This window comes from Lichenostomus cassidix, chromosome 11 (genome assembly GCF_008360975.1).
Source record: "Lichenostomus cassidix isolate B80296 chromosome 11, HeHo_3.0, whole genome shotgun sequence".
Lineage (NCBI taxonomy): Eukaryota > Metazoa > Chordata > Aves > Passeriformes > Meliphagidae > Lichenostomus > Lichenostomus cassidix.
In genome coordinates, this window is record NC_139492.1 from 13,791,292 (window position 1) to 13,935,470 (window position 144,179).

At 38.9% G+C, this 144,179-nt stretch overlaps 2 long non-coding RNA genes across 2 annotated transcripts; both read left to right on the forward strand.

The window, feature by feature from the left end:
• The first annotated feature begins 3,562 nt into the window (after positions 1-3,562).
• Positions 3,563-80,295, forward strand: LOC146432349 (uncharacterized). Its single transcript, XR_014854420.1, has 7 exons — positions 3,563-3,702; positions 23,503-23,660; positions 28,286-28,401; positions 72,199-72,361; positions 77,058-77,200; positions 78,823-79,060; positions 80,108-80,295. It is a non-coding gene; the product is annotated as an uncharacterized LOC146432349 (long non-coding RNA).
• A 1,741-nt stretch (positions 80,296-82,036) lies between these two features.
• On the forward strand, positions 82,037-100,830 carry LOC146432350 (uncharacterized). The gene is made up of 3 exons (XR_014854421.1): positions 82,037-82,160; positions 82,666-82,798; positions 100,667-100,830. It is a non-coding gene; the product is annotated as an uncharacterized LOC146432350 (long non-coding RNA).
• Positions 100,831-144,179: the final 43,349 nt, after the last annotated feature.

Sequence of the window (144,179 nt, forward strand, 5' to 3'; positions counted from 1 at the left end):
GGGCAGGCTGGCTGTGATCGCCCCACAGGAAAAAGAAAAGCAGCTTCGTTTTCTATTTCCATTCTATCCGTCTGTCTATCTATCTATCTATCTATCTATCTATCTATCTATCTATCTAATCTATCTATCTAATCTATCTATCTATGTATCTATCATCTATCTTTTTCTCTTCAATGGTTTTCTCAGAGCTCACCTGAGGGCACTCCAGTAGCACTGCTATTTCAGGCTGGTGGCTGGAGTTAGCAAGATTTTATTTGCACGCACAATTCCCTAAATTACCACAGGTTTTTGTCGTGTTTTTCAACGAATGTAAATAAACTAAACACGGCATTACGGGAGAGAAATAGATCTTGTGGTGTAAAGCTGCCCTTATTGAGAGGTCTGCATTGGGGATTGTGGGAGCAGTAGCATTTACTTTTGGGATTAAATAAGGTAATTTGGAGGGCTGTGTGTGTGATAACGTGGTTGGCAGTCACAGAAGGGAGCTGGAAACTAAGGATTGCTTATTTGTTGTCTACAGGATTTTGTGATCAGCTTTGACTGCTTTTACTAGTGAACCCTAAACTAGAATGAAGCCTTCCCCTTACATTTCCTGTAATCATTACACTTCTCTTCTGAAGTGCCTTTGGAACATTCAAATAACTTCAGCAGCACTTTGGTGCATAACTAGCATGTTTCAGTGTTCCTTGGAAATGGTATTGTTTCCCATGGCTTTTGAACGCTGGTTTATTTTGTGTCCAGAAAAGGAAAGATACTGAAGAAGTGACTCCAGTGTGGTGTAGTGCTGGTGACATAGCTCAGAGGATAACTGAAGAGACACAAATCCCAGTAGTTTCTATTTCTTCCTATAGCATTTTAAGTTAGAGAGTTGTTCCAAAGCCTGCTGCCATTAGTGAAAGTACATTAAACACAGCAGCCACGGAGTTACACCTGCACTGCACATATCAAAATGCAAAGTCTCTGCAAAACAGTCTACACTTTTTCAGGTTGATAGGCTGAGAAAAATGCAATGATTTCTTAACAGTCTGACCATTTTCCACCTTTTCAGGCAGTTTTATATATGAGGAAATTTCCAGTTGACACAGTGAATTTTTATTGGTATGCAAGTGTAAACTTCTATGTCTTTTATAGATCAATATTACATAAATGTGTGGCTGGTACAGTTAAAAATCATTCTAATAAATACTTCTATTAGAGTTATTCAGTGAAATGAACTCACAATATTGCTCATTTTCCTACCTGGCTTAAACCTGCAATTCAGGTTAAGTGTATTCCTAAAACCTAACACTGTATTTTAGTATCTGTTATTTTCTTGCTTATTTGTTTGGTAAGTAATATCCTTTTTTTGCTAAATTAGGTCTCTATTTTTATATGCAGCTTTACTGTAGAAAACTGTGGCTTTTACATACAACAGATATTTCCCATAAGACATCTATAAATATATTTTTGTGATTGGTTTACTGAATAATTATTTGGTAAGTGTTAAGATTTCTGTTTGGAGCTGAGGTTTGAGCCCTGTAACCACTAGAAGGCACTCTGGTATAAAACTTCCTTCAGCTGCCTACAAACCGCGCTGAAAGTGAGGACAAAACACAAACAAACACGGCTGGCTTGAAGCGAGTTCTCTGTAAAGAGAGTTGTGCTCTCTCTGATTTGAGGCGATAACCTTCAGAATCTCGTTTCTCCAGCTGCGCCAGAGGTTGTGCTCGCACGGACTGGAAGAATACGTGTGCAGTGCAATCTGTGTGTGGGTTCTTCTGCTGTTTCATCGGGCAGCAACCCCCCTCGAAACCTAGAAGGGGATGATTGTCTCACCTCCAGTGGTCTCTCCATGTGTGTACCAAACACTCCTGGCATTGTTGGCAGGAGCGATTTTTCACGCACCACCTCCGGGTTCAGGACGGGATCTCTCTGGGAGTGCTGTTAGTGTGGATTTGTGTGGAACTACACTCGTGCAGCGCTGAGATTCTCAGTTAAACACACAAGTCTGGAAATGGGAATGTGTTGCCATGGTAACACTAAATTGTTTTGTGTGGAGAGTGGTGGCACTTGGAAATTGCATCTGTTTAGTCAGGCTATGAGATGTTTCCAGTTTAGTGAGTAGTTGGGAAAACAGCAGTTTTCAAGTTAAAACACTCAAAAATAAGTGACATAATATATAACATAACTTGTTCTGTTCTCTTCATTTGTAGTACTGATTTTCTAACTTTATACATTTCAATGTTGCATATTGGGTTAAAAGATCTCAGACTTCTGGAATTCAATATTGGAACAATTTCAATCTCAACCTTTTTGAAAGGTGTTCTGAGAAATTATATATAGCACCTTTGATACTTGCCAATAGTTGCTGAATGGATATGCAGGACTATATGTGCTGATCAGAAAAGGCAGTTTACACTGGGAGAAGTCACCTAACTAGTGAAATTCAGCATATGTCATCATGAAAACAGGTAGTCATTACAGCTAAATGTTGAATGTCAAATTCTGAAACATCACAAGTGTCTTAAATCTCATTTAAATATTTTATGATTTTGAATAATAATAAGCTTATTCTCCTGTCTTATTTTTGTTAAAAGTTTGCATTTTGACAAAGAAAATACATATTTAGGAACATGCAAAGAATTTACGAGATTGTAGAAAAAATCAGGAGATCTTGAACTTGAGCTATTGGTGACTTTAATTAATCCCACTTTTAAACTTCTTTTCCCTCATACGCAGTGTTTTATGAAGATTATATTTTTTCTTGCCCTACACCCTCACCTTCCCCTTCCTGAGTCTCACTAAAGCACTGTTTGGGAGGACAGAGGGAAAAATATCTTCCAAGAGATTTACTACTTATATTACTTTTTCTCACTACTTCTAATAAGTATCTGAATCATGATTAGTTGTTGAGGCTGGACCATCAGTCCCTCTGAGATTATCCTTTCCTAGAACCATGTTAAGAGATAAAACTCACTGCTGTCAATTTCAATAACATAATTTTGCATATTACGAGTCTTTGAAAATGTTAATTCTATGCTAATTTTTTTTTATTTCATGCAGACTAGTTTCAGACAAAGTTAATATCTCTGCTCTGGAGGAATATGTCACATTTCATTGCTTTTTGATATAAATTTTTACTGGTTGTGGGAAAAGAGATTTGTAAAGTTATGCCATAAGGTGCTCTTTATATAAGAGAATCTGAAAAGGCAGATCACTCTGTGTGGACATCAATTAATTATACATAATACTAGTTTATGTAATCTGGTTCCAAATACATTATCCACAACCAATTCTGATGCTGTCATTTCTATTCCTAGGAACACTTACTGAGATGGAATAAAGTTGAAATCAGTGCTTTTGTGGAAGTGTAGGACTTTTTAGAATGTACTAACATTTCAAATTAAAATCTCACAGGATATGTTTTTTTTCAAAAATCCAAAGTGCAGAATATGGCTGGCATTAAAATCCAAATAATAGAACAGTTTAGTTTTTGACAAGAGATTAAAAAATGCTTTATGCCAGGTTGAAGAATCAAGGGGATGAAATGCTTGGAAAAGTCCTCACTAGCTTTTATTTTTATTCAGTGATTCAGGGCAGGATACCGAGCACTTGTTGCAGCCTGGCACTTGGGCATTTGATGGTTCTCCAGCACAAGAGCAGCTCGAGAGACACGGGGTGACTTTGCTAAATCAGCTTGTTGGAATGGGGGGCCTTGTCCTCGTAAGTTTGAACTTTGTTGAAGCAGTTACTTTCTTGCCCTAAGAAAAAGTGAATTCTTCCTAGGAGTGGTGGTAGTTCTGCCATTTAGTGCAGAAGGGTAAATCTTTATAACATGATCATTTGGGACTAAATCCTATCCAGAGGACCACTACACATGGTGCTTTTTTTTTTTTTTTTTTAAATCACAAAAGCCTGTTGATTCTCAGGAATTTGCATGTCAGCTGAGGCCATCACCTGAAGACTCTTCATATTTTGGGGACATCTCCAGATTAAAAGGAGACAGTTTAAGCCTGTACATTGCATTTTCTTTTTTCCTTTTTAATTTCTTCCACCTCTTCACTTCATGTGTTCCACAGAAGTAGCAAGTTCTAAGTTGCTTTAGGAATACAGTATTCTTTTTTTGTTTAGTTTTTTTACCCCCATATTTAAACAAACAAGTATTCTTTTCTTCCAATTCCCAAATTACCGCTTTCCCTGGAGAATTTTGTCAGCCATTCAAAATAATGCATGATTTTGAGACTTAATCCTTTCGAGCCATGCTTATTTCTGATCAACAACTTGAGGCAGCAAAGAATCTTTGTGCTGCCTCCTAAACCTGTTGTGTTTGTGTGCTGTGCCAGCTAGAGGAGCAGATATTTGTTAAGGCTTTGTGGGCAGTAAGAGCTGCAGTTCTGTTAAGCCTCAAAGCCAGACCATACAATCTACTTGATTTTCCAGTTGTTGGAGCAAAACCATCCTGCTGTTTTGGCAGTTTATATGCCACCTCTTGAGAGGTGCCTGATAGCTGATACCTAGAAATAAATGTAACAGGTCTGTGCTGAAAGTGCAGCTGGCATTGGTGAAAATAGCTGGGCATTCAGCTTTCAGAAAATGGCATCTTTATACAAGTACACTGATATTATTAAAATTTGTGCCCGAATGTCTCATCTCTCTGGCCCATAGTTACAAGGACACTGAAGTGTGATCTTTTTTAAGGAATGCTCATCGTCTGTAAATTTGGAAATGTTTTGACTTTGAGGAACAGATCTCCCTACTGAAACTATATAAAACACTTTATATATTGTCATGTAATAATTTGCATAAATATCCTTTGCATCTTGCTGTATTTAAGTTTGTGTGGAAAGCTCCAGCCAAAGGTTCTGCTAAAACACTTGGGCTTTCTCTGGGTACAAAATTAACTCATATCATGGCCCTTACTATGGTTTTGCACATTCCTTTATATCTTTAGGAAAACTTCATCTTTCCCATCTCCTGTAAGTATCATACCACAAGTGTTTCTGTGACACCAGAAGAAACCCCCCAGCCACTCTTAAAAAATCAAGCTTTTGTTGCAATTAAAACCTTGAGAAAGAATATAAGAATTCTTCAATTTCGAAGGCAAATATTGAATTACTGTGCTTAAGATTAAAGACACAATCTTTTTGCAAATCAGCATGTTCTTAAATTTTGTACTAGATGCTGATCTGTGATGTATAACTGGAAGTAGGACTACATACATGCTTCTTTTTATTATTTCTGTAAATTAATGATCATACACATTTTTCTATTTTTTCTAAGTTAATTACAGAGATTTTTCTTTTCCCAAACCCTTTTATCTTTAGAGGGATATGATGATTATGCATGATCTTCAGCATAATACAGTGATGACAGACTTATTTTTTTATATATCTAGTAATTTTTATTCAGACCTACTGACTGTAATGGACAATGTGAAATGTGACTGCATAGTAAAAAAGTGATATTTGGTTCTGCCTTGGTAGAGCAACTCTTCTACACCCACTTGGGCACTGTTCTCTAAATGCTTCAAATCATTTTTCTTCAAGGTAATTCATGTGTAGGTTTGCAGGGCTGCATTGCACTTTCACTTGAATTAGATAATTTTTATGTCCATGTTTTCATTTAGAAGTATATTGAATGCACTCATACTGCGGTAAGCATATTGAAATTCCTTAGGTAGATATTTAAAACTATTAGCAGGCTGGTAATCACAAAGACCATTCCTTGATTAAATGGTAACTATAAGTGTTTAGGAGCTGGTAGCAAGTGTTGGACTACAGAGAACAGAGGTATGAAATGTCAGCACGTGTGCAGCTGCCAGTACAGCTCACTCTAGGTGTGTAGCACATTGCCAGGGCTTTTGGGTTTTGATCTTTTCTAAGCACAGGCTACTGATGCTGCCAGACTTCCTGGTGACCAGGTGCAGGCAGGTCTAAGTGACCCTGTTCAGGTAATACCAGGATTATTTGCCTTTTGAAACTGCGTATGAGTTCTGCTTTCCTTAGAAAGAAAGACTCTGTCTGACTCAAGTCTGCTGACTTACATGTGTGAAAAGAGTTGGCCAGGTCCTTCTGAGCCCTGTTTTCCTTCTCTTCTGTCATGGCTCTTATTTTTTAAGTTAATGATCACTTTATTCTAAAAAGCTGTCTACACAGCAAGATAACCACATTCTCTTCTTCTTTGTCCACACTTTTTTCCCCTGCTAAGAGGTCAAGCCCTGCAGAAGAAAAATTGGCACATGAAGTATCCCATTGACCTTTACACCAAACTAAACTCCCTCATACAGTTAATCTGTTATATTGATGGACAGTCATGGTTGCAAGTAGAAGATGCCCATCATTTCTTGTGTTTCCTGGCAGAGAGAATGAATCATATTGCTGGGATAATGAAGCATTTAATGACTTGTGTGTTGATTTATCAGATCGTGCTGGAGAGGCCAGTTTAAGAATATAAAGCCATAAGTCACAGTGTAGCTGCATATGGCCCATCGAGGCTGCTTGGCTCCCTTACCATGAATTGCAGTGTTAATCAAGCCATCATTAGGGTGTGAAAGCAGTAAAGTGCCTCCTTTTCATTCTGGTGTGGCATTTATTCAAAAGAATAATCCATTTTTTTCCCGGTTTTGAAATAGTTTAACATGATAAAATTAGCATTTTTTCCTTTCTAGTAAGGGAGTTTCATTCGGAGCTAAAGATATTAATAGCGGGCACAGGGGTAGGCTGTATAACATAATAATTGATCTGGGAAAGTGGCACTACACTGAGTTGGCTCCTCACTGCAAAACTGGTAATGTTTTGTGCCCTGGCTCCCGTACTTCGGTAAGAAATACATACATTGAAGTAGTAAAAATGATGCCAACGCCCACTATAAGTAAGAAATGACTGCATGGAGTTCCTCACTAAAATGAACCTTTTAATGACTTTTATTTTATAGAGGTATGTATTTTATTTCTTCATTTTAAAAATACTTTTGAGCTGATCTCTGGGAAAAGCTGAGAGAAATGTAGCCTGGAGCAATGCTTTAGCTTACCATCTGTTGCAATGTGGCTCAAACTGCTTTAACCTCTTTCCACAGAGCACAGATCAGTTTCTTGAATTTTTCTAGTTAGCCCACATGTTTCTTTAAGTGTGGCATCTACCTGTGGTGCTAGAATTTCCCATTTGAGACATCATTAGTGTGAACAAATGGAAATATTCCCTGTTTGCTGTTCACACTTTATTGTATTGCCTCTCGCGCATCAGCGTTGCTCTGTTAACCTTGTTTAGCTTGTGAGAACTTGGAGTCTAAGCCTAAGCAAGATTTACCAGTCTTGCTGCTTAACCACATTCTTTCTGTAGAAGTCACTGTTGGATATTCCTGTTTTTACATCATTCCTTGAGCTTAACAATATTTATATCCTATAGAAACCATTTTAAATATTTTGTACTCTCATTCTGAATTCTAAACTTGTTTTACAGCATGGCTCTGGGCCCTAACTTTGTATCAGGTGCATCTTTGGCTAAGAGCAGTCCTTGTTCCATCATCCAGGTGATTCCCAAAATTACTGACAGACCTTGGTGAAAGCTTCCTGGTGTGCTCTGGACAGGTAATAATTAATTACTGTTCTCTGAGTGAGATTGTTCAACCGTTTTGTCTCTTATCATGCAATAGTTTCATCTTCATCTTATTTCCAAGCTTGGTTTGGACTGTCACATGAAATACTATCAAAAAACTTTCTACGGACAAGTTACAGGAAAGCTGATATCTAGGTGCTCTTGTGCACTGTTACAGAGGAAAATTAGGTTGGTTTGTTTTGGAAAAAAAAATCAATGTTGCCTGCTATATAATTGTGTTTCATCAGGAGTTTATTGATTGCAGTGGGGTGTTTTGTTTGTTTCACTGTTGGTACTGATGCTTTTTTTGTTCTGTTTTGGGGTTTTTTTTAGTTTTTGTAGGGCTCAAATTAAGCTGTTTAATGACTTCCCCAAGTTCCTTTTTGGAAGATCAGGTCCTCAGTTCCCATTTTTTTCCCTGTGTTCTGGCACTACTTTTCTTTCTTGGATTCTCAGAGCTTACAACTAGATTTCTTGGCAAATGAAATATTTTAGGATGAAATCCATTTGCCCTAACCAATTTAAAAACATGAAACTAGTCTATGTACTGTAACCTTGTAGGTTCTTACTATCTGACTTTTTTCTCTGAAGGCTTCCATGAAATAAATGCTTCAGCTGAGTTTCTGAAAACATTGATCAGATTCTGTTCAGACTTAGAATGTTTTGTGTCACAGCTGTTTCACTCTGCAAAAAATAGGTTAACTCTTGGCCTTCCTGCAAAACTATGTAGCACTTCTGAATAAACTTGTGCTTGCCAAGGGGAGTAATTCCATGTACTTCCTTTTGTCCTATTGGTAAGCAGAATTGTGCTATGCCATTCAAAGCCCCTCCCATGCCTCCAATCCTGAGGTATTTTCCTGAGTGTTGTCAGCTGGAAGGCTGAATCTTTCTCAGAGTTTTGTCAAATTCTCTCACTGATGTGAGAAGATTATACTTAGGAAGTGATATTACTCATGATCAGACCTCTTTATCTGAAAAGCTAGGAGAGCTGAAGGATCCAAAATGAGGTGCAGGGCTTAAAAAACAAAAAATGGATAAAGTAAGAAGGACTCTGTTAATGATTCTTTTTTTTAATCTAAAAGAGCTTGAGTAGTCATTGCTGAGGTCCAGTTAATTTACTGTCACACATTTGGTATTTCTCAGAAGGTATTTCTGCACTACAGATCACAGTGAACTGGCAGTAAAACAGAGGAAGATCAGAAGGTGGAAACACAGAATATGTTCATGCTTTGGGATTCACAACACTTTGCTAAATATTAGCTTTGATGACTGAAAAATCTTTTTGTGCAGATATAGTACATACATCTCAATTTCAGCAATTCTGTGCATTTGAACTAACTTCTAAATACGCCAGAAAATTATACATGTTCCATAGTACAAAGACTGCAGGATCTATGGTCTGAAGAGTTCCCACAGTTGGATTAAATGATCATGTGTCAGGCCTGAAAATCTGTTACTTTTCTGCCATGCAGTATGTAATTATTTACATGCTTATTAGATTATTACTTTTCTTCCTCTTTCCCAGGATGTACAGTTCTTTCTAGGGCCAGTTTTTACTCCCTTTCCCCCCCTTGTAACATGCTAAAATAGCTGTGAATCAGATAAAACAGCAAGGAGAACCACGCAAAGGGCTGTTGTTAAATAAATGGAAATGACAGAGTAAGAGACAGATTCTTTTTCTGTCCTGGTTTGGGAGCCTCTAAAGATCAGTATAAGTGAACATTTCAGATGCATTAAACACACAGACCTGTGCCTAAGCTGTAGAACAAAATCAGTAGGCAGCAGATGAAAATTATTGTGTTTGTTTCCATAAAAACAACTACTGGCTCTTTCACAGTGTCAGTGATGGTTGTTATTATCTGGCAGGTAAGACTTCTTAAGAAAAGGGGCTTTCAAAGAAATTTTGCAAGAGTGAGACATACTTACTTGAATTTATCTTGGGATGTGATTATGTTGATTATCAGTAATTAGTTCCTGCACCCTGCCAATGTGGTTGACCTATTCCAGCCTGTTCTGCAAATGCTTAAATCTACTCATTTATTCACCAAATGCAGAGAGAGTAATACACAATGCTACCAGATCTATGCAGGGAAATTCCTCAGCTGAATTTTCTTCTTTGGTATTCACACAAATCCTGCACTGTGTAATCTCATGCTTTTTTGAATAACGAATAGTTTGTGTTTTCTTTGGGCTTCATTGATTTAGTTTCCCTGTCCAGCTCTTGAACTGAGAGTTAGAGGATGGCCATAGCTAATTTCCTAACTCAGCAACCTTTTCCCAGGTGTTATGCAGTTATAACCTAAGTGTAATGGTCTCTAGCAAGAGTTTCTTTGAGTAGAAGCTGAAAAATATTTTTTTCAAAATTAGCAAGTGAGAGTAATTCAGAGCAAGCCAAAAATTGTAAGGTTTTTTTTGTGTGAAGTTATTTCATTAATTCTGCTGACTCCCAGTTTTCACTCATCACCAATATATCCTGGATTTTGGGGAAGTAAAGTGAGTTTGTTTAAGGCGTTATACGTAAAGTGAGTTTGTTTAAGGTGAATCTTGGATGTTGTTATCTTTGTCAACATTTCAGTGCATTGTGCTGTATTATTTGCAGCAGACTGGTGTTGTTTGAAAAGTCCACACAATGAATTCTCATTTAACTTCTACTGACAAAGAATGTGGGTTTTGATTATTTTTTTTCTGTGTCTGTGCTAAATTTGTGCTATTTACCAGAACCTCAGAGATGTGCTCTTTGTGCACAAAGGAAAGGAATTTTGTAGACGCCATGGGCCAAGAGCCTAGACTAGAGTATATACATAGAAGATTGCCTTTGGCTACACATTAAAAACAAACAAACAAAGAAAACCAACCCAATAAACAAAAAAACCCCAACAACAACAAAAAAGGAGGAACAACTGCCAGAATGAATTCTGTGAAAGGAAAATTCATTTAAATTTAAACACTGTGCTGCCTTCTAGTTACATGGCTCTCAGAGCTATGACTGTAATGGCAGTTTGAATTGAAGGGATTTTAAATTGAAGGGATAAGTAGCAGTGATGACTGATATTTTCCAGGAGGAGAATTGAAACTGATACTCATTTTTCCTAAGTTTCAGTAAGCTCCTGGATTTCCCATTCAATATGCAAAAGCAAACAATGCGTAGCAGTGCTCAGAGTTGCTATTTACTGCCCAGTGTATGCACGTTGTAGCCTGTTTTATGTTTACCTGATAAAAGCTGTGAATATTTCATTCTATTAAAGGGGCAATATGGCACTTTCCCCCAAAATTCTATTTCTTTTCAGCTGCTTTCGATGCAGAGAACATACTGGTGAGAATACAAATGGACTCAGCACCAGTGCCTGCTTGCACAGTAGCACAAGGCAAGAGCATATGCGTGTTTTTCTGTTCCTCGCTCACTGTAAATAGTGTACAAAGAACATAATCCATCAGATATGGTTGCTGATTACTGTTCAGCCTGCTTGGCACAACCACACTGCACTAGATTTCTTGTCTGAGGGCAGATTAAAGGTATTAATAACAACCTGATTGCAGAGGATTTGTAGCAAGCAGCTTTGAAATCAGATGATATAAAGGGTACTGCCTATGACAAACTGTAGATGTGCTGTGAATCCCAACATACAGCTCATAAAAAAGCTGTTGAAATTCTAAAGTGGGCAGACTCCCACACAGACAAGAGCTTGCAGCATCCAATCAGTTTAAGAGGTAATGCACAAATATATTATTCTCCAGGTTGAAAGGCTTGGTCTATTACAAACAGTAAGGGTTTTCAGATGCAGTGTTTTACAAGGTTTCAGTGATGAAATGGCTCATTTTAATCTTAACCAGGGAACTGCCAGCCTTTATAACAACACAGTATTCCTAAAAAGTGCTCAACAGTCTAATGAGAACAGCTCCTATTAGAGCAGTGCTGATGTCATGTTCCAAGGAATATTCATAATGTCTTGATTTATAAAGCCGTGGTAGTTTTGATTGGCTCAAAACATCAGTAAAGTATATTTTAACATCTGATATTTGGACTCAAATTTTTGAAGGTGAATTGATAAGTGAGACTCCCTTGCCTCTCTTCATTCTATGAATGCATCTGAAAGTTTAACCTGCAGCTGTAGCAGGTTAAACATTTTGAGGATTAAGAGGTTATGGACAATCTCTGGTATGGGCTAAAACGTATTTGGGAACATGTCAGCTGTTTGAAATAAATGTGACACACAAACAATGACAACCAGTTTGATGTGAGGACTCTAATGTAAGATGTGCAACTTTGAGACATTTCATTTCAGTGGGGTACCTCAGAAATTAAAATACTTTGGGGGAGGTGTTAGATCAAATTTAGTATTTCAATCTTAGGTCAAAATCTTAGCCCTTTTAGCCTTATTTTGTGCACATTGCTTTAATAAATGAAAATTCAGAAGTATCCTTGAAGATACTTGTTTTAACTGCTATGAGTACAAGGAGAACAGCGTGTTATTTAGCTGAACCTTGTTTTTGTGCAGCTTTTTGTGCTCCTTTTTTTTTCAGGTCCTGAAAATACATTGCTTCTGTCAGTGCTGGGATACATGCTGTGCATAGATCCTGTGTGTTTTCTGGCTTTTTTCCCTTTTTTCTGCCCTGCTGTCTCAGTTCATCTCAGAATGACAGAGCACACAATTCACTAAAGCAGCATGATTGTTTGAAAAGAGCATGTTTAAAAAGGGAGTAGCAGTCCTGTGAAACTCAGTGACAAAAAGTTCTATTCAATGGGATAACCTTAAGGAGTAATTTTTGTGTCAAATTTTAGGAATAGATGCCATTATTCTACCAAGGGTTTATTCCTTCTGATGTTTAATTTTTCAAGACGCATCCAAGATGTCAAATTTTCTCTAGACCAAATTGGACTTGTGCATATGGAGTAAATACTCATTATTTAAGTGACATATTGCGTGTCAGATAATTTTTGCTCATTAATATTATATATTTGGGAGTCCTCACAACCCCCCAAAACAAAGCATCAGAAAATCCCCTCTACATGTTATTTGTTCATGGACACCATAATTAGGTTGTTGAAAGCTGAGACATCAGTGGTACAGATTTCTGATCAGAAATCCTCACGGGAAGTCAGCCCTCCTGTAACATGTGGGTGATGAAAGAATATTGGCTCACATGTAAGGCTAGCCTTGGCCCCTTGTGAATTAAATGGAAATCAATTGTCAATGATTGCAGAAAGTATCCTGGTTATGGATCATTGAACAGTCTCTAATTAATTTAAGAGACTGGCAGACTCTGGATTGTAGAACTGCCTCTCAGCTGGCAGCAGAGAGTAAATGCAGTTTGGAAGTTTAGAACAGCTTTAGGTGTTTAAGCGATACCTGTGATTTTTTTGTCTACTCTGTCTTTGGTCTGCAAAAATTTCAAACTGTTTTGAATTTCAAACTATTTCTGGCTGTAAACGCTGTGCAAGTGCAGCTAAGAAGATGCAGAATGGGTTACTCTACCCTTAGTTCCAAGCAAGATTGCCAGTATTAAATTTAATACTTTGCTGTAATTCAAATGAAAGAATAGCCCCAAAATATACTTTGCTGTTTATGAATTAGAGCATGTGCTGGGAAGGAGTGATTGCATTCCATCAAATGTTAGTTAGATGTGTCAGGCCTGAAAACAAATTAACAAGTGTCATTGTCATTGGCCCTGTGAACAAATAAGATCCCGAGTACTGTTTGAAATGCATAGTGAAATATTGGCTATGTGAATGCTTCAAAAGTCAAATATTTCAAATCCAATAAAATTAGAGATTAAAAAAAAAGCATAAATTGTTTATGTACCTTTTAAATACAGTTGATGGGTGAACAGGGAATATAACTTTCTTGTAATTCAATTCTTTAAACACCTGTTCCTTGAAAATGATCAACTATATGTAGACTAAGGTGAAGCCAGTAAATGTTTTTAGCTTTTCCAGATATCTAAAGATTTTTATGTCCTCTGAAACATTAACATCACACTGGATAAATGGGCTAGGTGTTCCTTTTTTGTTAAGGAAAAGCTACATCACTACAAGGGACAAAAAAATGGTGAAAATGTGCCAATCCCCATTTTCAGTACGTTAAAGTGCTGTTGATGCCTCAACACAAATACTGGTACAAAATGAAATGCATGTGGAAATATGTTATTCAGCAGGGTAGTGTGATGTGGTAATTGAGCTGTTCTTGGTGAATGTGAATTAGCAGTGGCTGAATGTGTCATTGTGTATACTAGTAAGCAAATAAGTTCCTTTTTCATAATTGGTTTGCTTCTGCCCTTGAAAATATGTGAGCCTTAAGGACTGAAAACTAACGACAGAAAGAGGTATGAATACCCAGGGAGCTAAGGGTAACATAGCAGCCTGATGTAAAAATTTAATGAGCTTTCTTTTGACACTGTGATTTGTTTTAGCAAATTTTTCTAGTGAGCAAGGCCAGAAGCCATATGTAAATGAGCTTTTCTTGAGATTGTGCTTGCCAGACAGCTGCGGGGAGTGTTAGGGTGATGAAATGATGCTGCACATAATGGGGTTAATGAAGATTACAAGTTACTTCCTTCAGGGAAGTGTTCTCTATTCATTTTTTTCTTTTGTTTTAAGCAAGCTTATCCTGAAAGTCAGAAGTTTAAGTGTTTAAAATGTTGTGAAATCTAAGTGGAGTTTGAGGCAATGTACCACAAATTGCAGGTGGGTAATTGGTTCTTATGATCTCATGTGAGTGGTTCTACTTCTCTGTGTGTGGAGTTTTCAGGTCAGAAACTTTAACTTCAGAAAAGCTATTGGGCTTCTCTCTAAGCCTGTGCATACCTTTGCAATACTTAAAATACAATATTTAGAAAAGAGAGCTCCGAAAATTGGTGAGCTTTACTTAGACATGGAAAGAATTCTGCAAATACAGTGATTTGAGTATTTAGATTAATAAACAGCTGTAGAAAAAAAATTAAACCCAAAAAACTTCTGATATGTTTATTTACTCAGAAAAGGAATAGACAGACTTAGAAAAGCTTGTTTTAGTCTAAAGGTAAGTTGCCAGAAGCTAGTACACTTCATGTACTTCCTATCACAGAAGACTTAAAAAGACCTCATGAAAATGAAATTTTCTAGATACTTCTGTTATGTAGTAAAGTTAGATTTTGAGAAGAATCAAAGGCAGAAATCTTCAATGCTTTATAGAAATTTTTAAGGAAAACCTGGAGGCAGTGGCATATGTGTTTTTGCCATTGTGAGAGAATTGTGCCCTGTATTTTCAGTTTTCCAAGTGCTTGAGTCCAGATAACTTCTAATTTTATTTCACGTATCAGGGAAAGGGAAGAACTGCTTGGTTATTTTGTAGAAAAATCTATCCCTGTCTGTTATTGTCAAGTCCAGTGCTCCACTGGCTTCACAGATAGACTACAAAGAACTCTTCCTGTTTTCCTTTTCAGTTGTATTAAATCACTTTGCTATAAAATTACCTTTAGTCCTACCTTTCCCTGTCTGATTATCTGCTTGATAAATAAACATATTTGAAGATGGCTATCAAGTGCTAATGGTGATCTTGTCTGCCCTCAGTTAAAGAAGAAAGGTTAGAACAACACTTGGAATAATCACTTTTCCTCTAAGTTAACAAAAGCAGATGCTCCAAAGAGGAAGCTTCTCCTACCAACATCTTTGAGGCTTTTGTTGACTTGGGGGTTTTGTGCCTCATGTCTTGCAGTATTTGAAAGGATGTTGCCCAGGGAGCATGGTTATTTTTAAATGTTGTTTATAGATATTTTTATTGTGTGGAAAAGATTGCACTGAAATGTCCACTTAAAGCAAATCAAATATGACTACTTATGTTTGTCTATTTCAGCTTGTTTTAATGTTCTTAAATTATTTTCTAAGGCATTTCTTAAAACTTCCTTAGTCCTATGCTCATGTACATGGTTTTGGGAAACAGATGACATAGGCGGTAGTACTTAACAAGCTGAAGTAGAACCAGGATGAAGAGAGAAAGTGTTTTAGTTTTAAATGAAGCACAGTCTGTGAAATAACTTGCCACAGTGACAGCATAGACAAACACATGCTTTGTAGTCAGTGGCCTAACAACTAGAGCAGTTAGCAATGCCCGAGTGAAGCAAGAGAATTACTTGACTCAACCTGTGTTGTTCAAGACAGAGAATACTTCTAATCATTCCTGACAGAGACTAGCAAAATGGTTTACTTCTAAAACAAAGACATATTCTGAGGCACTCAGTGCATAATCTTGCAGGCTGTATCACAGAAGAGAGGGGGAAAACTTCAAGTGTATCAACTGTGACTCTCAGCTGTTGCCCAAAGAGTGTTAACTGAAAGGGTACATTCCCCTCTGGATGAAGCCCTGAGTTCAAGTCTCAGATACAATTAAAAGAGAAGTAGGAGGTGAATAACCAATTAATTCCAAGAGCAAAGTAAGAAATATAGTTTACCTCTTAGTATATTTGTACAAAGATGATATATTTTGTATTACAAAATGTAAAAATTTAGTCCCAAGAGGTCTTCTGCTTTATCAAATTGGAATTTATTGCTGTCTTCTAGTTTGACAGAACATAATAATGTTTTATTGTATGTACTTGTAATCCTTTGATTGAAAGAAACCTTTACTCCAAACTCATAGTTTTTGATGTCATGTGAAGATGATTTTGGTTAGAGTACATTAGTATTTTGTGCTGTTGGTTTTCTATTGTTTTCCTTTTGCAATGAAGGTTGTTTTGTGATAAGTACTCTTGATGGTTGCCAAGATTTGAGACGGGTGTTCAAACAGGGACCTAAGACTTTTTTGTAGACAGACAGAATAATAGATACAATCCCATATTTTTATCTAATCCAGCTGTCTTGTTGATATGAGTGAACTTGGAAGAAATTCCATGACAGTATTAGTTTCTGTGGTGTAAAGAACATGCATGAAATTTCATCATCACATTTTCTTAACTTTTTAATACTTTTATAAAAACCATAGAGTATGACCTACTCAGAGGAGCAGAGAATATTACCTAACAGCATTACCTCATCTTCCACAAAGGTTTAGTGCATTTAATATTGCATTTGCCAAAAAATAATATCACACACAAACCCTCTAATTACTGTGTGGACCAGCTCTGTATTTTTTGATAAATTTGATGTGCTTATGAAAAATTTCTATCTTTGTGTGGAAAAGATTAATGGTTTTTATATATGAGAAACTGAGGGATGTGGATGTGCTGCTGTGCACTGTTTAGAGAAAATATAGTCATATAGAAAAGCTGGTGCAGACAGAATTTGAAACTTTAATAACAGCCTTGTGCCTTGGTGACTGTATTATCATTTCTCTGACTTTACTGTGGGGAAAATTTACTTAACTGCCTCTACTATTCCTGTCTTGCACTCTATTTCTTGATATAATTTTTGACAGTTGTACATAGTTTAATGTAGTCCCCTTCACGCTTAAGCAGTCTGTACTATCATAGAAGTGATGCCATCAGTAAATACTAAGTTTTCATGTAGATAATCTGTTTCTGCACTTTGCAAAAGTGAGACAGGTAGTTTTGCTATGAGTCAAGAGAAATCTGATAAGGTGCTGGAGATGCTATATGCCCTGTTGTCGCTGTTGAGCCGCTAGCAGAGAAAAAGACCTAGATTCTCAGCGTGGCAAGAAAAAAGAGAGCTTTATTATTTTGATTCCAACTTATATAGACTTTTCAGAGGTCACCCAGATTGGTCAAGCAGAAACCTCCCCCTAGGCCTGATTGGCCAGGCCTGAACTGTCCAAATCTCGAGACACTGTTTTTAATAACATCCAAACTTTATCTTTGTTTATAAAACACAGGAGAAGAATTCTCATGGGAAAGACCTGTGCTAGCCACACCCTGTGGGACTGCTTTCTGGTCCTGTGCTTTGTGACTAGCAAGAGTTGAATGTCAATAAACTTTGCACTGTAAGACACTTCCCCACCTTTCCTGTAGAGTGGAAGTTACACTCTGTTTCTAATAGTTGATTCCAGAAACTAGAAAGATTTAATGTTAACTATTGTGTATTGTACAGAAATTTTTAATTCAGGCTGTAGACTGTGTAATGGTAAGGAACAAAACCAGAGATTCTTCTTTGATATATAAAAGGAAGAGATTATAAATATTATTATATGTAGTTCAATTTAAAGTGACATTATAAATATAATACATATATTTAATTTTGTTTTTAATTCTCTTAACCGTTCACCCTGTATTTCCAAAAAAAACGCTTTTCATTTAGGTTACCATTTAAAAATTACAATATTCTGTAGAATACATCTAGGAAATGACCTTTCTTCACTTGAAATGCTCTAAAATTAACTTTTCATAGACTGTAAGAGGCACTCCAGAGACAGGTTCTTTAATGTACTGGTTATTGCTTTCAAAGTACTCTTAATTGCCTAAATTAATAATGACTCTTTTTTTTTTCTTTGGTTCTTATAAGGGACAAATGAATTTGAATCACTCTCTAAAGAATTGAATCACTGGCCATCTTCTGATTACTTTTTACATTCATTATTAAATTTAAAGAAGAAAAAAATAAGAACAGCAAGGTCAACTTCAGAGTGTTTTCTGTTTGTGAGAAAAGCAAAGCAAAGTGATACAAACTCCATTTAACCATTCTTAGGAAAGAACAGAAACTGCAAAGCCAGGGGAACTTACATTAGCACTGAATGGCACGTGTCTGCAAAGGCAGTGTGGTAGCTTCTGACTTGTTTAATGATAATTTTTTTTTTATTCCCCTTAAAATATTGGTGTAATAGCACTGTTGTAAAAACAGAGGCCAATACAAAGAGATTTCTGACCTGATCTGGAAATTAGAGGAAAGGGGTAAGCCTGTTTTGTGAGACCTGTTTATATTTTTTAGAAATGTTAAAGTACAGCAGATGTAAAATCTTCCCTAGCTTATTTTTTCCTAGCTGTAAGCTTTATTCATTAATGTGAAAATCTGCATTATGGGATGTACATGGGTTTTCTGTACTCCATCTGGCAGCTCAGAAGAGAGACAGAAAATTAGTTTGGAACTTTATTAATCACTTGGGAATCAGCTGAGTATGTAATTAGCCCAGAACAGCTTTTTAAAATGTTGCCTATAAGGTATGGTAAATCAATTCCAGCTCAATAAATCAGGCTTGTTTGCAAACTTGAACTTCCAAAAGTAGTCCATTCAGAATGCTGACATACCAGCAATTTGATCAAAAGCTCTTTACTGCTGGGTGTCAGGGACTTTGGTCCTTAGTGGCAGCACTCAATAAAAAGGGAAGTGTGGGAAATGAAAAGATGGAGAAATTGCAGTTTGGAATCCTCGAGTGCTGTCTGTGCAGAAAGGGGCTGTGCATTCAGGCTGGTGATGGAGCATGGATGGGCCTTTTCAGACAGTACCTGCTCATGATAGAAAAAGTATGAAAAGATCTCCTGTCCTGTTTTAGTTATGGCTATGGGAGTAATAACAGTGAACCAAATGGAGTAGGAGGAAGCCAAGTAAATAATTATGGTAGTTTCATGTAATGGTTTCTTTAAGAGGTTTTTTCCTGCTACTGTATTATAGCTGCTGCTTTAATATTAATGTTAAATACTATTCTTAAACAAACCAGATGTATCCTTTAATTATTAATTCAAGGAAAATTAACTAAGGTAGGAAGACTGAGTAGAATCTGGTGGCCTGTTTCTGTTCTTAAAATTTCCGGTGGAAAGAAGTTTAAAATTAATCTAAGTTTCATTTTTGTTTGTTTTGGCTTTTTTTTTTAAATATAAATGTGTAGTTTACTGTGAAAGTGATGGCTTCAGTTTGAGTTAATTGTTTTGAGGGGAATTCAGCTTCATTTTCTGTGGGATTTTCCTTGGAAGAATGCATGACTTGACATTTAAATGCTAATGTTCTTCTCATAGTATCTTCTCTGGTTTTTTTTGGTTTTTTTTTTTTTTTTTTTTTAAAGCCTGGCTGGCAGTTTCAGCAATCCCAATGAGCCAGGGATGCAGTGGTTTGGTCTGTAGACTTAAAATATCCCGTTAGGAGCTATTTACTAGGCCAGTTTTAAACTGATCCCTGGCAGGAATACTACATGGCATTATGGCAAACAGCTGCTGTGGCAGTGCTCAAGGTACTCCAGCTTTGTAGCCAAGAGAAGCCTGCATTTTGCAAAGACTCAGTGAATTTATTAGCCACCAAAAGCATGATTTTGCATGTTTTTAATCTACATGTGTATATTGGGCTCTTTCTATGCAAGTTTTGAGCTGCTGAAAGGGAAAAGAAAGGTTTATTATATGTAGAAGCACAATTCTAGGGAGTAACAACTGAAAGTTTTTGGGTTGCTGTCACATAAAACTGAGGAGATTGACAAATATTACAGTACTTGGCAGACCACAGTAGGTCAGAGTTAATTTCAGTTCTCTTCTTCCTATTATTTGGTCTCATTGGGCCATAGTTCAAATGGCCGTGTGCAACTGGGAAGTGTAAATCTGTCTTTTCAGCGTTCTACAATATTGCACAGATCTTAAAAGGATACTGAAAAGATTCCTTTAGGAAGGTGGTTTTCATCAACTCTGTTTGAGAGAGCTGATTTTCCACATACATGTTTTCCCCTGTTTTGCTGCAATTGCTCTGGACTGTGTGAACTTGTGGCGTAACTGGAAACGACATCACAGGTGAATGTGAGGAAACCTTCTGGCAAGGCATCTGTGGCACATTATCCTTTACTCACCTCTGCAACTTGGAGGAATTAAGCAAGCAGCTGATCTGCCAAGGTTTCAAGTATGAGTTAGTAGCTCAAAACTGGAAAGACTTTAAGTTGGACAATAATTTTCAGGTAAATATGTGTGGGGTGTTTCTACAAACCACCATCCTTCATTTTTTCCTTATGACATTTTGCCATGACATGTGTTTGGTTTTGGACATACTGTTATAAACTTAGGAAAATTCACTGGTTTTGTTACCTTGCAAGATGCAAAAGCAAAACACCTGGTATTAGAAGGAAACACTGGACTTGCTGGAAAAGGACCCTTCCAGGTCTGTTGAGCACATTGCAGGGCTTAGCAAATGGCGTCTGTCGAATAGTTGCTGCTTGTGGAAACCACACAATAGTCATAAGCCATTTTGTTCATTAGCAGTTAGAGACCATTTTTGAAGGGATGTGTGCAATATGCAATATTTCTCAGAAGCCTATCAAACGAAAAAAAAGGAAATCTGATTAAAACAGTATCAGAGGAAGCCCTGGGAAGTTCTGTTATAACTAGAAATCTCGTTAGACTATAGCAAGTTGAAGGCAGGGCAAATTTTATGCTTCAGCAACTTATAAGGGTCTCTTTGACATTTTCAGCCATAAATAATTAGTTCATGGTGATGATACTTCAGTAAGTTGCTTCTCTTGCTGCACAGTGTTTTGAAGCAGAACAATCTGTTGGATGCAGATAAGCATTTACTGAAAGTCATTATAAGGTAATAGGAAATTGTTCAGAGACCTCCACTAAAGCTGAAGTTGAATAACCCCAGGAGCAAAAACTACATACTAACAGTCTAATTACACTCACAACTTACATTTAATTATTATTTAATAATTTATAACTAAGGAAGATTATATGATGGTGTGTTTCACTGCTGGATTACAGATCTGAAGTGAGCCATATCTAAATGGAGGACTATGCCCCTTTTGCAAACAGGCATGGCAAGTGGCATTATCTCCTGCTCAGTTTGAAGCATGTTTGCCTAGGTTATTTGTTTATTTAAGTTAGTGACAAATGCAGTAAATGTTACTGATATTTTTATTTCTGCTGGCACAAGACAAGAAATTGCCTTGCTTTCTTGAAATGTTGATAAGGTTATTTGTGGAGGTATTGGGCTGTTTGCTAGTTAGACACCAGTATTGTTGTTTTTCCTGTTTTAAAACTGAAGTGGTTTTGGTCGTAGAGCAAATGGGCTTATTCACTGGGGTGTAGTGAGTGATACAAAAGGAAAAGAATCTCCAAAGAGCCGATAAATGATGTTAAATCAGAAAGCTTCTCTGGTGAACAGTAGGTGATATGAAGATAAAAGCTTCATCTGTTGCTTAAGTGAAAATGGTGCCTTTCTAAAGGAGGGAAGATATAAAATGAAGTTAATGCTGGAAATAAAAATACATTGAAAAGGGATTTAAGTGAGATCTGGGAAAATATTCAGAAAGGCAAATTTGAAGGAAAAAAAGCATTATTATATCTGTGTGCATAATGTAAAATGGTAGAAATACCATTGCCAGAGATTAAAGTTCAAATTTAAAAAGTCCTTTATTAAAATATACAAAAGAAAAGCATTAGAGAAATGTTTGTGTTTCCCCTCATGTAGAATCATGGCTGACTTAACAGAAATACTTGTAAAATAGAAAAACTACCATGTTGAAGACAAGTATTTCTAGTATTCAACTTAGAAGTTATGGTTATTTGCTATTATCATGTGTTCTTCTCCAGCCTGTCTAAACTCAGTAGAAAATGGTGAGCATTTATAGGATGTTTTGGATAATCCAGACAACACTGAGGAATTAGGCTGATGTTGAAACAGGTCAAGTGATGCTCTTAAAAATGATAGCATAACAACTAATGATCTGTTATGAGCATTTAATTAATGTAGGTTGAATTCTAAGGTTTTCTTTATGAGTGTATTTGACAATTATCAGGTAAAATTTTGCTGTAAGATTAATGTTATTTTTAAGATGATGTATTTACAGGCATTACATCAAAACATGAAGGCAGCTGAGACATAATTTGTAGAATTCATTTGAATTGATTAATCATAATTTTTCTTCCTCCCCATAATTTTTCTTATTAAAAACCCAAGGTTGTCTTTTAATGACCAGTTTTGTTTGACCCACCAATGTATAAACACAAAAGACAACATAATAATACTCAATATTACTCCATTAACCTTCTGGAGTTTGTGTTCACTAGGTCCATGATTATATTAGCAAACAAAGTTCATTACAGACTAATGCTGTTTTGTGTAATACTCCCTCTAACATATCCTTAATTTATGGCATTAATCATCAATGACAAAAATTTTAACCTTTTATGGCCTCCCTTAAATTAAAGAAAATTAAGCTTCACAGGATATCAAATTACTTAGATTCCTGCTACTGATGGCCAGTCTGCCAAACAAATGAATGTGACTTTATGTTCCTTTTGTGAGGTACATTCTGTAAGAATTAGGAAAGTAATATATTTCTGACCTTAATCTATGGTAAATTCCTCAAATTGAGTTCTCCATGGGAACTAAATGCTAGCATTTTCAATCACATTTCTGAAGTAAAATCTTTTTTATTGTCTTTTGTTCTCCAAAGAGATGCTGTTAAATAGTGTTTTCTCAAAATTGAGTTACTTCATTTACTTACATTACTTTAAAGGACCAAATGAAACAGATATAGCAAAATCAAGAAATATTTTTCATTTTCATGTCCTTCTAGATTCATTAGCAGGCTTTCTGGATGTGATTATAGTTATCCCAATGTCATAAATGTTTTGTTATGGTTTCTGTAATGCTTTTATTAGATACTTTACCAAAAAAAGTTCACTCCTTTTACATAAAAGTGGCCTATCCTTCACTGGGTGGTAAAATTCACACACTGTTTGATTATATATAATTAATAAAAATTGGGAGAAGTGTGTGTGTGTAGGGTGATGGAGATGATTCTGTATATACCAGAAATAAACTCATAAAAATAGGAGTGTTCCTAGAGGGGCAGAGTTATTTGAAAGACAGGTAGGATGGAAAAACTATTTGTGACATTTTTAAGCAGCAATAAATAATGTGTTTGCAACTGCTTAGATTTCAATTTTCTTTGTAATTAAAATACTGTAATTCTGTGCTCTCTGGAGAGCAGAATGTCACAAATCCATTGTTCATTCTGACTGAAGAGTCAATTCTTTTTGCATCTCTCTGTCTTTTATTTAAATTTATTTCCTTACTTATCCACACGTTCTTTTTCAGTGTCATTGGTGGAACCTGCACACTCCATGTCTGACTGAAGAGTAGTGGCCTCCCAGCTCCTGCTGCCTCATGATTTGTGAAGCAGCCACTTCTCAAAATACAGCCATGGGCCAGGATAAGGCATGAGCCTGGAGATGCAGGACTGAATGCTGTGTTAGGTAATAACCTAACTAAAAATAATTGACTTGCAGGAGGAAATATGCTTTTCCTGCTGGTCTGTGAGACTTCCTTTGCTATGTCACTGTCCCCTAATTTGAAATGAGCTATTGCAGTAGGATTCACAATCCAGTCTGTGTGCACAGGGCAGGATTGGCACTGCCTGGGTCATATTCAACAGGCTTTGTGCTAGAAATTTCACAAATGATGAATATGCTGATCTTGAAAATTAGCTGATGCTCCCTGTTCAGTCCCTGTTTGTGGGTATTGTGCAGTCCTGACCAACATGTGGTCTCAGGCTGTGTCCTGTAAAGCACAACAAATGATGAGCACATCTGCTTTTCTGCAGATACAAATGAAATAGATGAATATGGGACTTGCAACTGACACTGCGTCACTTTGAAATCTTTGTAGGTTTAGCTTAGGCTGGCAGCAGGTGTGCAGCTCTAATGAGAGTACTTTTTAGAATGTTATTTTCTGAAAAAAACCCTCCATGTAATATGTAATTCTGTAGTTGGGTATTTAGGCCTTACACTAATGGTAATTTCAGTATGTGCCTCTTTTTAGAGTTGCTATCTGTAGAGTGCTGGGGGATCCGGAGAAAGAGCAGTGTCTTGGTAGCTAACCCTGAGCATATTGCTTGGTGCATGACTGTGTAGGAAAACCTCAACATGGCTGAAGAATTCGCCTAAGGTCTGTGACTGAAATTTAGTTTCTTTGTGAAGCTCATTTCTGTGCTTCCACCAGTATTAAGCCTGTATCCACTAACACAGTGTGTAGATTGAGTGGCAAAGGCTTGAAGGAAACTTCTAATCCTGAATGTGTCTGCTGTGAGTGGACACATGGAAAATAATTTAGCCTGTTGAAATAAGCAGACCTGTTTTACAGAGGAAAGGACTATGGAATGTAGCACTTGAAAAATGGGATGCTGTGCTTAGGTGATTCTTGAACCCACACCCTGACCCCCATCAAATGCTGGTTTACCTGTCTTTACCCAATTCAGTTTTGCCATTGAACTTGCACTATTCATCCCACTACCAAATGTGATGGGGTTCTGTTCAACTTGTTTATAGTGGTTCAGAATTTATGCTTTGGGGCTGAAGTCATAGCATCCACTGTAACAAAACAGAGCCAGGAAAACAAAGTGTGGGAACTTCTTTTCCATAATAAATTTGTGATCAGTGCAAATGCTCTATTCCTCACTGTAGCTGAGTTGGTCAATTAGCTGCATGTAAAGGTCATTCCTACCAAATGCTGAATGTATGAAGTACATTCTTTTGACAGAAGCAAGGTCACCTGCTCCATATGTTTGCTTTCATTGTTAATAATGTGCACATTTTTTCTGGACCTTAAGCTAAATTAGCATAATTATGTGAGACAGGTAGTTTTCTGAGTGATAGGGAAATTATTAGGGAGTAGATTTTTAATAAAATGAAGGATCATATACAAGTTGAAAATTGCAGCCCTATAAATAGGTTTGCTTGGGTGAGGAGAGCTCATGGAACAAGTCAGCTAAGGGAGTAGATTAAAAATTAAAGTATTGAGATGTGAGAATATATTTAAAAAAATGTTTAGGGCCCTGGAGGAAATGGGAACAGCTATTTTGGGTTTGTCTTGTTTTTAAAGTGAGAATAATTCACAAGTAGAGGTCAGCTATTGTGGCTAGCCCAGGCTTTTCCCATGAGAAATTTTCTTGTGTTTTATAAATAAAGATAAAGTTTGGATGTTGTTGGAACAGTGTCCCAGAACTTGGGCAGTGCAGGCCTGGCCAATCAGGCCTGGGGGAAGGCTTCTGACTGACCAATCTGGGTGACTTTTGAGAACTCTATATATGTGATGAAATCAAAACAATAAAGGTCATTCCTTCTTGCCACTGAGAACTGGTGCCTTCATTACTCTGCTAGCTGCTCAACAGCAACAAGCTATTATTAGAGAAAAGGCACAACAAACCTGGTTGGCTTTTTAACTTTTCAGTGTCAGCCCTTAAGGACATAAGATGGGATTTCCAAGTGTCTATGATACATCTGTTACTGAAATTATTGAGGTTCTGTCACTGAAAGTGTCTGAAAAACCATCTTATTCCAGGAAGTGTCAGCAAGCAGCGGTGTCAGATCTGGCTAAAAATGTTTAAGTATCTCAAATAACAAAATTGAGAACAAAAAGAAATACATTTTTTTTCCAAAGTCAGGTGATCCATGCAATTGACTGCAACATGGATGTAATCACACCATGCCTTACCTTTGATATTTTCAGTGATGGTTCATAATTTGGCAGTGTATTCTTGTGGTTTTCATCTTCCTGGGAAGAACAAAATGTTTCCTAATTCTCTGTCACATTTGCTTTAGCTCCCAATAAGAGGCTAGAAAGGTTTTCTGTCTCATAGTTTTATTGGTTCATCTCCCACAAACTTCTTTAAGATGAGGCAGGATAGCCCAAAGTTTATTTGTCAGAAATCAATTAATATTTTTAGTATTAATCAACAATTTACCATTTAGGAAATGAGGAAAACAAATATATTTGCCAACTGTTCTATGTGCTGACAGATGTGCTTTGTCAATGCCTAGCTGAAAGAACAACTTGTTACATGGTCATTGAGATGTTTGCTGGACTGCATGTAAATGAGCATGACAGCTTTCATAAATACTGCAAAGAAATATGTCAACACATTTGACAAAGATGTCCTAGTTAAATAAAGCAGTTACACAGAGAGGCTGGTACTTTTCATTTGACAGTTTGGAGGCCACTTCATGATAATTCACAAAGCAGAACAATTCACACGTAGGTTACAGTAGCTCAGATATGAAGAGGAAATTGCTGGTTAATTTGAAGTATCCCAATACTATGGATGTTGGCCACTCCTTTTCTGAGAGAGAGGTCTACAGAGATAGTTTAACCTTATTTTTGATTCACAGTTCTGCAGTATATCCCAGAGCTGGAGGGAAAAGGAAATTTCAGTAGTCTGCTGGCTCTGGTTTAGCTGTGAGAATGAGATACAGATTTCATCATTTGATACAAGTTTGTCTGTATAAATATGTATTTGTGTGTATATATATATATATATGATTATATATTTCAATGGTATTTCTAAGGCTTGGAATATTAATGATGAGTCTTGTAGTCATGCAGTATGACAGCACATTTTGTTTTCATAACATTGGCTGTTAATTTATTTTTGTTTTATGCAAAATAATGTAGCCAAGATAATTAGACAGTAATTTGTGACTTCCAATGTAAACATTTTAGGAGCTATGTAGTCAGAAGCGATTGCTAATTAGAGAGCTGTTAGCTAAACATATATAATTGGTAACAGACTGACAGGCTATTCCAAACAGCAGGCTATTTATAACTCCATGCTGTTCTTAAATTATATTTTGTTTAATGGACTTTGGACAGTGCATAAAAGGAGAGTTTTGTGACTTGATCTGCACTTTAATTTCTTTAAATAAAATGAAACCTTGCAAATGTGAATGCCACACAGGCTAGCTGTGATAATTAAAAGCTATTATTAACTAGATGACTTTCTGGCTGAGCCATTTTCTAATTTCTTTAGGAGTGTGGACTCCCTGAAGAGAGTTATAAATTCAAGTATTACTTAATTATGCTTTTAACAATAAAGGGCACTTTAATCAGCAACCTCTCAAAAACCCTTCTCCTGTAGCCATTTATTCAAACAATGAAAAAGTCAAGAGATACTTATATTATAAAGTCTTCTAAAAGTACAATGTACCTATTCACAGGCCCTAATTTATGTTAAATCTGCTCCTATCCATGCTTACCCTTCAATATCAAAAGAAAAATATTATTTTAGCAGTTTTTTGCTAGCAGAAGTGATTTACTGCAAAGATTTTTGTCGCTTTTAAGGAAAACGTAGAAGATACTTGGTCATGCTCACAGATAGGGGTGAATATATGAACTCTTATAATTGTCCACTAAAGGATGTGTTATGTTTCAGAAACTGGGAAAACTAAATATACCCTGGAGACAGTTTTAACATTGAATGGGAGGTTTTATCTTGAATTTTGACAGAGAAGTCTGATAGATTCTCTTTAGGACAGCTGTCTTTGGAAGCTGGGAGAAGGACTTAGGGTGCAGGAAGGGGTCTGTGAGCCTGGTGTTGCTGTGTGTTGGGAACTCACTCCCCGTGCAGGCTCAGCTCAGACACCAGCAGGTGCTGCTGAGGATGAGGTAGCCTGGAATGGTCTGTAAACGTTGGAAGGAATTCTCCATGTAGAGAGGAATCTCACTTGTACAGTGAGTCGTTTGCAAGACCCAAGGGAAGAGAGAATTTCTGTTGCACAGCCAGTGCAGTGCTGCTGTTGCAAGGCAGTGCTGTTGAAGGAGTGAAGTGCCTGCACTGTAGCAAACAAATGACTTTCAGGGCTGATGCTCTCTGCCCTATGGGGTTCTCTGTGTTCCTTTTGAAAATACACACATGCCCTGAATAACACCACCCTTGCTTAATTCTCCTCTGGTTCGTAAGTTTAAGCAACTTAAACTGTGACAAAAATGGCTGTAACAATATACTTGTTACTATTCAGCTGTGGTTTTTGGTATGTAACTTCTCATTTTTGTTTTGTTTTATTCTTCTCCTTGATATGCAATGTCTGTCTTTTTACTTTTTTTCTAGAAAAATTAAGGGAACCAAGTGCAGAGAAGAGCTGGCCATACAACCCCCTGATTAAGGAATGGCGTTCCTTAACATCCTGAAATGAAGAAACTAAATGAGAGAGGAAGACCTTTCTTGTAAGTGTGACTTCATATATTTAAATTAATCTCTTTGATATTTATATTCAAGGTGAATCTATATTTTGGCTGTAAAGAATTGTGTGGCATATCTTATGTTTGAGGACACTATAGGTGGCTACAAGTGCTCTTATTAGGTTTAAAAGAGCTCCTAAATCATAGCATAGATACAGAACTAAAACTGAAGTAATATTGACAGAATATTTCAGAACAAATGAGATCAAGAGAAAAGAATATTATCTTTACTTTTCACGTTTTTTGCTTCAATGAATAAATGTGCTCTGCAGAGATGGAAAATGCAAATAATGTAAAATTAAGACTCAATGATGAAACAGAGTAGGATTTGTTCAATTAAAATTGCTTTCTATTTGGATTAGTTTATTTCCAAATTCAAATAAATAATGGTAAAGTTTTTTTTTCCCTCCTATTCATAATAGTTGGTCACATTGCATGTGAAATACAGCTGTGTCAGTGTGCACAGTAAGACATGAACCATCTTGATGTAGCAGCCAAGGGCAGAAACAGCAGATTTGAACCACAGTGCTGTCAGATTTCTCACACCATTGGTGTGATGTGATCACATGTCCAGATGATTGTGCAGGTACAATGTGAAGAGCATGACACAGTTCTTGTGGCAATGTCACCTCTGCCTGCAGCTGCCAAGACTATTTATGTGTAAACTGCAATTGCAGTCAAAGAGCAGCATTCCTTTAGTTTTGGCTGTTCTGATAGAAGAGAGCTAGTCCCAGTACAATGTAAACCCCAGAGAGGTTTGTTTGCATTTATGCATGGCTTGGCTAAAACTGAAGGATGAATCTACCAAAAACTTTTGTTTTAAGCATCCTAAAACTAAAAATGAAAATCTATCACACACTAAGAACAAGCGTGGATCAGATGTAAAACCTTATTCAGTTCCTGCTAAAGCTAGTGGGAAATTGATCAAACTGTAGGAAGACATGAGAGACCTCACAAACCACGGCAGCATTTCAGAAGGAGGTGACCTTTTCTGTTGGGTGATGTCTGACTAAAGCTGCAGGCAGCATACAAATGCTTCACTGAGAACTTGTAAATTGAGTGGTGCCTTGAGAAGTGCCATGCAGGACTGGTTTGGTAGTTCTGGGTCCTACCTCACTGGACAGCTCTGTGCAGCTCACCATGGTAACTCTGCAGGATAAAAAATTACAGATGATGTACAAAGAGACTCTCCTAATCAAAAAGATTCCTTTAATTTGTGATTCTGTGAAAAAATGAATGGGAAATTTATGAGGCTGCTTTTATCAAGCTGCATACTGATGGTAATTTTCAATCTATGGTGCATAAATTGGAAATGGGAAAAGGCTGAGATTTCACAACATTTTATGAAAGGGATTCTGTCACATTTGTTAAGTCGCTTTCTGTCCTTTGGATGTCTTAAGTGGTTTTGACCATAACTGTAGCTTTCCTCACTGAATTTACACTTATTTTTGAAAGTAACATTTGAATACAAAATGTTATAATATTGAAAAGGGGCTTCCAATTAAAAATCTAGGAAAAGAAAATAAGAGGGAAAGTTGACCCTTGTTCTTGTCTATTTTGACTGTTTATTTTCTCTTTGATGGTCTCAATTCTCTCATTAAAGGCCTGTGGATTATTTGATGTTTGTTTATTTCTATGACTTATTCAAAGGTTTGGTGATTCATTTTAAGGTATCTTGTTTTTTGTAATGATTAAAAACCACCTTGGACATGATAGTTTCTAATTCTAATTTCTAATAAGGAAGTTTTAATGTGCTAACAACAAACACTAAGGCTAAATCATCAACAGGATTGTTTTTAAAAGGCAATTTCCATTTCTTAGACTGTGTTAGTGTTCTGACATTTCTGTGCTACATTGCATTACATTTCTGTAAACCTTATTAACTTTTTCACAAGCAATTAATTATGAAAGCAGTGGGAGTAATAAGACTTGATTTTCAATTCATGGTTGGACTCTTATCTAAAAAGGCAAATCAGCAAATGCTGATTAAAGTTTTTCCTATGGTTGGGATGTTCATAACTCTCTCTCTGGAGTATAATGAGAGCTGGGTTCATATTGCAGCCTTTAATAAAACTTCTAAGAGTGTAACTCCACGGACTCAGCTGTCAGGAGCACAGGTGAGCAGATGGGCGTGATGAAGAAATGCTCTCAGAATTTCTGATGTGTGGTTTTACTTGGACTCGGGCTAAAGACACTTTGAGGGACAAAGACAAGGCAACAAGCAGGAACTGCACTGAGCAGTTTTCTGCCATGAGAAATACTAAAGTTCCTATTTCAAATGAGGATGCACACAATTTTTAAATTAGACTTCTCTCATAAGTTCCTGAAAGACGACTGTTTTGCTGTCAGTGGGTATGGCTACTAAAGTTAGAAATTTTCCACAGAACCTCCTGCAAAATGTCAATTTCTGTAACCTGAACTTGTGATGGGAAATATTATCTCCATTGTCTTTTAAAAGTATCTATTTGAGCCAGGAAGGCACTTCTGGCCATCTGAACGATGACTGGATTATTAAAAAAAAAAAAATACATAAAGCAGAAATCCAGTTCTGCATCTGAATAAGCATAAGGTAAATGGAAAGACTGTGATTACTAATGAAAGGGCAGCTTTGTCATGTGGGTCTGGAGTCAGCTGGCAATATCTGTTCTCTCTTCAGATACTTATTTCTTTTTTTGAGTCACCTGTCTGCATTTTTGATTTTTGTTACATGATTTATCTTCATCTCTCCATTAACATTTCCCTCTCTGCCCATTAAACATAATTTTGTGGATGTGTTCTTGGAATTCTACCTGAGATGGCATATTAAGCATTGTAATTAGTAATGAATTCATTAATAAGTCTGAACAAGCCAATTACGATGCATCTGTGAAAGAGTCATTAGTTCTAGAAATGCAGCTATTAGAAACAAAATATATTAAACACTTTACAGTGTTTTTTTGTTGTTGTTCTATGTGCTTGTTTCTATTATTGGAAAATTTTTTAGCTTATTTTTGTTGCAACCTGCTTATTATTTTGATCCATCTGGACTCAGGAGAATTGATCTCAAGTATCTTTATTGCTTATTATTACATTCTCACATACTAGAAGATCACACTAAAGTGACCAGTTGGTACCAAAATTTTAGCTCATGAAAGCTGTTTACAAAATTCAGATCACTTTTCTTACCTTGAAAATTTTTTTAAAATAGAATTTATGTATTTCCAGCTAATGGAAATCACTCAGTTATTGTCAGTCCTGTTTTGTAGAACTATTTTCAGCTTTTGGGAAAAGTTAAGCACACTTGCAGGTGCTTTGAAATAGATTTTGGCAAATACTGCAAACAAGTGTGTGAAATTATATATTCTGGTAAATTTGTTTCAACACTTTTCTAATACCTGTGTGCTGTTTCATCAAATTTATTCAGGAATCATTTTTAGTCAAGAAGGCAGCCTCTCTACTTGCAATGGGTTAAGATTTTATAGATTTGGTTTAACCATCAGAAATAAGCAAAAAAAGTCATAGGATAAATATAATTATATTTTCCTCAAATAGTAAGCAACCAAAGGCTCGGCTAAGGAGTTCCTTGAATTATTAAGGAACTGATGTTTATTACTAAGAAATCTGTGTGTAGTTTGATGCTGGAAAAGCTTGATATTGGGAGACATTAAGTCAGTTCTATACTTTTTAATTAATGAAAGTAAGAGAAGATCATAGTCTGTGTATTTTATTTGGGAGGATGATGAGATTGATTCCTCTACAGGGTGGATAAATGCTTGGATAGGCAGAAGTCACAGGCTCCATGTAGCTCTTAGAGCACAAAATACCACTAGGTGCCCCTAATAATCCATCCAGTGATGTTTCTCGCTGTGGAAATCTTCAGATCTTTGGATAGTCCAGTGTTCAAGAACTGGGTTTTTGTACCCTTAATATTATGAACACTTCCCAGTTGCTACTGAGATTTGGCAGTTTATGCTAAATAAAGGTCTGAGGGTGTTGCATGTGAGACTTCTACTGGAGCTGGGAATAGACAAGGGGTGTGTGGGGTGCAGTGACTTCTGAAATAAAATCTAAAGACAGTTGAATAAAACAGGCAATTATGCAAAATAAGGTGATATTCAATATAATTCTTACATAGAGGAGCTAAGTATGTGCATTTGAGATTTTAAAAACAGCATAAGAAGTTGTTGAGGCGTTTTTGACAAATGTGCTTAGATGAGACACTGCTCAGTCAGGCATGCTAGAAAATTCTGGAACAATAATTAGCCTATAATATGCTGTTACAGCTTACCACTGTTTTAATTTAACATAATAGAAATATTTTTATTGACCAGAATGGGAATTCCATAGGGAAGGCTAAGAGTTTGTTTTGAAAATAATTCTTAACCCTCAAAATAGTTGTTGACCATGAAAAAACAATTTTGAAGGATCCTGAAGGATCCATGTCTATCTTTTTTTCTAATCTCAAAAGTTTTTTATATATGTATACATAGCTATTTATCTTTATTAGCAAATAAATATGCTTTTGTATTTTGTTCAGTTTTTATTGGAAGGGAGTGGATATAACTGTAATGTGAGCTATTGAGAACTGCAGTTTGATTGAAGTGAGTAGATCTGTGGTGTAATTGCTTTCAGGATTACCTGGGGGTTTTGGTTCAAGTAGTAGAGCAAAGGAACTCCAGGGATTTTGCTGCCTCTTCCAGCCCCTCTCTTCCAGCTTCAGCTGCTCTTGGAGTTTGTCTTTTAGAGGTTTGCAAGTGTGACATTAAATGGTGCCTCAGAAAGTTTTTGGAGCAATCTGCAGTGCCTTTGGTTTAACAGGCTTAGCTAATTGGAATGTTTATTCAAAAGGCACAGTTAGCCCTTACTTCAAATTTCTTGACATTAAGCTGTGCCTTCTTGGAAATGAAGTGTGCTTTGGATTCCTTTACCACCTGCTGGTGTGAGGATTTATTTGAATAACTAAGCTGTCCAGAATTTTAGTGGGATTTTTGAGTCCTAAATTCTGCAATGTACATGAAGAATAATTTACTAAATCCACAAAAATCTTTTGGATGCCTTCACATAACTCAAGCTTTATTTAGAGTTTCTAATTTCTCTCTTGAATCTTAATATTCTTTCAGTCCGGTATGCAGAGCTGAATATTGGGTGGAACTGAATACTTTCCTGTAAATGAGTGATGTACTTGCCTTGAGGTGCACTCAGATTGAATGAGTTCCACTGGTTGTGTGATTCTCTAGGGCAGAGGTCTCTAAACCTTTTGTTTATCAGCAAAAAAGTTTTTGAGCGTTCACCCCCAATACATGTATTTTTATTTGGACTCTTTGTTGCATCAAATTGCTCAGGATCTTTTTCAGCTGAACTTTGAGTGTTTCCATGGATGGAGATTCCAACACCTCTCTGGGCTTTTGTTCTGGGGCTTGATTGTTGTAATGATGAAGAATTTTTCCATTCTATCTAATCAGAATTTTGTTTGTTTGGAGACTGTGTCTGTTTCCTCTTGTTGCATTCTTCTGAGCCTGGCTGTGCCTTCTCTGTAAACCCTGAGTGCCTCAGGTAATTGAAAACTGCTGCAGTTGGATGCCCTGAGCCTTTCCTTTGTCAGTCTGTGCAAACCCAGCTCCTCCAGCCCCTCCATGTACCTCAGTTTTTCCAGTCCCCAGGAGTTTTCCAGACCCTCTGCTAAAGGCTGCCTTTCCTCCAATAGGGAACTCCAGACCAGACACGCTGCTCAAGGCATGGTTTGGAAGTGCTGAATGTGGGGGAATAATCTGGTGCAGCCTGCTGGCTGGGCTCCTGTGACTGTGAGGTTTCTGCTTCATTTCTGCTGAATTTGAAGGTGCTCCAAGTAGAGAAGGACGAAGTGTTGGAGCACTTCCCATTTGTATAAAACCTGTGCTTGACTGAGCTTCTAAATATGCTGCTAACTGTAAACCTCTGAGCTCTTCAATATTTGAGACTAATCCCCTGCATTTTAATGTGAAGCTTGTCAATGCCTTATTCATACAAGCTGCAGGTCTTCCTTTTTTAGTGTGACAGCAATTTAACTGAGCAACACTTTCAGTATTTTAAAATCCTAGGATCTGTATTGATTTGTATTATACATTTTAAACTAGGAGTACACTGTTTGGTTAAAACCATGAACAAGATAAAACACTTTGCACTTTGTCTCTTAAGAGACTTCATTTGGTCTCTTGGTTGATCTGGCATATTTAATATCAGTATCATTGTATGAAAAAAATCCCTTGTCAGACCAAAAAGATAAAGGCTTTTTTTATTGGAAGTGAAGATTAGGTGATATAAGATACTGGGTGGATAAAATAATAGGAAGACAGCAAGTTCTGAAGAACAAATGTGTGGAGAGAGAAAATGTGGTTCCAGGGAAGCAATTGCATTCTGCCTCAGCATGACCATGCAGAAATAAAGTAATAGTCACTGTATCTTCCACAGGAGTAAGGTCAGAGCCTGTAAAATATACTGACAGATTATTGCTGTCCTTGAATTTAATATAGGCATTTAATTTTGATAAAGGCCATCAGCATAGACAAATGATTATCTATACTCTTAGTTCTTTGCTGTGTTTTTAGGAAATAATAAAACCACAATTCCAGTTGGAAATCTGCTTCTGGTAAGGTAAACATGAAAAGTTTTGAGCACTTATTTTTAATAATTATTGTGGCAAATAAATACAGGATTCATAATATGTAAATGGAATAAATATTTAATTTGCTGTTCTTCTGCCAGCAGTTCATGATACATAACTTTTTCAAATAATGTCATGCTGCTTGATCCTGTGCTATTGTTAGTGAAAATGGCAGCTGAAGGAATTAGTGAGGTCCTGGCAGAATTCACTGAGAAACCTGACTTTAGTAAATAAAAGATTTTTGATTGAAATTAAGATACCACATGTGAGGATGAGGAGGGAATAAGCATGCTAGTCCATATTTCTAATTATAGCAATCCTGACCAAGTGATTGACATGGGAATTCTGCAGTGTGAAGATCTTTCCCATTCAGGTAGCACAGAGCCCTTGGTGAAATTTCCTGCTTGCCCTTCTGTTGTGCTATGAATTGTGTTCACATTTCTTGTGCTTGTTGCTGGCACTCATATAGCATCATTTGGAGTGTGCTCTGAAACTGTGCTTTGATTTTCATGGTCAGTTCTCAGGTGGAACAACTCCCTGTATCCACTGCTGCTCAGTTCCTACCTTCCCCTCTCTCAGCGCTGCTCCCCAGCACTCCATAGTCCTCTGTCCTTATGTGCTCCCTAATGTGCAGATCAGAATCTTTATGAAGCTGTTACATTTTGCTGAAAAATGAGGGAATAGGAAAAAAGACTCAGGCATTTCTAACTACACTTCAATAAATGGCAGGTTTGTACTGTAAGGCATGAAAGCTGAGAAATTATAAAATAGAGGAAAGTAACTGATAAAATCAAACGTAACGTGGCAACAGAGATTGTAGCTAGGAAGAATATTTTAATTATACTTTTCTACTGCTGTAACTTTATTTTTAAATATTACATTTTAACTTCTATTTTTTGCATGATTAATCCCATTCCTGATTAATTTGAAGCACTGTGTCTGTGCTACTCCCACGTAATACTCCTGGAGGGATAATGTGCTTCAGGGACAAATGTTAACTGAAAGTGCTGCATTATCTCTTCTTGGCATAGCAAACAAAAGAGAAAAAAATCATTTATTTCCAACTTCAGAAAGCAGCTTTAGGGGATCACAGTGGCAGTGCTTTGAATTCAACTGAATGATTGTGGTAGCTTTTGCTTAGTTTTATCAGCAGACAGGAATGATGACACACTTCATCAGCAAACTTGGGAACATAAAACTTCTATGGAATCCATTCAAGTTGAAACAGCAATCCTGTTTATCTATGCAACATTAAGTCATCTCTTTCTCCTCTCCACTACTCATTTTAGAAAATGAATATATTGCTGGACTAACTAAACAACTATAGATACTCCTAGTCTTTGATGGCCTAAACTAATCTGACATTAGAGATGCAATGATATATTTGAATGAGATTTTTAGAGAGCTTAGCACTGCTACAGGAATGACATATAGATCCAAGGCACTAAATTATTCTGCTGCTTTATGTTCCTGGGAATGTGTCTGGTGACTGATAGCAGAGAATGGTATAAAGGTTCTCTGCAAGAGGAAAGGGGGAAAATGTGGAAGGCAGTTGGCTCTTAAAATAGATCAGGAGACAAGAGAAATGCCATTTGGATCCAATTATTACTGCATGTTAATATGTGCTTTGCTCTGTGTGTGTGTATAGATATGTGTATCTATCTCTCTTAATATCTGTCTGGTGACTTTGAATTGATAGGGGTGAATTTTCCAGTAACATTTTACAGAGGAGTGCCTTAAAAAGATCTGCATGCAGGAGGGCAGATACAACCACGGTCTCCAGATGGGATATTTTCTTGTTAAAAAGTTTGATTCTTTTTCTAACTGCTAAGTGAATGACTGTGGCTTTGTTATTTTTTTTTCCTTCTGATTGTGCTCTATTTCCATACAAACCTTTAGATAAATTGTTGGTTTAAATATTTAAAGACCAAAAATGCATCTGTTGCACTATATCCTCTGTATAGGATCTGCTGTCTATAGTCAAGTTGGCCTTAGGCTCAAGTACAATTCTGATAAATGCTTTATAACTGCTTAGAGCTATATCTAGCTGGGCTATCTAATTTAGCTGATAGTTATCTTATTGGGAATGGCTCTTAATGGAAAAACAGAATTATCTTTCCCTCCTATTGTCTTTAAACTTACCATTTCATTCAAAGAAATAATGTTTCTATCTAGTTTAGGGAAAAAAAGTCTTCATCTGAGAATACTACTTCCTGTTAACATAGACAAGCACATGTCCCTGATTTTTGGCTGTGTACTTAGATGACTTGGAGTTGCATGAGTGCTGTCACAGTTGAGTTGTGTCCTTTTCTGAAAAGTACATTTTGAATGAATGAGAAAATCTGGAAACAGAGTTTGGAAACTTCAGGCAAATAAAGATTCCGGTTGTGCAAACAAAGTGCTTTCTTTTGTGCACAAATGGAGTGAACACACATAAAATGAACTGGCCCATGGGCACGTGGAGTGTGGTCGTGGTAATTGTTAATCAGTCACTCAACCTGAACACGATAATATAAGTAGGTGTGGTATGTAATTTTTATCTGTGCATTTTAAAGAATATTAAATGGAAGTTGAAGTATTTTGTAAGAGCAGTAGAATCTCCCCTTTTACATAACTGTAACCACTGGAGGCAGAAAGGTGCAATGATGCCATTTTCCCCCAGTGCTGCCACTAGCAATTTTGATTTGTTAGGAGCCTGCTGGACTTCTGAGTTGTGTAAGTATATCTGCCTTAGAATTTTCTCGAACTGCCAACACAGCCTTCCCTTCATTTGCAACTGAACTATGCATAATGCACTGCAGAAGTAATTTGAAATGATGTATGACAGGAACCTGTGTGTGAAAATCATATGTACATTAGAAGAACAGGCTCAAGACAGATAATAATCTCTAACGTGAATAAATCCAGATCAGTGAGCTGTTGTGCCCCAAACCTGTGACTGAAGCAGAATCTTTTTCAAGAGACATTATAAATTATGTCTATGTGAATTAAAAAAGCAGATAAGGCCACCCTGTTTAATGGTCAACAGTTCCAAATCATACCAGCACTGACAATTGGTAGTCTTTCAGCTCTTGTTCACATAGAGCCATACAAACTAAGATGGACTATAAAAGATGCTGGCTTACTGATCTAACTAAATGCAACACAGGTCATGATTTCCTCAAGCCTATTAGAGAACAGAAAAAAAAAAACTTGGAAGATTTACAAAGGGGAAGAACTGGAGCAGAGTGTATTTTCCCAGGAGAGGTTTTTGCCAAGTTGACACATTTTGAGTCTCACTGCATCATGCATTGGTCATTCAATGTCAGAGTGAAAGGCTCATGTGATTTTTCACTGCAGTTGAAGATTTTAAGCACTGTCAGGCTGTCATGAAGAGAGTCGGTTCTTGCATTTTTAGGGGTGCAGCTAATATACAATAAACCAAGTGATTTTGTCTGTTTTTACCCTGTTGGTGCCATGCTGTCTTTGGCAGTGTTTCAGATCAGTACCAGCTGTGTTCTACCCTGTCCATATTTCTTTTTTACAACCAGATTAGCATTCACTCTGGGTATGTACTCAGTTTGTATTATTTAGTGCATTTGGGGTTTTTTAACAGTGCAAATTAAAACCAAGATGCTTGCCCTGCATCAGTAGTGAACATTAGGTACCCAGCAATACATTCTGCCCATGAGTTAATTTAACTTCATTACATCGCTGCTGTGAGGTTGCTTCAGTGTTATGTTGGTTAACTAAGCAAAAAATGTAACTTTATCAGGTGGCTTAAATATAAAGGAATATTTATGTGCAAATAAGATGTTTCCTGTCTGTAAGAGTTCGGTCTTATTGATTTATCACAGAATGCAGCAGCAATTTATAAGGGATGTGACTTGTGTATTCATTTATTTACAAAAGCTATTTTTTGTTATTGGCTGTGGTTAGTGGTTGATACTTCTGCCATTTTCTTTATTATTTTTCTATGCATTTGTTAATTTTTCCCCTCAAATGCTATTTTTAACATTCAAATATAAATGCCATGCAAATTGGAGAGATACTTTGGATACGTGTATCCTTTTTTTGCTGTTAAATGTACAACTTTATACCCTTCCATTACTGACTGCTGCTGTGAGAGAGGATTCACACAGGGTAGGGGTGGTTTATTCCCTTGTACCTCAGTTTAGAATGAGATATCTTATTTATCTTCCTAGCAGAGACAGCTACAGATTTTTCAGGTATATTGGGCAAATTGATCACATCCAGTAATCGAAGAGAGCTATTGACTTATGCTGCAGTTCTTGTTCCATTCTAAATTACAGATGGCACATTTTGTAGCTAAATCCTCAGCTTATTAAAAAAAAAAAGAGAAAAGATTAAGAACATTTGCGCTCAGGAGCCCTTTTAGTTCACTTTGACAAATGGTTCAATCGGTCATTTTTAACAATGGCAGTATGCATGAAAAAGTAAAGTATTTTAAGATCACTTGTGGTGAGTTATATAAGTAATGGCTATTGAGCTATCGATCAATCAAGGTGGAATTGTTAGAAGTCACTGAAGCAATATCTCCAGGATGGTCTTCTGTCTCCTACTATTTTTACGTGTGTTGTGAAAAATGGAATTTTTGGAACAAATGATTGATTGAATTGGCTGAATTTTGGTTATGAGAGCCACATTCTTCTGCAGCCCTCTTATGCTCAGGTAAGGAATGTCAGGCAGTTTCCCCAGCAGAGGACACTGTGCTTCTGCTGTTGGCTTTGTAGGGTTTTATTTTGCCAAAGACCCATGGAAATAAATCAAGATATGATTTTGTACTTGGTATTCTGTATGGACACCATGACTGACATTGCAATTATAGGTTTTTGCATTGTTTATGCTTCTCCAAAGGCACATCTGAGTGCTCTGAACCACTGCCTGAAAAGATCTGTGCAAGGTTTTATTACAGTGTATAATTGTATTTACCCGTTAAGGCTTCCAAGCATATTTGTGCTTTTCATAGCTCAAACACTGTTTGTTTTATTCGTAATTAAATAACTGATTAAATGAATCTCCAAACCATTTTTGTAAAGTATATGATTTAGCACAGTTTTTGAGCATCCATGTGAAAGAAATAGACCATGCTGTGCCTTATATTTCTTTGCTGGATGTTCAAGGGCATGGCTTGTTATCCCTGCTTCTTCATTATTTACATAAACCACATTTCTTCCAAAGCAAGAACTGTACCACCCTAGATGTTATTACTGTCTTGCCTGACCTATGAAATCATATAGACATGCATATATCCCAGCAGTGTATTTTGTTAGAGGACACTCTGTTTACAGGATACTGAGAACTGGAGCCTGTTTTGAAACAATGTAGGTTAAAATCTTTTTCCAGTCATGTGAATTAATCTTGATGAATTGATTTCGTGGGAGGGTAGATATTTTCCATCAGCTGAGTATCTATATATTAACTTAGAGCTTCCATAAAGAAAGTGATAATGGTGTTATTGTAAGAACATCCTAGAAAGGCATAGGAGGGTCTATTGAGTAGAATTGTTGAAACATAGCAGATGAGATGGGGAGAAATAATTCATTGGAGAATGCTGCTTGTCAATTTTGTCTTTCTTTGCAATGTTTCTAACATTTATTAAGGGGCAATTAAGATTTAATAATAAATATTTGGAACTGCTTGTTGCAGTCACAGTGCAATTTAAGATGGCCAGTTAGACATAAAAAAAAGGAATATATGATGAGCTGTCAGTTTGCAAGACAAATATAGAACTACCAATTGTTTCCATGAAGTACTTTGAAATGTTTTTACAAATTGGGTCCATATAACTGTAGGTTTCTAATTAAAAAATTATCATGACAGAAACCTGAGGCATTTATTTATGCAGTTTATGGCTTGATATTATTTGTAAATCCTGTTTGATCATTCAGGGTATACTTGTGGAATTTAAAATGATTTAGTAGTGAAGACAGGCATCATTTATGGCTCCCAGTAAATGCACAGAGAAAAAGAGTTCTGAAATTAATTATCCAAGGGAGTTTCTATAGCAGGTCAATAACAGAATGAGAGAACTTCAGATTCCACTTTTGAAACACTGGAAGAGTTGAAGTATTCTTCCTTGAAGTTTTTAAAGTTTGTGGGTTTTATTTATTTTTATTTGTTTTTATCCTCTGCCCAAATAAATTGAAAACACTGCGTACAAACTTTATGTTGCTGGAACTTTTGAGTGGTTAATTTATGCACATTCTAGAGCACATCCTAGGTACCTGTATTATGCTGGGTCTAAGGAAGGAACTATTTTCACAGGTACCAAAGAGTAGAGCAAATAGAGAGCTTTAAGTAATGATTGTCTGGTCAAATATGCTGTGTGAGATAACGTACATGTTTTGTGTTCAACCTCTTTCTAGGGATTACTACACCACTTTTAAATAAATATCTGCTATGTTAGGAATCAGATAAAATTTGCCTTCTGACAATATCTACCTAAGTAGATATAATTCTAATTATTCAATCTTGATATTTATGTCTAATAAATTCTATTTATTCCAGTATTATTAAAGATGTGTTAACTGCATATCAATTATTGCCTACATAATATTGTTCTTGAAATTTTTAAGTGTACTAATCATTCACGTAAGTAAATGATTGCTGATGGTACTAAGGAAAAGATCTGATCTTTTTCAGCTACTGCTTTCTGTAGTAAATTATTTTTGAAAGGTGGTCAGTCAGATCTGAGATGTAACTGTGATTAACCTTAATTTGAATTCCATCTTGGGAGTAAAAGATTTGTATTCGGTGCAGTTATTCTCTGTGTTTTGGTTGATTGGTTTTAGATTAGTCATTTAATGAGAATGGAGTGTGTTTGGAGAGCAGTAATGCTGCTACCAGTTTATAAAGTCTGCACAGTGGTGATATGAAACCAGTTTGTGAGTTCTTTTAACTGGAATGGTGTTGCTGCAAGCACATTTTTTTCAGATTAAAAGTAATGAGTAGAGCATCAAATAAAAACATGCTATTGTGGTCACCAAGAAATTGGTGCATTGTTCTTCATCAAAACATTCCTTAAGAAACCAACACCCTCCCAAAACCAAGAAAACCTTCTCCACCACCCTCCCCACCCCTCCTCTTCCCCATAATGAAACCAAAAAACCAAACCCAGTCAAGCAACAAAACCTTTAAAAAATGCCGCGTAACTTAAAAAAATTTGGCTGATGCTTGTGAGGAAGTCATGGGACAGGTGTAACAAACCTGGGGTGAAGTGAAAATGCTTTTTTTACTTTTTCCCCTCAAGTCCAGAGGTCCCTTATGGTGTGAGAAGGCCACGAAAAGGTGTCTGTGTGGAGATCTCCTATGATTTTATTTTAATTTCTCTTCGTTAAATATAAGTTATAGTAATAATGGCAGAAAGAAATGCCATGAGTGTCTAAAAGATTACACACAGATATGTAAATAGGTTTTTACATATTGTTTTCTGACTAATTCTTAAAAAAATTGACATTCTTAGCATATCTATAAATCTGACCCATACCTCTTCCCACCTTGAAGCTAAAGAATAGAGATGGATCTTTTGGATGGTGTTGGTTAATGTTTCTTGCTCCTCTTGTTTTTACACCAGTAGGAATCCTGCAAATGGACTTAAAATCCTCACTAAGAGAGGAAGTCAGATTTTAAGTGTCCAGGCTTGCGCATTTGCATGTGTTTTCCAATGCAGAAAACATAAATAATTTATCTATGATGGGTTCAGCTGAATCCAGCCATCAGAGATCTTTTCAGGTGCAGGACAGTGGTGTCCCCTGGTGATGTTCTAGAGATATAAACCCACCAGTGCCATTTATTGATTGTTACAGCTCTGTCTGTGTTGGTCTGTAGGTTGCCATGCACACACTGATGATCAAATAGCAAGAGCTGGGTACTGCTCACAGCCCAGAGCCCCTGAGCTCTCACTCTCACTGAGATTTATCAGATACTGTGGCTGTTATCCACAGAACTGAGTTGTCATTTCCCTTTACTAACTCATTAATAAGAGCAATTTAGTCCCTAAGAAAAGACTGGGGCAGGTTGTACTGTGCAGGTTTTTCCTGAGCTAAACACATAAGTTTTGTTCAGTTGAGCTACTTCTACTAGAATATTTATTTTCACTTTTTCTTAAAATCGCTTACAAATTCTGATCAGATAATTAAAAGAAAGTTAAATAAATTAATAAATAAATAGAGAAAGCTTTCCTGATGACAAAAACTAAGTTTAAAAGTATTTTGTGAATTAAGTGAATGGCATCAAGTAAATAAAATACATTCTACCCATTTAGTATAGATGTTCTGTCACCAAGATAAATGGACTAGCTATTACAAGTATCTGTGTGGCTGAAATGCATAACAACATAATTACTTTGCCAGCAAAATTCTAACCTGCTTTAATCATTCTGTTCACAGAATAATGTAAAGTGATTTAGTGGGTAGAATGAATCCACTTACAAATTGTTTTATGGTCATAATGCAGTCCCTTTGTAGAATGTAAATTGATGATGATAATTTTATGGGCAAATGATTTTTCAATTAAAATGTCTTTTCACAGACAGAATGGGAATGTTACAAACTGTTCCAAATAAGAGTATGTCAGGGGGAAGGCATATAGGGTTATCTAATGTATCAACCAGAGCCTCAACTGAAAGAACTGCTATGATAAAAATGTGATTTAAAGTCAAGTTTTTAATTTCCTATCATTACATGTGCAAAGTCCCCTTATTTGGTCTGATTGGCATATTAACCAGCATAAAAAATTACCACATAAACAGTAGCAACTAACATTTCTCTTACTCTGTTTAACTCTTTAATATACTAATAACTTAGGTTTTAATAGTTATTTTCACTTAACTAAACCATTTTCTGAAATAACAGTAATTGCAATGTCTGTAAGGATCAGAATAAATCACTGCAGTACAGTCATCTCTAATTTTAAAGTTCTGATGAGCAAATAAACAATATTGCCCAGCCTAACTAGATGAACTCCTATTCAGCATTGTAGGACATTCTTAGATTATTGCTTTGTTGCTATTCTAAAGTGTTTCTATAGCACCTGTGTAATGTTATTGAGTAAAAATTACTTCATCCTTTGATAGCTTCTGCTGCTGCATATAAATGCTCTTTTCCTTAGTGGTAGATCAGCCTAAAAAATAGTTAAATGGTGACTGTGACTCTTTTAAAGAGTCATTAACTCAAAAGTATTTAAAATATTATCCAAGGGCTGTACATGTTTTCCATAATGTCTGAGACCTCACCTGCAGAGCTGCCCCAGGCCTGGCGCAGCACAGGAAGCACCTGCAGCTGCTGCACAGAGCCCACAGGAGGCACCAAGGTGATCAGAGCAATGGGCAGCTCTGCTGTGAGGAAAGACTGAGAGAATTGGGATTGTTCAGCTTGGAAAAGAGGCTTTGGGATGACCTCAATGTGGCCTTCCAGTGCTTAAAGGACCTGACAAGAAACAGAGACTATTGACCAGAGATGAAGTGACTGGACAAGGGGGAATGGCTTCAAAGTGAGAGAGAGTAGGGTTAGCTTGGGTGTTAGGGAGAAATCCTAACAGGTGGTGAAGGTGGTGAGGTCCTGGCACAGGTTCCCAGAGAAGCTGTGTCTGCTCCATCTCTGGAAGTGTCCAAGGCCAGGTTGGATGGAGCTCTGGTCTGGTGGAAGGTATCCCTGCACGTGAGAGGATTGGAACCAGATGATCTTTAAGGTTCCTTCCAACCCAAAGCACTCTCTGACTCTGTGAAAATTGAAACAGAATTTGTGTGGTTTTGTGCTGTTTCATAGCTGAGTTTTTTGTGAAAAACATTTTGTAGTATTTTAAGAATTATATAAACAATTTTTTACCAGGCTGCTCTGCAGCATTCAGGACACCACATTAACGACTGTAAAAGTTTGCAGTTTCCTGAGCAGACTGATACAGTAGCTTGCCCTTGATACTAAAGACAAGTAGGGAAGCTCAACTATCACACTGTAAGAGGCAATGTACAGTTGTGTTACAAATATAATTAGCACCAAACAGTTCTGTTGATTGCAGTTTAGAAATTTTTGATGAGCAGCTTAAATATTTAGTGGTCGCAGAGATAAAAATGTGTTGTGGTTTAGCCCCAGCCACCAACCAAGCCCCAACAAAAACAAGCACAATATGTTAACAGAATTGTACCTTGGGAGTGCAGTGTAATGAAGGATAAAAACACAGAAAAATGTGTGATGTGTTGTTCAGTCTAAAATGGCATAGTGAATGAAGGTTTTAAATTTTGAAACCTGTAGTAAAGGAGGTGCCAGAAAAAGGGGGCAGGTGAAGTCATGTGTGTGTAATGGATGTGATTTGTATAGTAAAATCTGTATATATTTATATAGTAAAATTTTAACAGTCTCTTAATTCTTATTTTCTATGGACTTTTCTTTTTTCTTGCAGGCTTTTCTCACTCCATTTCTCCTCTGTGTGAGCTTTGAGGAAGTTATAACCACCCTTTGAGCATCTCAGTTCAGCCTTCTGTTTCAAGCTCCACATGTAGTGTTTAAGCTTTCCAAACTCTCACATATAATCTGATTGTTTCTACACTTCTCAACAGTAATCTGCTCTCAGGCCATTTTTTTGCTGTCCTTTTTCTGTCATCACTTCCTTACAAAACACTGCTGTTAATAGCATCTTCCTGACTCCACTGCTCTGATTGTCACATCCCTTATTAAAAACAAACTTCTTGTCCTTGCTTCTCATGATTGCTGCTGCTCCTTTTCTAATCTGATCTGTAATGCAAGATTCTGTCTTCCTTTTTCATTTTAAAAGCATTAAGATAGATTGGCTAATTCCTTAATTCTGTCACTAGTCCTCTCACATTGTACAATGTTCCTTCTAAGATGAGGAGTCCTTCACCTTCACAGACAGTGAGTGCTTTCCCTGCATTCTGCTTACAGTGAGGGATGGGGCAAGCTGCATTTTTATTACTGTGGGCTAAAACCTCTACTACTTTATTATCTCTGCCACCCATTATTTTGGTGAACTAGTGATTCATATGCCTGTTCTATCCTCAAATTAGAATATTATAATATTCATAGTGAATGCCTGTGGAGATTCCATTTTTCAATTCTGTTTGGTTTTCATCATCAGAAGCTCTGACTGGGGCTGGTGACTCGCAGCTAACTTGACTGAGTCTCACCAGACAGATCTTTTGGTGTTTTGCACAAAGTGAAAAACCCCAAACCTCTGTTTGTTACTCATACCAATTACCCGTCATCTGCCAAAAATTTGAAAATTCTGAGAATGTACATGTCAGAGTAGATTTTCAAGCTGGTCACACTTTATTGATCTTTTCATTTTAGCAAAGAGCAGCTCCTATTGTTAAAACCAGACATATTTTTATATTATTCATAAGAGTGAAAAAGGATTTTTTTTTTTCCTTTCAGTACGGACTTTTTAAAAAAAATTGACAAAGTGAAAGAAATCTTCTCTTTCTCTGTTGTCTTTTGTTACAGCATCTAACTGTTGAGTCCATGGCTGTGCCCTCATCATGCATCTCTCTCATGTATGGACGTCCATGGATGCTTCTTGCTCATATTAAATGTAATAGTCTGCTATTAAAAAAGAGCAGTCTTGGGATGCTAGATAATTTCAGTCTATCATAAAGTTTATCTTAGGATTCTGCATGGCCTGATTTCTGTAGAAAAAGCAAAATATTTCTTCCAAAATGATCTCAGATTTAGATTTTTAATAAATAGGGATTCTTAGCTACAATATTAAACTAATGATTTATGGACTTTCAAAACTTTTAAACACTGTTTTGGGTTTTAATTAATTTTCTTTCCTTCTGATAAATGACTCTAACTTAGTAAATTCCCTCACTCTGCTACTATTTCTGCCCTTTTTGATTTTAACTAAAAATTATTTGTCTTCATTTCTGCATCAACAGCCAGGGATCACTTTGATAGTATCTCTCTCATAACATTTTTCCAGTAGGGATTGTAGCTGCAACCCTAACAAGAATAGCAATTTGTTACACTTTGAGAAACATCTATAAATCCTCAAGGCTTTGTCATATTGGAAGGAATTTAGCTGGATGATATGGGCAGGAAAGATGCAGAATCAATAATAAAAAATAAGTAAGAAGCAGTGGGTGGTCTGAATTGATATCGACAAGCCAACAATACAAGCTATTTGTGCCTGATTACATTGACTATAACTCTGGGAGGACTTTGATGCCAACTAATGGTTTTGTCATCTCCTGATAGTTTTGAAGTGCATCACCTCAGGGTATATTGTGTATTAGTTTCTTTTGTGAATGTAGGATGGGGCTGTTCTGTCCCAGAAGCTATAATTTTGCCTGCAGATCTTTGCAAGATACAGAGATTCTTTTGTCCAAGTACCAGACGGAAAGAATGTAGATAAAATCATGCTATAATTTTAATGTACTTGATGTTGATCATAAAAAACACCAACCCAAACAAGAAAAATAACATTGTGTAATTCAAAATATAAGAGGTAGAGGTTTTTTTGTTTGTTTTTTTGTTAAGAGAAATGCTTACAAAAGAGGGACTCCAAAGGAGGACCACACAAGGAAAAATACTGTAATAACATTATAATACAATGGAAATATATGTATAAACCTATTAAAAGAAAGGGTTAGTCACCTCCATGATTTCATTAAACCTGGTTAATACCAGTGTAACTTTGTGAGCTTCGGCTTGTTATTTTCATATTGGCAGGCACAGAACTAATCCAGGGGGAACTGGATTTTGGTATTAAGCAAGTTTTTTATAGCTTTGCATACTTAATTGGGAATAAATCTGCCAGAGAAGCAGTGGAATGTGCATTATTCATTGAGTATTGGTACAGCATGTTTTTATCAGTGCTCTCTGCTGATGCTGTTTGATCCTAATGGACAAAATTTTCACAGGTAACTTTTCAGGACCTTAGATAGCTCTGAGTCCTAACTGCAGTTGTTTAAATTTTGTCAGAAAAATGGAGGAGGTGGGTTTTGCAGCATTCTTAAGCCACTAGAAAAAAATGTACTCTGAATTTAAATTAGAATTAAATTATCTTGGAAAGTGCTGTCAAGCTTATATAAATCAATTTTTTGTGCAAAGCAGTAAAGTCACTTAAACTTCCAGTGGGATTTTGGGAATGGGTAGAGAATATGCAGCTGCAGCCTTTATGGCATCATAGTGCAAGGGTGATTCCATATTTCTGATATTTTGCTCCTGCAAGCATTTCCCTCCGTCCTGTTTCTACTGAATCTCATATCCCACAGTTCTTAGCAAAGAGAAGCAAAAAAGTGAAACAGAACTCATCTCTGTGGCAACTGTGCAATAACCACAATAAATCATGGCTTTATATGAATGTGGTGACAGTCCTTTTGACATTTACTTGTAGCAGAAGATTCTCTGTGGTTCTTTGTGTTGAAATAAAACTAGAAAAGTCTTTTTTTTAAGCTGAGAACAATATGAATTACAGCATATTTAAGCAGTGTCAGTCTAGATCCTCTGGTAACATCTTACATTGGGGGTCTCAGTAATGGGGTGAAGTTTTCTCTTGGTTGGGTGCTTCTTATCCTCATTTGAAGAATATTTAATGAATTAGCAATGTATGAGGAGAGCCGCAAGAGTGGGTAAGGGAGTAGAATGTCTTCTGTATGGGAAATGGTTAAATAGGTTAGAACTGTTAATTTTGGAAAAGAGAGGGATATGAAAAAGGTCAATGATATGAGTTATATAGGAAGGGTGGAAAGGGAATGATTGTTCTCTGTCTCCCACAATATGACAACTGGAGCCATCAAAATTAAATTGCCAAGAGTGTGTTCCAAACAAATAAAAGGAACACTTCTTCACACAGAATGTAACCAAGTTTCAGAACTTACTGAATGAGATGTTATGGCTCCTTGAAGGACAGTTTAACACAAAGATATGGTTTATGGCTCAGCCTAGAAGCTTTTGAACTCTGAATTGCTGGAGAATAACAAGAACATGGATAAGACAGATGGTGCAGAGCAGAAGGGATGAAGGAAGGTCATGAGGTCCTCACATACTAGGATGTGGCACAATATCTGTAAACACAGCTCTGGAGACTCTGGGTATCAAGCCAGAAGTTCTGGATGACTGTCTGCTGTACAAATTTTCTTTTCCTAAGTGATCTGAAGTGCTGAAAAACAGGGGAAAAAGTGTTATCTGATTGACACCCTCTTTATGTGCTATTGAGGGCTTAGTCAGCCTGGTCTGGGAAAGGGAGAGCTCCAGCTGGACTCCATTTCCCACCTAAAGGCAGCAGTGCAGAGTTTGGGATTTTGTATATGCTGCAGTAACTAGAATGTCAGGATAATTCCATACAGGTTTCTTTTAACAGGTGCCAGTGTAGCAAACGCTGGCTGTGAGTGGTATTTGGTACTACTGTTATCCTTTCCTTTTGATTTATATGTTAAAATATTTGCTTATAATTTAAAACATGAGTATTTTCCCCATGATTTCATAATTACTCATTTCAGTGCATTCTGTGCTTTGGCATTAGTATTTTGTTTTGGTTTTTTGTCATTTGTTTGGTTTTTTGTGAGTTTTTTGTTTGTTTTAAAATAATAAAGAGAAAGTATAATTGCAGTGAATCTTCTATTTGCTATTTTCTGGAATGATTTTAGTGCATTTTTACACTGCTCCTGTAGGAAGTTTGATGTAAAAGCAAGAATAATAACTATAATCTTTCCTATAATAGCGAAACAGAAACAGAAAGAGGGAATAAGCACAGCCTGAATAAATAGTGGGTTTGTAGCTCTCAGAAAAAGTTGAGAGAAAATTTTGGAAGAAAAGTGTTTGAGGAGGAGGAGGAGGAATTTGGAATTTCTGGTGAAATGCACAGACTCTTTGTTCTACTGCACACACATCTCTTGGGAAAATGTTTTGGTTCTTCCAGTAAAACTGCAGATATTTACTGAACAAAAATCTGATAGAACATCATGGTAAAATTATGGGTTTCTTGGCAATTAAAGTAAAACTTTCTGTGTTATAACACATTGACACAAACAATAATGATAATTCATCTTGAGAGATATATTGAATAATTTATTACATAATTTCATAAATCTTAAAAATTCACTATGGCAAATATCTAATTATTTTTTTTATTTCAAACACAGACCAAGGTAGCAGGACTGATCTTTTGATATTTCAATTCATAAGGCTACTGCTCAGCTGAGATAATTTAGTTTTGCATCTTGTATGAATGATTATGGAGTGTAAGCAATGATTGCTTAATTCTGAAATGGCATTAAAATCTTCATAGGGGAAGCTTTTGCTAAGATCTCTCTTCAGTTGAGAGTTCAGAACAGCCAGTATCATTGTGTTTAAAAAGTATCAACAATAGGAAAAGATTGAACTGGCAAGATAAAGGTTGTTTCACTATCTTAGTGAAAACCCATAAGCATTGTGATTTTGATTTTTGCTTTTTCATATAAATCAAGCAGATGTTTCAGGGAGAATATTTGCTAGAGATTAATTTATATACAGTAATATAAATATCAGATGATACCTTTTAATAAGAAAAGTGTTTCCCATTTGTGTGTATTAACTAAAGTAACATTTCTGATGAAATCTAGAGAATTACATATATAATCTTACTCAAGGATCATCTTTCAGGTATCTTTTCTGCTGATGGATAAAATCTAAGAGCTGTTGAAAATAATGTAAGAAAAGATGGGCAATTACTATTGCTTTAATATATGTGATTGTATTTTGTTGTTTACATATGTGTAACACTTTATAGACAATTTTTGCCAGGGCAGCAGTCAGTAATGTATCTCATAGGAAGATTATTTAAGCCTTGTAAATGAATTAGTTTGTCTCTCAGTGCATTATCTGCTACCTCATTCAGTTTTGTATTCTGATTACTCTGTTGCATTGTGGTTGCCCTTGAATTTTAAAAAATTACTTCCTCATTGTTAATTAGTATTTTATAGCCTCAAATTAAAAAAAAAAAATCCATGAATTGTCAGGATCCATTTTTGGAATAGCAACATACTATGAGTTTCAATTAGGATTCTAAATATAATGACTGGCTTTCACCTCAGCAGGAGGAAGATCAGTGTTTGTAAGCTAACAGCTTTTAATGGAGAGCATTTTTCTGAGTTCCTATTCCAAAAGGAGGATTCCCAAGACCTTGCCGGCTTTTCTGTACCCTTTTCTTCCCCTGAGTAAATTGTTCATCCATTTCTAGGTTAGTAATAGAGCATTTTTAATTGTAACAGAAAATGAATTATAAATGTTTTGAGATGGAGAGCATTTGGTGTGTTTAATAATCTAAAGAAAAAAAAGTCATTTTGTGTAATAAATTATGTGGTCTTCTGTTACAAACTGTCTTTGGCTTTGCAAGGGAAAGAAGAGGCTGGTGCTGTGCACTCATTACTGATACAGCTAAACGTGGGAATCGGTGCAGGGGAGCTGGGTGACCTTTCCTTGTAGTGACACCTTCCAGTGCACAGAAAACAACTCTGCTTTGCTCTGGATACTCTGTGCACCTTTGAAACCGTGAGTGTGAGTTCTTTGTGCAGTTTCCTTCCTTGCGCTGCTCCCAGGAGGGCACAGAGTTGTTGCTACATGTGCAGGTGATTTGAGAAAGCAACAATACCACCCAAAATTTTATGGTTTATCTGCACCAAAACAAGAGCAGGATGGTGCTGCTGTAAGGCTCATTGTAGCCACATTAGAAGCACACACTTGTCACTGCTGGTAGTTCTGGTCACTGTTTTCACAGATTTTGCTGGTGCTAAATAAAATCAAGCATCTTGTAAGTGTCAGGTTTCCTAATCCTGTATTTTTGGTACTGAAAGTTACAGATAAAACTGAGCAGTAGCAAGTGGGACAGAAACAGCAGCAGCACAGGCAGAAAATGAAGGGATTAGCCAGTGCCTGACTAGTCCATGCTTGTAGAGGGAGAGTAATCAACCCAAATGTCAACATTTATTAATGCTGTTCACATCAAAAGCTGTCAGATGAGCACTACATGAGAGTCCCTGGCTTCAAAAACGAAATATCGATTGAAATAAGCTGCGATTGGAGTTTCAGCATCCTCACTCAATACATATCTAGCTTTGTATTCTGTAGCAAAGTCTCTAAAGGCTGGCAAACTCAGGAAAGTACTTACAGAAATGTCAAATCATGATCTTCACCTGGTGAATACTTGTCTGTCTGATTCCTTCCATTTACTGTTAGGCTGAAAAAAATAATAACTGCAAATGGAAAAATTGCTAAAATCCCAAGCTCATACTCATGCCCATGTACAAAATGCTTCACATGCTCCAGTGTACTTATCTGTGCCTACAAAACATATATTATCATATATGTTTTAGTGACACTGTATAGTGTGGTAAAACATTAAGTTGCTGTAAAGTAGTGTGATACCAAAAGCAAATGTTTAGACATTGAAAAATCTTAAATGTGTAGTTTTTAACATAAAGAGGTGAAAGACATTCTAAAATAAAATGGTAGACTTTGTGATGGCATCTTTGGCAGGGCTTTAGTGATCAAGCTATATGGTCAAATAAGAGAGACCAGTGCCTTAGGAATTTTATATTTTTGTGTGAGAGTATGAAAGTTCCACAAAAGCAGAATGGTTTTAGACCCCTGGCCAGAGCACTTGCACTGCTTACATTGCTCAGCCAGTACCTTACTCAGCCTTCCCTCCTCCCTCATTTCTGCTTTATGTCTTGGTCTTTATAAGAGCCGCAAATGTGAGTGAAAATAAATTTAAGTATTCCCTTTGCAAAGAGTGGTAACTTCTTGAAGAACAATATTGCCAGCATTAAAACATTACAAAATTTGATTCTTGTTTATTTTCTTCATGTGTAGTTCAACTACACTAAAGTGTGTAAAGTGGGTGAGTGTGCACATGGGAGGGCTGTGCTCAGGCTGGAAATGTAGGGACATCACTGCACTCCTGTGCCACTTTGTTCCCTTTGGCTTAACTTCTCTGCTAAGGGTGCAGATCTGCTCCTTCTCCCCAGCAGGAGTTCTGGTGTGAGCAAGAAATGCAGAATCACATATTTTTAAATAGATCCTCTCCGTTTGCTTATGTTGGTTTGCTTCAGTGAAGCCATGCCAGTTCATGCTAGCTAAGGGTAGAAGAATGGATTTCTGTATTACATGATCACAAGGCCTCATTGGAAACTCATGTATAAATAAGATACAGCCTCCCACAAGCAGGTCAGACATGAATGTAAACCAGTCATGGAATCCACACCAGTGACCACCAGTAAGGTGGTCTATCAAGCTTAAGCACTATCTAGACTAATATTTTTTGGATCTGTCTTAAAATGTCTATCACCCAACAGAGATTGATGGTATTTTTTGCATTTATGATTCCTACTTTGTCTAAATTTAGGAAATTGTGGGTGAAACAAAGGCAACCCATTGCAGTGGCTCTGGGTTTATAAGCTAAGAAAGAACATCTGGAATTGTTTGTCAACAGAACTATACTATTCTGCTGTTGTTACTGAATTGTTGGGTTTTTTTTCCTTTTTGCATCAATATATGAGAATTACAGTGTGGACTAAGGTCTATTTGAAATGCTTCTGTTCAACTTTTACAATTGGAGCTATCAGTCAAACTGATTATATTCTTGGATGTGGCATCACATCTAATAATAAACAACATTTTTTGAGTGACAGAAAAGGTTAGGTTATCTTACATGTGGGTTTAAAATCACATCCACTTGTTACAAACTTTCCTTCTGACAAGCTGTAAATGAGAGTTTTATCACTGATTTATGGTAGGAAATGAAATGTCGTGTATTTTTCACAATTAATCTTTTATCATTTTATTCACTCAGGAAAGGAGGGGCTGTTTTGTTAGTAAAAGTATGAATTACTGAGTTTCTGGTTTAGCACTGTGCAAAGCTAGACCTCTAATTTGTTGTGCGCAATTAGTTGTATGTTTACAAAAGTTAGTGGTAACAACACCTGTGCTGATCACTGTCCTCTGTAGTGCCAGAGAGAGCAAAAAGCACTGCTTCAAAACTGTGCTGAAATAGCAATGGCTTCAGAGTCTGAGCAGGGAGATCTTAGCCCTGAGAATAGTTAGGGGTTTTGTGTATAATTTAAAAATTATAAAGTTCAGTGTCAAAACTTAAAGGATATGGTGGTCCCCAGTTGTCTTATCACATAAGGACATTAACCCCAATACCTCAGTGATGCTGGAAAAGAGCAGAGCATGCACAGTGCACCCCAACCTCAGTGGTGCCCCAGCAAGCTTTTCCTTAGCAAGGGTGAGGCATTTAAGGAAGGCACAGTGGTTTTGATCCAAGCTGGTTTTGTGCTTTGCCACTGAATCTGGCAGAAGCCAAGCATATATTTGCTGTCACCTGAGTTGTTTGAACACACGACTTGCTTGTCTTGGAGCAGGGGAACAGTTTGAAATGCAGCAAACATTGGCTGTAATAATGCACTGTTGTTTTCTGCACATGATCACAAGCATTTAAGTTCAGAGAAGCTGAATTAGTTTTAAAACTGCGCTCTTGAAACTCAACCTGTTACTGAGTAATAATGCATCCTAGGACTTGTTCTTTGATCAGGACCCAGATTGTTTTAGCTAAGCTGTGTTGTTGTGCACATTCTGAAATTAAATAGATCTGCCTGAGCAGCTGAAAAGTGTTGAAGCATGAAAGAGAGACTTTTGACTGAACAGGTAGCAGAAAAGAGAAAATCTGAACCAGGCTGTTGGATTCTGAAATGGAGCTTGATCATAGGCATTTCAGAGGTGATTGCCTGTACTTCACTATCTGGACATAAAATATCTATTTGTATGTAAATAGTAAAATCTGACAACTTATCTTTTTCCACTGAATGGATGAAAGGTGTGCAATGCAGCAGTTAGCTATGTGGAAAAGGCAAGCTGTGTATGCTTTCCATAATCTCTTGGAAAGGGATAAGGAGCTTTTCATCATTCTGAACCTCATACCTTTAGCTGGAAAAGCAATAATACATATTTCTTTCTCGCTGCCATTTTTTGTTGATAGTACATGTTGCATTGCCAGATTCTGCCAGATGTATTTATTTGCTCTTTTTTATCTGGCAAAATTCCACTGATTTCAGGGGTATTGTTTCCTGGGATAAAACTGCGGGACCAAGCACCATATGTGTGATTCAGGTTCTAGAGCTGCAGTTGTAGGCAGGGGCTGGGTACATTCTGTTAGAGGTAGAATGCAGGTCACTGCCAAAAATTTACCATGAATGAACTGTTTGTGCTAAATGACATTTGTGGTTGTGACCCAGAGGAATTGCTGTGTGACAGTAACATCATTTGGTTTCAGTGTTTCAGTGTCTGCATTATCCCAGTGATCTCAAAACCTAAGGGGAATGCAGATGTATTTGATATTTACCATTTGGGGACAGATGTGTTGGTAAAATTGGAGGTGTTAAGAAAACCCACTTCATTAAAATCATATTTCCTGTGGCTGTGAGGGGCCAACATGCAATGGCAGGGCAGTGGGTCTGCCTGAGGCTGATCATAGTAGACTGAAGAGTGAGCAGAGTTTCAATCTACCTTTGCTCAGAGCTTTTCAGAACCTTATATCCACTGTTGGAAAGTCAGTGAAGTATAATTCAACTTCCAGGAGTAATTTTTAATGTATGACTTGGCAAACTAAGCTAAAGCAAATGTTAATGCAAACACCGCTTTCAGTAAGGCGTGGATAAAATTTAAAGACTGTGGCAAGATTGACCTACTTTCACACTGTGATGGAATATGAGTATCAGAAAATTATCTGCTTCTTCTAGGTAAATTTAGTTCATCAGTCAGCTGCTCAAAAATTAGAATGCCCATTCACCACATGTTACAGAGGCTTAATACTTGACAAACAGTGGTGGTGTCAGCAAGAAAACAGGAACAAAGGGGAGGGAAAAATTACTGGTTTTTGACAGAACAGCTTCTGAGAATGTACCTATTCAAAGCAGAAGTAAGTTCTAAAGTAATCAAATTAAATCTGGAGAGAAAGTAAGCCTATAAAAAGTCTGCTATAACTTAACAAGCTCTGAGAGAAAGAGCATGTCCAAAGGTGAGCTAAAGGTTCCTTGGTTAGAAGAAAAATCTTGAACTCCATTTAGCCTGGTCCATGAGAGAGCAGGGAGATCAAAGCACGGGGAAGAGTGACAATGGACAAAATATAATAGAATGTCCTCAGTCCCTGAAGAAACTGCCCCAAAATAAAGATATGGTGTCTTCTTAACATACTGTATTTCTGGTGAAATTCTTTCAGAAAAGTCTCATTAACTGACCCTGCAAAATCCTCTGTGTTGGGACTTTTTCTATCTCTTCATGACATTTTAAACATTTTATTATTCTGAAATCTAAAACTTTTAGACCTTCCAGTTCCACTACTTATTTCCTTAGCAAGAGCTTTTAGTATGTATAACTATGATGATTACAGCTCTAGGGAAGGCCAGGATGGAGGTGGAAACATTTGCCCTCCAAATATTCCCTACATTCCTCTCTATTGGGTGCTTGATACAGAATTGTTGGGCTGGTGTGGGTGATATATGGCTCTCTGTATTTGGGTTTGGAAATTATTCTGCTTCACAGGCCAAGCACAAGGGCCTTTTGGCAGGATTAGGTTCTTCATTAAAATCCCTGTAGTACCTTTCTGTAGAACTAACAATTATCTTAGGCATGGGAACAAATATATGTAAAAAAAAGCTGTTTTTTTCCTGCAAATTGAGAGTAGTAAAAGAGGCAAAATTCAATACTAAAGGTCCTTATTGAAATCCTTGAAAATTCTGAACATCTTCAGTGGAACATCCAGGTCTAGAGTCATCTAAGTCATACACCTCCCAGTCTATCTTGATTTTGTCGTTTAGCATTTTTGGAGGATATTTAATTTAATAAAGAAAAGAATGCAGGATTTTGTTCACAAATTTTGTAATTATATTCTCTATAATACTGTTTTAATATTCACAAATTTATAATCAGATGAACAAGAAACCTTTTATGTCAATTTAATGTGTCATTGTGGTAGTTCTCATATTTTTTTTTGTCAGTCAAAACTTGTTTTGGGAGGGACAAAGTGATTTGAATTATTTTTGAATGTGGGTTGAATTGCACTTGGTCTTTTTCCTCAAGCAATGAAGTTCAGGAAAAAGTAGTTAACAAAAATTATTTTTTCAGATGAAATTTGGCTACTTTTTGTTGAAATTGATTGAAAGAAACATTTAGGTTGTCGTTGAAACTTTTTTAATTGAACAAAACATTATTGTCTTTAGGTTTTTAAATTTTTTTTCTCGATTTCAAACATATTTAAATATTTTACTGGCTTTACTTGGCAAGCCAAACTGATTTTTAATACAGGTTAATTTCATTACAGATTGATTGTTACTTGCCACCGTTCTATTTTGTAGGCTCTCCACCTCTCTTTGCTGATTCAAAAGCCTGATAACCGTTCAAGAAAATACATTATCTGGTTCAAAGGAATTATTTTTTCACGTGTCTGATTTATTTCAGTTAAATGAAGAGTTATCTTGAAGTAATTTCTTGTCAAACATTTTTTATGAGCACTGAAACAGCTGTGTTGTTTTTTGTAATCCACTAAACAGGGGCTGTTTCCCATATACAGTCCATTTTCCCAGTCTGTAGTTGTCATGGGTATTTTTCATTTTCCTGAAGCTCTGACTTACATTTTCTTGTTTAATTCCAATGCACCAGGAAAGTAGAAGCTGGTGCAGTTTTAGTTAGTCCTGATCCATGAGCCAAGGTTATGTCTGTATTGTGTTAGGCCTTTGGGTGTTGCCACAGCAAGTCCCAGTTTTGTCTCAGAAACATTTACTAATGAGCTTTTCCCTGGCTTGCTCTTGAACGAGCCCTGAGCATGTCCTGGGAGCTGCTCCTTCCTGAAGAACATTCCTGTTGAAAGGATGCCAAGAATCTCCACTGACCTCCTCCATAACACTGGTGAGTCTGAATATTTGCTGTCTGTGTTAGTTGTGCATGTTCTGATCATAAAGGTCTCGAGCTCCTCAGCCCTCACGTTCTTACATTCTGTGAGATGAGCACTTGTTCAAGATCACACACAGATTCTGCCTTTATAACCAACTCTCAGACAGAGTCAGTCACAGGCTGATAACTGATAAAATCACATGAAGGGCTCCCGAGTCCTGTTGAGATTCATCATTGTAACCCCTCTTTGCTGGGCTGCACTGATACCTTTGTCAGAGGAAACCTACATGATTTTCAGATCTTAGGGAATGAAGCGTCAATTTGAAAGTTTCAGCTTTAATCCTGTCTCCATGAGATACTTTGGTGTCATATCTGTGTGCCCCAGATGGCTCAGGAAACCAGTTGAGTAAATCAATAGGTCATCAAAGCAAGCTGGGAAAATAGAAGAGGTGTTACTTTTACTGTTTTGTAAAAATCAGCCCAGTGTGGTAGAGTGTTTTTCAGATCAGAAGATGTGCTCAAAGAATAAATCCTTGGGTGTCACCAATGCAGGATTTCACTGATGTTTTTCTGCAGGAGTCTTCTGATCGTTATCTAGCCAGATAGAGTTCTCAGTGCTAAACACTAATTTTTTTGGGGGGGAAAGATGAAGAGAGCCTTCTCTGTGTGTTTCTATACAATTGGATATTAAAGTCATGCTGGGGAATATTCAGTCTTTAATTATTCACTCTTCAGAGCCGGGAGATTTCGAGACTGTGAGCTGTGAATTGCTGTTCTCAGCTTTGCCTATTTCCTCACGTTCACATATCGAGATTAAGTTAATAAAATGGTGCAGCCATTTGTGTTGTAATAGGAGAAACAGGAAAAATCACCAAAGAGGAAGCAAAGATTGAGCAGAGAGGGAGGTGGAGTGAGAGACTTTCTGAGAATAGACTGCAAATGCAAGTTGGAGCATTTGCTTGCTGTGGTGACACAGGTCAAAGGCAGATGGAAGCCAAGGAGAGCAGGAGAAAATGCAGCTTGTCAACAAAGCTGATAAGGTGTGTCATTAGTTCATCCAAAAAGAAAATAAAACTATAGTCGCCAAAAAAAGTATGACTGAAGGAAGGCTAAATACAAATGCTTTGGACTCAGAAAGTAGGAAGAAAGGTTTGCTGGCTTCCAGATAGGAACGGGAAGGGACGATATGGAGAGGAATTAGTCCTAAAACATGGGAGAATCTGGGGTGGGAGTTAAAAATATTATGTTGAAAAAGGTGGTACTTAGCCTTTATCTTGAGTGAGCTGAATTTCAACCTTCATATCTTCAAAATAATTATTTTTGGTCAAATTAATCAATAAGTTTGATCAAAAATTTAATTCTCATGGTTTTTGTTTGTGGGAGAATCACAGTCTCTATTATTGTTAGCTGTTTTTGTACTTCACTTAGTCATCATAAAAAATTAATAACCAGTTTTTGAAAAAATTCAACTGGTAATTCCACTTGTGAGACAGCGGGAGACAGGCAGATTTGAAAAATGCCGGTAAGGGAAATAGATTCTGCTTCTTTTTCCTCAGGGAAATAGGATATCTTTTCATCTTTTTTTTCCTGGAATGAGTAAAACTGGAGAAAAGAAATGTCAGGCTCATTGACAAATCCTCCTCTCTCCCCAGGGAAATTACCCAGCATGGCTTTAGGCATCAGGTAACTTCTCAGGCCAAAAGACAGTGCAATGATCCAGTAATGAACACCATTAGCTTTTTTTCTGTTCTGCTCTGTTGTCCTATGTGTAGCTATAACTCCACCAAAATACTTCTGTAGTTGGCAACTTATTTGCAGTCCAAAAGCAGATCAAGAGGCTATTTCTCCAAGTCACTCCAGGCACATCAGCTTAGAGGAAATGCTCCTTCAGTGTTTCACCTGCTGCCATGGCCAAGACAACACCTGGATGTGATAACGTCAGGCTAATATTCCCTTCAGTTGATAGCTCTTCCAGTTTCAAGTTAATTATTACAGAAAGATAATCCATTACAGAATTTACTTGTGAATAATAATAATGCTAGATTGCCAGAACTGATTGATTGTATCTGGTATATCTGAGAGGAAACTCTTTGACCAATTACAGTAATCATATTTTCTAATAGTAGAAGTGATTAGACGAAACCTAAAGAGCTGAGAATAGGGAAGTTTTGATTATTGTCTGTTATCTCAAGGGCAGGCTTTAGGAGCATGGACTTATTTTCAGCTTTAGTACTGCAGATGAGGTTGAAGTGACCACAAATGAAAAGTTGTTTTCTGTTTTTGTGGATTTAATGGATGCCTGAGAGCTCATATAGTCCAACAGAAAATTTTCTGAATTTTGTAGTACATTAACAGTGTTTGTCTGCATTTCATTGAGTCTTTAAGTAAATGAAATAAAAGATTGAATTTACAATCAGTGTTCTTTATTTTCTGGATGTGCTGCAGAAATTGAAACAAATGAAATTTAGTTGCATATTGGAAATAGGAAAAAATTGTTGAGATAATTTGTGTGAATGAGGTGGGAGCCTTTTTTATATGTATCACCTAAATCTACAGTATTTCTGACCTTGTCATTGTTTAAAAGTAGTGCCAAGGGGTGACTTTAATCTCCTTGTTCATCTCTGCTGTTGTCAGCACTAATTAGTCAAAATTAAAAAAGGATCTTTCATGTGAAATAAAATATGTTGATGTATAAGCTTGTTAAGAATATCTTGCTCCTCCTCTTAAAATCTCATCTTTCTGTTTGTGCAGTCTGACACGTAAATTAATCACAGGGATTCAGGGCTATTTTTTCAAGTAAAATAGAACCATGTCACCAAGCTCTCCACATTTCATTTTTATCTTGTGAACTGCTGAAGGCATGAATAGCAGCATTCAAATTATGATCTGTTCCTTGTTTCCTATCTTATTTTCCTACTTGTTGTCTTTGCTTTTGAAATACTCCCATCTGGATTTACATCTAAGAATGACAGATGAGAGAGAATTTCAGCACACTGCAGTGTTCAGTTTGTCTGACAGAGGCATCCCACTTTCAGTGATATGGTCTTATTTACATAGCCTTGTCCCCAATGTTTTTTACAATTATTTGACTCAAAATCAAGATCCTACTTTAAGAGAGAACAGTATCTATTAATAAATTCAGGTGAAATTTTTGAGGAATTCTAAAATGGTGACAGGTTTTTTACAGTCTTTGTCAAAATACAGAAGGATATTAAGAATAAATAGTAATTCAAATGTAACAGAATTATAAATTTTTAAGGCTTCCTTATCTTTCCCTGAGTTGCAAATTGAAAATGCATCTGTTTTAGAAAACGAAATGAAATTTACAGCCATGAAGAAATTGAAAATATTGTGGTTTTAGGATACTGTTTTCACTATTTCTCACTGTACTGTGGAATACACTAATTAAAGATTGCAGTATCTTAAGACATACTGGAATTTCATTGTGCTCCATCTGTTTGAGTAGGAGCTCATAGCTGCTGAAGGATGAGTTATCTCACACGTCTTGGCAGTGCAGATAAATGTATATCAAACATCAATCACTGTGCATTAAATTAGCAATAGAGAGCATAACATATAAGTAAAGAAATAAACTAAGGGCTAGTTTAGACAAAAATAGTATTAATATTTACAGCATTGCCAAAGTAATACAACCTGACAATGGCAACAAACTTTTTGTTTGCACTTAAATCTCCCCCACAACTGAAAAACTGCTAAAAGGTGAAAACAGAGCAATATAGATTTTATTTTTAATTTTCTTCTTTTGTTGTTGTTGTGGGTTTTTTTTGTTTTTTGTTTTTTTAAATTTGGTCAGACAATTTTTCATCTTGAAAGGATTTACAAAAGGTAGTTTCTAGGATTTTATCATGCATAGGTAATATTTGGCACCAACTGTATAAATAACTGTTCTTAGTGAAAATAATGTTTCTGTGTATTTAAAAATATATTGTATTCTGTATAAAGTTTGAAAACAAACTGCAAATGTTAATTTCTTGCACTGTTCAGGTAATTAATACTCTTTGTTACAGAACTTCAAAATAGTCAATAGACTCATGACAAAGATGATTTTGACCTGCAAATGCTCTTGTTGATGCATTAGTGACCATGCTAAAAGCAAGTCTGGAAAGGATTTCCTTTCTCCTAAATGAGTTGCAGATATTAAATAATTCTTTTTATTTTTTTTAATATGTGTTTTATAGGTGTTTTATACCTGCTTCAAAAAAAGAGAGTTTTTTTCCTGAAAGCTATTAAAAGTTAAAATTTATTCTTGGCATAAAGCATAGCTGCAGTCTTTCTCCACCATAAGGAAGCATCTGCTTGTTTTAAAGGCTTGTAGTTTACCACCTTAACTTTAGGGCACTAACAGTAGTAAAAAACCCAAAAATTAAAGTAATGAAGCATAAACATCAATGCATACAAAAGGCAGTAAAAAAGCTGTAACAAGCCTTTTAAATTTTTATTGCAAAAATGTGTCCCATTTTGCTTTGCTCTGTGTGTGCAAAGCAGGAAGCATTTCTTGCAGCAAGGTTGTATAAGAGGACGGAAGGGGCTCAGTGAACAGCAGGTGTGCTTAGTTCAAACACTTGGGTTGAAGGTCTACTCATGTTGGCTGGGTTTACATTCCGCTGGTAAATTCTGCTTTTCAAAACAGGAATAACTAGAATGGCTTCAACACAATCTTCCTGTGTCCTGTTTTCCCTTTTCTTTCTCTCCATTATTTTTACTTATGTTTGTCTTTTGATTCAGAATTTACTTTCGTGTCTGTTGTTTATTTCCACAGTACAAAATACTCTGAAGCCAGCAGTGTGTAATCAGTTATCTTGTTTCTTAATATTTTGTGTCTTTGGTTTCAGAAAGGTACAACTGTGAAGAAACTTGCTTATTTGTTCTGTTGTCTTTCCTGAGATTCAGAGAAAAAATTCTAACAAAAAACTGCTGGTAAACTTTTTTTTTTCTTTAAGCATATTTGGAGACTTCTACTTTATTGAAAAATTAAATGGCTGTGGAAAACATTTCAAAAAATAAATCAGAATTATTATGGTTGGCAGTCAAATCCAACCTGTTTCTGCAAAGCAGTAATAGAACTCTTGCATGGAGATCCACGTGGATTTATCTGACTTTGTAGGAGCAGTTAATTAACTTATTTTCTTCTAGGTTCCTCTGCATTTTCCATTGTCTGGTCTGTCTACAGCACCTGTCACTGTTCTTTGGTTTCCCCCCTTCTGCTGTTATTTAGTGCTGCTCTGATGATTAACAGCATTATGTTAATGAGGTCCTGCATCAGATCATTGGTTTTCACTGTTGCTAGTGGAGCAGATGGCTTGGACTCACAGCTTTACCCTTGGGCTTGCAGTACAGTAAAGGGGAAAAGTGTGTTGAAGTTGTGCATCTTCAAAGTTAAAGTCACTTTTTAGACTATTCACCTTTACTTTTTAGATTATTGACCTTTTAGAGAATAGGAGAGGGAAAAATTGAGTTAAAAAGAAAAGGGATCATATCTGGAATCTCCTCAGATCTGGTAGAAGCAATGGATTGAAGGAGATTGCCCAAACATGGCAGAAAGTAGGAGAAGTGAGGGATTGGGCCAATTTCTCCATATGTATGGAGGTATTTAAAGATTAAATAACTAATCTTGCAATAGAGACAATGTCCAAACTGCAGGCACTTAGGGCTGCCAAAGGGAAGGCCTGTTGTTTTTGAATTTACTTTTCCTGGATGAGCCAGGATGAGGAGCTTTGAGTTGGAGTGCCATCTGATACAGCAAAGCAGAGTAAATTCTCTTTATCTGGAACTGTAATCCCAACTGATTTAACTGTGGAACTACTTACAATTCATATAATTTAGTTGTTGTATAACATCCTCCTGATTAGATACTTGGTATGTCTTGCATGCAGCTCTCTGAGAGATCCTCAGATTTCTCCTCCAGTTGCCCTTGTGATCCCTGTGTTCTTTTCTTACTCCATTCTGATATTTAGTGCACCATATATTAAAAATATTACTCTACTTGGTATCCTTTGAGGGAGCACAAACATTTATTCTTCACTTATACTTTATCCTGCGTGGGGAACCTGTGTGCTTAAGGGCAATAAAGACTTGACTTGGATCCCAGATATGTTTAAATTTATTATCCAGACTTATACAAAGAGGTGTCTGGAAAGAAATTGCTTTTATTCTGTTCAGCTCAACCTCAGACTGGATTTGCTTCCTACTAAATCAAAACTTTTATTGACTTAAAATATCAAAATCTGCTTTAGGTTTATTTAGCAGATCACCACTATTCTGTATACTTATGTTTACAGTTTAGTACACAAAATAAGGAAATATATTAAAACATTTTCAAATTAATGTCTAGCATATTTTGAATCTCTTCTGTAGTGTTGTGGTGATCCTCCATCAGATGGTGCTATTAGGATTCAAGATAAATACTTAGCCTGCCTTGGGCTTATGAAAACTGTCAGCTCTTCATCCTATTTGTCATTTTCTATTTTAATTTAATTAGTGGAGCTTTATGGGAAGTTTTTATACTGTTCAAACAGTGAAGAAGGCCATGTATGAACATATGGCAAATGTCAAATTCACTACTGATTTGAAAATATGCCTCTCAACAACTTTTATTAAATGTTGTTGGCAATTTAGTAAGTTTTTGCATTAAGTGTCATGAGTTATGTGAAATCCCACCCTGTTCTTATCCAAATCAAGGATTCACACAAGCATTCCTGAAAGCTACTTCTGCTGTTCAGAAACACAGGATATCTGGGTATCCAGAGTTCTAATTTGGATGTTAATCACCACCAAAGCATTTTTGTATTGGCCTGTCAGCTACCTTTTGGGGTGCTTGTTTGGGGTTTTTTTTCTCCACAGAGAATCAAATTTTATGGCGCTGTAGAACTTCTAGGAATATGATCCTAAATTTTTTAGTAATGTAATCAAATGAGTTCTTTTGTTTTCTTCAAGGTTATTGATCATAAAAAGTTTGGCTGGGATATGCATATAAGCCCTGGAAATGCAGTGAGAAATAACTCTGCTTCAAAACAGTTTCCAAAATGTCTGTAAATACTTAAATATTGGTAGGAGCAGGGACACAGTTGCCAAATTAAACTTTTTACTCTAGACGAATTCTAAAGATTTTTACTTTTAACAATCCATTGCTCAAATTTGCACAGTGTAAACAGATAAATCTCAAGCAAACATAATTCAGGCTAAGTCTTATTTATGCAGTTCATCCACAGCTACTGCTCTGTACGTTGTTGCTATTGTGTGATGGAATCCTGGAAAGTTTGTCGTCTTTCTTTTTCCTTTCTTATTACATGGATTTTAAATCCAGCAAATGTTTTTATATTAATCATGATCAGGGCTCTTGATGCAAATACCTGTGCAAAAAAGGCCATGCAATCCTCCCATTTCAGCCGTCTCTCGGATATTATCAAAGTCTAGGGAATAGTTTCTATGAGGTTCTTGAAAACCATGACAGCCATTCTTTAAACTAGTTCTAGCTGCTTCACACTGCATGGAAGTAGTACTTATCTAACACGGTGAGTTGCTAAATAAAAACCAATTTGACCTTGCAGTTGGTAACTGGACCTTGTTCAAAGAAGTTCACCTAGAAATGCTAAAACACATTTCAAAGTTTCTCATTTAGACAGCTTTGTAATGATTTTCTTTTCCTCGGGTACTTTTTGGCACAGAAATGTTTTTCTTCTTTCTTATTAGAACATAAAGATACAAAAGACATTGCTTTACAAGATGTGAGCGTTTATGAGCACATTTTAATTGGATTTGGTATTGCTTGAGATACTAATTACTGTTACAGCCAGACACTAAATAGTGTTAGAGCTTTTGACTGATTTTTCAGTGATTAAAGGGAAAAAATCAACATGTTTCTCATGATTTATTCTTGTTTTAGAAAAAAAGGTGAAGAATAGTTCAAACACATTTCAACAGTTCTTAAAACGTTGAAAATTTCACACAAGGAGAACAGAAGGTAGCTCTGCAATAGGTCTTAAATTTTATTTCATTCTTGGATCTTCACTTGAGAAATAGTTAAGGCATAATCTAAATCTGAAAGCAGTAAGGGCAGGAAAATCATAATACATTTGGGGGTTTTATGTGTTGTCTTTACTTTTGTTATTGTTTCTGTCATAATCAGTGACATGAATCATGAGAAGCACGGTGATGCTGTATGCAACTTTCAGGTCTCTGGCAGACACAGTTCTGTGGAGGTGATTTTTGGCAGCATCCACATTATTATGGGGCAGTGAGTGTCTTTAGACCTGGCTGCACTGCACGGCTGCACTAATCTGCTGTAAACAGTAGGATTTAAATGGGCCATTAAAAGGCATTTCTGTGATAGTGCACCACCATCAAAAGAAAATATTTTGATGGTGTTCAGTGCTGTCCTTGCTGGGCAAATTAAAATTCTTGTCTAGAGATCAAGAGGTGTAGCTTAGATTAATATCTTAGAGAAGGAAGAACATATTATCATCTTCCACAGTCTAATGCCTTTATCTGAGCCAGCAGTTCATGATGCTGTGAACTGCTAAATCCAAGTGACCTTTCCCAGTGATATTCACAGCAACTGGCAAGAATAACAAGTACACACACAAGGCTGCTGTGAAACTCTCCCTTCCTCCCTGTTTATATTATTGCTTCGTTATGTTTAAAGGTTTCTTGCAAACAGTGGCTGCCACCACTATTGCCCCAGTAACCATCTGATGACTGATACCTCACCACTGGATGCAATTTCTCTGGAGCTGAAAAGACAGAAAAAAGGCTCTTTGCCCTATTATGGGAAGATGCCCCTTTTCATATTCCTCTGGGATAAGTTCATATTGTATTGCCACAGTGGGCACACTCTATTAATACTTTATAAAGTCATTCCCTGGGAAGATGTTTTGACAGAATTTCATTCTGCAACTGCTGGTTTAGTTTCAGTTGTATTAATTCATTTCTCTGGGTTCTGGTCCATGTGTTTTTTGCTGGATCCATAATAATCAGAGATAATCTTGAGAACAATTGCCACTGAATCAGCAAGTCTGCTCTTAGATAAAATCATATAGCTTCTCAAAACCCTCTATCCTTGGCTGAAATTGATTCATATGAATTAGTGGTATTTTTTTTTTTTGTACAGTGAATATTGCTTGTATTTAGCTTCTCTGCTTATTTAGATGGAAAAGTGAATTAACAGTGTGATTTTTTAAAATGGGATTAGGTATTCCAGTTTGGTGAATGCTGATATCTATTTCATTCATGCTCCACTTACGCTCTTTGCAGGATGAAGCAATTCAGAAATGCTTTATTAATATGACACTGCTTCCGTGCCAGTGTTTGGCAATATCATCAGTGATTACTTGGTCTGTCTGGCTTTTATAGGAATTTACATAAAGCAGAAAACTTTATTATTACACTAACCTGAGTAAATTCAATTATTTTGATATTTGTAATATTGTTTCTGTGCAGGCTTTCTAAACAAAGAGTCTGATATTCTCATGGTTTTAGAGCTAAGATGTCTTGTGAAAATTAAAACCTTGCTAGATGACTTTTGTTATTAATTTATAGAGACTGTTATTAAAACAATTTCAGCAGGTGATAAGCCAGCAGTAACACAAAACACTTGCCAGTTGTTAGGCTCAAGCCTTCTGAATTGTGTAGCTACTCCGGTCGCATCTGAAGGAGTGGTGACCACAAAGATGTATTTTCCTCCAAGCATTCTGCCAAATTGTCTGTGGGTTTGATTGCTGTGTCTTACTGCTCTTTCCATGGGAAAGCCTGACAGCTGGAGAGTGGAACCTGATGTAATCTGTGCAGTCACAAAGCTGTGATCTCCTGATAAGGCACCAAAAGTGTATGAAATTAACCCTGAGCCCAAGCACTGCTCTTGGTGCTTGCCTGACTATGCCAATCCAGTAGCTTATCCAGTATTTCCCCCTGGAACTGAGAGATGGCTTTGTAATCCGAGTTGTGAATTGGCAGTCTGGCATTCAGGCTCAGAAGGAAAAGCCATCATCATTGCTTTCTCTTCCTGGTTTGCCATCACAAATGTATTAAAGTCAAAGTGCTAAAAGTGCAGCCTGTTGATACTGGTGCAGTAATATCTTACTATGGGATGTTATAATGTAGGGACTTTTATTCACAGACATAAGCAAAGTAGTGGTAAAAATTCCATTTTCCATTCCAGTCTGTCTGACTTTTTGACCATTAGTGAGCTATAAGAATCAAAAATTTGGAATAACTTCCAGTTCTCACTCTCTTTTTCATCCTATAACTATACTGAAAAAAATTACCTGTGTTTCAAGGTCCAAACTTGAGGGAAAAAGTTACCACAAGATAGTGTTTTGTTTTTTGAAGAAAAACCCCAATACAATCCATTGAACTTCAATAGCATTTTACTTCTTTCAATATATCTTTGATGATGGTATTTTCATACATCCTCTCTCCATTTCTGAACTAAAATGTGTAGGGGTAAACCACTAAAAGTATGGGTCAGTGCTTATTCTGAATTTAGACTTTTGAAATTCCATAATGTGTTGAATTTAATAGAATTTTTGGTTTAGCTAGTGTAATATTTTGGGAAAAAATGCACAGATGAATATGTAAGTTTCACTAATCTGTATTTTTAGTCCTTCAAGACAGGATTTTACCTGCAACTATTTAAAATTTGAATGTTGTCCATTTGTGCATTGTTGTAAGCTGCACACTTCTGAAAATGCAGCAAATCCTTATGAGAAACATTTTCTCAAGCTTGCCCAAGGAGTTAGAATAATGGCTGCAGCTGAAGGAGACACTCATGTGTTTAATAGATATGATATTTTGGTATAATTCTGAGGGTATGTGCCAGACTCTAAAGCCACATGAAATGTAATGCTCTTATTTTTGTTAACTCCTGCAATTCCCAGTAAACTTCTCTGTACTTTTAATGAAGGTGATAATTTATATGTCAGTATCTTTCAGACAAAAAGTATTCTCTGGGGTGTGCTGAACTTGAAAGAAATCTTCCCTGCTCTGTGCTGACAGACTTTTCTATTCATCAAGACAGTCTGACAGGGGTGACCCATCAGAACAAGAACTGGTCACATTCACTTTTTGCTGAATATCTCATAGAGTGTCATTTCAGTCAAGCTGGGACAAATCCCTTAGGAAATAAAGAAAGCTACCATAAAAATCTGTATGGGAATAATTTTTTATTTTGATACTGAGTTGGTTCTGAGATCATCTGACCTTGTTTCAGAATTTGTCACTTGTTTGAGAAGTGTCATATTGTTAATCCCTCATGTTCTGAAATGGGGGCAAAGTTGGAAATGCAGGAGTCCTGCTCAGTCAGTCCCTGGCAGCAGCTGCAGGTGGTGGCTGGAATAGTGGTGGTAGGGATGGCAGGGTGTGTTGGGTGGTCAATATCAACAGTGTCTGAGCTCAGTTAGGCTGAATTCAGACTCCATTGAGGGAAAGGGAATATGGAACTTTAAAACAGGTGATTTTTGAGCAAAGTGTTTGTTTATATTGAAGTTTCAAATAGTAAAAATCCTATGACTCTCAAGCATACATTGCTTTTTGGTTTGCTTCCTCCCCCACTCTGGTACCAGCTGTTTATTTTAATTTTCTTTTTTTTCTTTGGTCTGTTGACCTTGTTAACACTAAATAAAGCCTTTCTAACTGTTTTTGAAATTTTTGAAAAATTATTCAGAGGAAAGGAGACTGGAGCCTAAAAACCTTTGGTTTCCCCTTAAAAAGGGAAACACCTTTATGTGTTATCATTGATCTAGTAAGAAGTCATTAAGCTTTCAAGTATCCCTTATCTACATAACATATTTTAGAAATAAATGCCTTGTTGGTAAATTGCAATTAGACTGTGCTGTTTTTAAATTGACTGACAGAAACTTGCTCTGTATTAAAGGTAGAGATAAATGAAGGCAAACAGACTGCATTAATGGCAGTTCAGGGTTTTGTGCAAGGTATTTTTTCTGTGAAAACCTACTTTGGACTATGAGCAAGATCCACAGATTTTGTCAGTGGCATTGACTGTATTGTGGGTTTGTTAATTTAAGCCAGGTGAGGTGGCTGTGTTTGGCCCTGGGGTGGAATGCAAGACACTGGATGGAATCCAAGTGTCCAGGGCTGCTGCTGTCTGTCCTACTGAGCTCTAAATTGGAGATAAGAGCAGGGATGAAGGCAGGAAAGTTCTGGCACAATGACAAAACTGGGACTGAAAGTGTGCATCTACCTCAATGAAGACACCAAGCAGTAAGTGTGTCTTTTCTGGATGAATCAGATATTGTAAAGAATTTAATAAAAGTTGATAGCATAAGCAGAAGTATGAGCTGAGTCCAATATAAAAGTAATGATCAGTTAAAACTGCTTCCATGTCGAATGACAGTGAAATGTGAAGTGCATGATTTAGCTTTATGTTCACACAGAGTGCATAGCTGTACCCTGGAGAGGTACAAACCTGGCTGGAATTCCAAGGTGATAGACCACGGAAAGCCTGCAGGATGTGAGTTGGGAAGAAGGGTGGCCTGTGTGCTGGCTCTTTAATAACTGCATTAATAGTTACTTTAGTTTGAATTCTTTCTTAATTTCTTCTTAGTTCATTTCAAGAACTAAGAAATTATTTTCTTAGTTTCTTCACAGGACACTAAGAAACTTGGTGTCATGATTAGGATACTCACTTGCTACTGGAAATGGACAGTTGTATTAGCACAGCTGTTCCCAGGCTGTGGCAAGGGCTTTATCCTTACAGAATTTCAGTTTGGTTTGGGAGTTTGAATATGAATTGAGAGTAAGGTGTCAAATGCAGGAAGCTTTTCTGGGAATTTGCTAAAATAGCAGATTAAGAAAAGGTTTGATGAATTTTGCTGTGGTGGAATTGACCTTTTTACTTAGGTGGGTAGCTGAGTAGTCTAAGCACCAGTGGCAGTCTGCACACTGCATGCTTCCAATGATCCAACACCACGGAATCGGGGGAAAAGAAATCATGCCAAAGTACCTGAGTCTGTTCCCAAAACCCTCACAGATCTGCAGTGGAAACCAGCCATGATGGGGGCAGAGGAAATGAAAAGCGCTTCAGTAATAGAAATTTAATTACCTTGAATTTTCCTCATAAACAGATCAGAAGTAGACCACACCTCAGTGTACATACTGGTCTCCAAATATCTTTATATAGCAAATATTTTAATTCTTTTTATTCCCAGGGAATTGTAAATTATCAGACTATTTTTTTCCTTTGTGAAAATATTGAGAGGTAGGCTTTAGAACTTGGGGACTTTCTGCTCTTTAATACTAATTAAATGCTCTGTTTCATCACACATATCCTGAATTATTTAGATTGCACATTTAGGTATCTTTAGATATATAGTACTCATGTATTAATTTGTTAGGAACTTTTTTTTTTTTAAATTTGCTTGTAAATCGCAGTATACACCCACAATTATGAATATATGTACATCTAAATGAGTCAGGCAAAGTTGTCTTCATGTAGTAATAAAAGCTATTCAATTCCATTCCATATTCTGATCTATAACATGAGATTGATTCATCTGTACCATATTCTATGCTTAGTATTATCCCTGTGACTAAATAAGTTATCAGATTTTTAATTATCTGCAATATTATGTGAGTTAGGAAAGATGCTCCTCAGCATATAGAACTACTGCAGTCCTCAATCAATAAGTCATTCCATATATGATGATGTGAATAGTTTTATTTCTGTAAAGAGTTTAAATTCTGTTTCGGCTGTTCATTTTACTGTACATTTGCCTAAGCTTTTTTCTTTCAAATTTGAACTTCTAATTTAAGTTTCTTAAGTGCCCCACCCCAGTTTTCCTTCAGAGTATGTTTGAAATATGATCAATCTCAACTGCGTATGCTGGTAAAAATTCGCTGCAGATAAATCAAAGTCTGGGTTTGCAAAGGAGAATAGTATTCTGTTATCAAATAAATCACACAGTTTATGAGTCTTTTTACTATACTGCCAGAAGTTATTTACTGAGTGATCATGAGACACAGATGGTATTTCACTGATAGACACCTGAACAGGTCAAATACTTCAATGCGTAACTACAGCACAAACAAGAACATGTGAATGCCAAATCTAATATTTCTTTGGTATTTCTTACATAAATAGAGCTGTTTATATTTGCTTCAAGATTAATACTTCTTGGTATTTATATAGATTATAACTGAATATGCAGTTGCACTTGCATTCAGAAGAGTTCCACAAATGTTTTGTTATGAAGCCAGTCGGGGTCACTGTTGGTTTGATGCTGACTGTCGTGAATGGCTCTTCTCCCTTTTCAGGGTTTGCACAAGGAAGCGCAAAGGAAGGCACTGAACAGCTGGATAACACTCAAACCCATTTGTTAATAAACACCCCAATACTGCTGTCAGGGATGTTGTTGAAATGAAGTCTCATGATTCAGCAAAACCTCCTCCATGCTAAGTACAAAAATAAACATCTTAGGTGAGTACATAAAGTTGCAATATTTCTCTTAAGATATCATGGAAATTAGTTACCATTGGAGTTTCATATCCATGACTTCAGTAACCACAGCTGTGATGGATTTGAGTAATTCAGTGACTGTTACATCCAAGTTTTCATTCATTGTCACACTGTTCAGGGTGCTGTCACCCTGCTTGGTTTATTTTCAGTCTAGTAAGATGATATAAATTCCTATCTACATAAGAGAGGGTTCACAGGTGGCTTGAAAAGGATGTGTGTTTTCCTTTGGTGATGGAGCAGAAAGACTCATTACTTCAAAGTGACAGAGGCAGAAATTAAAGTAGTCTAGATCAGCAATGATGATACTCGTGGCCTGGAAGATTTTCAGCTGCATGCTGGAGGTCAGATCCACAAAGGACTAAAATAATCCCATTAATTTAAGGAAATGCTGCGAGAGGGCAAAGAACCATTTTAGACCACTCTGCTTTGACTTGCTTTGTACTTACTGCTGTTTAAGACACAAACTAGTATGTTTTATAAACATTTTTTGATGCTCACTTAAAATAATCTGCAGAACCCTGCAAAACTATACCATGACTTACTAGCAGCAATGTATCTTGGTTCACATTTATGTAAAGAAATATTTCAGTTTGTGCCAATTTGCCATAAATGGATGAAACAAAAGAATAATGCTTAGCAATAAAGCAGAATGAAATGGATTTATGAACCTTTGCTAGTAAATTTTAGGATAACTCCTCTGAGTTTCTCATGAATAGCACTCAGTGAAGTATATGCAAATAGTCAATATTTCTGGTGAGGCAGGCATGTTTACTGATCTAGATCTTTGTAGATTTTGACAAACTGTCCCTAAAAGAATAAAAATAAAAATGTAAGAATCCTCCAATAAATGCATCCGTTTTTTAAGCATGAATTGCTTAGCTTTCACATTTCAGAGCAACTCTTAATTTGAAACTGTTGTTTTATTATGCAGCATACAGAAATACTAAAAATTGATCACATTCAGAAGGAACATTTGTTTGGTACTGGCGATTTTGATATGTTTGAAAAGCTAATGAACTGGGAAGTGTTGACTTTATGTTCAAAATGGTTTTTGAGTACCCTGTCATGTAAAAACAACTTTAATTTTATATTACTTCCACTGCTTCCCAAAGAAGCCAAAATATTCTTACAGAGCCATTTCTCAGGATATTCAGCATACCAGGAAACAGATCATCTTATTACTGGCGAAGAAAACCAGTGGGTTTTCTTCTATTATTTATAGAGCATTTAATATAATGCAAAGAGTGATCACTTCTTTCAAAAGGCCATTTTATCAGGCATTTAATATCCAATACATGTCTGTACTAGGAAAATGTGATTATTTTAACCTAAACATGTTTGTGATACATTCATATATTTATATTTTAACTGTTATTAAATAACCAATAAGGCAGAGAAAGAAATACTCTGACCTAGCACTGTGTGTGCAAAAATGCTATTTCAGCCTCAGAACTGAGACTGGAGTATTTCCTGATGCTTGGTCCTATGAATTGCTAGAGGATGTGAACATGGATGTGTAATCTATTCAAATAGATATCGCAATGGGGCTTGTCTTCAGGAGTGGCAGCACTTCAGCTCTGAAACAGATGCTTACAGACTAATGCTATTCCACTTCAGGTATTCCTGAGAGTACTCCTCAAGCAATTATAAACCCAGTTTCAAATAATAACCAGAAGGTTTCTATTTTTACCTTTTTCAACATTATTTTGATCACATAATGCAGCATAGACTAGACTAGACGCTAATTGCAAGTACTTACCTGACTTTCCATGGAGCTCCTTATCATCTAATCATCAGCTAAAACCTTTTCTCCCTGGGCATCTGGTCCCAAGAGTGATCAAACCTTTGGATTTCCTGACTCAAAATACAGCCAATTCATTTCTAGGCTGTCTGCTCTGTTAATAAACCACCAGGACAGACATTATTTCATTCTTCATGGATGAAGGAGCAGACTGAACTGCAAGGCAAGAGATGAATGAGGAATGGAGAACAGAACTAGAACAGACAATCCTGGCAGTATGCCGCAGAAAAGAGTGATCTGTCAGAAAGGATGCTGTTAGAGTGGACTTGTAGTGGAAAAGTTTTTAAAAATGTTCTTCTTCTCACAGAAATCAAGTTATATTCAAAATGTTGGTTGGATCTATGTCAAGTAGACTTTGCAAGCCAGTTCTGTCTCTGACCTGCAGGATTCCCACAAAAGAAGCATTCCCCATTTTATTTTCACAGAGTCCACTGTAATTAGACAACTTGCTTTTACTTTTCATCTGCTCCATATTACTTAATGTGTCTGATTTTCTCTATGTATTTTTCTCTTTGTACTTGTACTGATTACCAGCATTTTCTTTCATTCATGTAGCAGCAATTTAATCTGCCCATTCCTAAGGACAACCACACAAATTTCAAAGAAGCAATCCAAGCAGGCTACACAGTACAAGTACCAGATTGATTGGAATATTTCAGTCTAGCATGTCAGGAAAATGTGGTGGCTAGCAGTACCTTAAAATGAAGTAACAGAGAATAATGAATGAACTATGACTCAATGAATTCTAGAAGAAAAAAAAGTTGAAGCTTGAGAGGTAATGCAGTGATGCTCAAATGTCATATGTGTCATAAAACTGCTGAAAAATGAGAAGCTTAGAGATGAAGCTCTAAAAAAAAATCTGTAAGACAATAGTTTAGGTTACTTTTCTGACTCTTCATTCATTGGAAGAGGAGGAGACGAGTAAGAAATTACATTTGTCATAAGAAATGTAAACATAAGCCTACAGTTTTCTTAAAAAACCCAAAACACAAACGGTGTGTGGGTGTGAATTACTGAGACAGGTTTTGTATTTAATTTACGCAGTAATTACAGCTGACAGGTCCCTCTTCTCATTTACTTCCTGGATGGTTCTCCTTTGTGTCTCCTTATCTGCTTCTCTCTTTCCAGAAAATTTCAAATTTTGAGGTAAATAGAGACAATAAGCAAGAATCCTGCTGCAGAATTAAGCATCATTAGGTGTGATTGTTGCAGCAGCTTCACGCCGAAGATTCCAGTTAGCATTGTATAAATGTTGAATGATAATCAAGGTCAGGTATAGACTGTCAGGACTAGAGCTGTAATAAATGCAGAGGATCAGAAAATTGCTTCATAACAAAAAGATATATGGCCTTGTTCCAAACCCAAATTCATACCACCAGCTAATTAGAAGAAGGTATTTCAAGAGCATTTGCAATATGCCACAATTATTGAATGCAAAGTGACATGTTTGCAATGATCTCATTATTTTTCTGTGTATTCAGATTTGATAATATACACACTTCTCTGTAAACGTCTATACTACTTCTAAACTTTCCTGTTTTTTTTTTTTTCTCTAAAAGTTTGCAGTTTTTCTGTGTTGGACAATTTTTTTTTCTTATATAGTGAAAACTTTTTTGTGGAAACAGAGGATGCTGAGCCACAAGGGCCACAAAAGATGGAACTTTGGTCAAGACAAGCAAATTCTGACCTGCTGAATGTAATTTCTTAACAAGTTGTGGGTCTTTCTGTGTCTGAAGCATTGTGTGGGTGGTAGGAAGATGAACCGTATCTACATCTGGAAAAGTTAATTTACCAGACACAGTGAACTTGATGGAATTAGTCTGAAGTGAGGGAAAACCATTGCAAATAGTTTTAAGTCCAGGCATCAGTAATGCAATGACTGGAAAATATCTTAAGTGGAAATATAAAAAGCACATTGGAGACGGAAGTTGCTTTTTCAAACAGATTAAGAATTGAATTCTCAGTTATTGGTGTGAGTTTAATGTTACAACTCCTGATAGTCTAAGTCTCAGGGACATCAAACCAGTTTCTCAGAGCTTTGCCACTTACAGAACATGCAGCAGGTACCAAGGTGAATAAATTCTACCTGATTACAAATTTACTGTGGCAAAAGAGGAAGGGTATCTCAACAAAGCGAAATGGAGCTCTTTTTGAAGGTTCTTTGTACATTTTCCTCTCTAATTTCTCCACAAAATTCATTTTAATTTGCATGTCTGATGATCACATGTATCTAGAATAGTTATCCACAGGCTACAAACAGAAAGTAGAAGGTACCCTCAGCTGACAGGAGGAACACTGCTGTGCCAACCCCTTAACTTCCTCTGCTAACTTGTGCATTAGAGGGAAAATGAGTGTAAATTTACTCCACTGACACTGTTGAATGAGCTGAGTCTTCGTGCAAAGAATCATGAGCCAGCATTCAAGTTATGCTCAAGGTCAATTCATTTACATTTGCTAATTAAAAAAAGGCATATTGAAATGCTGTGAATCTTGAGGAGGATGTATGAAAGCTCATTTATCAGGCTATTATGACGAATATTTTAAGCTATTAATGACTTTCCTTCAGACATGCTCATGCACTCGCCCTTCATATCCTCTAAAATTTCTCTACCTTGTAAGTGTGACTCTCTTATGAAAAACACTGCTTAAAATTCCATGGTCAACATGTGGATATTCAGTTCGCTGGTGTTCCCATAGGAATCTTTAGATATAATGCATCATTATTTAATCTCTTACATAAGCTTAGGTTAGGTGGTCCAAGTGTTTCTTTTTAGTATTTTATTCAGTTAACCATATTCTTCAAAGATTTAGGCACAAAAGGAATAATGTCTTCTTTTTCCTTTTCTTTTTTACAAGGATACATGATGGAATATGGGTCTGAAGTACTTAAATTTTCTGCACCTTTTCCTTTTAAAATCTCCTCCACTACTGAGACATAGGAGCTATGTGGGGAAAGGAATCACAATTTGCACTTATAGCAAACTTAAAGTCCTCTGAAAGTGAGTGGATATTAGCTCTTTCCCTAAACTTTGAAATCTCAGTGGTTATACTGCTCATCATTACTGTGTTCTTTTAAAAGAAATAGGTTATTAGAATATGTTAATATTTTGTGGGTTCACAGATGGCAAAGGAATGTCTCAGCTGGAGTCCAGAATGTCCATTTTTCTTGAGCAATCTGTATGGCTTGACTTCAGGGACTCTCTTACCTCACTAGAAGCATCAGTTTCCTGTGCCAAGGACTTCCCTGAACCATGATGAGAAAAATTTAATTCTCATCCTCAAGAAAATGATTTCTGAAAATCCTTTGCTGAGTTGTTGGGACGAAACTGAGTTTTGAGTTTAGAGCCCTAATGGGGACAGAATGGCATTTAAAATGTGATAAGGGCAAGTCCATTTATGCTGATAGTTATCTTTCTCCCAGGAACAAAAGTCATCATTTTTCACAAGTCTGGCCATCAGCCCTGACCTGCCAGAGCCAGCAGCCTCTTGTAGCTGCCTCTGGAACCAAGCACTGGCATCTCACAGTCAGGAGGAGAGCAGTGGAAGGGATGAGGAGAGCAGTGGAAGGGATGAGCAGGTCACCACACTTATCTCCTTTCCACATGGTGTTCACTCTCTTCATATGTATGGGAAGAGCATTGGCTCAGGTTTGGGAGTCTTTCCCTTTAACTCACAACCATCTCTGGATATGCAGAGTTTTAGTCGTGCTGATGATTTTAAAGGGATATTTACAGTGGTCTTTTAAAACTCCTGGTCAGGTTACTCAGCTGTTCAACTGAAGCTTGTCCCAGACACAGCTTGCTTTCTTTGCAACAAATTCTGCAAACATTAAATGTTATATTTGTCACTAAGGAATCCCTTTACTGCAGAGTTTGCATTATGCCAACACACTGGCAGCCAATATAGCACCATGGGTAGCCAAGGCAAGAACAGAAAGACGATTTTCAGAAAAAGCAATGAATCTCAGGACCTTGCATCTAGCATTTGGCTTTGGAATAAAAGTTGACTTACCTTGAAGAGACAGGGGTGAACTCTAGGAAAGCTGAAGCAAATTGGCAAAAAGCTAATGCATCCGTAATCCATTTTTGATGAAATGACTTATCAGTGTCTCAACAACTGTAGTGGTGTTAGGACTTGTTCCCCCCTCTAAATTGTGCAGAGGTGATTTCTCTCTTAATGATCTAAAAATTACTTGCTCTGAATAATTATGACTGCTGCCTGTGGAATTCTGGGGTGGTCCAGTTTCAGTTTCCACATAAAGGGTGATGCACCCCAATTTAATCTGCACCATTTCAGTGCTGCTAAGGAGATGGTTAATAAAGAGTTCCAGAAAAACTGGAAGTATTTGGAATATCACAGGTGGATTTTGAGTCAGCAACACCCCACTGAAAGTGTTAATGGATACATTTCAATCAGTTTTAAAACATTTACTGATCAGATGGCTGCATCTTTGCTAGCTCTGTATATATATATATGCTAAATTGTTTAAATAAACTGTGAAGCTCAAGATTTCTGAGGATGTGTAGTCCTTATAATATTTACAGTATACCTAGAAATATTTCTGCCTGAACACTATTAAACAATGCTGTCTGTGTCATTCCTTTTTCTCCTCCATGGATAGCTCTGCTTGCAAACCAGTTTCAGCTGTGTGACAAAATATGAAAGCCTCAAAAACATTAAGAAGCACAGTTATGTCCCAGCAGCACCATGGGGTGCTAGAAAGTATTTACTTGATATGGCAGCAACCAAAAGACAGCAGGTGATGGATGTGAATTTTGCCAAGCCTGGCAGCTAACAAGTATGACTAGCAGCAGGTAATTTCTGTATAACTTCACAAAATGCACAGAAAATAGTAAAAGGTAAGTTGAATTTCCCATCCATGGAGATAAGCTTCAGCTGGTGTTCATGCATAACCAGAGAAGCTGTGTCTCACTCTGTGTGTCACTCACTTGTGGGGACTGAGAAAACATGAGTTTGGGATGTGGTTTCCCCACAACCCAGTTAAATATGCTGTCAGCCCCAGAACACTCCATGTTTTGTTTTGCAGCAGTATTTTCGTTATATTTTTCTGAGCTTTATCTCTCATGTTTTCCTTGAGACTCCTTTTTCTACCTGTGCTCCCCTTCACTGATATCTCATTTCACAGCTTCCCTCATCCTGTTAAGTTATGCTATTTGATGTTTTAAAAATACTCACAGTCCAACAAAAGGAAAAGTAGGAAGTAAAATGGAATAAATATGTTGGTTCAACTTCTTTTTATCTCAGCTATTTGTCCTGGATACTGCAGGGCATCTACCCTAGAACAACAGAAAACTATGCAAGGCCAGATTAGGGCAATTTTGAACATATCTGTATTTTAGATTTAGGTGATGATCATAGCTGATTAATATGTATACAGCAAAACAGATGAGGCATAAACCTCATGCAGAGAGAATCCCATTCAATCATTAATAATGGTGGCTTAATCATGCCTGACCACTGTTAGTGCTGGAAGCAGACTAAAGGCATTAAAGGGGTTCTTAGCTAGGTCAGCTTGCATATCATCTGTAAGCCTTTGGCAGGGATGAAAACACACAGGGAATGTTTGTGTAATACAAAATCTATTTTTTTCAAATGCTGTGTAATTACTTTTTTAACATAAATCTAAAAGCTTTGTCACTACAGTATGGGTAAATGGTTTTATGCCCAGGAATATAGTTTTATTTTAAAGTTTAAGTCAAATGTTTACCACAGAGGATCAGAAAAAATCTTCTGGTCTGGAAAAGTATAAAAACATACAGTAAGTCGTATTTGCTTGCTATTTTACTGTTCTCTTAGGAGGCTGGCTTTTGATGATATGAGTACTGACCTTAATTACTCTTGTGATATTAAACTGTTTTGAACAAATTTTCATTTATCATTATAAGGAATTAATATCTTTCTTCCTCTACACATCATTCAGGAGAAAATGGAATCCAATTATTTTGCAGTAAAACAAATGTTCTAAGTATATCACTTAGTGTCAGGTGTTACAACAACCTTGAGGACCTTAATTACTTTGGCAGTTCTCAGATGCTGCTCCCAGGAAATGTACCTTGGGAAGAAGAAAGAAAAGGAATCTCTTATTGAAGGTGAGTACTTTTTGCTTGACCAATGCCCAGATGTTGTGTCTGAAGTCATAATGTGGACCTGAAATATCTTTTATGATTTGATTTCCCAAAACTGAACTCTCTGGCAATATTCTGCTTTCATGTAAACATTGAATGTAAATGCTGAACTAAAAGTAACTTTATAGGAATTCTGTATGCTGCTTAATCATTATTTTTATCAAGTTTCACTGGAGAGCATACAGATGTTCTGATTTCGGATGACATTGTACCTTTTCAGTCTCCAAAAAATCATTCACTTGATGAAAATCCATAGGTGTCCAGGTTTCACCTTTTCTATTGCTTGCTTTTCTTTCTTTTTTTTTTTTTGATGAGTGAAAATTCAATATCTTACTCCAAAAGTGAAAAGTAACTTTTTACAATATTTGCACTTAGAAATGTAATTCAAGTAAGAAAGTTTGGCAGTACAGCAGCTCCAGTGAAAGAAAAGAAAGAAGATTGAATCACCAGAGAAAGAAATGAATCTGAACTGGATCCAAACAATGTGTTATTGTTGCTCTTCCCAGGCTTTGTTGTGTTTGTATTATGGGATAACTTGTGCATGCATCAAGGAATAAAAGTGCCACCAAGCTCTATAACTCAGTCAGGGCTTCAGCTGATATAAATTTTACATATTCTTTCTCTGCAGCTGGGAGAACACCTTCAAGGCCAGGCTGGGTGAGGTTCTGAGCAGCCTGCTCTAGCGGAAGGTGGCTCTGCCCATGGCAGGAGGGTTGGAGTGAGATGATCTTCAAGGTCCCTTCCAGCTCAGGCCATTCTGTGATTCTATCATAATTTGCTGCTTTTTGAAAGCTGTAATTATAAAATGCTACACAAATGCTCTCAAAAGCAATCTGTAGGAACTGAATCCTCAGCAATTTCTTGACTAAATCACAGTACATACTGATTTTGCAATTTACGGTTTAATAACACTTTCAAGATGTTTCAGTTCTCAGTCTAATATATTTTATATTCAAAATGAAAACCTTTTTTTTTGGTTCTTTATCAGATTACCATTGTTTTGTAAGTGTATTTTCCATGAAATTTCTTAGAGTTACTTAAACAATATTAAAGGTTTCCTTATTGCCATGGTTATCTGGTGCTTTATTGCAAAGCTTTCCAAATCACAACAGGGCAGGCTGGCACTCAACTCCCACTACCATGTCATTCACATTTCTGAAATCTCCTCATTAATGTTTTATCTCCCCAGAAATCCTCTTGTAATATTTTGTTTCTCTAACTATATGGGGCTTGTGACTCTGTAATTTTTCTTTCAGAAGAGTAATTTCTTCTGTTTTGTGTTTGCAAGAAGAATGCATTTATCTTCATGATATTAATGAAGGACTAGAAGATAACTTCCAGTTGTTTTCAGCCATTTGAAGTGAACAACAGTTTGTGAAATGAATGTGAAATAATATTTTTGGCAGTATTTCAGACTGTTTTACTCAACTCTGGAAATGTATGTGGCCATTTAACAGGATAACTGTTAGAGTACTAGAGCTCCTCATAGTGTGTGTTACAAAATTCCACTGATAATACTGCATTTCTGTTGGAAAAGCATCCTTTCTCCAGGAAAGATAAGAAGGTTAATTTCTAAGAGTAATGTATTTTTCATGTTTATAGCATATCAACAAACATGTTAATTATAATGTGTTACAATTAACACACTCAGAATGATTCACATTTTTTACTTGGATGTATCTCTGTCTTAGGGCTTTTTCTGGACTGCTGATTTGCTGTTCTTTATGAGAACTTGTAATTGCTGTCTGAATTGATTGCCTTGGTTTATGACCTTACAGTGCATCATGGCTGTTCATGTGAGAGATAGAAATAGGTATCCAAATTACCAGTGTTCAGTGTCCATTCCTACTATTTTACTATGAAGTCTAGGCTGAAAAGATCTTTTAATGCTGTATAATCATCACTGTAATTGTTACAGGGTTCTGTGGTTTTTGTTCACCCTGTTCAATGTGCTTCATGTTTTCCTTAAGAAATAAGGGAATGAAAAATCCCAAACTACAGTGTGCATTTATGTCTCCATAATGTGATGTTACCTGGTATCTTTTCATGTGGAATATTGTAACCCGTTCTTATTTGGTTCCCAGTGAGGGGTGCTTAAATATACCCAAGTGACTGACTTAATTTGAAACTCTGCTGGAGTAGCATTTCCTATATAATCTTTTTGACCAGCTTTGATCCTAGAGAGCTTTGATGAAGCTACTAATTAGTTTTTTGATTCATCTGTGTTTAGGAAAGGGAGATTTATTATAGTAGCACCCGCTTGTGCCACTGATAATTAAAAGGCTGTCAGCATTTTCATTATATAACTCCTCTTGCAGGAGAGAATCCCTCCCCATCTGACACTTTGGATTATTTGTGAATGACTATGGCACTCTGAAGAACTTGCCACTTAGGCTAAAATTGACTGAAAATGGCGTTCCCATGAACCATTCCAGCCATCACTACTGTGAGGTAAGCATGGCCTTGCACTCATCTCTCTTGGAAAAAAACAGAAGAAATTGAAAAATCAGGACCAGACCCTCCATATTTGGCACTTGTGTGTGGGGGTGGTTTTTTTTAATTAGGAAAATAAATTCTGCTGCAGATAAATTTGAAAAACCATCGAAAGAAATAGATTCCCCATTTTTAGAATTTCAGCTTTGTGTATCTTCTTCATAAATCAATAGAAATAATCTGTTGTTGCCTTGAAAAGAATTTTTAAACCCTGACAGTTTTGTCAGTAGCTGGACTCCACATTTGTCATTTGTGGCACATGATCTGCTGACAGTGTGTTATATATCTGCTTTTTGAATTCTGATTTTCTGAAATACACATACACCCTTTGCTCAGCCTGAGATGTAAGTGCAGTTAATCTGTGTTCAGTTTGGGGTTGCAACTGGCTATTCCCATGTGTGAAAGAACTCAGTTCACACAGGGGAGGTGATTCTCCATGAGCTTCAAATCCCATGCCATTACCACATTGTATTAGAAAGGAAAACATTTACAGGTTATGTAAAATTATCAGCAATTCTGATTTTGCAGCAATCTGCAAAATTGGACTGTGACCTATGAGAATGAAAATCTTTCTCTAATGAGATATTTTGGTGACTTTCTCTGCCTTCCTAAAAGCCCAAGGTGAATCGATGTCTCCTTATGTGACTTAGTCTAGTAGCAGCTCTCAGAGTTGCAGGCAAGGCTCTAATATACTCCTGTGAAAATTTATGTATGTTTTATAACAAGGAGGTAGAGCACACTCACAGACAATATAAATTTTACTGCATAACAATAATTCAGTTTCTTTTCTTTTAAAGACTCTTGAAGTAATACATTATTTTTACTTGGCTGTCAGCGCTTTTTACATTTATAAAAGTGAGATGGCAGGGGAGGAAATGGGATTGTATTAGACCTCTACTTGCATTTATGCATTTGTGAAATACCATATGTATGGTTTATAAATTCTGTTAAATCAAGTTCCGACCACTTATCGCAACATAAATTTATTTTTTATATCTAGTCTCATTGACTTTTCTAAATGGACTCCTTCCCCTTCTTCATTTATTTTATCATGTTCTCTCTTGATAAATCTGCTGTCAGAAATAGTAGCTTCTCATCAACTTTCTCCATCCTGTAAATTATTTTTTTAATAAGCAGCTTTTAATGATCATATTTAATGGAATCCAAATAGTAATGTTTTATAATTGGAAAAAAAAAAAAAAAAAAGGAAGCAGGCATGTTGTGTTCTGTCACATTACTTCAGCTCTGGAGATCTTGGCCCTCGGAGGGCCATGGCAGCTCTACTGCTGGGAGTTCTAGAAAAACCATACTACACATCACACTTCCATGTCAGTGCTTGGCAGAAGGGAGAGAAGGAAAGGCCCTTGCCTCTGGACAAGTAAATTGAAATAGTGAGCTACTCCATTTTCTCTGCTGTTTTTGATCTAGAAGTTTTGTTTTCTACTGAGCCACATCAGCTCTTTGGTAAGCCCCTGCATTTTCTGTATAAGACAGAAAATTGTCTTTTAAATACTTTCCCAGTCCTCCCATCTCCCAAAAAGCAAACATGTTCTAGTGGATTGTTATGGGCATGTTTATCCATACAGACTTTTAAATCAGAGTATGATATTGGTGTGTTCTGGAATGATTGTTTTCTTATATTGTAAAAACAATGTACTAACAAAAGACAATTAGTGTTTTCACATTGTTTGAAAAAGTAAAATGCAATTAAAACTACACATGCATTTGCAGTTGCCAGTACAAAGAAAAATACCCTTTTAATGCAACGTGGCCATTAAATTCAGAGGAGACAGGAGATGACATGCACAGGAGTCACTTGGGGGAAGTAACGTGTAACAGGCTTGGTGGATTTTAATGTTGTTACTTTTCTTGTTAAAATCCCCTGCTACCACTTGGCTGGGCTTAATTAATGGTTTTGAATTTTGCTGAACTTCAAAGACTGGGAGGTGCTTTCAGATCTGATATGTAAAAATGAGAAATGATGTTGGAAGTTATTCTCAATCAGAGAGAACACACACTTACTGTCTTATTATTGTAGTGTAATATATCATCAAAGAACAGATAAACAAACCTCTTCTGATTAGTTTCCACCTCATTTATCTACTTTGTACAAATTAACTATTGTCCTTGACATCTAGAGGTGAAACAGTCAAATTCAAGTACTTACAGGCAATAATGATGATATTCCGTGTATCTAAACCCTTTCCTGGTTTTGCACATCACAAATACTTTTTTACATAAGTGGTTTTATTATGTGTGAAATAGTTCATAATCCCACTCTCCTTTCTCCTCGCCTCTTGTAGTTTATTGTCTTTGGATAGGAATATACACATGACTTAAGCTACAAAATTGCTTTTGTACAGTAATGAGCTACTTCTAGCCAGAATAAAACACTGGCTAGTCAGGCAAGGCCACATTACCCACTAATGGGGTGCAATGAGGGGCATATTCTATCCAATTTAAACTTCTGGTAGGTGTGTTCAGTGGATTAGATGTAATTACTCCAAAAGGACAGTAAGCCATGCCTGTGGGATAAATAATTATGCATTGGTGGCTCCAGACTGATGTTTATGTCTTGTCCACCACAGCTCTGTGCCAGAATTGATGCTGAGTGCCCAGCACCCCCTCACATCCTCTTCCCAGCAGTGCTCTATCTCCAGTACATTTCCAAAGGCCTCTAATTTTTGGAGTAAGTTTTTGGGGTGTCTACCTTATGGCCATTAAAGACTGAATTTCCAACTGGTGTTAAAAACTATTAGAACAAATGCTTATACTGAAATTCAGTAAATTTATCCACCTTTCTGCTTAATGAATTTAAATGTATGTTTCTATGCCAAAATAGTTACAATGCACATTATTTCATAACTAATGTCGTGCATTTTTGGAACTATGGCCGTCTCTGACTCATAAGACAGTACTGTGAAAATTAGAACAGACATTGCTTTGTGTTAGCCAGCAGTTCCAAGGAAAATATCATATACTTAAATGCAGTCCAGAAGAATAAAGCTGCTTCTTTTGCCCTGAGTGGGAAGTGGCAAATGTGGATTGCAAAGAAATGCTGCCAGCATTGATCCAGAATTGTCAAAATGGGTCCTTGAAATACAATGGTCTGAAAGGGCTGCACTATGAGTTGGAGAGTTCAGCATGATCAGATCTATTTTGGCTTGTACACTTTGAGCAAGAGCAGTCACTTTAATTAGTATGAGAGTCAGAGGATTCAGAAAAATCTAGGATTAGTGTCTTGTGTTAAAACTTGAAGGCTATTGCAAAAATCTAATTTTTGTCAAAATTCTCTTTTAGCAGTGAAATGTAATGAATAGGTAGAGGTAGGATGTATCTTTTGCATATTCTGTATAACTTCAGAGTATAATTTATGCTTCATTTTATTGTGGCCTGGAGTATGTGTGTGTGCACGTGCCTATATCATGCAGGAAAGCCAATACTTTCTTTTAGTGGTGAAGAAACTGTTTAAAAGAAGTGCATTTTAGAGATCTAATCATCCTTCAAAGTTATTAAGCCTTTTAAAATTAATTAAATGTAAGTTAGATCGAAGATGATACTTAGCGCAATTTCCTTTGCTCTATTTGCCTGTAAAGGGAGATTTGGTTTCTCAAGAATTGGTGATTTGTATTGCTCTTATCTCAACCTGTTTGTGGGCAGCTTTTTTCCTGTGAGCATTGTCTAATTCTTTCTGTGATAGCAGTGGGTGGGAAATGACAGCTGGCTGTAGGGACCATAGCTGGGGTGAGGCTCTGCCCCCAGGCCAGGCCGGGGCTGTGGGGCTGTGCTCAGGCTCTAGCTATTCCTCTTTTCCCTGCTCTAGAGCAAGTCCTGTCCACACAGCACAGCTCCTTCAGGAAGTCTCCACCCCCTCTGGCTGGCTTGGGGCTGTCCATGGGCTGCAGTGGGGTGTCTGCTTCACCCTGGTGTCCCCACAGGCTGCAGGGGAATCCCTGCTCCAGCCTCTGGAGCTCCTTATCCACCCCCATCTCCAACCTCAGTGTCACACAGTTCCTCACTTTGTCCCTCACACTGCTCCTCACACTTTCCCTCCCTCTTTCCCCTCACTGCTGGGCAGTTTTGCCCTTTCTCACTCACATTCCCACCGTGCCTCTTCCTCAGTGTGTGGTATTTAAATGTACTTTTAGGGAAGATTGAGCACAGATTGACTATGAGCATTCAACCAAATGATTGATGTTCACTATAAATTGCTTTGCACTTTATTTCCTCTCAGATTCTTGACAGTAGTTTAGGATTCACTTGCATTTCTTTTGAGTGGTAAAAAAAGCAGAAAAACAAAAAAAAACCCCAAAAAACAAACAAAAAAAAAGAGAGAAAAGGAGAAGGAAAAAGGAAAAGTTGTACATGAAAAGTCCAGCTGCTGTCACATTTCTTATCTGTGTGTGTAGTTCCTGAGAATGGGACATAGGGCTGGACCTGTGCAGATGGGACTTTTGGGGATTCATCTGGGAAGAGCCTCTGGAACTCCACAATGTCCTATGTATGACTGACTTTCCTAAATGTTGTGTGGAGAACCTTTCACTAGAAGGGGATGCTTGTGGTGATTTGCTAACAAAACCAGTGCTCTGCAAAGAAGAAGTCATCTCTTCCCTGAGGCTCCATTCCTCCTGCAGCCTCCCAGGGGTGCACAGACAGGGGACTGAGAGATGGTGCTTCTCATTATCTCACTTTCCCTCTGCTTTTAAATTAGGTCTGGCTTTTATTGATGTGAAAGAAAGCCAGCAGTGACCCTTCTGTTCTCAAGTCTTCTCAGGTAGCAGAGGTGAAAGTATAGCCAGTAGTCGCCTGTAGTGACATCTGAAAGGACAGCAGTGAATGTCAGAACTGAAGGCTGGTAAATACTATCATAGCTTTGTCTACAGCTCCATGTATGTGTGTTGAAATATTGGCCATTCACCTTTAAAGCAGTTGATGTGTTAATAAATATTTTGTCATAGCACTCTGATCTCAGAAAACTGTTGTAATTGCAACAGATGATAAAGGGTCTGGGGTTTGTTTTTTAATGTATTTCTGGTGTTACTAGGAAAAGCCTGGTTAGGAAAGTCAAACAAGCACTGACATACCTGACACAGCAACCTGGCAAAATTCCTATGGCCATTAGCTGAAAGAGTAAAAGGAAACAGCTCCTACATATTCATGAGGAAAAACAAATGCCTGTTTGTCTGGCTATAGTCTTTCACGGCCTATTGCTTTATTTTGTAATTACAGCCTGTCCTGATCCTCTGGTAACCTACAGGACAGGCAGCCCTTGATGGCCTGTGCAGGCCTCCTGGCTGCCCTAGGAATGGACTCCTGGGACAAGGGCTGCCTTGGGTCACTTTGGCAAAGTTTCCAGCCAATGCCAGGAGCTGGACCAACACATTCTGGAATGAACCTTGTTCAAATCCCAGAAAGGACAATCTGATCCCAATTCTCAGTAACATAACAGGAGGAGGCTTCAAATGAAGAAAACAGATCACTAATACAAACTTAATAAGCTAAGTATGCCTTTGTTTCTATTTCTTCTGAAGTAGCTGTTTGTGATAAAAAGGTACCAGAACTGCAGTCATGATGATACATTTGTCTCAAGAAACGTTTTTTGCAGGCTATCAAAGATTATCAAATAAACACATGACCTTGACATTGATTCAGTGATTTAGGAATGCATTAGCTCTTTTCTTCCACTACATGGAAGGGCTCTCAAGAGAAATGAAAAATTGAACTGTATCTTCAACCCACTTGGGCTAAGGTACAGAAATAGTAAACCTTGTATGAGAGGCTTTTGAACCCAGGTTTTTAATACTTCAGAATCTCTCAATGTTGAGGTCAAGTTTGAAATCTTGATTTTGCTCTGAGGTTTGACTTATCATTCTACAACTTTTCTAAGTAGAAGCAGTGGTTCTGCAGACTTCCACAGAAAAAGGATGCCGTGGGCTGATGATGATCAGGGATGATGATCCCTTCCCTTACCATTTCTACAGAGTTTGGAATACTTTGATCTTGACAGCTGAAGTTGTGGAGTCTGAGGTCTGACTCTGGGCTCTTGGGCAGAGGCTGTGCATGGGTTTCTCTCTCTAATACTGGCTGTATTTACTGACTCTACCTTCTGCATCAAGTACTTACACTGATCATGTGCATCCTGAAGTTATTAAGGGTGGATTAAAGGTAAATGTTGTAATCTTAGATTGCAGACTAGCAAAAATACTTTGCTTTGTAGGGTTTGAGTTTTGTACTTCTGAATGGTCAGATCTCCGTGCACACACTTTTAATTTATTGTGCTATGAAAAACATGACTGATTTACATTCATTTGTGCCTAAATTGAAACAAATACTGTGAAGTAAGAGGAAGTGATTAAGGCACTCTGTTTTTCACTGAAAAATATGTACTAATTGGGTAGAGCTGTGGCATCACCTGCTGTAACCATATTAATTATGGTGCATGATACAATTTTTATCTGCTCTCATCACTTCTGAGAAGAGCTGTGAGGAGCTGTGCAAGTGACTTTGTTGAGGATGACTCAGTATCAAGGACTGTGATGGCTGTGCAAGCAATTCCACAGAGTATGAATGAGCTGGGGGGTGGCAACCTGGGCAGGCATCACTCAGCAGCACATGCACTGCTGAAGGCTGCAACACAAGTTCTTTGGCATCAAATTCGTAGCCCATGAGCTACAGAATTCCTGCAATGTCTAGCAGTTTTGATATTTCAAAGGTTATGTACTTACATGGTTTATGTTTCTCCATAATAATAACGGATGACAAAGCAGAGTCTAAACTGTCTTTCAAAACTGTTTTCATTTTGATTGCCTAAAAACCTTATTGGGTATAGAGAGCAAGGCTTTTCAGTTCTTGGCCTTATGAACAACTTTTACAGAAACAGAAACAAGTAAGTGACAGTTATTTAGGTTTCTTTCTTCCCTTCTTCTAATTTTGAAATTACCCTCAGAGTTCTGTTTCTATGTCTGCATTTTCTTTTCTCTCTTCCTTTTTATATGTAGTAGTAAAAATGGAATATTGGTTTAATTTAAGCAACTTAATTGTTAATTGTCTATTATTTGTACTTTCTATTATGAAGATAGTATCAAATCTTCTGAAATGGTAAGAAGTTTATATCCACCATTGTTTTTCTTTCTGAAAAGCTGTTCTAAATTTAACAAGCAATGTTTTTTGTGTTGTATTGCTTCCTATTTGGCTGCATTATATGTAGAAGGGTCAAAATGCATGCCTTTGATTTATGTGGCAATGTAAAGAGCAGCTACAAATGCCATGAGGCAGAAAGTTTGAGTCTGTCCAATTGCTAAGTGTTTCTCTGTGAGAAATGACTCCTTGTTCTTTGGATCACAGAGATTGTACAATTACAATTTTAATCAATCCAACACAAGATTCATTGGTTCTTACTGTGCAGAGCACATAGTCACAGTCCAATAAATCTGCTTCTGCTGTGCAGATCCAGACTGCTGGAGCCTCTAGAGACTGAGAACAAATGACAGGCATGTCTGCCTTGCCTGTGCACTGCACGGTGTCAGGTGTAAGGAAGGTGTGCTGCTACTTGAAGTTGTAAGGGTCCGGCGGGGTCCGGCCGCCTGGCCCCAACGAGCTCCGGGGCTTCGGGAGACCTCGGGGGCCTCACCTGGCCCAAGCTCTCAGCCCTCCCGGCTGTTCAGCTCTGTCCAGAGGCGGCTGCGGTCAGCCTCGGTGTTCCCAGGGTCGCTCCTTGGAGCGGCAGGGACCACGCGGCGGAGGCGGGTGCCTGCCGGGCAGGAATGCCGTGGAGTCGCTGGTCGCTTCCCGTGAAAGGGCGACGAGCCGAGAGTCATCAGTGTGCAGTTTATTAAGGAGAAGCGGCGCGGGGGAGGCACACTGGGGGCTCTCGGGTGGGGCGGTCCACGCAGCTACCGGGCGCAGAACCCGGCGGGGCTGGGGTCGCGGCCACACCACGCGGAGAGAACAAAGGGAGGGGGTTTTTAGGGCGAAATACGGGGTTTCCCGGGGAGGAACAGCAGGGGCGGAGCCAACGGGGCTCCGGGACAACATGAGGGACAAGCGGGGGAGCAAATGAAATATAACTAGGGAGGGGATTACAAGCAACTCATGGGGGAAGCCCGGCAACAGAACATTCTAGTGAGGGCAAGCAGCGGGGGCGGTGATAGGGGCGGGGAAGCAAACTTTAAACCAATAAGCTTAGGAAAAACTTTCCAGGGGAGGGAGAGAGCGGTTTACGGCCCGGCCTCCTCCGAGTCCCAGGCGATGGCATCCTCGGCAGCGTCCCCGTGGATTACGCCGACCACCGGCCTCGGGGACTCGGGATCCGCAGCATCGGGCCGCCGCACCCCCACACCTCCCCCTTCTTTACTAAATAAGGAGCGAATGTGCTTAACTAAATATTTCTTAATCAATGCAAATGAAGCAGCAATTAAAGCAATAGCAAATAAAACAATAACGCAGTCTTTTAAAAGCGTGGCTCCCCATTCGGGCAGTCCCAGTCCTTTCAGTGCTTTGTGGGCCCATCCTCCGACGGTGGAAAGCGTGGAGTTCACAGCATGACGGACACCATCCACGGTGTTTTCAAACCAGAGGCTGCTCTCGAAGGTGATGTTTCTTATCAAGGCGTCCATATCTTTCAGCCTCTGGTGGATGCTACGGCTCCTGGAGGATAGGTTGAAGCAGCAGAGCCCCTCAAACTGTTGACAGCCATGTCCATGCGCAAGGAGCAAAAAATCAATGGATACACATTTGCTCCTTGTTCATGGCACGGGCTGAAGTCACCCAGACGTTGGAGCTCGGCTGCCTCACAACCCACGATTGGACTGGGACGATGGTCGGCATGAAGAGAAGGAATGACGTGAGGATGGTAGGACGCATCTTGGCCTTTGAATGGGGGAGCAAACAGAACAGCATTAACCAAAGCGATAAAGATTGGGGCAGGTGGAGGAGGGAGGACGGGAAGGCCATAGGGAAGAGGGGGAAGGGAAGTGGGAGGCTGGCTCAGGGAACTGCGGGATGGACTCTTGGTGACTCAGACGCTCTGCTTGTGAGTGTGGGGTCGGAGGCGGCGAGGTGAGGAAGGTGGAGTCTCCGCCTTCTTCTTGCGGCACCAGTGGGCCGATGTCACGTCCTTTGGCTCCGGTCTCGGGGAGAGTGGCCCTGCTTTTAGGAAAGGCTTGACAAATTTAGCTGGGACCCATCGTGGCCCTTCAGAGGTGGAGACGCAGCAATAGCCACGCCCCCAGATGACGAGAGGGAAGGGGCCAACGATCTTTAGGGAATCCGGTTCCTTGATCAGGACAAGGGGGCGCTCCTTCAGCTTGGCTCGCGTGTGGTTGGCAAAGTGGCGAACCACCGGGGGTTCTGGCTCCTTATCGGAGCAATTGAGAAAATTTAGAGTGAAAAGAGCCCTGGCGAGCCGATTTGCCGGGGTCTCTGTTTCTGGTCCCCCCTTTTGCTGCTGAAGCACCCTCTTGAGGGACCGATGGGCCCTTTCCACCAGGGCCTGACCCGTGGCTGAGTGGGGAATCCCGGTGGTGTGGGAAATGCCCCACTGGAGGAAAAATTTCCTCACTGGTCCAGAGGTGTAACACGGACCGTTGTCCGTCTTAACCTCTTTAGGAATACCCAGGATGGCGAAGGCCTGCAGGAAGTGCGAAATCGCATCCTTCGCCTTTTCCCCCGAATGTGCGGTGGCAAAGATCGCGCCTGAAAAGGTGTCTACGCTCACGTGTACATATTTTAGTCGACCAAATTCAGGCACGTGCGTGACATCTGACTGCCAAAGCTCCCCACTATTAAGCCCTCTGGGGTTGATTCCAAACCCCATGGATGTAATCTGGAGGGGTTGACAATGGGGACAGGCCGCCACAATGGCCTTGGCTTGGTCCACTGTTAACTCAAACATTCGCCTCAAGGCCAGGACATTTTGGTGGAAGAGTGCATGGCTCAGCGATGCCTGCTGGAATCGATCAGGCACGTTGGCAACATGCACAGGCGCAGCGAGCGCGTCTGCCACCCTATTCCCTTCCGTGATTGGACCCGGAAGGTCAGTGTGTGAACGCACATGCATCACGTAGAAGGGTTGGTCACGGTGGGAAATGGCTGTCTTGAGCCTCTTGACCAAGCAATTAATTTTTGGGTTGGAGGAGCCGGACAGCCAACTGTCCTCAGCCCTTGAAACGATCCCCGCTACATAGGCCGAATCAGTGACCAGATTGAAGGGTCCCAGAAAGCGCTCAAATGCTCTGACGGCGGCTGCGAGCTCGGCCACCTGGGCGGACCCAGAAACAATCTCGACATCGGAATCCCACCGCTCTGTCGAGGGGTTCCACCAGGCAATCACCGATTTTCCTGATGTGCCCGAGCCGTCAGTGAAAAGTGTCGGAGCACTGAGGGGTTTCCGACTTTGGACCCGGTCAAGAACAATTTTTAGTTCAGATATTGCAAATATCTTATGTTTTGGAAACCAGGTAACAACCTGGCCGGGAAACGATTCAAGTGCTAGCTGCATCTCCTCACTCTTTATCAAGGCGAATTCGAATGATTTTGTATCAAATGGAACGTGGATGTATGCGAACTCACGTCCTGCTAGGGTGGACAGGCGGGACCTCGCTCATCTAACAAGCTGCGCCGCCTTGTCCAGTGGCGAAACTAAAACTTTGGGGGACGAGATAGGCAGGAAGACCCACTCAATAATGAGCAGTCGGTTCTCCATGTCTTTCAGGTCCCATTGAAAGATGAGCCCGTGCAGGTGGGGCATTTTACCTAGGATGGCCAAATTAAAGGGCAATTTGGGGTCGCATCGGTGAACGCGACATGTTTTCAGGGCGTTCTGTACCTTTCTGATGGATTCCCGCGCTTCCGGGGTCAATGTCCTTGGGGAGGTCAGGTCGCGATCTCCACACAGGAGGGAAAACAGCGGGACCAGGTCTTCCGAGGAGATGCCGATCAGGGGCCGAATCCAGTTGATGGCACCACAGAGCTGGTGCATTTCCTGCAGGTTAGATGGATTGTCAATAATTTTGATCTGCAAGGGTGTTATTGTTTGCGCCTCAATTTTCGCTCCCAGGTATCTCCACGGCACCATCACCTGTACCTTGGAAGGTTGCATCTCAAACCCTTCACTCTCTAGGGCCCCCACGACTCTAGAGAGTGCTGTCCGCAAGATGGCTTCGGTTGGCGAACAGACCAATACATCATCCATATAATGGACGATGATTGACTCACCCGTGACCTCTCGCACTGGTGCGAGAATGCTGTCCACATACCACTGGCAAATGGTGGGGGAGTTTTTCATCCCTTGCGGGAGCACTCGCCAGTGATAGTGGCGCATTGGGCGTTCCCTGTTGGTGGAGGGAACTGAAAAGGCGAACCTGGGCGCATCGTCTGGGTGCAGGGGGATCTGGAAGAAGCAGTCCTTTATGTCCACCACTGCAATCTTCCAGTCCCGCGGGAGCATTGAAGGTGATGGCAACCCGGGCTGGAGAGGCCCCATGTCCTCAATGACTTCGTTTATTTTTCTGAGGTCATGGAGGAGCCTCCATTGGGTCCCTCCCGCCTTCTTGATAACGAAGACGGGCGAGTTCCATGGACTGGTCGAGGGCACGATGTGCCCCTTCTCCAGTTGCTCCTCAACGAGCTCTTCGAGCGCTCTTAATTTGTGTATAGGCAAAGGCCACTGGTCGACCCAGACAGGTTTATCAGTGAGCCAAATCAATGGCTGGGTCGGGCGCTCACCAGTGACCCCAATCAAAAATCCCGAGCTGGAGCCAATTCGACTCGGGCACCCCATTGGGACATAGTGTCTCTCCCCCACAGGTTGAATCCCGAGTTGATGATGAATGGCCGCACGGTGGCGATGCGACCCTCGGGGCCTTCAATTAGAACGGGGATGGAACTCCGCTCCGCAGGAGTATATCCTCCCACACCTTTCAACGACTGAGCCACAGGCTCCTTGGCCCATGCCGACGGCCAACTCGCCGAGGAGATGACTATGACATCCGCACCAGTGTCAATCATGCCAGTAAGGGAGATGTTGCTTCCCTTCTGGGAAAGGCCACAAGTAAGCATTGGCCTGTCCTTACCAACCGCCTCGGACCAGGCAACCAGCGGTCGTTCCGTGAGGATAGCGTGGAACGGGATGACCTTGATCCTGGCCACGACCTGATTCCTAGAGAGGATAAGAGGGGGGTCGGCAACTTCAACCTGGAGTGGAAAGAACCCCTCTGCATCCACTCTGATCAAGGAAGGGATGATGGCAATCCCTTTGGGTCCGGCATCCGCATCTGAAATGGCAAGGACAAGAGCGTCAGGAAAGTCACACTTTAGCTTAACAAGAAAGGAGTCACATCCGGGTATCGTACAGTCATCGTCGACCCACGTCTGCTGGAAATCCGTGGGGTCGAGGCCGGCCGGTGGCTGTTGGCAGCGTGAGGCCGGCATCTCACGCTGTGCTCTCAGTTTCCCTGGCCAGCAGGGAAGGGAGGTGGAAACGAGGAAGGGTCAGTTAGGGACATGGGGGAAGGACGCTGGGCGCGGGCAGGGGCAGGAAAATGGGAAAACTTGGAGATTTCTTCGACCGGTGTGGGGCAGTCTGCGGCGTAATGTCCTCGCTTGCCACACCGGTTACAGGTGGCATAGGTGTTTCAGATGGCCAGTGCCTGAGAGGTGTTAGCATTCAGCGCCTTGACAGCAGCCAGGCGCCGACAGGCACTGACCATCTGGGCGATGGTCGGCCGTGGGTCATGTGGCAGGGACAATATGATTTCTTTGCAGATGGTGTTGGATCTGGTGATTGCCCCGTCCACAAGCAGCTGCTCCCTGATGGTGTGGTCGGGGACCTGACGATCGATGGCCTGTTTTAATTTATCAACAAAACTGGGGAAGGCCTCGTCAGGCCCTTGGAATATCTCCAAGTAGGGGATGGTAGGGGCATCCACCGGAGGGATACCAAGCACTACCCTCTCCGCTGCACCAGCGAGAGACACCAGAATGTCTATGGGTATCTCTCGGGCTTGCGTCTGGGGTTTAGAGTAATCCCCCTCACCCAACAACAACTCGAAGGTGGGGCCGTTTGGAGTGCCGTGCCCAGGAAGCAGTCGCTCTAGCCCCCTGATCTGCCTTTTCCACTCGTCCTCCCACTCTTGGTATTCAACGGGGGACAGTAGACAAGACATCACTAATTTGATGTCGGAGGGAACTAGAGGGACGCCGGTGAGAGTGGCGTGAAGGACTGCTCTGAAATAGTTCGAGTCCCGGCCAAACTCCTTTTGCGTTTTGGCCAGGTCTTTGAGCGCGGCCCTATCAAAGGGCTCCCACCGTGGGTGATCGCGTTGCCCCGAAACGCGGACTGGTGCGGCGAAGGGGGCCTGGAGGCTCCCTGGTTCCGGATCTAGGTGACAACCTTTCCCAGCCAAGCCGGAGGATCCATCCAAGATGGCCTCCTTCCGGTCAGGGACCATTGGAGGACCAACAAAGATGGCCTCCTTCCGGTCATCGTGGGAAAGGGGATCCAAGATGGCGGCCTTCCGGCGGACGCCAGAAGGGTAGCCGTGGGAACCGGGAAGACCCGCCTCCGGGGAGGGGTTAGGAAGAGGCGGATCATAGGGAGGGGCGACTGACGAAGGGCCCGGGGAGGAGTCGAGGAAGAGGTGGGGTTTCGGTGGGAAAGGGGAGGTAGGCGGGGTAGGGATAAAGGGGTTGGGCGCAGGGGCGGAGGGTCCGAGGGAGGGGGTGTGCCCGCACGGTGATGGATAGGCCGCCCAGGGGGAGGGATCAGGGAAGGGGTTCGGCGGGAAAGCCGAAGCAGCAGCGGGAACGGGAGGATTGTAGGGAGAAGGGATGGGGCATGGGGAAGCCACGCGGCAGGCGCTATCTTGGTGCCAGCCGCCGCTTCTTTGTGGCTCTTCGGGGAGACAAAAGGATACACGGCGGGGATTGCGGGGGACTACCAGGGACGAATCAACCCGGGAAGAGGGGTTAGGAGAGACAGAACCGGGGGTGCCCGAGAGGGTCGCGCGTTCTCCCTCCCAGGCAGGGGACGAAGTGACCACGGGGGCGCCGGAGACTAGATGAGAACTCCGTGTCCGCGGACGTTCTGAGCCGCCGCGGTCGCCTCGAGAAGGACAGGGGCTGGGGTTAGTTGAGGAACGGGCAGACGGGGAAGGGTTAGCAGGGACTCCCGCGCTCCGAAGGGAGGGACGGAAAGCGTGGAAAATTTGTGTTAAAATCCCGAAAAACTGGTCCGCTCGCTTATCCCCTTGGGATATAAGGTGGTTCATGCGCGAGCGGACCCCACGCCAAAAATCGATGGAGTTAGCATCTTGGGGAGATACATCGGGAAACTCGGCAAAAATAAATTTAACGAAGCGTTTTAGGAGCGGGGAGGGAAAAGAAAATTTCGCTACTCGGAGGGAGGTTTTAACGGAAACATAAAATTCTCGTTGCTCTTTGGTTAGGTTAACCCCCATCTTTTCCACCCGAGATAAAGGTTAGCCGAACCAAACTCTCACCCGACCGACCCGAACGAAAAATTAAATTAAAAGAGGGCAAGCTAGGGGACCCCTTCCCCTACCAACTCACCCGAACACAAAGCGGCGCGGTCGGTTCACGGGGCTCACGGGGCTGGCGGTGCCGGCGAGGAGCACCTCTTGAAGTAGTCCAGGGAGGGTGCTGCAACTCGCCGGGTGGCGGAACAACGGATCTCCACTCTTCCCTTCCAAGGAGCGAAGGCAGGCTCGGAGGGTCACGTTGACGGCGCCACTTGAAGTTGTAGGGGTCCGGCGGGGTCCGGCCGCCTGGCCCCAACGAGCTCCGGGGCTTCGGGAGACCTTGGGGGCCTCACCTGGCCCAAGCTCTCAGCCCTCCCGGCTGTTCAGCTCTGTCCAGAGGCGGCTGCGGTCAGCCTCGGTGTTCCCAGGGTCGCTCCTTGGAGCGGCAGGGACCACGCGGCGGAGGCGGGTGCCTGCCGGGCAGGAACGCCGTGGAGTCGCTGGTCGCTTCCCGTGATAAAGAACGGGCGACGAGCCGAGAGTCATCAGTGTGCAGTTTATTCAGGAGAAGCGGCGCGGGGGAGGCACACTGGGGGCTCTCGGGCGGGGCGGTCCACGCAGCTGCCGGGCGCAGAACCCGGCGGGGCTGGGGTCGCGGCCACACCACGCGGAGAGAACAAAGGGAGGGGGTTTTTAGGGCGAAATACGGGGTTTCCCGGGGAGGAACAGCAGGGGCGGAGCCAACGGGGCTCCGGGACAACATGAGGGACAAGCGGGGGAGCAAATGAAATATAACTAGGGAGGGGATTACAAGCAACTCATGGGGGAAGCCCGGCAACAGAACATTCTAGTGAGGGCAAGCAGTGGGGGCGGTGATAGGGGCGGGGAAGCGAACTTTAAACCAATAAGCTTAGGAAAAACTTTCCAGGGGAGGGAGAGAGCGGTTTACGGCCCGGCCTCCTCCGAGTCCCAGGCGATGGCATCCTCGGCAGCGTCCCCGTGGATTACGCCGACCGCCGGCCTCGGGGATTCGGGATCCGCAGCATCGGGCCGCCGCACCCCCACAGCTACTCTTCTGCCTTCTCAGGTGGCATTTCATGGCTTGCATTTGAATGATTAGAAATTATGTGCTTGACCTGGTGGATGCAGGAGGTGTTACTTATTCCTTCATCTTGTTTTTTTCCTTCCGAAAGTGAGATTTTGATTCTCTTAGATTTTTTGGTTTTTGTAGTGGGTTAGTTCTGGGTGAATGAGATCTTCATTTTCCAAGAGCTGATAAGCATTGCAATAACAATTAAATAGGTTATATATCAGGGAAGAGTTTTTCACCCAGAGGGTGGTTGGGCACTGAACAGGCTCCCCAGGGCAGTGGTCACAGCTCCAAGCCTGACAGAGCTCAAGACATGTTTGGGCAACACTCTCAGGCACATGGGGGAATTGTTGGGGTGTCTTGTGCAGGACCAGGAGTTGGACTCAATGTTCCTGATGGGTCTCTTCCAACTCAGCTTATTCTGTGATTCTGTGATTCTAAAAGCCTGTCTGACAGGATCCTTTTGGAAAAATCACTGAACTGTCAAATCCTGGGAAGTGAAGCAAGTGGTGGATGGGCAAAGATACATCGAGCTGAAAGCAACAGGAGTGGTGAGAGTGAAGCTTTTCCAGCATTCCCCATGCTACACAGAAATTTTTCTAATTTATGCGTGACCAAAAAAGAGCTCCCAAAGGCAGCAAAGAATTTTTCCTGAAAAGCAATTTTAGATCTGAGGAATGCAAAGTCAGCAAGGAGAGATATGTCCTGGGAAACCTCTCTGGAGAATTTAGAGAATTTAAACTTCTGACACATTCCATACATGATCCATACCAGCCTGTTAACAACTGTTACCTAGATTCTTGGAATATTTTGTCTTTCCTGAATGTGGTTAGCACCACCAGTCATCCTGATGGGTTTGAACTACAGCATCCCAGGACTGAGAGACAACAAACGTGCTCCACCACGCAGGAGAAAGTTATCAGGAAGGTGACTCTGGGTCACTGTGTCCAAATTCATTGGCTGGCACAGCACCTGAGGGCAGACAGAGTATCTGTGCTGGGCTGAGTCTGGAGGCAACAGGAGACACCTGCCTGAGCTGAATGTGAAGGAATGGCAAGAGAAGATAAACAGACAGTAACCTGCTGGTGAAGGAAAGGGCAGATAAGAACAGAAAATGAAAGCATTTGATGGGTGACAAGACAGATAACAGTGCTGAATAGGAAACCCAAGGATCCTGTGGAAGGAAATATTAACAGCACATGAAGGAAGGAAGAACAGAAATAGTGCTGCAAAGGGGAGGGATGGGCAGGACTGCAGGGCTGCTGGACGCAGTGGAGGGTATGGACAGGAGGCAGCTGATGGGAGTGAGGAGGAGAAAGAAAAGGACACAAAGAAATAGGTTGTGCCATTCCTGGCATTTCCTTAGTTGCAGCTATGGGGTTTTAAACCACAAAATTCTTCTGATGCAGCATAGGTCCTTTTGGATTCAATGCCCAAATATCTTCTGACTGTCCTTTTACTATTTAATTTATTACTAGTTGAGGAAGTAAGAAATAACTTAGAAGTTGTTCCAAGTTCTGCAAAAAATATAGACTGAAAGAGGCATCGGGAAAATCCAGAAAGTATCAGACATTTATCTTTTAAAATGTTAATTTAAAACAAACTAGCAAACAAGAAGCCATAATTTATGATTGACAACATATGAAGTTTTGATAACTTTAGAGAAGTTACAGTAAAAGTGAATGAAAAATAAGTAATTTGGAAGATATTTTTGGTAGGTTATTTTTATTAATTTGTAGATATTTTTAAGGGTAATACTACAAATGTTATTTGTGAAGGCTTTGCTTTGTAACAACAGATGACATGATAATGATCATAAAACGTTGGGGTTTTGTTTAAGTAAATGTTTTTGTATGCACAGGAATCATGTACACAGGGTTTGGGATTACAAATCTGTTTTGTCTATGTGGCAGTCTGTAGCAGCTCAATTTGGGAAATAGTATTGTACTTACATCCAAACATTGCCTTCCACAGTTTGTGCAGGGATTTACATCTTCTGCTTAGGAGCAGCAGTTTTCTTTAGTGCTGGTCTCTACTGGTGCAATGTTTCTAAAATATTTTTCGTTATTCATGGTAAATGCAAAATACTTTCACAGCTCTGCTCTTGCCATGTTTGCATTTGTGAATTTGTTTTCTTCAAATCTGGGAGTGGTGGTAGACAGTACATATTGGCTGCAGTGCTTGAGAGAACATAAAGAAGTGTTTAGACCCTGAAGGAACAGACCCAGTATTAATCTAAAGTCATATTTCTCTTTACAGTTTGCTTTCCAGCCCACATTCACTGCTCCTGTGCACTGCTGATATTCTGCCTGCTGGCATAGACTTCTGGACATAGTCCAAGGAAACAAAGCCTCCAAACAAGAAAGCAAGGTTTTAGCATCAGGATGATTTATTTTGAGGAACCTTCCATACACTCTATCAAAAAGGAGGTCGGATTAGTTACTAAATAAATTGTTTATGACTCTACTGCATAATAAATGTCTTTCTCCTCTTAGTCGTCCTACTTACACCTCAGTGTAACCTGGTCATGTTATCACTGAGCAACATTTTCCAAAGATCTAAGTCTTGTCAGGCAGCCAGGCTCAAGCAGGAGAGAAGCAAACTCTTGCCAGTGGGAAGGAGACACTGAGAGCCAGGGATTACAGTCTCCTAACTGAGTCATACTCTGAGGGAGGCAACTCAGTTTCACTGGGACAAGGAGATAACAGAACTTCACTGGGTTGCTGTGAGGATTAGTTGGTTTTGGAGATAGGAAGTACCATGAGAGCTGAGAAGTCAGGCTTTGGGTTATACCCCAGGAGCTCAGTGCAGGGTGCTTCCCAGTGCTCTTAAGCATTTCTGGAGTGCAGTGCTGCCCTGAAGACCAGAACCTATCCAGTTACTTACTTCCAGACAAATGTTATCAGAAATGTAATCTGCCTATCTTTTTAGAAGCTTTAGAACACAAATAGCTTTTTTGAGCCTGAAAAACCATTTCATGATTTATTTCATATTCCAAATGCAAAATGGCATGGGAGACTAGCATTGTTTTCTGACAGATTGTCAAGCCTGAGGCCAGTATGCATGTCTGAATTCAAAATCAGTATTTTTTAGAGGAGGATGGCTGACTGAATTCCTGCTAGACTGGTTTCTTTTTAGAAATGTTCTGTTCTCCTCTGTTGTGATTCAGTTTGTCTTTTCCTTCATAACAGGCAGTGACAAGTCCTTGGGGTGGCCTTAGCTTAGAATTCCAGGAAAGTCATATAGATAACATGACACATAGAAATTCACTGAAGCATGTTCAGCTTTTCTCTACTGTTATGGTTCCACGTGTACTGTTCTCAAATTTCAAATATCCTTTTCTCCTTGTAAACTGTCAAGAAAGACAAGGGAGAGTAACCTGCTCTGAGCAAATTGTATGCACAAGCTTCATTTCTGGGAAGTCTGAGGCCATCACTTGAGCAGAGAATGCTTTAGGATTGTGAGGGTTCTGAAAACTGGGGCCCTTGCTGTTAGATGCAGCAAGCTCCTCCAAATGGTGGGAGGACATTCTAGCTGTCAAAGAGAGCTCCATTATGCCACAGTTGGTGCTGATTTCTCTCAATAAGGACAGAACAAAGTTTTCTACCAAATAATACAGGTTTTTTGCTGTTAGATTTTGCTGTATTCATTAAACTTTGAGATATGTGATTAAAGTAACTTGATTTCTCTCCTTTTCTCATTATGATGGCATAATTTTTTTTGTTTTTCCAGAGTTTTATTAGAGGAGTAAGAATACCATTGATGACAATTCTTTCACTTTACCTTTTCTCTTAATGCAATTAATTATACTCCAAATGATGTACTGGGTTGTGGTTCAGTAGGTTCAGTAGGCACTGGGCAGGAAGAGTGCTAAAAATGAGAAAGGCTCTAGTTTAGCTAGGTTGTCATACCACTTTTCCATAAGGATGCAGATGGTACTACTGAAAAGAGCAAGAATTTCCTCTGCAGACTTTAGCACCTGAAGACACACAGGTGTATCTTGGCAGCCACTCCATTAGTCTTTAGCTACTTTGGTCATGCCTGATTTACAGTGCCAGTCCAGCAAATAACAGAGGAGAGGAGCTGAAGCAGTATGGGTGAATTTACTGTATTGAACACAGTCATCTGTGATGGCTTCTGTTGTCTGAAAAGGCTCTAAGAGGTACACCAGGCTAAAACAAATCTTCAGGAGCTAAAATACGACATGAAACATTTGAGGCATGAATCCATGCTCTCTTGATTTCAGTTATTAGCTGAATCAATACTTTTCCTTTCATTTTTTCCTTCCCTATCCTTCTATTATATAACTGTCCCTATCTGCTCAATAGCTGACATAATACCTTTATTCCTCTTCTTTTGTTTGCATTAAAAAATGCCATGCCTAGGACATGACAACACGTGCTTTTGACCTTGCAGTGCTGACCTTATCAGGAGTGTGTTTCATAACCTCTCCCACTGAGGAAGATAAGGTTGACTAAACTGGATCTGTCTCGAGCCATCGGGCATTCATCCACAATGCTAAAGCCAATTTCAATGAGGTCACTTTTTCACACAGAGAAACGATAATAGTTTTTGTCTCCTACTGTCTGATTTATTCTTCTGGCAAGGACTGCTGGTTTCGCTGAAACTGAGGAGGCAGTTTTTATTTTTTTAGGCTTTTTTTTCCCCTCTAGACAGGAAAGCAATATTTATTTTTATATATAATACTTTACCACATCTCAGTTGTGAAATTACTTCACAATTTTCCTTTTGATCTGCCTGCATTTTACATTCCTGCAGGATTTGCATTGTGAACTGTACCCTGTTGCTATACATACAATGCAAAGTATTTAAATACTTTGCTACTTTATGGAGATAATTATAAGCTCTATTTCTTGAACAATGAAAGCAAGACAAATGCTTAAGTCTTCACATTTCAATTGTAATAAAGCAGATGTAAAATGAGTTCCATGGGATTAAACACCCTGGATGTACTTTGAATTGTCCCATTAAACACCTTGTCCCAGAGAGGATTGTAATTACCACATCTATTTGATAGTTTCTCATTAATTACATTGCTGCTAATTCTTAGCATCCTATGCACTCTCTTCATTTCTTGGAGTTCTCAGAATGAACTGAAAGATGAAGAATATAAATATGTGTATACACTAGAGGGGTTATTTGGGTCATATACACACTAAGGTTCAAATGGATGTGTAGCCCCACACTGGTCTGGATGGGTTTGCCCAGCTGACAGTGGCTTGAGGAAATTGTATGTCTGAGAAGTGTTTCTGCAGTCTCAGACAATGACTTGGCACCATGTCTGTGCTGCATAAATCAGCCATGGATATTTACCAGTGGACTGGAGGATGAGGAATGGAAGGAGTGGTTAGGTTCAGGTGGGTGCTGATCAAATAACTGCATGCAGACTGATGATAGAGGCACCTGCAGGTGCAATTATTGTCCTTGAAGGTCCAACTGCAAATACACAGCTGAGCAACAATGATCCATTACTGCGTGTAACATTAAAACAATTACAGTTTTTCCTTATGAAATGGTAACTATAATTTTTAGAATATTAGAATGTGGATAGCTACTTGGGCTTGGGACAGTCAGTCCCTTTTCAATATAACCTCTTCCATCTTTCCATTATGGTCATCCACAGTCATGTACACAAACTCACCCCAAGCAATCATCTTGTGTCAAGAGAACTACATTTCACAAGCCTGTGAACCCTGGGCCAAGTATGTCCATAGGGTTAATATAAAATTATAATATAATTCTAGTTCATTCATTGAATTGATGTGACAGGATATGATTGGGAAAAGTGAGACTGTTAATTTCTCCTGACCAACAGATAGCAGTAGAACAGACAAGATTTCAGCTATGCCATCAAGGTACACAAGGATGTACCTTGACATACATCCTTGTGTACAAATTAATTTCTTTTACATGATTACTGTACTTTTCTAATTAAGATAGAATCATTCAATTGGAATATGTTAAAACCCCAACTTCTGTCCTACAATAATTTTCTCACTTCCATGAACCCATCATAGTCGATGAAGGAGGGAGGTGTATTGGTGTGATGTGGTAAAATGATGAAGTTCTTGCTTATGGTCCAACCTTTCTGCAGATACCATCTCAATTTAGTAAAGGAATTATACCATTAGTTCTGATATCAAGGTAGCTTCCTTGGCTGACTTGGAGGGTAAGTCATCATGACTTGCAAATTCATCACTCCTGCTGAGCCTTCTCCTAGTGGAGGAGTCTCAAATGCAAGCAGTAGCAAGTTACCCTTTCATCTGTCATTCTGGAGGAATGGATTTCTAACGCTGCCACAAAGAAAGGGAAAACACATCTTACTAAACCACAGAATGACGTGGAAAGTGTTGAAATGCCTCACAAGAATAGTGTGGAACACAGCAACCTTCAAAACATTGATGGTGAGTGTTGGCATAATTGTGAAATGGCACAGATCTTCATTAGCTTTCAGTGGAGGAATTCTTTTTCAGGATATTCTATTTCTGCTGTCGTGTCTGGATTCCCACAGTTGTGTTGGTATGTGGTGCTGCAGTAGCATCTGTCTTTCAGGCATAAATGTTCCTAGATTTATAATGGCACTGGTTTAGAACCACGGTAGAATTTTTCTTATGTTGCAAAAATGAATCTCAGTCTTTCATCACTGTGTTACAACTTTCTCTAGGGTTTTGTTTCTAGCATTGCAATTTTAAACTATAGCTCTTTCCTAGTAAGAGATACCTCCAAGCAGGGATTCCCATTATTTTAAGCACAATGTTATGCCTCCAGAGGAGAACTCCTGAACCAAGCCATAAACTTTCCACTTTTTTTTCATTTTTCTTTTCCAAAATAAGAGCTATTTCTTGGGTTACTTTGACACTACACTTACATAATACAGCTTTCAGCACAAGATTCCCAGCTTGCTCTTCAGAGACATATCAAAGAACACTCACAACTGATAAGACCAGCAGCAATATTTGAAAAATGTGTATAAAAGTTAATGCATCTGTCTGTTTTTTCTCTACTCAGACATTTAATATCCATGTGCATGTCTCCCTCTTGCCTTTCCAAGGGGCTTCATTGACATATATTCTTACTGTATTAATTACTTCTGTCCACTTGATAACTTCATCACAGGGGGAAATGATGCAAATAAATAGCCAGTCAAGGTAGAGCAGAGTTAGTACCTAAACCAGATAAATGAGTGGGGAATATGTCTTCAGTCGTAGCAAGCGGTAGTTGTGGACAAGCACATCTTGCCATTTTTCCTTGTAGTGTTTGGTGTTCCAGCACTTGGGCAGGCCTGACAAATATGACAGCAAATCAAGATTTGTGGATGGGATAACAAGTAATTACAGTGCATAAATGCAGCAGCAGTAATGCACTCTTTGTTTCAATGTATGAAACGCTGTCTAGATGTATCTAGGAACACAACCACCAAGACAGATGTTAATACAGAACAAACACTGGTAACTGCAGAGTACAAATCTGGCATTGGTGTTGAGATTTACTGTGCTTGTTTTTTAATTTTAGTGAACAAATGACTTTCAACTCAAATAGAATCTGTTTCTGGATTTTAGGAAAACTCTCTGTAGACTAGATTTTTCAGGGCATGTGAACATGATGCATTTCCAGGCTTAATGACTTCAGAGCCCCAGAAAGCCCTAATGTTCTGCATTTATCAGGGTGAACTGAATGCTGCCCTGCTTTTATTCCTATTTAATTGCTATTGTCAGATATGCTCAACAGAGTTGGGCATTAAAATAAGGCTGGATTAAAAAAACATAGGATTTTAAAAATAATAATCAGATAAAATTTTAGTAGTTTTCTGGGTTCAGTCAATTCAGTTCTTTCAGAAGAGATCTACTAGGACAGCTTAGACTGCCCTGTACATTAACAAATCTCTTTCTAAATAAGTCAGACTGTGCTTGGAGAAGGCTCTTTCAGCTCTGCCTGCAGGTTGTGGTGCTGCAGCCACCTTTGTGAATTTGTTTATAAACCAGGTATGGTGAATCAGCCACTGCTGGCATCCAGAGCACTGATGCCACAATGTAGACCTCTGATAGAACTGGCTGCATCACACCTGCTTTTTGCAATAAAATATATATACATACCCACAGAGACATCTGAGACAGTGTAGGGTGAAGGAGTTGATGAGGTGCAGAAGTCTTTTGCTTTAGAGATTGCATTTGGCCTACAGCTATTTGTTCTTTTCCAAAGACTCTTTTTCTGAATAATTCCCTTCTTGCACAAGAAGGGGTGAATTATCAGGATAGCGTACAGGAAATTAGGCATGTGACATCTGCTAAAAAATAACAGGAGCAGTGTGCTTCATTTGCAGTGGACATTTACCATCTGGTTCCAGCAGGTTTTGAATCTGAAAGTAAAATAAAGTGAAGTTTTCAGCTGATGTGGGGAAGTTAGAACCAGGGAGCATGGATTCTCCAAACTGCCTGGAAATCTGCTGTCACCATGACTTGCCTTGTAGTCACTTTCTTCAAAAAATGGCCAATTTTTCCAGCAGCGTGTTAGACTAGAACTGGTCAGTAAATCCAGAACTACCCTATTTCTGATGAGAAGAAAAAATGCAGCAAGACACAAGATAAGGCTTGTGTTGGAGGAATTGCTTTGAAGCATTTTCCATCACAGGCAGGATGAGAAAGGAAGGAGCCTGTGAGATCAAAGTGCAGGTGCAGCTCCTCTTTATCTATTCATGCTGCAGCTGGCACTACACCAGGGCTGGAAAATGATATCAACTGCACTAATATGAACTGGAACCCATTCTGTGATGCTGTCTCAAGAGTTTCATGTCTCCTCCTATGAAAGGTTCCTGCCCCTTCCATTAAACCTGGCCACAAAACCAGTCCAGGAGCCCTGTGGCATGGCCAGCAGGGATGGAGCTCAAGGCTTTTAGGGTTTCAGTCTCCATGGGGCTTCACAAGTGAGCTCCTGCATGAGTTATCAGGTAACCCCAGTCAGCAATGTTTTACTCAGGGATGGTTTTAATTTACTGTATACGTAGAATATATGTACATGTGCTATATAAAATGTTGGTATGGCATATATTACAGATGTGAACTTAAAAAATTGGAGAAGAATCAGCATAAGTGATTGTTTTTGGGGTTTTTTAATTATCTGAGGAGATATTTTTTTTATAAGAGAAGAGGACATCTGCTAGAAAAAGAATATTCCTGGATTGTAAAAAATCTCAATGCTCAGAAAAATCTGAACTTTTTCAACTGAGTATACCTTATATACATATCTAAACCCAAGCAGCTGAAAAACCTGCACAGTGACTGCCAGAGAAAAAAATTATACTCATCATAAAATAAAAATTACTCTGGTAAATGTGACTAGTATAAGCAAACACAACAGATACACAGAGGCACAAGGTTAAAAAAACATAGATATTATCTGATTTAATTTTTCAGGTTTTATTCATTTAGTTCTGGTCTTCAGTTTGAGGGTATTAGTTGCTGGAAATGCATAGATTTTTCTATTTCCCTTACACTTCATCAATTTCCCTTGATTTTTTGGTCTAATTATCTACTAGATTACACTTTATAGCCATATTGATATTGAGTATTTAAAAAGATGAGTTTATCCACTCTGGTCTGTAAATTTGGATTGGTTTCTCTGGGCTGTGTACCAGCAGCACCTATTAGTTAGAGGATATTCATGTCTTTGCTAGTTCCAGTATGAACAGGATGACCAACCTCTTCCCCATATACTTTATATCTGATCAAATGCTTGCCTGCAGCAGCAGCAATTTGATAATGGTCTTCGTGAAACTACTGCAGAACTCATTACTCTGGGCAAATTGCTTTGTGTGGTATAATGGACTGGGCAGGAGTCTAAGGGGACATGAACCCCAAACAGTGCTTAATATAGACCATGAAATATTTAGAGCCTGATACATTAGTTTTAAAATGCTTACAAAGGTTACATTTTATCCAAAAAAGAGGGAAAAAATTCTGTTTCCATTAAGTCAGTGATTTAATAGAGTTTTCAGTACAATGCATTTACTCCATGATAATCAATTACCTGCAGCAAATTAAAATATAAATTAGGTTGTCTTGGAGAAAAGGAAGCTCTAAATCAGTTCATTCTGGCTGCACATAAATACAAATTTTACATTTATGGTTTCCTAGTGTCAAAACCAACATATCATGACAGAAGGATATTTTTAGTTGCTGTGATTCTTAATGCATCAACTGTATTGATTGCATTTTTGTCAAAGTTGGGATTATCAAAGTATATAACCTTTAAAATGTTCCTGCATTTCTTCATTATATACATCAGGTATGCATGAATGGTTTGAGCAGCAAGCCTTGGATTTCTACTCAGCAAAATACTCAGAAAAGCTCAGGAGGCTATTTTTGGCTTTCCTTTTCCTAGTGTCCAAACATAATGAATTGGAAGTTTCATTTCTATTCAGAACTAGAGATGGTAACTATATTCAAATTAAATACTGCAACTGATAAATGAGCTACTAATACCATTGTATATTGTCCTAATTAACACTGCATCACACTGAGTAAGATCAAAATACATGGGGGAGAAAAAGGGTGATTTATTCTGAAAGCTGTATGGTTACTGCTGGACACACTGATATCAGTTGTATTTTTGTATTGTTTCTGTATAACTTAATGACAGTTAAGAGGAAACATGCTGGAAGTGCTTCAGGGGGACATAATTACATGTCAGTGTTGTGGTTGGCAGTGTTATCCCTCTTCTCTCACTGGTTTGTCTGTAGGGTCAGAAGCAAACCTGTCTGGGTGGAGGAGTGGTATTTGGGGTAACATGGCTTTGCACTAGCTCTCTCTAGGTGAGATTATGAACCATATATAATTTTGCTGCACTTGTAGTTTTTAGCCCTCTTTCATTGCTTTTATCTGCAAAATGCTAGAAATCCACGTGAGGTATGATAAAGGGCTTAAGAACAGAGGGGTCATGAAATCGTGATGGTTGTCTAAGCAAATTACAAACAGCTGCTGTGTGGGCAAACCAGCTTGTGCAGGAAAGATGATCTGATAGCCTCCAGGGGGGAGTGTGAGGTTCAGGTGGAGTCACTGCATCACCTGTGGTCAGTTCTCCTTCCTAAGTTAAGGACAGAGGTCTTTGGAAACTCCAGGGGTTTATTGTACAACACCACGAGCACACATGGCTGGAAAGGTTAACTGAAGTCTTCACACTCCTGATGGCTGGAGCTGCTGGAGAAATGTGCTCCAGTTCCATAATGCCTTGGGGACAGTCTGGCCCTTGCAGTCAAAGCCTTGAGCTGTGTATCTCCCATTCTGGAGGTGCTGGAATCATGCCCAGTGCTGCAGAATGCTCAAGTCCCTCAGCATGGGGTTGTGAGGAGCAGCATGTGCCCTGCCTTGGCTCCAGGGACAGCCCAGTTGTTCCTGTGTCACACAGAGCAGGACAGTGTTCTCACCTGGCCTTCCTTTGCTGTCTGTGTGAGTCTCAGATCCTGTTCTGGGCTGTGTGTGCAATTGTAGAGTTACATCCACTGCACAATTTCATTGCTTTTACAATTGATTTTCTAGGATGGTTCTCCTCCCATCTTGTGTTCAGCTACAATAGGAAGAAGATATATTTTAAAATACCTTTTAGAAATATATGGCTGTTTTTAAAAAGGACTTTTTTTTTTTTTTTTTTAAACTGTGCTGCATGACTTCGTGTTTTTGAAGATGATAAATTATGGCCAAGAGTGAAAAAAATCAATTTTGCAGATTTGTTAAGATCCCTTGTATTCTACAGGAAGAATTGATTATTGAAATCAGAGTTAGATATTTTAAGCTTGCACTCCTGAGGCTTGTAAACTCTTGTGTTATTTAATTTTTATGTATGAATGTTTTGTTGGGAGTTTCTTAGATCATAAATAAAATCAAGATCATGCGGCAGGAGGCAGAGGTTTCTCTTATGAAAAATATTTTCTTTCTGACATCCAGTACAGCACAGCTGACTGAGTCCTGAAAAGAAATTCAAACATAAAAGCCCCACCATGAACCAGAGCTGCTCTGTGAGTAATTCTGTGATAGCTTGATTCTGTATCAGATGAACTAGAGATTGTGTCGGTGTAGCTCAAAAAGAATTGTGAGTTTGGTTTTATGGGTTGTAGTACTATGGTCTCCATTCTAGGTTTTCTGTAGTATTTATCATTTGACACAGAACACGTTTTTAGATCTTTATTCTACCTGATACTAAAATGCTACTTTTAATTTTAAATTATAAGTCTCAACAACATTATATCAAGGCCATATTTTTAATATAGTAATGATTAACATTGACATCAATATAGGCACAAAATTATTGTGAATATTTATTCAGAGTTTACAAAATAAGGACAATCCTCCAAAAACATTCCACCAAGAAGTCCCCACAGGAGGAAACATCCATGCCATCGGTGGGAATTTGGGAATGACAAATGTTGATGTGAGACCAAGTTTGTGCTCTGTCTGTGCCTGAATATATTGTGCAAGAGCTTCTGGTCATGGCCTTTGAAAGTTGTGGTGAAGCTGTGAGGATGCTGGCACACTCTGCTCTGCTCCCAGGGTGGGGAAGGTACAGTCACAGTGCATGGGAGCAGCACCTGCAGCAGCTGCAGCCAATTCCCCAATCACCAGATGGGGATTGGCAGCACCTGTGCGACCAGAGGGTTTAAAGGGAAGGAGCTGTGCTGGCTGAGCAGAGTTGAAAGGGAAGAGAGGCTGTGCTGGGAGGTGTTCAGGAGAAACTGTAAGTAATTTCAGAGTTGTTAGGTGATGTCTTGCTGCAGTAGAGCACTGTCCTGAGAAGAGTGATGTGGTTGGGTTGGGGTAGGGTGGTCCTCCTCTGTCCTGAAGAGGAGCTCAGGCTGAGCTTGCTGGGGCCATTGCTTGGTCTGCTCCTGGCAGGGGACTCACTGGGTCCCATCTGGTATCACTTCATGTCCCACACCTGCTGAATCTCCCCAAATGGAGTGTGAACTGTCAGAGGAGCAGAGCTCTTGCTGTTACTCTGGTGCTGGGTACCCATGTAAGAAAGTAAGAGGTGATTTCTGTTCTAAAAAACTCTGGTGCTCTCTTGAAACAGCAACTGAAAGGTCAACTTGAAATGGGCAGAAATATTTCTGTTGTAAAAGATGTTTTTATGTCTTCTGTGCTGGTGAGCACCCAAGTCTGCATGGTGGCACTGGTCAGTGTTGGCTCATGCCATGGTAACAGTTATGTAGGCTCACTTGAATGAAGTCAGGTGGTGGTGATGTTAGTCAGTAAATGTTAGCACATGATTAGGTTAGTGCAAGTGAGCAGTGGTGTTTCATAGGACTATACTTAGCTTGGATTTGCATCTCTAAATGCATATTCAATAGATACTTTTTTTATAAACTGAAAAATAGTGTCCTTGGCTGTGCTAACAAATTCCTGTCCCTGCCTGTAAGTTCAGGCTTTATTGAATGCACCTGCTGATGGTGTATCTTTGGCCTTGTTGCCTCAGGTTTCAGCTGTAACTAATACAATTTGGGGCTACACTCTCCTTCCCAAGCCTGGAGGAGCAGGTGGACTCAATTCCCCAATCACCAATTAGCATCAAGACCTTAGCAGATGTGTGTAGTTAGTTCTTTTCTTTTTTTTTTTTTTTTTTTTTCCCCCTCCTAGCCTTTTTGAGGATGCTCAGTGCTGGTGGTCTGGGGTGGGGGCAAAGGGGGAATCTGGGTAATCTGGATAGAGATAAATGATGGAAGGGGAGACTCATTAAATTCTGTGTTACTGTGCTAACATCCTGCAAATAATTTATGTTCTGATTCTAAAAGATACTTTATGAATAAGAAAAAAACCAAACTATTAGATGCTGATATACAGAAATGAATGTTGTAGTGATTGATTCTTCCAAAGCAGTTCAGTGGTGTAAAGTGTTCTCCTTCCTGTGCCTACAAAAACAGCTGTACCACTGGAAAGTGTCCTCAAGGGGCTGCAAACTGGACACTTGTCTGCTAACACCTCTTAGAGGGATTATTTTGAAGCACTAACCCTCAGCTTCAAATGGCAGAGAAGAGTACGCTTGGTGTTGACTGAATAGGTAAATAAACAAGCATGTCCTCACTGCAGAGTTGACTGGAATGCTTTCCCTAGCTTGGCTCTTAACTCTATCGAGATTTTTTTTTCCTTTAATAGTGACATTTTTAGTTCTTTGCTGACTAAAGCAGGAGTTAACAGAGCTTTTCAGCTGTGAACATAAGAGCTCTGCAGAGGCTTTTTCCCAAGTGTGCTTTTCTCATTTGAGCAAGTGTCCAGAGGAATTACTTTTACTGAAGGAAACGTTAACAACAAAAGGTACATAGTTGTGAAGCCCCAGGCTTTTAAGATGTGCACTTGTGGTTCCTTGAAAATAAGCCATATGCTGAGAACATGTGAACCTGTGAGCACTTCATATGGATTTTTGTTATTGGACACCATTTGAAAATGCATGTATTTTTAAAAGGTTTATTTTCTATTGTGTGGCCTTTTCTTGTTTGTTTGTTAAGAGCTTGTTCAGGTGTTATTTTTATCCTTCAAAAGTTTATTCTGTGAGACTTGCAGGAATCAGTTGCAAATATATGAAGCAAATTGTTGTTTGTATAGGTATTTGCAGCCCTGCAAAAGAATTTCTAAGCATGGATTTGGTTTGTTGCTTGTACAATGATACACTGCCTTTTCAGCTGTACTAGTATTTTGCTTGACATCTTTCATTTGCACCAGTGAGTGTGAGAATATATATCTATGGGGAGAGAAAACTAATTGACTTTTAATATAAGTACTAAACTCAGGGTGCCCTTTCTTATTGTTTTACTCATTTTGTTGCCTTTTTTTTACTCCAGTGTCACGTAATGCTTCTGTGATTTTATCTTTTTTTTAAATATCTTGAAAAAAAAATTGAAGCATGGACTACATTTGGGGCTTCCTAGTTGTGTGCTTCATTTGAAAGGAGATCTAACATTGCAGCTGATAGCTATGGTAACTCCGAGATTATCCAGTGGTATTGTGTGTAGGATGCCTGCAGTTGGGAGTTGGATGCTTTGTGGAGCTCTTTTAGAAGAGGAAAGCTGGTAGCTGTCTGACAACACCACTGTCCTGCATAGAAGTAAAAACGTTTATGGATTTTTTTTTTTAAGTGTCTATTTTCTGCAGATGAAAAGCCTGATATGGTTTGCTTGCAATAGATGCAGTAGTTTTTTCTGGGCTGTGATCTCTGTGGTCGTTTGGAGCTGCTCAGGCAGTTTAATAAGAGGAATCACAAGCATCCTGCTCTGTTATCTGGCACCTGAAATAATCTCCATAATTAGAAAATGAGCTGAAAACAGGCATACTCATGCCCCTCATTTATGAGCACATGGCACTTCTCTGCCACAGTCTGAGCAGAACAGCTTCTATGCATTTTGTGTGATCTTGCAGGGCCAGTTTATCTATTGTTTCTTCTGTTAAATTTCATACCTGCCTGGGCTCTTGTTCTGCTAATATGGAGGTAGAAACAAAGTCAATCTTCATGAGATGGGAAGCAGGACAATGTGTCACAAAATGACAGCATCAAACTAAACACCAGCTCTGATTTAAACTTAGCAGAATGTCTTTCAGTTTGGCTTTGTCTCACTCTTTACCTTAACAGGACTAATAAAACTCTGAGAGGCAGGACAGTTGCCCTAAGGAAAGTCAGTATTTCTGAGCTTCAGTCAAGACTTCTGTGGGTGCAGAACACTATAATTAATCACCCTTAGCAGATTATGGTTTCTGCAGGGTGCACTGGTTTCTGCAGGGTGCACTGCTTCCTTTTTGTACAAATTGCCAAATGTCTTTGTTCTCTAAAGAAATATATATACGACTCAATATAAGATATTAGTGACTTAGGTGAGTATCTTCTTCTATATATTACTCCCACCTAAACAACTATAAGAAGTAAACAGTAGAATAAATTGCCTGTCTGGTTCTATAAATCAAAAATACAATCTTAGTCCAGTGCAACGCAAGGCAAATACAATAATGGCAAAATCTATAGCTGTAGTGATGATAAAGTATCAAGAGGCTCTGCCCTCTACTGAGGCCTCAGTATAGGATACATTATTTAAATGTACAGTAGGCAGTGAAAATGATCAATACTTCACAAGTCTCGACTTCTAAGAAGTGGTGAATTGATTTGATCTTAACAGTAGAAAGCTGTGGGTGCAGTAATAGGGGTTGCTAAAATGCATGCTGTGGTCTTTATTCTCTTGTTGCATCTTTGCATAGCTGGTTAAACATGGAGGACTGAACATGGTAGTGTTTGAATTGGTCATGAATAACTAAACAAAAAGTATTGGAGAATCTGGCTAACATTTTGCATTCTCATGAGATTACGGGCAGTCTCTTCTTGTGACAAAATGAGGATTTGGGGTTGGATGCTGAGAAGCCAAGGCAGTACTCAATCTCCAGACATTTAGAGCAACTTCTGCTATCTGTTGCTGCTGCTATGAGAGGCAGTGTGTGTGGGGAAAACCCAAACAAAACCCCAACAGGGTAAGTTTGGGTTTCTACTACTAAACCCTTAATATTGGTGAATCACATGGAAGACTGATCACAGCAGGCTGGACTTTGTAGCTGTGCTGTGCTTGAGTTTTCAAAAGACTGGAAACTCAGTGGGTGTCATGCTTAAGGATCCTATAATGAGAGATAAATGAAGTGAGTAGATTAACTTGAAAAGTATTGGTGATCTTCTAGAAAATGATATGCTAATATGAAAAAGATGCTAATTCACAAATGTGGTGAAACTTGCATTGAAGATAAAATAAGGCTACTGGAGGGGGAAAAAGATGTAAGGAAATGAAAAAGGATGTTAGATGGATGGTAGGGAACAAAACATGAAGCCCAAGTATTGCAGGGCTGGAAAAGGAGCTTTAGGCCTCTCTGACACAGCACTCCTGTTTCTGAAGCAGGATCAAATAGCACCCTCTGTGCTATTCCTGCCAGCGGGTTCCCTGTACTCCCTGTTCACCTTCCATGTTGTCTTTTTATACTGTTCATTGCTTATTCTGAATATTTTTGCCACAATTTAGGAATGCTGCTATTGTCCTCATTCAACATGGACACAAAGTGTTCTGTGCAGCAGATTTTTATTGCCTCAGTTTTCACTTCTTTATGCTAAATTGTCCATTTTATTGCAGCAGCAGATTGTTTGTGCTGAAGTCTTGGGCCTTTTGGTCATATGTTGTTTTCCAAAGCACATCTCCAATTTAAAATTACTGTGATCTCTATCCAGGCTCCCACTGTATTTCCTGACCCTTCCAGCTTTGGTAGTGTGTAAACTGAATAATCAAAATCCTTAGTTCATCAGCCAGACCATTATGGTACTTGATAGGACTGACACAAAGGATTCATTGCTGCTGACTCCCCTTCAGTGCAGCCTTTCTCTTTGGCAGGAAATTGCAGTATCATCGCTACAGGCTGGTCATGCACACAGACTGTTGAACACTGCATTTCTTGGAAGCTGTTCTGATGCTATAATTCTAATAATTTTTGTGCTTTTTTGGTCAAGATTTAGATAAAGAATTATTGCTATTTTATTTTTATAAAGTGTGTTCCCTGTCTGCAGGAAGAGATTAGATTAACTTGATATGTCTTTGTGATAAATCCTGCTTGCTGTTTTTGGCCTTCATTGTTGTCTTTAATGCAGTGAAACCCAGTCATTATCAGCTCTGCTATTTCTCTCTGACTATCCAGTTTTTCCTCTTCCATAGGCATGTTACACTGTCTGTTCTTTAACCTTCTGCACTGTAGCCATCTCTCCTGAGTTCTCACAAATAAACTGCTGACAGCACTAAGGATTTCACCAGCTAGTTCCTTAAATATCCTAGGAGGAAGTTCATTTTACTATGTGGATTTGAGTGTTTGAGAAAACAAGCCAACCTTTCTCCCTCCTTACATCTTCCTTTCTAATGGTTTCATTTACCTCTCACACAAAAACCAAGTTAGTAATCCTCAGTGCACACAGAAGTACAAAAGTATGAGTCCAAGTATAGCATTAGGTACAACTATATGTAAAGTGAATTTGTCTTCACACCACACTAAATCAGTTTTTGTGGAGGTAGCTTTTGGTGCAAACCATGTGCAAAAGGAGGTGAAAATAATGATATACAAAGGCAGCAAACAAGTCTTAATTCTTTTATTTTGGGAACTTTCTTTATTCATATCCTTAAAAACATGAAGATAAGGCCAGATAGGAGATTGTATGTATAATGCAGTGTCAGTGCTTATCTCTAAACATTAAAGTTTTTTCACTTACGTCTTGCTGGAGATCAAGGTAAATATGAAATAACCTAGCATAAATTTAAGGTGCATGGTGACACCAGCTGGTGGTGAAATAAACATATATAAAAGTGTGAGTTCAGATCCTTCCACTGCCTGGGATGGAGAAAGTCCTGGAGTGGTGTTCATCCCATGCCAATGAGGCAGTGAGATGTAGGAGTTTGAGTCCTTTCTAGAAATTGCTGTGTGGTGAACTTCATCAGTGCTGTTGAGCCTGCTGGCACGGCTGGGAGTTTGAGATCTACAGATGCACAAGCCTGACAGAAAAGGAAAATCTGCAGTGTCATTATTTAAAGCTTTGTGCACATTGAAACTCTTGAATTGCACCTTTCTTCCAGCACAAAAGAACAACAATGTCCTCAATGAAATAAGTGTAAGATTGCATACCCTTGGGGCTTCAGTATTGTGGGCTGAGTAATCTCTTGAGGTAGCTGAATAAACTTGATGTTAGTGGCTTATGAGGAATATTAAAAAGGATTGAACTCCCATATTTCCTCATGTAAAGACCTTAGCTGTTGCTGTTTGTGGGAAGGAGTGAATGCTGGCCCATTGTTGCTTTGGAGTGGAGTTTATTTAGGAACCATGAAACTGGAGCTGCCATTGTTTGATCTGGAATAACATTCACCTATGTACAGAGCAGAGTGTGGACAGAAGGGACAAGCAGTTGTAAAGGGAAAGGTATTTAAAACAAAAGGAAACAATCCCCCAACTGGGTCTTCATAAAATACCACAGTTCTATTAGAAATGTGTTGTTTTAAATTATATCCTGTCACTTAATTTGCATTATTCTCTTGAATTTATTGTGTTTTGGCTTTGCTTGTTTATCTTATTTAAGAAAGAAAACCTGACTTTGAAATGTCTTGGTGACTGTCAAAACTTTTCATCTCTGTGTGTTTCTAATGGAATAATTCAGAAACAGGCATTATCAAACAGTACATTAACACCTAAAAAGCAGTCCCTGATGTGCCCTGTATGCTTGTTTTCCTTACTGCAGGCTTGAAATACACTAAGCAATTTAATTCTCCCAAGCTGCATTGTTTCGATAGGATTTCAGTATCTGATATTTCCCTGCCTTTAATGGCCGTGGGGATTGTCTCTGCTGAAGGGAGCAGCTGAGCTGCCTGTTAAGCAGTTTTCTTGGAAAACAGTTTTCTTGTGAAAGGGAAAGCTTTGCTTGGGTGTATAACATGTGGGAAGGGCATGATCTTTTAACATAATTGTCTCAAAGGCTCATTATGCAAAAATTAAATGTTTAATGAAAATGGGTTTTTCCACCTTCAGCAAGTAGTTGTGTTTAACCTTTTATCCTGCTTCCCCTTCCTCTCATTTTTTCCTTTTGCATTACTGAAAATGTGAGAGATTTGGAATATGGAGCCCAGAAAGATTATTTTTCTGTTTATAACAGAGAATGCATAAATCAAATTGGCTACAGTAGTATGCACTTCTGAGGTGCACACACAACTGAGGTGATGTGGAAGTCCAGCATGCAAACGCAGAAATATTCTGCCTTGAGTTTTGATAACTTTTAAATAAGTTAAATTACTTGTAGTATTGTGATGGTTGGCTTCTGGTTTGCTTTCTAAGAACAAACTATTCTAAGTTATGTTTGCTCCCAGAAGTTGTTGGCATGACCCCAGTCCTTTCTGTGATGTCTGATTCATCACTGGCTCAGTTTTTGGGACATCCACTGTGACCCTGAAATGGCTCAGCTGACACCACCAAGACAGGAAGTTTTTTCTTGCTAATCATCAGGTGCAAGAGTAGTTTGTGCTTTTAAAAAAATAGGTTCCAAGGCCAACAATAAAATAATTTTATAAGCCCCCAAACAGCCAAAAACTAGGACCCCCTAAAAAAACCCCCCAAAAATCCCAAGCAGCCCTCTGTGAAACAAACCTCCTTTCTTGTGTCTCCACCTGAGCTAAAGCACCCTGCAGTCTGAAGAATGGAAAATGACTGGGGTTATTGTGGTTGTCATGTTATTATGACAAAGCTCTTTTAACTGCTGCATCTAACCTCCGAAAATTGTTCAAAACTGTGGACTTTGCTATAATCAGTGGAGCTCCCCTGAAGTATGACTTCATGGTGGACAGAATTCTTTGGTACTTATTTGCAGATTATTTGGTGTTCTGTGCTTGGAGCTGTTCTTCCTCTTCTCTTGCTGGGTATCCAAGAGGAAGTTTGTAACTGCCAGGGAATTCCTATCAATGCCTTCATCCACTTTCCCCTTTGGAGGTGTTTTGTGGGTCAGCACTGCTCACTCTGCAGCTCTGCTCAGTGTGCTATGGCTGTAGAAAACATTTGCCAGTGAGTCCAACTGCAGCACACCAGAAAGGTCAAAGTAGTGCACTTTGCTATCTCTCAGAAGAATGCACAGGGAGTTAAAATTCTGACATGTCATTCTCATAAAACCAGGATTTTCAAAGCAACATTGCTTCAAACCTGTGTAATGGTAGTTTTCCATAAGCACCCCTCATCCTCCCAGGGGGGTGGCTGATCTAGGGCAATATTGTATTCCTCAGTTTGAAATTAAACCCTAAATATGAAATGCAAGTGCAGCAGTGGCTTTACTGAATAACACTAGCATTCTTTCAAATAGCTGATGGCAAGAGAAGATAAACTGAGTCATTTATAACATGAGATTATCAGTACACTTAATACAATGAAATGGAAAAGCACTATCAAGATAAAATACTTTATATGTAAATTATACAAGATAAAATAGCCATTCATGTAAATCTGTTAAAATTACTGAGGTTATAATATCATCTAGGGAATATATGAGGTGTTGGTAGCTGCGGTTATTCTGTCTTGTCCAGGGTTAGACTGAACCAGCAATGGCCATAAGCTGGTTTTGACCATTTGTTCTGATGCACAAATGGGGTAAAAATTTACCTAGTCCTTGTACCAAGTTACACCAGAAGCTTGCACCTACAGTGATCCATAGGCTATCTGCTTCTTCCCTGATAAACTGATTTATTATGGTGGATTGCATTTCGTGTAATTATTTGCAATGATATGGAAATATATGCCTCATTAAAAAAAAAAACCAAACAAAAAACCCCCAAAACCAAGAAACAAATGGAAACAAAAAAACAAACAAAAACCCACAAAAAACCAGCCTAGATATGGTGGCAATCCCAAAGGAGCTTGTACAATGAATTAATTTTTTTGTAGTGGATTAAAGTGCATGGATTCTAATTAATTCTGGCATTACCTTTTTCATAAAAAGAACCATCACATAATAAATTCATAATTAAGAAGGATTGTGCATGGTGAGAATGACCTTTGTACCTTTACTCCTTTTTATTTTAATGCAACTGTCTTCAAAAAGGGATTTGGGCCTTGAGTAATCTTAGTAAGAAAATAAGTGGAATGGAAAATGCCATGAATATTTACAAGTACGTTGCCTTTTTGTTGCCATCGTTTGTTTATGGTTTGCTTATAAGCCTTCTTATAGGAGAGCATAAACGTGCTTTCTAGTGCTAATATTTTATTCATTAGAGATGCTGTTCAGACCTCAACTGAACAGTTGGGTGTTGTCATCTCCCCATTAAATTCATTATTCCACAAATTTTTCCCTAGAGAAAACAAACTTTTGTGGCTCTTCTTCAATCTTTCCACCCTCTTCAATCCTCTCCAGGCTTAAAGCATCCTCTACACCATTCAGCCACCCCAGGGGGCCTGATAAAGAAAAACATCTCAAACGAGGTGTTATGTGTCCCTTTTGAATGGCTCCCTGCCCGTGGCTGAGCTCGGCACTGGCACTGTCCTTGTGGCTGGACAGGATGCTGGCTTTGAGTTCCTTTGGGCTCCAAACCCAGAGCAGCAGCTGGGGCAAAAAGGGCCAGAAGAGCTCAATTTGTCCCATGTGGCAAGTGCTGATATCTGGGAAAATTTTTTCTATGAAATATGCTACAAAGCAACTGCTCTCAGTCCAGTTTTCAGCTTCCAGCAGACCCAGAGAAAGTTCATCTCCTGGGTGCTTGGTTTGCTGAAGAGCTCAGTGGGAGGTATAAATTTGGCTTTGAGCCAGCAGAAAACCAGGGGAAATTTTTTTTTTCTGCTCCTAGGAATGGTTTTTGTCCCTTTATATTCTCTCCAAGTTGTCCTGCAGTTTGGTTTTATTAAGATATTATTTTAACTTGGTGCTGGAATGACTGTTGAAATGCAGATCTGTTGTTCTGATGAGTAAATTGGATGACAGCTTCTTGGGAAGAGTGAATGGATACTTTATGGGGAGAATAAAACTATCATTAAATAAATGCTACTAGAAATAGAAAAATTATACCCAGGTACATTTGTTTTTTTTTGTCCAAGGACAAAACCTATGCATTATAAAACAACATTCATAAAAATAAGTGAAAATCCTCCTTTTCAGTCTGTTTTTACAGCATGTGTTCTAAAACAGTCCAGATTTCTAAAAAATCCAGTAGACTATTTTTTGTGCTCATCACATTTTTGCCATAGCATTGCCAATGATCTATACTTCTGGTGGTTTTTTTTTACCATTACAGTTATTTATTTGTGGTTTTTGTGTCCCTCAAGATGCTGATATTCCTTGCAGCAGAGATTGGAACAGAAAGGGCTGCAAGCCTTGTTTTGCAGCTCATGGAGGTGATTGTGGTTGATCCCTCTGAGGGAGGTGGTGCTGAGGGCTCAGGGTGCACATGGGATCTGCTCTTCAGATGGACTGACTGGCAGAGCTCAGCCACATCCCAGGGAAAGCTGGGATCAGGGAAGTTATCCTGCCCAGCTTCCAGAGGCTGAGGGCAGTGGAAATACTACAGTTATTTCTGGCTGTAAAAATACCTTGTGTTGCAGTGATATGGTTCTTCTGCACCAGTACCAAATGAAAACATTGCTTGGAGTCCTCTTTGAAGGAGAAAATTGTCTTGAGAGTGATGTCTTTTTCTGTGCTCCTGCGATTGCTGGTACAGAGGAAAACTACCTGGAATCTGAAAATTTTTAGATTAAGACTGTTCTCAAATATTTGAAACAAATGTGAATTAAAGATTGCAACAAAGCAATTTTCTCTTGCTTTGGCCAATCCACATGATGACTATATTACTTCAGATTTTCTGTTTGATGTTGCCAACACTATTATTTGGTTTAACAGACCATAGAGGGATTATGATGTAAATTCCTTCTCCAAATTTCTTTCTAATAATGCTCTGTAGGTATTTGGGTTTTGGGGGTTTTTGCATATAGCAAAACTTTTTGGTTAGAATGCTTCTCAAGTGACTGGTGTGAATGGCCTGCAATGAGTTAACACACATAAATTGGGCAATTAATAATAAAATCATCTTTGCAGCGCCGTTTTGTTGTGGAGCCCACGGAGCATCACTAGATGGTGCTGCAGAGTAGGTTTGGTTGGGGCTTTGCTATTTAAGTTCAGGGAGCCCAATCGGATATTTAGATCCAGGGACCCCAACCAGACCAGAGTGCCTGTGCTTGTAGGGTTTTGAAAAGCTCTTAATTTGACTTTACTCATTTATTTTCTTCTGTTGAAGACAACAGCAGGCCTTCATTGAATGCACTGACCACCAAATTTAGTGTTGCCAAGAATTTTTGACAGTACTGTAGTTTTGAATGTGGTTTAATACCAGAATTGTGGATGCACATTCACTGAAACTTCTCATTCAGGGCCCAAGGCTTTATAAGTTATTTTTGGCAGAGGTTTTATACCATATTGTTAAAGAAAATGGTGTGTTTTTCAAGAAAAAGGAGATGAAAAATACTTGATGTCATTGCTTTATGATAGAAGATGTGGCCTCAAGTGCTGTCCGTGCCACAGTGGCCTGATGTCACCTCCCTGCAGTGCCACCAAGAGCAGCTGCCCTGAAACTCCCCAAGCAGGTGAGCTCAGTGGGGGCACAAGGGGTGGTTTTTCCTTCTTGCTTTATCCTGGCACAGGTGGTGGTTTACTGTCTCTTGAGGAAAGTCCTGAAAGGTCAATGTCCAGCATTGGCTCTGATCAGAGTTAATCTCAAAAATTTTGATCTGCCCAGATGGTCTGAATATTTATTAAACAAATTTTTAAAAAGTTCAGCTACTGGTAATTCTGGCCTGCTGCCTTCAGCTATCCTTCAAATATTATTTCCAGGTAATTTTATATATCTTTAAGCTACATATTGTGCATTTTTTTTTTCACTGCAGTAGGCATAAATTACCATTCTTAATAGATTAAAACAAGTCTTTAGGCTAAATAGTCTATATCCTGAAACCAACAGAGCAGATCCAAAACCTGTTGAAAGGGTTTTGTGTATTTTTTACCTAAGTGGTAGCATTTGGTGTTACTAGGGACAGCTGTTGAAAATTCTGGTTGAAAATCTGAGCTTTTGTTTTGTGAGCTGAGTTAGGAATAATGACTTTGGAAAATAAGAAAAGCAGATATTAAATACATATTGATGTATTTAATATTTTTCATGTTTAATAGTTCTTTTTCTCTATTAAATGTTGAAATTTTTGTTGTATTGGATTTTATTTTTAAGTTTTACGTTTTGTTTACCTTTTGTGACATTGTGAAAACTCATTTTCTTTGTCTCACTCAATGTCCCCAGTAAATCTGAGATAAGGCAACCTACAAATGAAGTATTTATCTCGCTCTGTAGGAACAATACCTGAAGTACTTTCAACAAATGCAGCCCTTTAATTCTCAGCAATAGTCACTGTTTTAACACTCTGATAAGAACATTTATATTCAATATACAAGAGAATATTGGGATGTGCCTAGAGGTAGTTATTCCCTGCCTAGATCTCTCAGGAATGCCTCGGAGGGCAGGTTTGGAGAAGATCTGGGAACCAGCTACCTTCACCAATGACAGTTTATTAGATTCCCTCCCCCTTAATAACAGTATTCATCTCACAGCTGAGACACTGTGGCAGAGTTATCTGATAGGTAGTGGAAGTAGATTAACCTGAGTGCCTCAGTAATTGCTGCATTTTCTTTTAAAGCTGGTTTCACAAGGATGTATTTCACACCTGGAGATTCACTGGAATCCTCTCTTCTCCAGGCAGGCAGAAAGTTCTTTGTGTCTGGAATCATGGACGTTTTTATTTTTTCTAGGCTGTATCTTCTACTATGTGAGTTCTTTTACAAGACTTGTAACAAGCCAGGAAAGAAATGGTTCAAGGGGGAGTTGCAGGGTTTAGTGCATGAGTTGCACCACCGAGAGGTGACACCGTGGTGCCACTCCCCTGGTCACTGTCACTAGGTGGTACTGCACAATCATGAAACACCACAGTGCCAGTCCTGCCCAATACAGGAGGGCTGCAGAGAAATTAGAGCAACAAGCAATGTACTTTCTTGAGCAAAACCAGCTCTTAGATGGCCCTGCAGAAATGTCTCTAGTGCTGCTCAGTTCCTGTTCTATTTCAGCATATGTGCAGCAATGGCCATCTGATGTGGCTTGGAGCTGCAGTATAGAAGCTGAGATGGTTGGTGAACTTCTCCTGCTGGTTCAGGTGGGTTCCAGCCCTGCCAGGAGCTCTGTGCCCCTTGCTGCACTCAGGTGCCAGGAGAAGTCTGTGCCTGCAGCCAGGGCAGGGGCAGCTCTGGGGAGCTGCTGCCCATGGTCCCTGGGGGCTCCTGCAACCTGATGGTGAACTGGAGCCATGTGCTTTTACTTCATAGCTAATTGACAAAGGCTTATGATCTTTTAATTGTCTATAGTGCAGTATTTTGGCCAAAGTCTAGTTGTTTGTTTTAAAAATTGGAATTTCTGCTTTTGCTTGTTTCAGCTGCAACTGTCACTGTAATCCAAAGGCTTTAATAGCTTCCTTACTGGTGCTGTGGCTCATTATGATGAGGACTTTTAGGGATTTTTCTGCAATAACTCCTGCATCTTTTTCCTGGTCACTATATCACAGCTGCATTTAATTTTGCAGAGATTCATTGGGCTTTATTATTTCAGGATCGCTGGTGATCATGTAACAGAAAACGTCTCTTCTCCCTTTTCTCTAAAAGTTTGCAAATCAACTTTGGAGTTTTAGAGTGTGGCTGTTGGAAGAAATGGGGAAGAAAGAGTAGAATATTGGAAACAGAACAGGAGCTTCCCAGCACACATCAAGACAAAACTATAAGCATTGCCAAGCTGTTTAACAGTTAGATATGAGAGAATAATTTAAAACTGATCACCCAGTTAACAAAACCAGCTACGTATTTGGTATGCAGAAGTGTGGGAGTTGTATTTATTCAATTTCCATCAGGAGGAACTTATTTCTTAAGATATTTCTTGATGGAGTGCACTGTGTTGTAAACCTGACCATAGCAGTATCAGTTGAAAACATGGACAATTCTTGCATTTTCTTTAATGATGGGATTTGGTGAATGTAATTCTGCCTAGAACAAAACAGAATTTGAGCATGGGGAAGTCAATACTCTTCCTTTTCTGTAATATGTGTCTGGCTTTGTATAGCCCTGGTCAGAATCTCATCTGCTCTGCTGCCTACATTCTGCTACATGCAAGAGAAATTAAAGTGACTAAAATGACTGGGTTTTTTACCTGCCTTGTTGAGAGGGATGAGCAGATAATTTTTTTTGACTTCTTGCCACTCTTTTTCATGTTTTCCAAAGCTATTATGTAGGTAATATAAAAAAGAGAATAATAACAATAATGATATTACTTAATTATGCAGCAAAAGGGATCTAAATTCCACCAAAAAAGGTTGTTGTTTCTGCCTCTTTTTACTGGAAAATTAGGATTTTGTTTGTGACCACCCTAGCTTTCAAAGTAGAGAATTTTATAGACATGAAAATGATCAGTGAGTGTAGTGTGGAGGACTTTGCAGAAAGTATCTGTGCTGGGTGTATGCAGGTATTAGGGCATGTGTTGTCTTCTAGGGATTTGTTTTTCTAAAAAAAAGAAAAAAAATTGACTGAACTGTCAGAAAAATTACACTTTTTGAATGCTTATATTTAAATGTTTGGACATTTGTTTTGGGATTTTGGTGTGTAGTGCCACGTGTTTGAGCCTTCCTTTTGTTTCCCATGACAGAATGCCATCAAGAAGTGTTTTCTTTAGGGATTTTAAACTAAGCAGTGATGATGTTCTCTTGTTTTCTGTAGTGTTCTGTTTTCACTCTACTTGTTTGCGTGACACAAAGCTTTTCAGGTGGTGTAGTTATGAAATCAAGCTAATCTCAAGCCACAGAGGATATTAGCTCTATTTCACATATCACAATTTCATTAAGTAGTTATCTCTGCACAGAGATTGTGTTTTAAAGAAGACTTGACTGGGAATCTTTTTCAGTGTGTAAAGATCTCACGCCTGTCACTGTTTTAAGTTTTTTACTTAACAGTTGAGGTTTTTTACTTAAACTGTTGAGGTCTCAGGATGCACAAGTAGGAGAATTCAGAATTGTGATAAAATAGAGATGTTGGTCTGATTGGGTGATTGAGAATTTTTAATAACAAAAGATTTTCAAGCTAATAATAATAATAAAAAAGTATTAGTCCTTTCATTAGTAACCAATCAGGAATTAATTTCTTTCCCTGAATTGGGTCTACATTAGAAAAGTAAACATGTGGCTCCAGAACCAGTAATACAGAGCATGAATTCAGAAGTATTTTTATCACTTAGTAATTGAAGCCACAGGGCATCTCCTTAAGAAATGGGTATTTTTACACCTTGATGAACACAGATTTAAATTTTGCATACATTGAAGTATTTTCATAGTGTAAGCAAAGAAAATTATATTGATTTTAAAAGAAAAAAAACCCCAAACTCACCCCTTTTTTTCCCCCAAGTGTGAGCTGTTTTGTGCCCTTTCAGTCACTAAGCCCAAATACAGAAGCTTTTAACATCCACCAATGCAGATCTCTCTGTTTGTACTCTAATTTATTGCTCTTAGGTTTGTCTCACTAAGGATTTTGTCTTTTAACTTTCATTTGAAGGCAGATCACTTTACTATATGAACTTTGCTCTGTATTCTTTTCTGTTTAACTGGCAACTTTTCTCACTGATTTGTGCCTTTATTTCCTCAGTTCTGGTGAGAGTTAGCCAGTTCTCCTCTTAGGTCTATTAAAAGACCATTACTGCAGCATTTCCTCTTGAGGTATTTTTACCCTTATCACATTTGCTATAAATTCATGAACTCCCATTTCACTTGAAGATATTTATGCCATATGGGCCATTTTCTTTTATAATCAAAATGTAAAGGTAAGTTCCAATGTTAAGTGCCTGTTACAAACTTCTACTGTAGGTGAATGATCTCTGCGTTTTTTGCAATTACTGCCCTAGATAAAATGACATCATGATAAAGACATTGCTTAGTAAGACAGAAAGTGGCAGTAAAAGCAAAAAGCTTGAAGGGGAGTTTTGCTTTTTTGATCCTGCAATTACTTTCTAAGCATAAAGTTAAATTTAATACACATTTTAATATATAACAGCACACTGAATGGCAGGGCAAGTTCTGTAGAGAGCAGAGATTCTCTTTCATTTGAAATCTGCCCTTTTACTCCAAAGAGTTGTATTCTTCTAATATCCAAAAGTGAATTGGGATGCAAGACCTTCAAAGAAACTTAATCCCAAAACCACAGAAATGGAAGAACCCAGGCAATGCTGTCCTGTCAGGTGTCAGATGGCTTTTTACAGCCACAGGGGACATTTTCTAGATGAGCCATAGAACAAAGCTTTTTTTTACTAGGAGCATCACCAAACCTTGCAGAAGGCACTTTGAGATCGAAGTCTTCAACCTCCAGGAAGAATTTTTCAGTTAGAGAAGGCAGCCAAGCATGTTTGAATCACCTGATTGTTGAACGGGAGCCAGACTGTGTTATCTGACCCCAGATGTGCTGGGAAGGAAGGATGGTATGGTGGCACTGTCCCTGGAGTTCACATGGTTTCCTTGGTCTTGGGCTGAGAACTGTGGTGGACAAGGCTGGAAAGCAAATGTGACAAAAGACCAAATCACTGTTTTGTTGTCATATTTTCTTTTTTTTTTTTTTTTGGAAGGCCTTTGGTTATTGCTCAAAAAGGGACAGTTGCTTTGAACTAATTAGAAAACACAATATGCAAAATTCAGTGCAGTAACAATTATTTTCTGTGAAATTAAAAGGATTGCTAGAAAACCATGAACTTTGAGATACAGCAGATGCCTTTGTTGCTGAAGCAGGAAACATTGTCTTTGGATTCAGAAGTGGGTGGTCTGTTCTCAAGTGCAGAAAATTTAGTCTGTGATACTGTAGTATTATACTTGCTGGGAAGAAAGAAAAGCCAATAAAGGAAAGAATAATAGTACATTGATCAACCCTTTATCACAGCAGGGTAACTAAATCTGCTGTCACCAAATATATCACACAGCCACTTGATTAAACTCATGTAATTTGCTGGGATGGATGCAGGAGTTTAGCTGTCATCAGCAGCTGTGGACAGAGGCAGATAAGGAACACTGAAACTGTAAGAGCTTCCAGCTGAAAATTTCAGTTTGCTTTTCAAAGGAGGAGGGTGTTCCACTGTTGTTCTCCATATTAATAGCATATTAAATTGTTGTCTCCTTTTGCTTTGTAAGTCACTAATACAACACAGCAGAGACATGACTGACTGAAATTAGGCCTATTCAGTTATTGAATCAGCTGGGAGAAAGGGGTGGTGCTTTTTATTTAAAAAGGAAGGAGAGGGTGGGGATTCGAAGGTGGGGGAGAACCCCTGGAGAGATGATGGGGCTGTGCAATGAAGCCTGAAGGGAGGAGGGTGATGTTCTCGTTCAGCAGCAGAGGAGGCTTTCATGCAGTAAAGCCCACACCGAGTGTCCAGTTCTTTATTTTCCTGCTAAATGTTGAAGAATGAAAGTGTGCATTGGTGGAGCAGCTTTGGGATGTGACAGTGAGTCCCTCCTGCCTCAGCAGAATGTGACTTTGCTCACAAGTGGGCAAGCAGTTGCTTAGAACATGAGGAAGTGAGTCACTGCTGGAGCTGGCAGGCAAACAGGCACGGCTGGCCTGAGCTCACCCGTGCTGAGAGCTGAGATTGTCACCCACCAAAGGCTCCTCTGGCTCTCTCTGGCTGGAAAGAGCTGACCTTGGTACAGCTTTGCAGGTCATCCTTCATGCAGCACGTCTGATTCCTGCTTTAGGAGCTCTGCTATCATTATAAATCCCTACTGATGTTTATTATAAGAGTCCAAATTCCTTTACTTGTTAAAAAATCACTGAATGTCAGAGGATCAAGCATTAAACTAAATGCTGATGCTGCTGTACACGTTTTGAGAAAATGTGAGGCAGATTTTTAATGTTTCACTATTCTTCCACTGAAATAATATGATTTCTATTTGGTCACTGTTGCCTGGTTTTTGAGCACCTTGTCACACACTGTAATCTGAACTCTCAGAGGAAACCCCAAACTAGGTTTTTTGTAAGCTTCAGTTTACCCTTTAGGAAAAAGCAGTTCATAAACATGGCCATTAATGTACTGAAATAAGCATAAACACTGAGTCAAGGTGCTTTAATTCTGGCACAGAATTTAAGGAAAAAATGCAAATGTCTTGGTATAGGATAGTACATCACTTCAAAAGATAATGCAAGTGAGTTAAGGAATTTTTGGTTACCAATTTGTGTAGCTGAATTTTCTATGGGATAATACAACGGGTTATATTTGTGAGAGATTTATAGGATGGGAGTCACCCTAGGAATTGCTAGAAATCAGCTCAGCTTTAGTGAAAGACTTTCTCATTAAATTGTTGGAAAGAAATATGTCCAAAGCATCATGCCTGGTATAAGGAAAGGGGAAAAAAGTTCAGAGGTTATGAAAAGATCAGGATTCAAATTGCATCTTTGTGCCTATAACCATAAGCTAAAGCATTTAACTCTTTCTGTTCTATCTCATTACTATTTTGGTGGGCTTTTCCACTTTATTAATAAGAAGGTATTTCTGCAGTACCTCTCATCTGTGGTTTTGCTCAACATTCCCCCACATTAAGCTTCAGTTGCAGTTGGTTTTGTGGTTTCTACTCACATTACACTCCTGACTAGCAGCTTATTTACAAGTTGTTTGCTATTGAGATTATTGCATGGGATAGAAAAAGGCCAAAGTACTGAAGGATGTATCTGAACTCAGGGACTATTTTGGGTAATAGAAATTAGGAATTAGTAGCTGTCAGGTTCTTGAAATACTTTCTAAAGAACTCAGAAAATATGTACTAAACAGATCCACATTTCTGCACTCTTTAAATGAGATGATCAGTCTGGGCAGCCTGGTCACTTCAGACTGTCTTTCTTCACTGGTGGACAATGCCAAACTACTGAATAAAATCCTATCTCCCATGTATTCCTTCAAGTAGGATAAAGATATCACAGAAAATGACCAAATTATATGATTTTATGCAATAGCTAGGCAAGTTAAAGCAATGAAATACTTCTGATGGTTTCTTTAGCTGTCTTTGTATGTCAAAGAAATTCAAAGTAGCTCAAGGGTACTTTTCTAATTGGTTTTCATGAAGTTAAAATATGGTAAGGTTTTGCAGCTTTGCTATAGAAAACAGATATTTCATTTCTTTCATTTATTAAATCTTGTTGCATACATATTTTATTGGCAGCATTCTCCATGGTTAGGAAACACTGTGGTATTGAAACAGACTTTTTTAATTAATCTTTTTTTTTTAAAAATTTGTTCAGCATTATCTCATATTTTTTGAGAGTAAACACAAAGTATCTGTGAATTTGAGTAATAAGATTATGATTCTCCCCAGCCTAAAAAGGGCTTGTGAAATTCAACTTGAACAGATGATAAAAGCTGGGTGTTAGTAACCTTGCTTTTTATTCTGGAACTTTACCAAAATATTTTCCAGTGCTTTTCCAAGGTTTTGTTGTCACTCTGAGTGGTTTATGGCATTGCAGGGCATAACTGGACATCAGTTTTTCATCAAATAGCTCTGTGATTGAGAATTTAGGGAGGATGGATTCCTGTTCAGTCCAAAGGAACTACCATGATTTCCAGTAGTCTCTGACACTTGTTTGCTCAAGGAGATAAAGCAGGTGTAAGGATGATATTATGCTCTAGAGTGTGAACATCCACTTTACAGGAAACAGAATTTCAGTTCTTCTGTGTGAAGTGTTCAGGCATTCTTGAGGTAAAGCCTGCTGGTTTCAGTAGAACTTTGCTGGAGCTGCCTAACTGAAAGGATTCAAGGTTGTAACTAAAAGAAGGATTCAAGGCTGTAAGTTGCTAATGGTGGTAAGTAACTACTCTGCAGTGGGGCAGGCTCAGGTTGTGTTTTCAGCTATTTTATATTGTTCAGCTCATCTAAGCTACCCTGGGGCATCCAGTTCTTGTTTCCTGTGGAACAGTGCAGGGACACTGCTCAGCCCAGGCACTGTTCTGCACGTGTTCTGCAGCACCTTGACTTAGAGCTGTTGTGTCACAATTCTGTTCTATGGACGTTTTGGTGAGCACCAGAGCACAGGATGCCAGGTACAGCACCCCTTATATTACAGCTTTCTGTCTGGAAAATCAACTGTAATTTTTTTTTTTTCTTAAATATATATGTAGAAGGATGAAATAGGCCATGCAATCAGTCCTGCAGGCTTTGGTTTTCTTTCAGCTATTTTTGGGTCTGTGCCCTTCTCCTCTGCCAGGAGCAGAGGAAATGTCTGTCCAAAACTTTCAGCCACAAGCTGGTGGCAGTGAAGATACTTCTGGTAGAGAATAAGGCAGTGACTTCCAAGGAAGAAGGAGCCTCCAAAAAATCTAGGAAAGACAAGAGAGAATGTCAGAATATTTATTTCTAGGTCCAGGGAAGGTAGGAATAAGAGTAATCTTCACAGATCTAATGTGTTGGGTCTTTATTCCTCAGCACTTCAAGTACTTAGAACACCATAAGATTCCCAATTTTAGCATTAGAGCTATGGCTCCATTTGGAGAACCAAATGGTACTTTGGGGAAATATATTTTGCAGGCAGTTTCTAGAATTACAATTAATTAGTGGGAAAGACATAGCTATGGTACATGTACCATTCATTGCCATATTAGTGAAAAACTACCAGCTCCAACAGGTACTCTACAAAACCCTGGTGTAATTAGAAATTAATGGTTTTTCTCATTTGAATTATTTGTTTCTAACTTTCTTGATCTCCTTATGTAGTCCAACCATTTATTATAGGCAAGGTCTAAGGCAGAACTGAGGTGGTGGGTTTGCTGCATCAATGTGTTTCTGCCTGTGTACGAGAAGATGAATATGTGGTGAATGCAGTTAGTTTCCTTTGTGAGTCAGCAGAAGTTTTAATATCAAATCACTTGCCAAAGTAGAAGCTACAGAAACTCAAGTGAAATTCTGAGCCTAAGGGTAAAAAGTGTAAGAAGGGGTAGGAAAGGTGCTTGTCTCGAGCATCGTCAGGTTTTGATTCATGAACTACCAAATTTCTCATTGTCATGCTTGTTTTTTGTGGCACTTAGGTTTAGAATTTTTTTCTGCAGTATTATCTTGATGGACTGAAATAGCCTTTGTAGAATTTGAATACTTAATGTGGCTGCATAAAATGAACTAAACTGCCTGGGAAACAAACAGCTTCAAGAAGATACTCTGAACAGCAGTCACTTTCTGCCTGAGAGTTTATGGGGGTTTTTAATGCCTTTTTCGTTCTTGGGGGGAAGGGATCTTGTTTTGTTTGGTTTTTTTCCTTTTCCATACATAAACCAAGAAGTGTGCTAAACCTGCCGGTGAGGTGCAGTCCTGAAGGATGCACAAAGCTGCGTCTGCTGTATTTGGGGAACACAATGTGCTGTGCAGAGCAATGCCCTGCTTTGCTGGGAACTGGGCTTTGCCTGCCTGTCACTCTGCAGTTGAGTCATCTATTTAGTGCTGCTGTTTTCAGTTCCTGAAAGGATGATGTTTGTGTGCTTACCCTGCTTTACTGCAGCAGAGCCTTAACAACGCAGTGAAAAAGCAGGAGCCCTCCATCCGAAGTAGAGACAGATGGTGCCTGCCCTGAAGAGCTCACAGTCTGTTCCTGAGCTGCACGAGTATTCCCAGAACACTTACAAGAAACGCTTGGTCCCCCAGTTGGGCAGCAGCGTGTCCTGCCAGCAGCTCTGTGCTCTGTCCAGGGGGCAGGCAGCTGCGGTGGGCTCGCTCAGCCTGGCTGGAGCTGTGCCACGGGGAGCAGCTGCCCCCAGCTCTGCTCTCAGCTGTGCTTCCCTCAACAGCAGCGCTCCCAGGCCCTGGGGACAGCTCGTGTCCCTCGTGTCCCTCAGGCCACCGTGGGGAGGAGGGCAGTTCACCTCAATGCCTGGTTTCAGCAGGAATCAGTTTCTGTGCACCTTACAGTCATTCAGCTTGGGGGTGTTGAAGCTTTCCTGTACTAACTAATCCATAATATCAAAACAGAAGGGGTCTTTTCTCCTTTATGCATTACTATATGTCTGTTTGAATTCATAAGGAGTTAAACATCTTTTGGGGCTATCAACCAAGGTATTCACATGCCACAGGAATAACAGGAGAGTACAGCACGAATTGCATTTCACCGTCTCTGAACAAAACATTCTGCTCTCCTTCCTGTCTCTTAGAAGAACACACTGACCATGTCAAAACAACAATTTATGTTTTGTCATCATAACGTGATTAATTTTTGTTTTGTTGTTTGTGGAAAAGAAAAATACTGCTTTGGTTTGGGCTAGATGTTCACATCCTGTACTGTGTTTATGACAGATATTTCAGATGGCACCAGACTTTAGTTCCCCTGCATTACTTTTAATTGCTAACAGTCTCCTATGGAAACAGTTAACAAAAATTTAAAACTCCAGAAGCCTCCAGAAGCAATGCAATGCTAATGGATGGAACAGTCTGTTACTTGCTTAATTAGTTATGTTAAACACCTTGAGCTTTCGTGTTAACAAATTCACTTAATCGTAGTAAATAATGAGGATTATAATTGAAATTGTGACCTTTTGCCTCTTGCAGAGGTACTAAGTTGTGCCAAGTTTGCTTCACACCTGCTAAATCAGGGCTGATCAATGCCAGGCAATGGCTGGACATAATAATGAATTTGCACCTCGTAGAAACTCTAGAGGAAGGAAAGCTAGTTCAGACACACTTTGAGGATCTGGGAAGGAATGTGAACATTCTCTGCTGTGGAAAGTGACTGTAAAAGTGGGGAAGTGCTGGTATGGGTAGCCCATGCAACCACAGAGTGGCCAACAAAGCTAATTCTGAGCCCAAACTGGTCACAGCATGCAATCAGGAGCAATCTTCCTGAGCCAAGAGGAGTGGGGGGGCATGTGGAACTTAGATTTGTTGCCACTGTTTTCTGAAATTTGGTTGAAAAGACTGAACTGAAAAAGTCATAAAGGCTATGGGAAGCCTTGGAAGAAGCCAGGATCTTCATTATGCAGTTGTACAAATGCATGTGCATAGCACATCAGGTATAAAAACCTGATGGGTTTAAAAAGATGCTTTCCAGTGGCCAAACTATTCCAGGGCTGTAGAGCACTGGCTTCACATCTTGCACCTTTTGTGCTGTCCAAGATCAAGGAGTGTATTTCCTCTTGAGAGGTCTAGTGGCATTAAGTACATGCATTCATCCACAGCATAAAAATAACAGGCCAAAATATGAAAACACTGTCTTACAGAGGTCCAGAATGTATTTATAAGTGAGTTGGATGAAAAGACACACTGTTTGGATATATATGTGCTGATCAGATAAGTGAGGAGAAAACTTTGTCCTTAGGTTCAAAGTTCCTACCTCCCTCTTTTTTCCTTACAGCTGTAGTGCACACTACCTCCCATTCAGCATATTTTTGCAGTTGCTCACCTTCCCTTGTAACATGTTTCTTTGGTTTCTGTCTAAGTAAAAGCCAAGTGTGCCCGTCTGTGGAGGAGGAAGAGGGAAAAGATAAACAAGCCAAAATTAGTTTCCTAAGGTAGCTGCTACTTGCAAGTTTCCCAAGAATTGCCTTGTGGGACAGAGCAGGATAATGCAAGTTCCTCTTGCTTCAGACCTCTATGCCAAAGGAGTATTTCCAGCCCTGTGGGGAATGCAGAAGGGGAGTGTGGAAAAATGTCACTGCTTAGGAATATTGGGCTGCTTGGAGCAGAGACCCCCAAAGCAAGCACCTAAACTGGGAGCCAACCTCTGCTATGGGAGGGTTAGCACTGCTAACTCACTGTGAGGAGTATCAGCTCCTCTGCAGCCATTGCTATAGTAACAAGCTGTAGGAATCTCTGCTGTAATTAAGTTGGAAGAATTATCTTCCTGTGATAAAAGCAGGACCACTGAGCACACCCTTAAAGAGGTTTGTAGATTGTTTCCCTTACTCTAAAACCACTGAGATTGCTGCAGTAGACAAGAGTGGATGAACAGCTGTGCTACTGGGGGCCTGAAGCAATAGGAGCAGCTATGGTTGCATTGACTTGGTTTAATTCAGAGCCCCAAGTTTTTCATGTTTCCCAATAATTAATAAAATTCAAAGCCTTAAATAGAAGACCATAGCAAAACACCCCTACCACAAAAAAACCCTGAAATAAAAAAAAACCCCAACCCCCCCCCCCAAAAAAATAACACCACCACCACCAAAAAATCTCCACCCCAAAACCCCCCCAAAAAACTAAAAACAACCCAGCCAACCAAAATCCCTATTGACCTGGGATGTCTTTGACAGAACCTGCATAATATATCCTGGATCTGGGGTACTGATTTTTGGGAAGTAATGGGTAAACCCAAGGAAGAATTGATAATTCTTGCTACAAAAAAGACTTTGAGAAAGATGTTGTGAAACATTTCATGGCAGTTGCAGATTGGGGGCATGCTGGAGCTGCTTCTAGTTTATTTAAGTGCCTCAGGCAGAAATTTGTTTGCCTGCAGAAAGTGCACATTAGAGAAAGAAGCTATAAGCTATCCACTAGCAATATATGAAGCACTAGGAATGAATATGTCAAAGCTGACTTGTAATGAATCTACTGTGAAGCCAACGATATCTCTTTAGATATGCTTGGTCTTGTCTGAGATAGGAATAAACTTTTTGATGAGTATAATGAATGCCTGTGAATAAGGGAAGGCCTCAAGTTGCACAGGAAATGTAGTGACAAGAAATAAATAGCTATTGCAGCCTGGTGCGATTTACCAGCTTAAGATGCAATCAGCAGTTGTGTGTTCTGGCGCTGCTATCTGTACACGTTCAAGCAGGATCCTAGAGCAATTCCAGAACAGAAACCAATACAATTGATTATCCATTTTTAAGCCTGAGCATAGGAGCCCCAATTTTATCCCAGGACCCCACTGTGGTAGGTTCTATTTAAATGCAAAACCTGAAGAGATTTCCTTCTGAAAGGATCATTATGTTCATGTTGTGGATGAGACAGATCCAGTTTGTGGTGCAGTATGAACACAGTTGTGATTTATTTAACACTTACACTGTGATTGCAAACAGGTTGAGCCCCACTTTTACATGCTGCTGAAAAACACAGAATGAGTACTAATGCTCTGTACTAATGCTGTCTAAAAGGTGTGGTGAAAATGCAAGAAAAGCAAACAAGATGGATAACAGCAGAAAGAAAGAGTGCAGCCAGTTGGGCAGGTTGTTGTGTTGGTGTGTTTTTAAGAAAGGTTTGAACTGGGCTTTCCACCCTTGACGCCTGTGTGCAGTTTGTGCAGACCAACTGGTGAAAGCTGCTGTAAAACTGTAATTTCTTGTTGTTCACAAATTGTCGTGAATTTCATATTTCACCTAATGAAGGTTGTTGGTATCGACATGCAAAATCAGGCATAAAACTTGGACCAGTTCTTGTCAGGAGAATCTGGAAGTGAATTATTAGAAAATTGCTTAAAAGGAAAGCAAGAAGTCTAAACCCCATATTACTATTCCTATACAATCTTGTCATTTCCCCCGGATAATATACCAAGTTATATAACCACAGTATTATAATATCTATAAACATTTAGAATAAATCAAATATTCATTCTCCTTTTGGTTTGTTTCAGATTGCTTTATAATTAACTAATGTGCATTCCTGAAACCAGTTTTACATTGTCCTAATGGCTCTAGCTACGAAATGAGATCACCAACTAAATGACTGTCTAACCACAAAGACCTTTAATGATCTTTTAGGAAGAAATGCATTACCTTGGACTGAAAAATTTTGCTGCTGCACAGTAACACTACTGAATGTTGATATTGCATAAGACTCATGATAATGAAATTCCACACACAAGTATTCATTTCTGTGTTGTCAATACTGCATGACAGTTTCAGGAACAGGGGTTTTTTTGTAATTTCTTTTTAATAACCTGGTTCAGCAGTGTACTGAGAAAGCATTTAAGTCCCACTGAGGTGGATGCTGAAGCTCCATAAATGTGATATGTATCAGCTGAGGATTTGTCCCTGTGGCACTTAAAATATAGTTACCTGCTTTCCTGAATTGAGACTACAGAGAACTACATCACATTAAGGCATTAAGGTGGTTAAGAGTACATAAAGTATTACAGGGGGGTTGAAGCAAAGGTAGGGCTGGTGATGGCTCTTCTTAATAATTTAGGGGAAAAAAATAAAAGCAACATAAACACAGAAACAGACAGCCTTCGAGATGAAACCTTTTAATAATTACACTTTTATCACAGGAGACATTTGATATTATTAGTAAATCATTTCTCCCCACTGGAGGAATTCAGTGGTCTATAAAGCAATTACAATTCAGAATCATCATTTCATTTAATAGCCTGTAGCATTGTTCTTGGGTTTTGTTCACTCTGGACAGTGTACTTTTAATTAACTCATGTAGTACCTTATTGGGTTTTGTTATAAAGAAGCTAGAGGTCACCAAATGCAGTCTGTTCTACTGTAATGTGTTTGTTTAATCATACCTATCCTGCTTTGCTTTCTTCACTAAAACTGGATCCTGACAGTAGTTAATTTATTATATTTCCAGCACGGAGTGTTTTTATATGGTAGATGATAATGCAGGAATCTTTTTTTGGGGGGAAACAACCACATTCTATAACTCACAATGACAAAAATGTTTCTTTTCGTTTAGTTTTTGGGGAGTAAACTTGATTAGATCTTAGTATTTCAATGAAATGTGAAAAGTAAAAACTGGTTTATTGGTTTGTCAGCAAAGGGCTGTTTCCTGATGCCTGTTTGGATTTCAGGAGTGCACTGCCTTCCTCCTCTACCCCTCACAAGAGTGATGGACAATAGCAAGGACCACCAGACTTTCCTGTGCACCTTTCTCATGCCCATGAATCTTATTTGAGCTCATATTATTTGGAGTTCCTGGATGCTTTTGGCTGAGAAAGTTTCCAGGAATTACCCAGAAAAACTGAAATTTTAAAGTTTGACCTGTTCTCTTCAGGAAGCAAACAGTATCCCATACGTAAGTGCTTTGTGTGGTGTAAATTTACAAGAGGAGGCTACTTCAGAAGTGACTTACAAGCAATATTTGGCAGTGAAAAGAATGAGAAGCTTCCTTCTGAGGAATAGTCCATGTTCTGAGGGTGTTTGGTTGCTGAAGGTGGCAGCAATATTCAGGAGATGTGTCTATGATCCTGCCAACAAACCTTTTTATCCTCTGAATGTTTTGATAAGAACTGAAATTAATTATTTCAGTCTAAAATAATTTACTTGTATTCTAAAAAAATCATGAAGCAGAATCTGACAGGAAAAGTAGTGCTTTTACTCGTAACAGTCCTGTAAGGCTCTGCTAACTATTCCTTAAGCAATGAATTCCTTTTCATGTCTGTTGAACAGCTGCGGTGAGATGTCTGCATGATTTATAGGCTACTTGCCTGACAATTCTAGGGTAGTTAGTTGGTTTCATACACTGCTGTTGTACCATTTTGTGAATATATTACCAGTTGCTGAAGTCTCTGTTCTCTTTGGATTTTAATGTTGTGAAGTTTCTGAAAGGACAAGGAGGAATGAGATGCTGGAGGAAGTTAGAGAGTGGCACTGTCAAAACTGTCAGGCTGACACGGTTCTATTTCCAAAAGCAGCTTAGCTTGCTTAGGTGTCAGGAGACAAATAGGTTTCTGAAATCAGGTTCCTGAACACCTAAATCAATCCTGACAGCATTTAAAACTTCTGCATGTTGAATGCACTTGCTTAAGTTCCCCCCTTCTTGAATTTGGAGTAAGTCTAGTTGTTTGAACTCACCTGTATCAAATCTTTGACTTCAATAGAACTTATTTTCTTGTGTAATTAGATACATAGGCAAACATTATGAAGAACAAAGTCTAACAGGCTATGCACAGCACAGAAATGCTTTCTTTGGCTGTGAGGTTACCTAATGAGTTTTCATAAATACAATGTTTAATTGCAATTAATATAAATGTAACAATGTCTGAAGCACACCCTGTTTGCTGAGTTGGCTTCTGTTGAGTAGAGCAGGAAGGTTCATAATCCAACCATCTCTCTTTTGAGGGCAAGAGGATGACCATTGTTTTATGTGCTGCTCCATTACCTCATTATTTGTGAGTTGCAGATTTCCCATAGCACAGACATCCTCCTGAAGCTCTCAGAAGTTTATTGGACCATGTACAGAGCCTTCCCAGCATAGCACGAGGGTTACTCTTGGAACAGCCCAGAGAATCTTGCAGCTCCTTTTGCTGTGCAAACATCCCTAACTGTGTTGGTTCTGTAGAGTCACTTGGGGCTGTCCTGCACCCTTCCTGGCCTGGTGGAGTACAGGAGGAGCTAAAAGGCATTCACAGGGAAGAAAATTAGTAGAAGCTGAGATATAAGATAACCACTTTTAAATGTAGAAGTGGTTAGTAGAATGGAGATTATTTCTTGCTGATATAGTCAATAAAATTCTTTATAGAAGTGGCTGAAGGAGGAGTGGAGAATTATGGCAAGCACAGAGCTGCAGTGTTATGGCTCAACATTTAAAATAAGAGTCAACAAATGCATAAATTACCGTGGCAGTGCATGGTGCATTCTGTACCATAAAAATATTTGAAAGACTTATTTATACTCAGGTTGACTGAGCTAATGTTTTTGCATAATATGAGTAGCATGAATTTTCAACTGTTTGTATTTAATATTCTACAATAAGATTTTAGTTGCCTTTATCTTGAAAAACATAAAGAAGTGTAGAGGCTTATTCCTGGTGTCCCTGGGCACTTGCTGCTGAAGGTGTTTGAAGCCCTTGGTATTTGCCACTGCAGGTTCTGGTATCCCAGGGGTGCCTGAAGGATCTGAAGGCAGCTCTCCCCTGCCAGGGGGAGCAGCTGTGCTCTCTGGGGCAGCAGTTGTGCTCTCTGGGGCAGGACTGGAGGGCTTGGCACTCATGGGCTTTCAGCACCATCCTTGGGCTTCACCTCACCCCATGGCTGTACATGGAACCATGTGAGTGCCACTGGCATCTCCTAAGTTTTTCTGGTGAATGTCCTCATGGCAAAGTGAAGCTTGGAGTGTATGCTGGAGAGAGGAAAAAGGCAAAGCAGAGAAAGGAAGAGCTCCTTTGTTTATTATCTTATATGTGTATCTCATACTGAATGTCTTGTGCTCTCTCTGCTGTTAATGTGCCCATACTGGGTGGCAATAAGGAAACCAGTTTGATGGTTGTACAGCACAGTAGTTAAAATTTTATTGCTGAAAAGATAAAACTGGGCTACACACCTGCTGTTAAACCTCAATCTTGCCTTTAAACCTTTCAGCTGATGTCAAACCTCAGGATGGTTCTATATGATCAAAAGTTTTTTCCCGAGAAAAGCAGATCTTATCCCTGTTGAGGATGGAATTGGATATCTATCCATCCTGTAGCCTGTTGTAACTGTGCAAATTGCTAAAACAAGCATTTCCCTATTGGACAGTGCAAAGGGGGACACCTGCATGGATAAGAGTTCAGGGCTGCATTCAGGACAGAGCCAGACAGCTCACAGGCATATAATGGTACCCAAACTGCCAGAACAGGTCCTACCTTTTGACTTAAGGGTGGTCTTGTTTAAGAAAATGTCTTGGCTGATATATTAGTGATATATTAAATTCTATCCTGGTTTACAACTGATTGGAAAATGTGCACATTACATTTTCTGAGGGTTTTTCTTCTCTCTTGGGAAGGCAGTGGGGTCTTGAGTTAGCCTAATTTTGTATACCTACACCCATGTTATCACAGATTATTCAATTTAAAAGATAAGTCTATGTTTTTTGGATTCCCCACAACCAAAAATCACTTTTCATCTCCAGTGTCTTGAAAATATCAGATCAAAATGCTGACAGAGGCAGGAAAAAAAGTAGAATGTTTCTAAATTTACATATTGTTTTATTCCAGAAACATTGTTATTCTCACTATTCTCATTTGTTATTCTTCAAGGCATCATAACTCATTGCTTAGTCAGCACAGGGCACATGAGATCAGTTGTGTCTTCCTTGTATTTTTCATGCAGTAATTTACCCCCTGAATTACTCTTAATTTACCCTAATGAATTACAATCTATGCAAGTGTTTAAGTTGACATTTAAGTGTCTAGTTTAAAGTTTGGTTTTTTTCAGAGTATTTTTCTCAAGGTCTCAAATGGCCACAGGGTAAGAAGCAGTAAAAGTCATACACCTTAAAAAAACCCCAAGCTGCCTTTGAATCCTTGTCAGTGCTGGTGGTGAAGTGTTCCCTCTGTCTGTGGGGTTTTGCCTGTGGGAACATGGGCAGGAGCCCTGGGTGTGCCTTGCAGGCAGGGCTGGCAGCCCCTGAGTGCCCTAAATGGGACTGGTGTGCCTCTGCCAGGAGCAAGGGAAGGGATTTAAGGAAGGCTGTCAGGGTATGTTCACCTGCTGAGGGAGCAGCACCGAGGTTGAGTCTTGCATTTTTCTAAAGGAAAACTCTAATGTGAGTGCTGCAATTTTTTGGAGGAAAAAATGAATTTATGAAAGAAGGGAGGAGGCAAAGACCTATTTTGCCCTTGATGAACCATCCTATCTGAAAGAGTATGGAATTTTTTTTACATCTGTGATGTATAATAACACCTGCATGCTGAGGTGTGAAAGGATGATAAAAACCTTTCCCTCTGGGAAGGCAATGGGGGTGTCAATGAAACCCCAGCTCCAGGACTGGAGGCTGATGGAACAAAGCATGCAGGCACAAGCTATGTCTGTTATTTTACTGTACCATGGCTGGCATTTCCCTCCAGCCCTGCCAGTCCTGGTCTGCTGGATTAGAACAGATCTCCAGCCAGGACAGGAGACTGCTCTGATATTTTCTGTACTTGATCTTCTGCTAAACTGACAGTGAACTACTTAGATTTGATTGAAGCATAAAATATTCTGGTCAGTCTTTATCTTGTTTCAAACATTTATTTCATGTGTTCCCCTGGTTAGGTGTCTAGAAAGGATCGACTGATGAGCTCAGGGAATCTTCAGACCTAATAGGACTAAGATTTATCACCTATAACTTACTGTTAGAAGAGAATGAGTTGTTAAATTGCTCTATCATATAATGTTAAGTAAAAGTTATTATTTTGAGCAGAATGAAAGTAGTTTGAGACCGTGGGAAAGTTTTTCAAAGCTATCGAAGTGAAGAACTGACTTAAAATGAAAACACGTTTAGGGGGGAAAAAAAAGACTAAGGACAAGGTGAATGTGAAATAGAGTGGCTGTTTGATCTGAAGTAATTTTAATGTTCCCAAACAATGATATACGCACAATGATTGTTGTGGTCAAGTACTGTGGCTAGCACAGGTTTTTCCCATGAGAAATTTTCTTGTGTTTTATAAATAAAGTTTGGATGTTGTTGGAACAGTGTCCCAGAACTTGGGCAGTGCAGGCCTGGCCAATCAGGCCTGGGGGGAGGCTTCTGACCGACCAATCTGGGTGACCTTTGAAAACTCTATATATATAATGAAATCAAAACAATAAAAGGTTTTTTTTTTTTTTTCCTTCTTGCCGCTGAGAACTGGTGCTTCTTTATATTGCTAGCGGCTCAACAGCGACATCCATTTCTTTCCTTTGAGCATTTGTCACTCTGGTTTTAGACATTGCTCACCTAAAATATCCCAGAAAACACAAGGAAGGTGTTTGCTTTATATTCTCTCCACAGCTGCTGCAGCTTGGAAAAGCGTGTTAAGCTTATGGACAACATTCCTTCTAACTGTGCTTGATGTGTCTAATGACAAATGCTGCTTCACTCTCAAGAGATTACATTCATGATCTTTTTTGTCTTGTATATCCTAAAAGAAGAAAGAAGTGTGCAGTAAACAATAAAGGCCAGTGAATGAGAAGGCTCAAATGGTTTGCCAGACTAAGTTGTAACCTTTCAGATATTATGAGTTTTAGTAAAGGATAATAGAAAAATTCTCCTCTTTTGAATTGTTTCCAGACCTAGGATGGGAGGTTATTTTCAAGGCTGAATATGATTTGTGCTGTGTTATTCCAGGGGTCAGAGTTCAACATTCTTTAATAGCCAAATTTTCTATTGACCTCAAAGAGAGCTTTGTAGGGGAAAGGACTGTAGGATTCAGCTCACAGTGATTTCTGTTCTTTTTTAATAAGGAAAAGCCTTGCCTGGCTAAAACTGTGCATTCCAATGAAATACTGGTCCATCATTTGCAGAGTAAATGTACTGTTTAATATTAAAGAAATGATTCAGTCTTTTAGCAGCAAAGTTCTTTCAGGTTATTAAAGTAGCATTATAATTTCTGTTCTACTGGTGTCACAAATGAAGTTCTGCAGGATGGTCGTGACCAATTAGCAGTAGGTTGAGCCTTACAAAGGATCATTTTAATCACTTCTTTCTATCCAGTTTTCAGTTTTTCAGTGTTGAATGAAGGTTTGACACTCAGTGGATTATCAAATCACTGAGAATTTCTCAGCTTTTATTTTTTTTAAACACTGCTAAGCAGGGCTCTTATCAGCAGTAAGGTCTCTTCCTGATATCTTATTATAGTGTTCTTACATGTGTTTTTTCATCAGTATGTGATGCAGAGGGATACAAATAGGTGATTTCAGCTAAGCAGGGCCCCAGTGACATTTGGGAAAGATGCTCTTTTAGAACAAGTTTGTAGTCTAGGTAGGCCAGAATACATCTTTTGCACACTGGAAGGTTAATCAGCTAGAAAGGAGAAGAGGGAGTTAATCAAGTTAAACTGGTAGTTGACAAACATTTATTATAGGAAATTGTAATTATTTCATATTCTAACAATGTTCCTCTGTACTCTAGTATTTTTTTCCCACATACTTCTATATTTTACCATATTCATTTAAAAAAGTTTCTTTCCTATGAGCTTACATCATAATTAGTAACAAATGTAGTGGCACAGATCATTCTAAATGTCAGAATATGAAGAGAAAAACGAGGTGAAGGTACTTGTAAGATTTGAAAATACTATTTTACTTCACAAGAAGGGGTTTGACTGATGTTCAGGGCTTTTTGCAGGGGAAGAAAGGCTATTTGTCTTGGTTTCTGGATCCAGAAATTAGCCAGGCTCCCTCCTCTTACAGCTGTGACAAATGTTTCTTACAGCAACGCTAGTGGGAATAACCTATTTACAGATAATGTGAAAAATGAAAGATGATAAATCACTTCTTGATAGTAGAGCTAGAGAAATTTTAAGCCAAAAATGAA